Below are 142829 nucleotides of genomic sequence, written 5' to 3' on the forward strand. Positions count from 1 at the left end.
CTACAAAGAAAAATAAATAAATAAAATGTTTATCAGTACAAATATAAAGTTGTCAAACTGCTGGACAGAGACTAGATTAAAATCATACTCTAAGTATACATTACTGTGTAACTTGTGATTACAGGACATGGTAGCACAAGAAGACAGTGAGCAGTTTGTTTGCTAACCTAACTTTTAATTTCACCGGAATGTTTTACTGGTTGTTGACATCTCAGTGGCCCCTGATGCATATTCCTAGGCTATGGGTTACTATTAAAAAACAAACAAACGAACAAACAAAAAAAACATCCACTTTGTGGCGCTCTTCACACAGTGTGTAAGTCACAGACCACATGCTGCCTTCATGGTAATGAAACTTTTCAGTGCTACTTGGGGATTATTCTGTAGCTTCAGTCTACATATTTTAACCAAGGATTTGTTTTTTGTTTTTTTGATTAAACGTGTTTACTTGTGCATAAACACAATAGGAAAAATTAGCTTGTCTGTTGTTTTGTTTTTCAAAAAATATTGCATTAAAATTTACAAAAATTAAAATTACATTTGAGAAATTAAATCCAATTTAATTTCTGATTATCAGAGTTTAGAGTGTAGACATCAGATAGAGTTGCTTTTTTTGTTGTATAAGAAGCAATCAGATATTTTTCTTAAAAGGGTCTTTGTTGCAGTTATACTAATACTTAATTTACTTGTGCAAAATTTAAGGCATTATGAATATGGTTGTGTAAAGTATATTTAATGTCCAAAAGTGTCTAGAATTGCATTTTAGAGCAGTGGAACAGAATTAAAACTAACACTTTCATTGGCAGCAAGCCTGTGATCTTGCAAAACTTTACAGTTAGAAAAAGAAAATTTCATTTTAGATCTAATTTTATTTCAGTTGTTGTCATCCTTACTGTATTTTTTTATGTCTGAATTTTAAAAAATAAAATAAAATAAAATAATTTTTAAAAGTTGTAGGACCTTGCCGATGCTATTATTAGCATTTAAAAATGGGGGGAGAGAAAGGAAAAGAAAAAAGCTTTTGGTCTTCTGACGGTGGTGATAGAATGTCCGAGGTGCTCCTGAAGGCATCAAGTAGAGCTGCCACCACGCCTCCCTGGAGCTCAGAGAGACGCTCCAAACAAAAGGCAACAAAACCCGGCTTTTCGTTTCCACAGGCGTGACAGGTAGTGCGTGTCGACAGCTGTCATTGAAACAATCTAAGTCTTTACTCAAGACACTTCGTGTGTGTTTTTGACTGCGCTGTGAGAACAGGGTAAGTAAACTAACCGTTCTCAGCTTACTGTTTACACGTTATCATCAATTAAGCTCAAGTTTGGTGTCCCGGCTTGTTCGGTGACAGGATGACGTTTAGCTGTTGCCCACGGAAACGGACGTATGCTTTGTGGTGTTAGGACGATAATTGAGCATTCCCGTTGATAGTTTGTCCTGGTGTTTCTGAGCATAAGTCTAAGTGGACGGCTAAATGTATTCACTTGTCTTCATTAAAATTGGCCTGCACAGGGGGATTATTTAAGGGCTGCCCCAATATTCGCCCAAATGTTGGTTTAGAGCCCTTTTCGGGTTACATTTAAGGTTCTGCAGTTTTGTAACTGTGAAAAATCTGTCTGTGTCCTGATGATGGTTTCGATGACAAGGGAGTGGTGGTCATGGTTACAGGCAGTGTTGTGTGTTTCTTGTGATGTTAATGGATTAAACTGTACATAATCCATACTTTGCTGATAAACCCAGCATCACAGTTCACCTCATGCTGTTTCTGAACCATCAGTGTCACTTGAACCAGTTGTTGTTACTGATCCAGTGTTTATATTGGTTTCGGCTGAGCTGGAGCTGTCATCCACTATGTTCAGTCTTTCCAGTCTTTATTGAGAATGTGGTTGTGTCCTGGTTTATTAAATAAGCATTTTGGGATGAAGATTAGTGTGTTCTTTAGTAAAGTTGTGTACCCTTTAACATGATGGATTATATGCTGGATTATAGCTGGTGTGCTGGTATCTTAAGGCTTTGGTTTTTACCTTGTTGTGTGCTTAATTATTTAATTACTATTGCAATATTCTCCCTGAGGGGGAACTTTAACTCACTCAAGCTTCTAAAACGAATTGATCAAATGTTCCAAACCCGATGTTGGTAAATGCCCTTCAAACAGTGGTAGCTTTGTGGGAACTACCAAATAGTAAAAAGCTATTTAGAGAAAGGAGATTGCTGTTTGTCCTGTAGCACATGTCCCATTTTTCTTTTCTCTCAGTTTGGGATTTATTCTTTATTCTTTAGTTAAGGTTTAATAAATTGGGATGGTTTTTAAAACTGATTTATATCCTCCTAAAACCTCAGCAATTCTTTTTTTTGTCCTCTGTTAGGGATATGAGTCTAAGACCTCTACATCAAGCACCATGAATGCAATCTATACGAGTCCTACTTTACTGTCAAGATGACATCCTGGTCTTTCTATTTATCCCAATTTGTTCTCTGTCAATTAAATTTCAATCATACTGAAAACTGGTTGAAATAATTTTTTGGGATGAAACATGAAAACAGGACAATACTGACTGAGACCACCAAAGAGGTGGTCCTCAAGCTACATCAAGCTGAAAATGGGCAACCAGGTGCTTTTAAATAAATAAATAAATAAATGTCAAAGCACACAAACCACCTGCAAAGGTTTATCTCTGAAGGTAGCATAAAAACCAAACATTAAAAACACCAGCTTAAATCATTCTTCAGCATATCTGTGTTCACAGCATGACTCAGATAACCTATGCTCTAAATTTACTGGCTCCTAGTTATAGATCGAGACAGATTCTTCAAGCTTACTCACTCCAGAGTAATACTTGATCTTCATGCCTCAGATAAGGATGGAAAGAATAAAGCCTTCTGAAAGGTAATGTAACAAGGCTGCCTCATTCTGCTGATGCAATAGAAATTTCCTTCACAGGCCAGTGTCTTGTGCGGCAGAGCCCTACTTTTTACAGAAATTCTTATCCATACAGTGGGGGAAATAATTATTTGATCCAGTACTGAATTTGTAAGTTAGCTCGCTTCCAAAGAAAGGAGCAGTCTCTAATTTTTATGGTAGTTTTATTTTTAAAGGAGAGAGACAGAATATCAACCAAAAATCCAGAAAAAAAACACATCAAATAAAAGTTACAAACATGTCGTTGAATGAAACAAGTATTTGTTCGCCTACAACGCAGCCACAATTCTGGCTCCCAAAATTTCTCTATATGCTCACGTGACAAACAATTTACAGTATATTACAGATACTACTAATCTCAACTTGTTTTGTGTACAAAGCACTTCTGTCAACAGAATCAATTTCTTCCATTCCAACCTTTCCGCCAAAGTGGGAAAGACTAAAGAGGTGTCAGAGTATGTCATGGGAACGCAAGACCATCAACAATGATGAGAACGTGACAACTGCTCGTGCGATTATTCAGAACTGGAAGAAATATAAAATCGGTCACAATCATGCAAAATTTTTCCTCGTAGGGTGAAGATGATTATGAGAAAGATGGTGGATCAGCCAAAAAACACATGAGAGGAGCTTGTTAGTGATCTGAAGATAGTTAGGACCTCAGTCACCAAGAACACCATCGCTAACGCACTATACTACATAGGAATGTAGTAATATAAGTTTCTCCTGCTCAAGAAGTTTGACAGTGAACATCTAAATAATTCAGTGAAAATTTGGCAGAAAGTGCTGTGGTCAGATGAAACTCAAATCGAGCTCTTTGGCACCAACTTGACCCGTCGTGTTTGAAGGAAAAGAAATGCTGAGTGCGATCCAACGAACACCATCCCCGCAGTCAAGCAGGGAGATGGAAACATCGTTTAGAGCTATTTTTCTCTTAAGGGTACAGGATAACTTCACCGCACTGGTGGTTGAGAAAACTGCCATAACTAATAGAGACTGTTAACCTCATTGTAAGTGAGCAAACCTACAAATTGAGCAGCAGATGAAATAATTATTTCCCACACCGCTATTGTGTCTCAATTGAAGATTAATCTAATTTTTTTTTAACAACAACAACAATTGATGCAGCATGTTGCTTTCAACCATAATGCTGAAATTATCTAAAAAAATCTAGATATCAAAACATTTTTTCAGCAATCTACTTTTTTTTCTCTCTCTCCTTTGTTAATTTTTTTACTCCAAAGACCAGCTATATGTTTTTAATTCAGTGCATCCCTGTTGAGGGTTATTTTGTGTAACTAAAAGGCAGCAGTTTTTTGGCTTCATGTCTGTTTTGTAGCTCTTTTCTGCAGTTCTGAACAAAAGCTTAGGGTTAGAAAGAGCTGGCTGCACTTTTGTTATACGATTTTAAAATAAGATGTTTCTGTTTCCACAGCTGTGTATGCCTGTGTGGCTGAAATCTTTAACCTAAGCAAGTACAGGAGACAGTCTGATGAGAGAATGTGCTACTTGCTGTTCCTCTGTTGTTAATGCGTTTCTGCACTGCACTCTTTCTGATAGCAACAGGTAGGGCTGCTCAATTAATCGAATTTTAATCACGATTACGATCTGGGCTTTCAACGATCATTAAAAATGACTGAGCCGATTATTAGCCCCTCCCTCATTTATCCGCGACACCTTAAAGGCCGGTCCGTGAAAATATTGTCGGGCATAAACCGGTCCGTGGTGGAGACCGCTGATTAAGAGGACCCGAGGGAAGCTCGGAAAGCTATAGTTATTTGGAGAGGAGAGTGACTGCCGTTGGTTGAAAAGAGTTTAAAAAAAAAAACTTCAGTGGTGTTGCACACCATTTTATATTATTATTTTAAAGTCATTGTTAACCCTTTAAAGCCGGTCAGAGCAGCACGCTCCGTTTTGCGTAACTATTTTTAAATCCCTGTAGAACCTGAACCGTGTAAGCTAGCGCAATAATTTGTTTTGCATATGAAACCGGAGGAGTTGTACTTACATCTGATGCCATCAGCTTGTCCTCGGTCACGGTTTCGTTCCACATATAGCTTTGCAAAAATTGCATAAAAAGCGCTTGCAGGAACAAAAACATAATATTCCAGAAACACGCTTTGCCGATCCATCAGCTGTTCGTAACACTTCCCACAGTGAAATGATGCACATGCTGTTTTCTTTGCAAATTTGCATCATAGGATTGTTTTTTGTTTTTCCTGCAGTATATAAAAATTGCTGTATCTCCAAAATAAAACTATGAAGACACTCAAAATAAATTTCCTGTGGTGGGAAACTATTTTTTGCAACTTTATTGTATTTAAAGTTTTGAGGGATAAACCTCTTAAATTTCTCCAAGTAGAAATATATGCAAACAAAACAAAAGCGATTTTCAATTTTTTTTGTAGTTTATTGCACTTTTTTGCAATTTATGTAATTACTATGCACTTAATGCATACATATATTAAAATATGGGCTATAACAGTTGTATTGATGTATAGCAACTTGAAATGCTCCCACAAATGGCACTACAGCATGTAAAAAAAATAAATAAAAATAATATAAGCTCTGGTGGACTTGGTTCTATAGTAGGTCTTAAAGGGTTAAATAAATATCGTCAAATAATCGTGATCTCAATTTCAGTGAAAATAATCGTGATTATCATTTTTGCCATAATCGAGCAGCCCTAGCAACAGGCTTTCTACATCTGTTTTCTGTGCTATCATACAGTTGACTTTTTACACTTTGCTCATTAAGCTGTATGAACAACAGTGGATTGTGTGGGTAAACTCTAGACTTGTTAAAAACCGGTTGTGTCACTCGTGTGGTTATGGATGCCATTGTTAATCTGTATGTGGAGGAATCTGCAGTCTCGTGGGAACACTGTGGCAGCGACGGTGCTCAAAAAGACACGGGAAAAAATGTTTGACAGTTTGTCAAGTAGACACAAGGTTCGACACAAGGCCTTCCTACCCACTGCCCATCTAAAATATACAGTCTTTGGAATTAATGTTATTTATTCGACAACATACTGATTGTATTTGAGTGTCCCGTTTGTTGTGCGCAGCTCTGCTGATTTATCTCCTGACTAATCTCAGAGGCAGATGTCAGTTATGACAGTTACGTGAGTAAAGCAGATTCGGCGGCATTAAGAGTTAAGAGGGTGAATTCTGGTCAGATGACGAAAGCGTGATGTGACACTTGGAGATCTGCGGGGCAGGTGTCCAAAGACAGACATGCACACTATCTATGCCCTCTAACACCTCGTCACGGTGACAGTTACCCCGCACGCTGGGATGCATTAGTAGTGCCAGCGCACCACATCACACGCTGTGCTCTGCCTAGTGTCTAACTCGCGTTAGAAAAAGGAGAGGAAACGTGGACTTTTCAGCTGTATCAGCGAGGATGTTGGTCATTCTTGGTGGATAGTGACGTGCATAGCTATGATGAATGTTAAAGTGAACGTTTCTTGAATGACATTTGTTTGACAGTGTTTGTGTGCAAAGATGCCAGACACTTTACAGTTTTTGTTTTGTCAGCTTTCAGGCTAGCTCAGAGTTGGTGCCTTCCATCTTTGAAATGTGTGTTTCAATGCATCAACTATCGATGCATCAGCTCAACAAGAAGAACCGTTACAAGTTTTTAAGGCTGATGAGGAAACTCAAATCTGATATTTGTTAAGCTCTACAAATGGCTGATTATGCAAAAGTCAGCGAATAATTGTGCTGAATAATCGTGTTCTCGATATTGACCGTTATGACTATTCAGGCTTTCGCCATATTGGCAACACCAGTGGATCCTTTATTGTCAGTTTATGTTTCCTATTAGGAAAGGGTGTGTAAAAGGGTGTGCATGTTTGCACTCCTGTCTGTGAAAGGAAGAAGACACGCTCTATGTCTGGAGGTGGGCCAGTTTAGGTGTGGACTGGGTATCATCTCCGCTGTTTATTAATGCTGTCATTGTTCAGGCTTCTCTGGAATGTCATCTTGAGTGCATCGCTGTTTAGTGTCACAGCGGGGACAAAGGGCAGCAGTCACAAGCGAGACTTCTTGGCTGTTGACAGGTATTAGTCTGTCAGTAGGAAGTATTGTATTTTCGATTTTTCCAGACGTTTATCTTCACAGTCCTGAATTACTCCATACAGACTTTTTTGTGCTATTAAATAAAGTAACAGCACTGTTTTTAGATTGGAAAAAGAACTCTCTGTATTCATACATCTTGGACTGCCAGAAGGACCTTAGATCTAGTGACAGTCCAGTACTTCAGGCTGGTAACTGACAGCAAATTGACAAAATTGACTCGCACTTTATCAGATTAAACTGACTCAATAATATGTACAAGGTCAGATGAGCTGTGAGTGTGTGTATGTGAGTGTTTGGAGGTAAAGATAAGGAGCAGAGTGAACAAATGACCCTTTTGTTAGTGATTCAGAGCAGCTCACATGTTTGCTGCAGGGCTTTTTAAAAACCCTTCTTGGAATTTTGACCGCAGCTTTCAGTGAAACCTGATGAAGCATAAAAAATGTTGAATGGAGTTCACCAGATGCTGTTGTGTTGTTTCTTCTAATCTAAAATGTAAAATTTAGCACGTGACTATATGAATCTGTGATCATGTCCTGCTGTTGTGCCACGTTTTACACTTTGATTAAGTGGTAGTGAAGCTAAGCCTGACTATGATGTTAAATAGGCCAAGTTTAAATTTATATTAAGGCGTTATATATTATATCTAATGCATGAGTTTTTGTGACTTTTTGAGACTTTCACATCATCAGTGTGCTTTTAACAAATCTGATACAATTAAAACTCATATATGCAAATATTTACTTGATTTTATTTTATTTTATCAGAACGTAAAATAAAGTAAACAGTCTCATTTAAAAAAAATTGAATTTTCTGGCAATTATTTCATGGTTCAGGCTTTAAAAGGTAAGTTTCTTCTCTCAACTTCAAAGGCTCTTCTCAGTGCCAACTCTCTTCCGTGGTTTTTTCCTCATTCCTCTGTTTTTCCTCATGTGATGTCAAATAAATCATCTATTTGAGGGATTACACAGCAACCAAAGGGTTTACAGTGCTACAGTAACATTCCCTGTTTAGATTAGACATTTTTAGTGGTACTCCATCGCACTCTGCCATTACTGTGTGTGTAGCATGAGGGGAATAGTGGTCTCTTCTACAGAGTCCTTGTGTTTAAACTAACTATAGAAGCCTGTGAGTGTGTTTACATGATCTTAATGGGAATCTGTAGCCTGACTGAACATCTATATAGCTTGTGATTGATGACTGGATTATACGCAGCTCCAGAATGGCCAAATGTTCTATTCTTAAAAAGATTTATATCACAAATTCTTCTTCTGATTTTACTAATATAGATCAGAGGGAAATGAAAGCTATAAAGAAAACTGAATGAATGGCCATGCTAGCATTGAATCATTGTGGTCTAATAGGCAGAGGGCAGACGTTGGTATGAGCTGGAAAATCTGCTTTTTATATTGCGTGATGGTCTCATGTTGTGTGGATTTCATGTAAACTAACACAAACTGTTACCAGTATAAGGAGCTTGGCTTGAGAATTTTAACCCCTGTATATGGTACGCTGCCATGTGACCATGAAACTGGAGCATTGCGACGCGGTGGAGTATTAACACACAGCTAGCATATTTGTTTTGTTGGTGCAGCATTGAACATGTCAAAGCGTACAGACGCGAGCCCCTTTCAGATGAGCGCTTCTTTCCATTGATCTGATGGCATCTGAACGCGTCGGCCTAGATGAGCGTCTGACTGGGCACTCTGGTTACTTTTCGCCACGGCAATCTAACTCGCTCAGTCAGAGTGTGAGGTGCGGAGGGAGCTACTGTGTCACATGCAGCACGCACACGCTTACATTGATTTAGTTACTGAGATCGATATTAACATGTATAGTTACACTTAATGAGTTAATGCTTACAGTTTTCATTAATATAGGTGCAAAAAGTATTTTCTCACGAGTGCAATGGTGCTCTCCACCACTGTCACTGATGTATCTGACAGAACATTAAAAGTGACCTGTGTCAGGGTCACTGCAAAAAGCTTATGTATCCCATGTTTGAAAAGCCCAGCTGCTTGCTTTTTTTGTGTCTTGCCAAATTGACATTTATTACTCAACATGCTGTAACAACAAGCATAAATGCACTATTAAAGCTGGTGGAAAGAGAGAATATTTTACTTGTAAAGGTGTTGTAAAAATGTTAATTGCATGTTATCTCTTACTACACAGATTTTATTTGAGTGGTTTTCTCCCTCTTTTGTGCATACATTCTCTCTGCGTTATCTTTTATGACTGGAGGGCATTTTTGGACTGTCATTAGTGAGCACTGCAGATAAATCTATCTCCCTCAGCTGTTCTACCATATTTGGCTTTGAGTGTCAAGTGGCCAGCAATTGGTTTACTGATTTCATCACCTGTCTTGTGATTGAGTCTTTGAAGCACACGGGGTGTGTGTGATTTAATTTAGCAACCTTTATGGGATGATAAGTTTGTTCAATTTTCTGCCTGATTAGATTTTCCACTTAATGGGATGCTTCCCCAGTTCAGCTGTAGCTCCAGCTTTCATGCAACAGTGTCTCTGTGTGTTTATATGCAGCTGAAGAGTTTTGCTTTGGACATGTTGAGAAAAGTGATTAGCGAGTTCTTAGAACTACCCTGATAAACAAATGGGTAATGCAGTAAGCTGTTTGCAGTTCTACTTGTGCATTTTATTATCATTGATTCCTCCTTGTTTTGTGTTCACAATCCCTAGAAGTCACTGGCCAGTTCACTGAAACTCTTATTTATAATCCTTCTCTTCTAATTTCTCCCTCTCTGCTCTTTTCTCCTTCAGTCTCCTCGTGCATAACCACCTGTAAGAAAGCAGCTCCTCCACCAGTGCCACCCCGTACAACCTCCAAGCCCTACATCTCAGTGACCGTGCAGAGCAGCACAGAATCGGCCCAGGACAACTACTTGGACCAGCAGGACAGGAGGTCAGAGGTCAACAGCCAATCTAGCCACGCTCAAAGCAATTCTTCTGACAGCCTTGACAGCACCCGTGCCAACAGCCTGGCCCGGGGCATTCCCCGCCCTCCGCACATCATCCCCACTCCTATTGCTACCCCGAGAGAACCAATTGCCCCCGCTACTGCAAATGCTTCCACTGAGACAAGTGACTCTGTAGTCCAGCACGAACCCCTAAAATCGGGATTTAATAAAGGAAATCTTGCAGCAGAGGAGCCCCTAGTAGTCCCGGTGCCCAGGCGGAAACTTTCCTCCATTGGCATACAGGTACGACAGGGGTGGCTGTACCACTGTTGCACAGTTGTGTAGAAATCAGACGTTAACTACACATCTAACACAGAGCGGTGCCAATAGTCACATCCTTGACTGAAGTGTAACTCGTTTTGCCTGCTGAGCTTGAATCCAGGAAAAAGCTAATTTTGTTCATGATCTCTGTCTAAGTGTTTCCCATCAAACCTAAAAGTATGCCTGGAAGTTAAAGGTGTCATTACTGTGACTCTCGCCCTCTCATTACACCTGGCGAGAGCAATCTTTTTATTTATTTTATTTTTTTTCTGTGGTATTGAAGCCAAACCACATATTTTTGCTTCACCTTCTTCTCACTTTCTGTTCTGAAGCGGAAATATTTTATCCATTTTCCAGATCCGGCTCTCAGTGACTCATTTAGAACAACCTTTGGTTTCGACATTGTATTGAAACCAAGCATAAATTATACAGGTTTTTTTTTCTTTTCAGTTTTTCCACTAGTGTTTTGTTTTGTCACTCTGGAATGCCAGCTAGTAGCCATTGCTCGGTGCCATATTAATTGATTCGTGATCGTAGTTTTGACAAAACATTTGACTATATTTTTGTTTGTGTCATTGTTCCTTACTTTTCAGGTGGACTGTATTCAGGAAGTTGCACGAGAAGAGACTCCTCCCCTGACCAGATTTCAATCAATTGGAGTACAGGTGGAGGACGGGTGGCAGTAAGTCCTCTTCCTGTCCTTTTAACAACGTGAGGAATTTATATTATAGCCACACATACTCCTCTGACTGTTCTTTCCCTTTCCAGGAGCTTTGTAGATGTTAAAACACCCTCATTGTCTTTGTGTGTTGTGTTTTCAACATTGAACCATATTCCTATAATGAATATTAACTACTCAAAGATCCCCCCCCAGGCATGTTCAAATAAACAAAAATATTAATCATGTGTAATGTAATGGGGGGGATTAATTACTCACCTAGAAATTCTTAAAAGCCTCCTACATTGAATTCAAATTGTCAAATATGAAGCTATTTTTTGTCGTAATTGAAAAGTTTAATTGCTGGTTGTAAGGCTCCTCATTCATTACTTTCTGTGAGTGATAATTGTGCAGCAGACCCAAATTATCTTAGTTTGCTAAAGTCTGTCTTTTGAACTCAACTTGTAGCAAGTAAATGTGAAAATAGTCTTGAAGTGTTGGACTGTGAACATGCATAATGCAGTTAAATGTGAAATGTGCACACAATTTAAACTTGCCACAGGGTGATGACTCACACTTTTTCTACAGATTATATTCAAGTGCTGCAGACAGTCTGGAAAGTGCAGATTGAGTGTTTTACGCATTTATTAGGCGTGTATACAATCAGGTATCTTGTATAGTAAGTGACTGTCTGCTTTCTTGTCTCCTTACAGTCTTTTGCAAAGTGCTTGAATATAATCAAGATAACAGAGAACAGGGCAAATGCACGTCTGTCTCTGGCAGCTAGTTTTGGCTACGCACCGCGGGAAACTTTAAATATGTCTCTGTTTAATGTGTGGTTAAGATTCATTTGTTTGGTGCAGTGCATTCTGTGACCTGTTTGTATTGTGCTATGTGACTCTGTTATGTCCGTTTTGGTGCAATGATTCTGTCATTCTTCAGGGTTTTTTTTTTTTCTCCCTCTTCTTTATGTTTCATTATTTGACTGAACGCAAACCTCCTTATGTTCATTTTCTGACTGATAACAGTAATGCTCAGTCATTGCATCCATCATATCTAATCAGCCTTAGAAAAACAAGAAGCTAGAGTTCCAATCCTCACAAATCATTTGATGCTGGTCTGAGTGCATCATAATGTATGCAAGGCCCAGACTCCATTATATCCTCTGTATTTATAATGTCTACATTAACCAGTGGAATTGGCTCACTGTTTAAACTAAGAAAGACCTGTTTGTTCCAGTAAGGAGTAAACAGGTTTTCTTTGTTAATGCTGTGCACATAAAATGTCACAATGTTCTTCTAATTATGAAAAAAGGCAAATTTATCACAGTGTCAAATACTTTTTTTCAGGCTCAGTCACTCCAGCAGCATGGCCTCAAAGCACGAAACAGACTCAGACACGCAGGACATCTCTATCATCTCCCATGTAATTAATGCCAAACCCACTGAGAAGAAAGTCATGGTCAATTGTGCCAGTCAGTCCATGAGCTCCCCTCCTGGACGAGACTCTTTAGACAGCGCCGACCCCACCTCTTCACCTCCACCTCCCAGGCAGATTCTCAACCGCTCCACCACAAGAAGCAGCTCTTCCTCTTTTTCGGAAAGTCTGGACCCAGCGTTGGACCCCTCTTCTCTTCCACCGCCAGACCCCTGGCTGGACAGCGGGAATAACAGCAGTGTCCCTCAGAGCGGAGGAGGGGGAACGCTGTGTCGGAGGGACGGCCAGTGGTTCTTGAAGCTACTGCAGGCCGAGACGGGACGCATGGAAGGCTGGTGCCAGCAGATGGAACAGGAAACCAAAGATAACCAGCTCTCAGAAGAGGGTAAGGATGGCAGGGTGCTCACTGTAACACAGTTTTCTCATTGTTTAAGTACCTCTGCCAGCTGGAGAAGGTTGCAGAATAGAAAAAGCATAAATCAGTTTACTTTGTTGTCTCAGATATGGTTTTGGTTGTGTTGACACATTTTGTTATTGTCTGGAACAGAGAGTGTTAAATTCACAGCAGAGCCTATGACTCCTGGGTATTGTTGTATACCACAATGGCAAAATTACAGGAAGAAAAGCAAAATTTCTCAGAAATAAACATGAACTAATTAAACCTCGTGACCATAAACCAAATTCACAAGTTCATTGCACTACCAGTGATAGTTTTGTGTGCAGTAACATAAAGGAAATTGTTTAAAAATTCATACGTAAATCAATCGGGACACACTCCTGAAAAACATCATAACCCTGCGATTGCTCTGGTTTCCTCCCACACTCCCAGAATAATAGACTGAGCTATGGTGGCCATAGTTTTATCGGTCACATAAACCTTAACTAAACAGTCAGTTTCTCCAGGTTAGCTCTGTGATGGGCTGGTGACCTGTCCTCTCCACTGCCCTAAGTTGAATGAATGGATGGCATATTCCAAAGATATTTAGGGTAATTGTGTCATGGCATATGTCTGTGTAGGTTCTCGTCCTGGTCATCGTTATTTAAGTAGATTAGAAAGAGCTTGAAAAGAAAAAACTCAACTTTTTTGAGTTTATTAAAGACATTTCACCTCTTATCTCAAAAACTATGTTATGACATAGTTTGTCCAGTAGGATGCGCTCTTACTCTAGTATTTACAAGAGTCAGCAGGAGTAAGCAGAGTCTGCAGCACATGTAGTTGAGTCCACTTTACAGCTCAGCAGACCGTGGTGCAGAGGTGATTAGGGCTTTCATAGCAGGCTAAGTTGCTAACTGTGATCAGGAGTAGCTTTTTCATACATAAAAATGTTTTTAAGTAAAACATGTTTGTTCTTTATAGTTTTTCTTGCAGATAAAGTGGTTGCATATGTGTTACTGCATAGGGATCTTTTTCATTATAAGCTAGAGATACAAACACACAATTAAAACACGTTTTTTTTCCATTTAAAATTTGAAACTTTCTATCTATGGTTGACATAGCCATAATTTAAGCCAGAAAGTTCCAGAAAGAGCACGCCAAGGCTAAATGTCAAATCACTACCGAAGCGCTTCAGCTCTTCCAAACGTCTGTTGTTGTCTCGCTCCGGCACTTGGTGTGGAGCTCCGTTTATAGGGTCTTGCCTCAAGGCCTCTTCTCACTCTTATCAGAGTTGCACAGCATGGCAGGGATGAGGCGGTAATACCTGGGGTTACCGCACACAAACGGGCCTCTAATCTCCAGAATTACACAAATCTAGTCTGGACCTGATTAAACCCCCAGATTAGATTAATGCCTCCACATCAGCCTGTGGCATAGAGCAAATACACACAGTACACACAAGCAGGGCTGTAGGTGGTCAATATTCAGACAAGGCCCTTTCCTATATTTGACTATATATTTGACATATACTCAGGTGTGTGTGTGTGTGTGTGTGTGTGTGTGTGTGTGTGTGTGTGTGTGTGTGTGTGTGTGTGTGTGTGTGTGTGTGTGTGTGTGTGTGTGTGTGTTTTACAGTAAATGCAGTGATTGAATAGAAGCCGCAATTTTGTCAGGACAGATGTTTGTCCTGATTTTGACAAAGCAAAAGACTAGCATAGTAACAAGTGACAGACAGAAGGCTGGGGTATCTATATAGGCTTACATTACTTTAAATAGAATCACAATGTCCAATACACTGTAATCCCCTTCATGACATCCTGTGGAGTCTGTTAGATTCACTGTTTCCTACACCTACGTCTAGACCCTAAAGTTTTGCTTTGTATGATAATGTTCTGCACCAAAGAAAAAAACCAGCAAGTGTTTACCCAGTGAGACCAACTGTATGCAGGTCAGTGTGTAAAGTGCCACTATGAATTCTGTCTCTACTTTAGGAGGTAGAAAGAAAGAAAAGAGAAAATCTTCAATGATTGTTACATTTTTTTTTTCTTTCTCTCACTGTAGTGCTGGGGAAGATTCGCAGTGCAGTAGGAAGTGCCCAACTCCTAATGTCTCAGAAGTTTCAGCAGTTCCGGGGACTGTGTGAACAAAACTTGGTGTGTACATGGCCTTTCTGTGATGATTCCACTTTGCAGGCTCGCTCACGAGACTGAAAGTCCCAGCTAGTTTCTTGTACCCGTTACCAATTTGGGAATTTGTTGGGGTTTTTTGTGTGTCCACAGCAAGAGCTGCTTGCTTTGATGATTACAAAAGCTATCGCACATATGACAACTAATCTGATATACAGCATATTAGGCCTACACAAAACAAGTCATTGGGATCAACCCACACAAAAGAAAAGGAGCTTAAAATAAAGAAATAAGCCCTTGTTTTAGTGAAAATGGCTATATACCGCATCCTTTACAACAAATGCTGCAAAGTAAGAAATATAGAGCGACTACGCGGTTTATCTAGAATATATGAATATAGATCACAGCAGTGATATAAAGCTGCATAAATGTAGTGCACAGAAAAAGAAGGCACAATCTAAAAGCCAGCCTTCCCCAAGCATTACAAGCAGTGGCTGTGTGAGAGTAAAAGATCTCAGAGCAGCCTTTACTTCATATCGGGCAGTATCTGCAGGTTTAATCAGCAGAATAAACATAGAGGGAACAGTTTGATTTGACACTAGATGCTGAGTGGTTGCCTTCTAGATCAAAGTACTGAATTTATCAACGTGGGAGTTGGAAATGTATGATGTTATTGAAATGACTAAACCGTGCTGCGATAGTAGTCCCTCCAGCTCAACAAAAAGAGTTAAGCTGTGATGTAGCTCCCTCTAGTGCTAAATATGAAAACAACAGCTTTTCTGTGCCATAACTCTTGCTGGTCAAAGCAGGCAGTGCTATTATGCAGCTTTTGTCCTCCTCCATTGATACTTTTTTTTAAATTTAATAAGAAGATAAAACTCTTGAGAATTAAAATACCTTTTGTGATCGTGTGTTGGCCAAGAGAGGCAGCGGCTTAATCAGCAGAACATTACACACACAACAGGCACACATTTGCATTATAAAATAATGGAGGCTCCTGGTTTGTTCCTCAACATCCTAACCCATTTCCTGTTATCTGAGGGTGCCGGTTTGGGTCTTCTTCCAGACCTTGTCAAATTGGTGACATGTTTGAATAACTTGCATATGGTTGTTTGAGCTGATGATCTTGGAATCTGCATTGTCTACATATGACTCTCAATCTAAACTGTAAATAGCATTGTTGTAATTCAGCTAAACACATATTAGCAGCAGTTCTTTCAAGCCTCAAAGGAGGTTGGTTTAAAGCCAAAAGAAGGGGAAGGGTCTGTTATAGTTTAAAAGAAAAGAAAAAGGAGCAACCAAATAAGCTTTCCGGGTAAGAAACAGTGCTCATTTTAAAACCAAACCTACAGTCAGTGCTATCTACTTTCTAGTCAAACAGCTGAAGGCTTCCATGGACAGTGGTGGTTCCAGCTGTGGTGAAACTACAATACACTGAGGTCCTGAGGTTCCAGTGACAGACGGAGTGTGATGTAAAGAAACCATCCCACCAAGATGATGGCACATCATGGACATAGATACCGCCCTTTTACTTGCCAAGATCATCTCAAATAGATTTAGCCAACTTTTACATTTTCAGTGGTTAATTTTATTTGTATTTATTTATTTTTCATATAAAATTTGTTTTCCATTTTCACACATGCATCATATTCCTGGACAAGACTTCTCTGGTACACTGAAAAGGTTGAAAACAGGCAAATTTGTCAGAATCCTTCTTTTTTGGAGCTTTAGAGGCTACACCGTGATAGCAGGAAAACAAACTAACCCATAACCAGAATGAGTTTGATTCACATTCTGGACAAAAACTCCAAACTCCAAAAAGAAGTTAAGTTGTTTGGGCTTAAGGGTAGTAATAAAAAAAGAAAAAAGAAAAAACTGTTTTATTTTTAACAAGGTTTCATCAGCTGTGTAACACTTTGTACACTTACGCTTGACTGCAGTCAGCTTTTATATCTCATGATTCTTTTCTCATTGTAATATTCATTACAGTGTTATATAGATTACATGTATTGTATTCTTACTCCTCAATCATTTTCATCTCTCTTCTGGTTAGAATACAAATGCCAACCCACGCCCTACAGCCCAGGACCTGGCTGGTTTTTGGGACCTCCTTCAGCTATCCATTGAAGACATCAGCCTCAAATTTGATGAGCTGTACCATCTCAAGTCCAATGACTGGCAGCCCGTGACATCTGCAGCTGCCCAGTCAAATTCTGAGCGGAAGGTACTTCCCACCCCTGCTGCCCAGTGCCCTGGCTGGGGTAGGAAAGCCGCCGAAACCGGCCTCTCTCCTCCCACCACCACTACCATTGCTCCCACTCTTCTTTTACCCCGCATCCCCTTCGTGGGATGAACTCTTACAAGGCCTCCCTGTCCAAAGGGGCCAGAGTGATCCCTGTAGGCATGCATGGAAAAATTAAAACATCTCAAAGAGGGCTGACGCTTGTGTGTTTTTATGTATGAAGCCCTACTTTGAGCATGCATGTGTCATTTTTCTGATCTGTGTGTTGCAGCGAAGCATGGCTGAGATGCGCTGGTTCATGTGAAAGAATTCTGGCTTTTGTTATTTAAAAGTCTGTGTGCTTGTGTGTCCTTTGTTGATTGTTAATAAGTAACTGTGTGTATATGTGTCTCTGTGCCTGCATCTTTATGTCAGTGGCTGTTTTACCTGTCTCTGAGGTGCTTTTGCTTCTGTTGCTTGTCAGTATACGTGCATCGGGTGTGTCTTGTGAGCCTTATAATTCAAACTTAATGTAAACTCCCCATCAGTTCATGTTACCATTTCATGTCTTTGAAAATTTATATTCAAATGACTGTTTAGTCTTTTTTTTCTCAGTGTCTGTTTTTCAGGTGTCTGTACTGTCAGTGTCTCTGTTTATCATGTAAAATCACTGTTATTTCAATCTTAATTGAAGAGAATTAGCCCTGTTGTACTGTCTTGTCAAAGTCCTGTCTGCAGATCTTGTCTAAACTGATGAAAGACCTTGATGTTTCTTGATTATATTTTCTCACTGGATGATATCTGTCTTTTTCCCCCCCTTATCTCCTCTTTTCACACATTACTCTTCCCTCTCTGTCACTTTCTGTCACTCCCAACACGACAGGACGAGGAGAAGGCGGCGTCAAAGAAGCCTGGTAAGGTACGACCACCGCTGGGCCGCGAGAAGAGTGCCGACTCTTCATCCAACTCTTCCTTGAGCTCGGCAGAGAAACAGCGACAAGAGGCTCGCAAGCGTCTGCTGGCTGCTAAGAAGGCTGCCTCGTTTCGCCAGAACTCGGCCACAGAGAGCGCAGACAGCATCGAAATTTACGTCCCTGAGGCCCAGACTCGTCTCTGAAAGAAACTGTGAGAGAGGGCCGTTGGGTTGGAACAAAGGACAGTTAAGTGTCAGTTAAACACCTGGAGAAAGGAGAGGAAGCTTTTGCAATGTAAATGAGTCATCTCAGTGAAGATGGGTACGGGTGGAGGGAAAAGAGTGGGAAATTCCTGAGTTTGGAGGGTTTTGACACATTCATACAATAATAGGCTGGTCCTGGTGACTTCAAATGAGCAAACAAGTCATTGAATATTTCTCGGACCCAACGGACTTTGAAGCAGCAGACTCCTCATTTGAGTCTTGCCATTGAAAACCTCAGCTGATGAACTTTATCTTTTCTTGTTACGGTTCTTGATATCATCATAAAAAATTGTTAATGAAGGTATTGTTATAATGACAATTATATCCTAAAGAATCTATATGAAGACTGTTTTAAATGTTCCTGTATCTCGGCTATAAGATATTTTAAGCAGACAGAAGGCAAGCGTTTATGCTTTTCTGTCTTCCATCGTCCTGCTCTCTTCCCAGACCATTGGCCATCTTGTAGCTTTTGCACAACACCGCCTTGTGGCCATCACAGACACTGCACACATACCACAAACTCACCTGTGTGTCTTCCTCCTATTTATTTGTTTGTTTGTTAACTTTCTTCATCATTTGAGTTATATAAAAATCAGTTTAGATCAGGTTATTACGAATAGTTTTGGTGTGATGAAACTGAAAGTCAGGTTTAAAGGGGTATTTGTATAGGTAGCAGTTACCTCTTACGTATGTCCTACAGAGTCGATTGTGTCAAAGATGTTTTTTAACAAACTTTAGGTTTAGTGTCTGAATAGATTTTGAATGAGAACGCATCCCAATAATCAGGCAAAGCTTGAGGACATTTTAGGATACGCACTACCGCTCGAAAGTTTGGGGTTTTTTAGAAATGTTTTTGTTTTCTTTGTTTTGTGAAGAGAAGCTCACTTGTTTTAAGCTAATGTAGCACTGACCAGCAGAAATGTTATAATTGGCAGCAATTAATTACAATTACCAACATTTCAGGCATACATACCTTCACTCCTGTGTTCTAATGGCATGATCCCTAATACCAGTTTGTCATATTAAAAGAATAATTATTAGGAAACCTCTTTCAGTTATGTTAACATAGCTGACAAAACTTGTGCCATTAACAGAAGACATTACATTACATGCCATTACATTTAATGTTGTTTCTTTCACTGTGGATTAGATGTTTTAAAAAGACATTTTAGATAACTAAAATTAAAACAAACTGGGGGGAATTTAAGACTATAACTGAAACAATTTTGTGAACTTGGAACACTAATAAATATATAGAAATAAATATATAGAGGAGAGATCTTTAATTACTATCTGTTAGTTATGTCAAGAAGAGGCTTTGATGTGTTTGAAACTCAGGATCTCTGGACACTGTGAACCAGCTGCTTTCAAAAAGTTATGTGATTTTATTGTAATACCTGGACTGATTTTCCTAAATCTTGTCTTTTATTTATACAGTCCATATAATATTAATTTAAATGGACACTAAACCTAAACATTTTCAAAGAATAGAAATTACCGGTAAATTGAAATAAGAGAATCACCCCTGGGAAAATAACTGAAAAACAAACAGTCAAAATAAAAGGTAATTGGAAATGGCTGAAGCAGGTCCAGATATTGTCACTTAATAAAAACATTTATTGATTCATACAATGTTTTGTTTTTTGTTTTTGTTTTTTTACTACTCTGAGAAGTGCAAACCAGCTCTAAAGAGAACAGAAAGAATGAGATAAAACCCTGTAGATCATTGCGCTAGGAGATGTAAATCACTCATAAATCAGAGTTTCTAGTCTTCTATTGGCAGCTTTATGAAATGGTTCCCATAAGAGCCAAATCATGTTGGTTTGTGAAAAGAACAGTACACACTGTTTAACTTTTCAGGCATGTAATAGGTAGTTCCCTTTTTTTTAAGAGTGTTTTGAGACTACTCTAAAACCCATAAAGGCTGATCTATCAGGCTCTTAACTATCCAATATTTTTAATCAGCGATACAGTTTTCATAACATTATCAAATAGGTCAGGAGCGCACTGCTTGCATTACCAGTACCATGTTCGCTTCTCGTGTTAAGTTAGAGCAGTCTGCCTGAGAAGCACGAGTCAGCACTCTGCATCTAAAGACCCAGAGTGTCAGTTTTTTTCTCCCCAAGTGAAACATGCAGCTCTCAGCAAAATCAGTGAAAAAAATAATCTATTTATAGTCATGTTGTCAGGCTAGCAGCACTATAACTGATATTTTTGGTATAATTTAAAGATGTGGAATATATCTGAGAAACGTTTTTCACAAATGTGGAAAAATGCAAGCTAAATAAAATGTCATTAATCCGATATAATATAGGAGATAATTACCAGAAACACAACGAGGGTTATAATTATTTTATTATCAATAAGTTACCAGAATCTTTGACAGGGAACATCTTTCCTGGTGCACTCTTTCTTTCTGTACTGTGTGTGAGCCACAACACTTTATCGAGATAGCTGTCATGCATAGATAGAAGTTAGGTAGCTATCTTGCACTTGCTGATGTAATCTGCCACTGGAGCACAGGATTGATCCCTTGATATAGATTCCAGTAATGATTGATTAATACATTTTGATCTGCAACATTTTTGTAAACCTTTACTTTATACGCAGCGTAAGGTTTATCCTGCAGCTGCCCTAAATTAACAGTATTGGCAATTACAAAAATCTTTTTTTAATGTTCGTCTAATGGTCAGTCCACCGGCATGCGCACGCTCTTTAATAAAAATGATGTGTTTAATTCTAAATATAATTATTGTTGGTAACCATGAATTATCAAAGTTGTTGTTTTGCAAAAGAGTTTTTTTTTCTTTTTAATGAAGATCCCAATTACTGTTATTTGCTTGCATTCATGAATTAGTTTTTGTGTTTGAATGTTATAAGTCTGATTAATTTCAGACTTGTCTGAGAAGTCCAGTGTACCAGCTCAAGTTTGGGTATATTTTGATTGGTCATTTTTAGTTTTATACATGTTTTCACAGATGTGAAGTGGGAGTTTTGCAAAATTACCTCAAACTTTTGAGGGGTAATGTTTACCCGACAGAATGACACGGGGAACTATATACCGAATATTTATTCCTGTTGTTGGGACGAAATCTTTCACTCCTCCTGGTGTCTTTTGTCTTCTCTTTTCCACTACCTTAGCATTTTCTGTTTGTGCTGTAACTGCAGATACTTAAATATTTGACTTCTTTAAGTGCTTTCATCTAGGCTTCATGCAGCAGGCACAGTGAGCAGGTTTCGTGTTTCCAGAAGTGTTTTTTGATTTTATTTTGCTTCCCATCACTCAACAAAATAACGAAATCAAAGTTCATTGTTACATTATCTCCCCCCCCCCCATCAGAGGAGCACCCAAAATACCTGCACTTATTTTTATTCAAAGAAGACTTTCTTATTAAAGCATTACATACATTAGTGATTGTGTTTTAATCATTTATTCAGTTGCTTTTTTTTCTTTCCACTGAAGACTGCGTAAGCCAAAGATGAATTCACTGTTTTAAATTCATCTTGTGTATTTAAATGTCAGCTTCAAGGAACTCAAATGTCGACTGTGAAAATAGATTAAGTACACTGTAGCCATAGCAACATATAGATTTAAAGATTTTGATAAGTCCATGTTTGACAGCAGAACTGGCCATCACTTGTGGATCAAACCTCTTCGTTTGGTTCATGAACTTAGGAGTTTGCATTTTGAAAAGCATCGTTTCTGAAGTCTGCAGCAACAGGGGCTGATTTTTCTTTTTCTTTTTTTTCACTCAAGAAAACATATGATGTCTCTGCCATGTGTTTACAGTGAAATTACATAGCTGGCATTGCATAATTTGCATGAAGGGGACACATCGCTTTGATTGCACATATCCCCTCACTTTAGATTTTTACACTGCGAGTAGCATACCGAACCAGCGAGTCACCCCTGACATGCCTTAGATCAACCACTGTCATTTGCCTGTCTTCCACTTTCAGTTGGTAAGCAAACAAACTCCAACTGTCCTCTCCTAATTACTTGCCACTGGCCTTAGCTGTTGCAGTGTCTGTTTCTCACCTGCTGTGAACCAGAAGTACATAATTTGAATTGGAAATACCAAGTAAGCACCACTTCTTACTCTTGATTGCTCACCATTCTTTCGCTGTTGTGTTTGCCTGCTGGGGATGTCTCTCAGCCAGAAAAATGGCACAAAGGTGTCAATAGTTGGCTCCGTGATGGCTGTCAGTATACCCCCTTCCGTTTGACTGGGGGTGAATAGGGCCGTTAACATCTGAGGCCTACAGTGTGACTCAAACTTGGTGGTTGGCTTGATTTAATTTCTGACTGTCTGGAAGAACTCGTCTGATGAAATCTTCTCCTAAAATAAGCATAGATGTCTCTTCTATATGTAAGCAGGGCGGCTTCTAGTGGATATATATGTATCAACGACAAGATGACAGTGTCTTCACTCTATGCACTCACTGCCATGTTTTACAATACCTAATAATTATGTAATATGTTACATAATTTCATGTATCATTTTCTTTTCTTCATATTTTTCCCCCACATATTGCTTGCTTGCACAAAACCGTAGGACTTGAATGCAGGTAAAACACAAATGTGGCATCTCCGGTGCACTAAGGGGAGGAGGCCAGGAACACAGAGAAAGTTGTTCTGTGATCTGTTTCAAACTGAGAGTCGAGACTTTTTCCAGCCTGCTGATGACTGTGTCTGTGTGTGTGTGTGTCTGTGTGTGTGCATGTATGGGAAACCAGGGGATGTAAGTGGGGTACTTAAAGAGACAAAAGAAAGCTCATCTCATACATTTAAACAAAGCTGTTCTTTAGCACACAAATAATCACTGGGGCACACCTAGCTGGATTTCCTGGGTAGGTTTATCAGTGACTCACTCAGTGGCACTGTGGGGGGGGGGGGGGGGGGGGATTGCTGCTCTAAACTATTGATTTTTATGGGTGATAATGAATGGGCTTTTATTTAGCATCACACTAAATGCATGATGAGTTTCATAACAGAGCATAGCTTTGATGAGCAGTCTATATTTTTTTTCTGTGAAAGGGTAAAAGTTTCATTTTGGGAATCCAAGTTTGATACATGTTTGCACATTTAAATGTGTTTCCATCAGACAGTGTGAATCTAGTGAAACTAACCCCACGCAGTACTCTGAAGAGAGGGGGAGGACAAAAAGCTCTTTCGTATCCCTTCATTGTTTCTCTGACTTTGGAATATAACTGGGAAAAGGGGGTGAAGGGCAGGGGCAATACTCTTTTAAACATGAGAGATATGATGTAGCAAAAAGTGTCTGTACAAATCCTAGAAGAAATACTTTATGAAGCAAGCACATACTTTAAATCTGTTCTTTAAACTACTCTTATAGGCTGTGTGTAATTCAAGGTCTGTGGGTTTAGTAAAACTGGTTGTGCTGTCTGAGACAAAGTTGTGAGTGAGTGGATGTGCTCATAAAGTGAGATTTACTTAGATTCTTGTCACTATACTCTGGTAATATTTAAAGTATATGCGCAATACTGAGTAAAAGGGTTGTTTGATATTAAGACAAAACTAATAATCTTGCATTTCTCCCCGTGCTTCTAAAAATGTCTTCTGTAAATAAGAACAAAGTCGGACTAAAATCCCCATCTTTTACAATGCTGTAGAGCTATTTATACTATTTCAAGGTTGTTCAAATGTATAATGCAGAGACCTAAAATTCAATAAATGCACACAGTACTTTCTCAAAAACGTCATCATGGCTGCCTTTATTTTAGTGTTTTGCTCTTTTAAAAAGGTGATTTCCTTTGCTTTTTTGTTTTAAATAAGTGTAAAAATCGTTTTTAACACCGAAAACATACTATGATCTATAGTCTTCATTTAAAACTCCCGCTTATTTTCTGGAGGAGTTTGAGTCTTCCACAGATGTCGAGAAATCAAAACAGTCCCATTTTTGTCAAACGAGCCTCTCGGGCTTGAACAGAAACCGAGCAAAATGAATAAGAAATCACCAGTCAACTCTTAAGACGCTTATGTTTTTGTGTTACGTTTTACATATCTCAAACAGAGATATAAGCTATCCCCTGGAGACGATAATAAAATGACCACAGTGGTCTGAAGGGATTACACCGTTGTTATATATACATCCCGCTTGTGTCTATGTAACCACTGGGTTGCTAGTTGCTCCCCTCCGGTTTTAACCGCGTCGAGATAATAAGAATGTTTCAATGACTGCGCTGTATTTTGAATGAAATGGTTCTCCCGTCACTCACTGTGACACCGAGCCAGTCTTCTGCCTGAAAACGCGCCGCGATTGGCGCATGTTCGCCTAGGAATAAACGCCGCGACGCGATTGGCCGACAGCTGTGAAAGGGGTGGGACGGACTGTCAAGATTAGCAAACCGCTGCAGGTAAAAGGAAGGAGCGACAGAAGACAGCCAACATTTATCTTTGCAAGAAAGCGAAGAGTGTGGTGGAAATGTGACTTTTGTTTTCTCCTCACCTCCGTGCGGCACAACTCTAGCGGCGACGGCTTTTAGTTTTTTTGGAGTCGGGACGAGAGCACCAACACCTTCGGCGCCTTGGAAGAAAGTGTCGCTGTGTCAACCATCGTTTGGCTCCCGGGCACGCTTTGTAACAACGAGCAACTTGGACAGCTGCGTGTTTTCCATACAGCTATCGACAAAGAATGAAAGCAGTCAAAAGAGGTGAGCTCTACTCGTCTTTTGCCGTGTCCGTTTCTCGCCAGCGGAGTGTCTGCCTACGAGCCCCTGCGTGGCTTTTCGCTGTTGACTCTGGCTGGTATGCGGGGGTTTTTGTTGCGAGCAAATGCAGCGTGTGTTTGTGTTGAAATTTGGAGGGACAGCTAGCCAGCTAGTTATCTCTGGAGGCAGGCATGGTGTCCATCTGGCGGAGCGACATGCGGGGAGGCTGTGCGTCCCTGCTCGCCTCCTTTTGTGCCTTCCACATGGCTAATTTACCCGTTTTCCCTCCAGGTTGGTCATATTTTATTTTATGCAAGTAGTGGGGGTTTTTGTTTTGTATTTTGAAATGCATCCTAATTTCTCTAACAAAGCGGTCTGTTGTGCATAGCTGGGCGATCATTTTTTTCTTTTTACGGTCTCAGCAGCCTGAGGCCGTGACCATGTATTAAACTTTTTTACTTTTTCAAGGCTTTCCAAGGCGACCCCGAGCTCCAGATGCCTACAAAGGTAGAGAGGACATTTTGTAAACACAAGTTGATCAGCGTGATGCTGATGTGACAAGCTGGCCTATCGGAATGAAACCTTACTAAGCCAGCCCTGCACTGAATTGTATTTGCTTGCTGTCAGTAAGATAGTTTGGAGAGTTTTTTTTGTTGTAGATCTTAAAGGGTCCGTGCCGTGAGCCAGTGGAGTTGTAGTATCACGTACGTCACGCCTCTTCGGGGCACTGCAGGGAATGCCTCAAATCTCTGTCAAGCGAGAAGTCCTGTCTTTTTTTGTCAGACCCAGTTTGACCACATTAAGGCTGTTTTTTGAAATATCTATCCTATTCATAGAGTCGGGCTGTCTGAAATGTTTTTATTAATAGTAATAGCTGTTTTATTTCCCTCCTGCCCTTTTTGTTGAATCGGCTCGAGGTGCTTTGCATTGTCAATAGATTCCTGGGCCACTAGCTACTGTGATGTTGATATGGCCACAATGTCTTTGTGAGGACAGGCGCTACCCCCGGGGGTCAGGTTTCACCCAGCCCCACAGAAGGACATTTACTGCATTCACTTGCCCACCCCTGGGATCAGGCATGCTCCATTTTGAGGGGAGATTCCCTCCAGTGCCAACCATAAGTCTTTTTTTTGCAAGGCATGTGTAGCACAATATCACAAAGCTCTTGTAAATCTGTTTGTTACTATGTAATAGTTAAAAAAATAGCAGTAAACAAGTACTGTTACTTTTATGTCCTTGATCAAACGGTTACCTTCCTTTAATGTTTGTTTACCTGGTGTCTGAAGAACTGTGCCTAAACCACACCATGCATGAGCCAGAATAAGTGATGGGTAACATCAGAATCAGAATACTTTATAAGGACTACCTCCTACAAACCAAGTCAGCCAGGGGTGTAAAAGTCAAAGTGACTGACGTCTTGCCTATTTTCTCTCAGCTCTCACAGAGGATACTTGCCCGGAGCGTGAGGAGCACACCTCAGCGGACAGCGATGATGGCTCCCCGCTCGACCTGTCAGGAAGGGGACTCTCTGGGAAGCGCCGTCGCCGTGGTAACCTGCCCAAGGAGGCGGTGCAGATTCTCAAGAGCTGGCTGTACGAGCACCGCTTCAACGCCTACCCTTCAGAGCAGGAGAAACAAAGTCTGTCGAGCCAAACCAGCCTCACGGTGCTGCAGGTAAGGAGCAGGTTTTCATTTATTGATTTATTCTTTTCACTCGCGAGAGAAACTTGCATCAGAGGCACGACGCTACGTCTGTTAGTACAAACAAGTGTGACGCGTATTTGGCTGATGATGTCTGATGGATTGTGCATGTAAATCTAAAAGCACTTGCTGCTTTAACTGCTCTTTCTGATTGTGAACAAGTGAAAGCAAAACAATAGTTGAATGTTAGTGGAATGTATGCATTGTACTAAAGAGAATAGCATTTTTCCCAGCCTTCCTTTTTTTTACTTTGTTGCATCAGTGGTAGACGTTTCCTCTTTCCCTCCCAACACGTAGGCATGCACAGACAGGCTGCATTAGATAAGGCATTTGCAGATCAGTATGAGGCTGCAGCAGAGTTTCTTGTTATGTAGTCAGTTCACTGGAATGCCTTTGACTGGCTTCTCTGTGGCTCAGCATATTTGAGCTCAAACCTTCATTGCTGCCAGCTGTATGGGGGCACTCACGCCTTGTCTTGTCATGTGAGAGGCTGTACCACTAGAGGGAGTGGTGCTTGGGTACAGGTTTAGGTGAAGAAACGTTGCTGTTTGCGTCAGTTGTCTGACACTTCTTTTAGGCTGGTAAGCAGAAAATATTGGTTCTTCTCATACCTGAAATCTACAGTTTTTGTATTTATTTTCCCAGATCTGTAACTGGTTCATCAACGCACGTCGCCGCCTGCTCCCTGACCTGCTTCGCAAGGATGGCAAAGATCCCACCAAGTTCACCATCTCTCGCAAGGTTGTAGGTAGAAATGAGGGCCACTCCTCTCCCAACCCATTGCCGGAGCGCCCATCTGTCATTCATTCTGCCCCTGTTTTCGACCTCGGTGTTCTCGGAAGCACAGCAACAGCTATTCTGACAGGAGCAGGTTACCCTGGTAAGGAAGTGTCAGTCCAGGCACTGATGAAGCTGGATGCACAAAGTCTGCTGATGAAAGTGAAAGAACAGGGGCCTTATTTGGCAAGTCTTGCCAGCAGAAATACAGCAGCTAGCACCACCAATGGCCTCTTCAACACACCTCCACCAACTCCTCCAGATCAATGCGCTCCCCCGGACTTTAGTGCTTTGCGCCTCCTCGCAGATGTAGCTGCGCAGAAAGCTATAGAGCTGGAAAACGAAATGAAGCTGAAGAGCCAGAATAAACCCACAGAGACTGAACAAGCAGAGTCACAGAGCAGCACTTGTAACCGAGAGATAGGCCTCACACCTCCTCCAGAAGACAACCAACAAGTCTTGGATCCTTCCAGGGTGCAGCATCTAATGGAGACAGCTATGACCGTTCCAGCATCAGATGTGCCTTCGGGAAAGGATTCGGTGCCTGCGAGTACAGAAGCATCTCTTCCAGTCCCAGCTCCAGTCTTTTTCTCAGCTCCAGGGATATCACCTCTTCATATGAATAAAGTCATCGTTTGCCACATAGAGCAGGATCAGCCTCAACTTCTTACAGCCCATCTGCCAACCATGATGCCAGTACCTGCCTTAGTCTTAAAACAGCAAGATCCTCACAAACCAGTAGCTGCTCCAGCCTCACCAGCTTTAGCCTTCAGCTCAGTTGCAACTCCGTTGTCCACTACATGTCCTGCAAGTGTGCCGGGCTCAGTGCCATCCCCAGTCCTTCTGCCAGTCACAAATGTATCTTCCGTCTCTGCAAATCAGGAGTTATCCACAAATGTAGCTGTTGTTCCACCCACCAGAGGAATACCACTTCAGCTGCCATGTCCCAGGTCCCCCTCAACTCCAGTTGCAGTAGCATGCCCACTGCCATCTTCAGCTGTCATGTCTTCTGAAGCCCCAGTTACAAGCCCAGCATCAGCCTCTGCCCAGGTTTCAGCCGCTGCCTCAGTTTCGCCCCAGTCCGCATCCATCACACCTCCTCTTGGCCTCAGTTCCCAGCACACCGCCTCCCAGCAGCCCACGTCCCCGAGCAGTACCAGCACAAGTAGCAGTAGTTCACAGAGGAATTCAGCTTCTGTGCCCCGTGTTTGGAGCATGGTCACCAGGCAAAGCCGCTCCCTGGGGAAAACCCCCATTAGTGCCGTGTGGGGCCCACTGCACCCGGTGAGTGAAACTGTCAACTAGGAGCTCTTTTAAAAATATATATATATAGTTGTGTAGACCAAACACTAATTTTAGTATGGACAACACTATATTGGAGAATGTATTATTATTATTTTTTTTATTTTTTTATTCATCACCAGTACGTTTTGATATGATTTTTAAACCTGAGCCTGTAGAATGTGCAGCGGGGAATTAGTTAATCAGATGTGCAAACTGGGATGAAGTAAAGTAACCAACATAATGGTACTTATAAAATAGAAAAAGAGATGGGAAAGAGACTGTGTTTATTATGCTGTTTGACAACAGAAGGGGGTTTTCTTAAATCACTTTCATAATGAACATTCCTGTAGCGTAAATGCAAAAAAAAATTTTTTATGTTTGTTTTGTTTTTTAACCTCTTACCATTTTTACCAGGATGTATTGATCGCCCACTTTTTGGTGTAATTGGCACCACCAGCAAAGTTGGCCTCTTTAGTAGCAGTACTGGATTTTATTGAATGTACAAAAGACACTGACTGCGAAACATCCACTCCCCTCTAGGATAAAAATGAGGGCATGGTTTTGTTTTAATATTCACATCACCATCTTCTTAGTTTAGTGCAATGTGTTTATTTTTTATTATTATTATTATTATTATTATTCATTTTTTTGGGATGAGAGAAACTGATTTTTACAGCAGCAAGCTCGGACCCTTTCATAATGTATTCCTGTTGTTTTAGTTAAAAGGGGAGTGACTTGTTGTGTCAACTTTCTGCGAAGTATATGCTTTTTTTTTTTTTTTTTTTTTTTTTTTTTTGCCCTTTTTTTTGCCCTTTTTTTTTTCTACAGTTATATCTGTAGTTTTAATTAAAATCAGTATTATAGTGATTTAGCCAAAAACATGTTTTTCTTCTAGGCAATCATCTGTTAACATGAAGCCCTCACAACTCGACACGACACATTCAGTTTAGTGAGAGAAATGGTGCTTTTATGGTTTATAATATTTATGGTTTCTATGTTCCCATTTTATTCAGCAGATATTTCTCTGTGCACATAGGTTCTCTGCAAAGCAAATGTACCACACTCAGTAGCTGACTTTTTGTATATTTAATGTTCTAGTATTTCCTCATCTGTGATTTCCACTTTTATTTACAAATGGTTTCTATAGACTTTCTAATCATAAAGTTTTAGTTTCCATGAAACTGTAATAGGATGAACCACAATTTGTGGCTAAATGCCATCTCAACTTTTAACAGTAGCAGTGTTTGTGTGAAAGTTACATTTGTATGAGAATAATGCTGTAGCAAAAGTTAATCTACAATACTATCATGTTTACCAGTGTTACCGAGCTGTGTTTAGCTCAAACGGTTAGGTTTATTCTGCGTTTTTGTTTAAATAAATGTGTGGGTTGTAAATGTTGTCATACTGCCAAGCATCGACCATCACAATCATTCCTAGAAAAAATAAAATAAAATTCTTTTTTTTTTCTTTCCTGTCTTGCTCTTGTCAGATATGAACATGGGAAAATGGTCATACATTTTTATTTTACTGTTGTTGTTTTGTTTGTTTTTTTTTGTTTCCTCACTGCCACTTGTATTTCAGGATTTAGATTTTTCTTTTTAAGGCTTTATTTTGTTCAGGTATTCTGTCTGATGTGCATTTATACCTCAATTTACAAAAGTCATGTCAGACTTGGGTCATGTCAAGGATATTAAGTATTAAACGCAATGTTTCTTTCTTTTCTTTTTTCTTTCTTTTTTTCCATTGATGCTAAATCATGTCACTGTGAGTACACCTTAATGGTTGTAATACTGGATGGATGACTAAGGCGTTTTTGTTTAATGGCAGTGCTTTATATTAAGTTTCCTATGATGTGCTTTTTTTTTTTTTTTTTTTTTTTGATGTTTTGACTTAAGCTTTATAACTGTGTGGCCTCTGTAGAGCTACATGCATTCAAAACGTGATCATTCAATTTCATGTGACTCGCAACTGACTGCTGGTAGTATGGCTGACTGTTGTGCCTTAAACCTACAACTGATTAAGATGTCTCATTTTATATTAAAGACTTAAACAGTCTGTGCAATATATGCCTTAAATTTAAAATGTCTTGTCTTTTTTTTTTTTTTCTTTTCTTTTTTTTGTATGAGCCTTTCAAGGAAATAAAATTTCAAAACTGTTTATAAATGTTTCATTTGTCTTTGTTTTGCTTCTGAAAGCAAATTGATAACTTGAGTTCCTTCTGTGCAGTAGTGGGGTTGACCTTGATTTCTTCAAACATCTTGGCTAAAATTCAGAAATTTAAAAACCTTTGAAGCTGCTTTTAAAGGTTTAAATATCGAAGTTTCTAACTTGCAATCTGTCTATCATTGTGAGATGTTTCGTTTAAAAAAACAAACAAAAAAAACAGGAAGCATTCTTTTTTTACTTTTAGCAAATTACAAAATTTAAATGACAAAATATCTATTTGAAACAGCTTTCAAATAGCATGTTTATTTTAGCCCATCTACTACTGTGTGTGTGCACATGTACTCCCAGATATGGTTTTAATCTAAACGAGTAAAAATATGATTCTGTAGGGTTTATGGTGGCACTTGTCTTTATATACAGAGGCAAGAAGTTTTATTACAATTGGACCAATTTAATGGGACAAATTGATTTGCTGTTGAGGAAAATCTTTATTTTACTGTCCAGATGTTATAATAGCAACCCAACACCTAGATTTCTTCTGGTCTATGATATGAGATTTAAAAATGTATTTAAGCAACTAGAAAGGGGGGGGGGGGTTGCAACATACAACAGCTCATGCATATTTGTTTCTGTTCATATGCAAGTCATGTAAACATAGCTGGGATGTCATATTTCTCAAAATGAATCCAATGTTTCTTTCTGTCCTACCTCAAAGGCTCAGCCTAACAAGCAGAGAAAAAAAGGGTTACATTTTAATCAAATTTATTAAAAACTGGTCCATTCTCTTTAAACCCCTGATAAAGACACAAAACAACCAAAAACCATTCATGTCAGTAAATGTGTGTTAGTGAATATGTACTTATTTAGTTAACGCTGCAACATGAAGTAGCTGTAAGTAAATATTTATTGGTTGCATTCCAGCTCAATTTAAGTATCTGGCAGTTATGTAAAGCACAATACTGTACTGCAGCTTTGTAGGAAAAAAAGCGCTGTCATGAAATGCTAGAAATGTTTGAATGCAGGCATGGTGCAATATTTTAAAAATACGCCGAACACACTCTCCACTCACTTTATTTGCCTGAGAAATTTCGAAACTGAATTCCTTCAACAACACAGACATACCCGATCCTTTAACAAATACACACAACCAGCTGACGGGAGGATGATCTCACTTTTGACTGCCATTCCTAGTGACCATTTCAACTACAGGAAATATTTGCACCACATTTGATTGTCTAAACCGAATAAAAATGATGAAAGGTCAGGTTTTTTTTTTCTTTAATCTGTTTTCATCATACAAGGATATATATTAGACAGAAAAGGAGACAAGTTGCGCAGGTGTGGTAGCTAACTGGCAGGAAGAGGTAAACATGGCTGGTATTGTATGAAGTACGTCAAATGGCCTCTGCACAAATACACAGATCTGCTTAATGCATCTCCAAAATCCAATCATGTTGTCTACAAAGGCCAGAAAAACTGCAGTCAATATGGATGAAGACAGGTGCAACATCTGGAATGATGTTTAAATGTAAAAAACAAAAAAGTGGATCTCAAATTACTTCAGACATGCCACCCTTGTTAAACATGTAGGTATTTAAATGTACAATAATTTATTTCTGCCATTTTATAAAAGATATACTTCAGTCCTACATGAATTCCTTTCAAATCTGCAAGATTGACAAAGACAGGAGCTACAGATGGATTTGTGGTGCAGCATGTGTGAAGGGGGGAGGCCAGAGGCAGTCATTTTCTCCCTCTACTCGTCATCCTTGTCTTTGGCGCCATGTTTGAGGATGCGGGTGAACTCTGCATAGTTGAAGTTGCCCTTCTTGTCGATGGGAGCCTCCCGAAATAGCTCGTCCACTTCTTCATCTGTGAAGCGGTCACCCATGGTGGTCAGCAGCTCTCTCAAATGGTCCTCGTGGATCACACCTTGGACGTGGAGAATTGAGAGGGGAGTTAATGATCCGAGCCCTGGCAGAGTGAAACGGGATTTGTGCGTGTGTGTACAAGATGCGTATTGACCCACCAGATCCCTCCTCATCAAAGCAGGCAAAGGCATTGCGGATGACATCCTCGGGGTCTGTTCCATTGAGCCTCTCTCCAAACATGGTAAGGAACATGGTGAAGTTAATGGGCCCTGGTGCTTCGCTCATCATCCCCTCCAGATATTCATCAGAAGGGTTCTTACCTGAGGAAGAATATCGTCACATGCATCCATCGCTCATCTAGGAATTAACATCTTGTTGTCTGATAATAAGAAATAATCGGCCCAAACCAGCAAGTGTGGATGAACATTTAAGTGTCACTTATAGTTAGTTTACCTGGAATCACAGGTCTTTGCTATTCTTGTTGTGGTCCTTACATACTCAACCCAAGATCCATTTTAATTGCACATTTTCCTGCTTTTGGTAATCCTGTTTTAATAAATATTTCAAGTATTCTTTCGTACTCTTATGTACAATTTGAAGTGGTAATGACTTCCACCTCAACACCCCTCTAAAAATCAACGTTTTCTGTATATTATTTGATTCAACTTTCAGCCATGTGAATCTCCTTTCTGTTGCAAATCCTATTTAACAAGTATATTGACTAAAATCGCAAAAGTGTCTTTAATATAGTCAGTGTTGGTCAAGTTACTTGAAAAAAGTAATCAGTAACTAATTACTGATTACTTCCCCAAACAAGTAATCCCGTTACTTTACTGATTACTTATTTTCAAAAGTAATTAATTACTTAGTTACTTTTTAAAAACACAATTTACAACCTGAATAGGTGATAAAGCGATAGATCTTTCAGCCCAATTCTACTTTTTCTACATAATCCATCATATAAAATGTAATCAAATGGAAAAGTCTCTTTTTAAAATTTAACGGGAGGTCGAGACCTACTACAGCCGGGAGGAACACCGCTTTCCCGGCACATCGTGCCTCAACCTCCCGGTCGGCTTCGAGCCGCCATCCGAAGAATGCGGCTAAAAGTTTTGCGAGATCTCGCAAAACTAACTCGGGATCTCGCAAAAGTCCGTCTTAATTTTTTTTTCTCCCATGTCCCCTGCGGGGCTCCGTATTTAACTTCATGCATCAAGAAAACATTTAATTATATGCAACATTCTCTGACTTGAATAAATTAGTTTAACATTTAAATCTATTTTCTGCACATTCCGGCACATAAAATAAAATATTTTTTTGTGTTTACACTCAGTCTTTCAAATAGATGCAAGTAAAACACAGCAGAAAATAAATAAAGTCAAAGACTAGCGGTCCCTTTGCTCTATTTTCACCTGTAAAGCAGGACTGCTGTAGGCGGAGGTTTACCCTGGTGCAGGTGTGCCGCAGCGGTCAGTTGAAGAATCCGCGAGTTTCTCTGTGAATTTCCCATTACGTCATTGCGCACTCGGTGCTTGCTTGGAAGTTTAGGGGTTGTTTTCGCTGTAAAAAGAAGTTTTCTTCCCACGCACGATGGACACTAATGTTTTTGTCACTTTTTATGGAATCAAACTCAAAGTAAGGTCAGTACTTCCACGCTTTAAACGCTGCACGCTCATACTCTCTCCTGCACTTGATATTTGATCCATTGTTGATCTGCACACAGCTGTTGCCACGAACGTAGCACTCGCTTATGTCACTGTCATGAGACATTCTCGCAAAAAGATTCACGGTTTTAGTAACGCAGTAACGCAGCGTTCCTACGGGAAAGTAACGGTAATCTAATTACCGTTTTTGCAATAGTAATCCCTTACTATACTCGTTACTTGAAAAAAGTAATCGGATTACAGTAACGCGTTACTGCCCATCTCTGAATATAGTACAGTTGGCAACCTTGTCATACTTGCACTTCTTATTAAACTTAACAGAGTATGGACTGATCCCAGATTACCATGCATCTCATTTGCACTGGTTCTGTACTGCAGTGCAAAGTGTGCAGCTACTATTTGATTTCTTTTGACGAAGCACTGGACTCGATCACACTGCAGTAACCAAAACTGTGTCAGAACTAATGCATTTAGAACCAGTTTTAAGTATTTGATCTCTGTTACAGTTACTATGTTACACTTCATTTTGGGATTATTTAACATATTTATTTTTTAATTAAAAAGGCACATTTGACTAGCTAAAGCCTCAGTCTTATATCTTAATATATATGTATTAAAAGGGCTGTTCCAGTACTTTGGTGCTGAACTTCCACACACTTGGAAAACATTTTTCTGATTCCCTAATTTTTCACTCTCTTTCTGATCTCCCTGCCTAAACTTGGAAAACAGAAATAACCCTGACAACATCATCACCATCATCACCATCATCTCTGGCAATCACCAGAACTGCAGTTTTGCTAATCCTCCAGTTTTATAATGTGGAAAAAACAATGCCCTCAATTCCTAAGGGAAGTTCCTCTTACAAGTAAAATGTGACCTGTTTAGTAGTATATATTTTGTCACGTCTATAAATGTAACACTGTTTACCCAGAGAGGCCAACATGTCATGCAGATCTTCCTTGTCGATGAAACCATCTCTGTTCTGGTCGATCATGTTGAACGCCTCTTTAAACTCCTGAATCTGAGACTGATCAAACATAGCAAAGACATTGGAGGTGGCTCTCTGCGGGCGCTTCTTGGTGGTCTTTCCCTTGGCACGTTTGCTCGACATGGTGGCGTCTGGATCTGGACCTGTGCACATATTCGTAAATTAGATAAAAGCGTTGTAACCCCCAAAGACATTATACAAAGAGAGAGCAGTCTTTTTTTTTTTTTTTTACACAGCGAATGAATTGTGAATTAATGACACGCGGTAGTAACATCACCTTAGTTACCCAGCTCAAGATGTCGTACTTCTTTGGGACTCGACCACATTTATCTACTCTTTTCCTGCACAAACCTGCCTGTCCCTCTATTCTCCGCATCCTATTGCACGTTGGCTCCAACACAATCAAACAATTGAACACACTCACATGCGCAGACAAATGGAAAATCCCTGCAGACCCTGACACGAGTGGCAGGTTTAATTCTGGAAGGAGATTGAGTTAGCTGCTGCTTGTACTGTGAAGACATGTCATTTTCACACTCATCTCAGCACCTGACATTTAGCGAGACTGCGATTCCCTCTCTAGGGGAAGTGAGAGAAAGAAATTTACCAGCATGGGGGCAAGCTGAAAAAAAAGAAAGGAAAAGAAATGACAAACCAACCCCCACACACACCACCTAATGTACATAATGCCAATTCTCTTATGGTTTAATGATGATGTGGATAATGGTGTCAAACTCCACATAATGTGCCTATAATTTACATAATTTTTATATCCATCAAACCTTTTGGTGACTTGTGCCTTATAGATCAGACCATTGCCACCCTGGAAGAGACTGCTCCCATAAGATTAGACACGTTTCATCACAGGATGTGAAATACAAGAGTGAGTCAGTGACAGCTCATTGCAACTTGTGCAGCCTGAGAAAACAGACAGAATGTAGCATCGCGTCTTTTCTTCATCAGCGTCATGTGATTCTATTAGAGTGATTAGAACAATAGCAAGGGAGCATTTCTGTTTATTTTCAACTCTTCTGTTCTAGACATCATACTAGAATAAACTTCCCAAACACTGACTAATACATCTTGTGTCAAGAAATGCTACCTAACAATGATTACGAAAATAGAAAAGCAGTACAGTAACGGTCAATCAGCAACGCACAGACACACTGTTTGTTCTTTCAGCATGTGCTGGTTCTCTATATCGGCTCTCAGTCATCAAAAATAAATAAATAAATAAATAAAAAAATACAGTAGGCTGTGCATATTTCCACAGCAGACAGCAAGTTTTGTTTAACTGCTCAGATAATATGAAAAGCTTTTTTTAGTTTCTCCTCACATGAATCTGTCGATAAGTTGGCCAAACTGCTTTAGCATTGGTTTAAATGTGTGTACTTAACAACTCTGTGCAGAAAAGGTGAACACAATTCAGTGTTTGTTTGGTTTTTTGTTTTTGAGACAAAATGAACTATAATCCCTTTATTTAATTGCATGCTTTAATGGCTACGTGCATTCTTCACTGCTCCATTTTCACAAAAGGTAATGCCTCTGTAACAGTGTCATCGTATTTAAAGGGCTGGGCTAGTCTTAAATTTCTGCGTCTCCTGTGCATTTTGCCAGCATGATTCATAAAAGGCTTCACCGAAAAGCATGTGAAGACAGGTTTGCCTATCTAACTGGTCCTTTATCTTTTTAAAACTAAATATAAAAAGGTTCTTCTTGTGTTGATTTCTATACAGATGAATGCACTGTGATAGAATTTGAATTTTTATTGCCAATGCAAATCAGGATGTCCGACCTAGGCTCTGCCCCAAGTTTCCAAATGTCTAACATTTACATAAAGACATAAAAATCCAGATATGGATCTGCATGCTTGGGTTCCCGCTAAAAATGGTACAGGAAGGGTGTTTATACAACTGTGTGCCAAGTGAAGCAGAGACACACACACTCTCATTCCCTCTTTCATCACAGACACATGTTGGATTAATCCTTCCTTTCATTTGGCTACTGTTTGGCTGGTTCAGTCCCATTGTGTGCCAGAAAAATGAAGCAATCTGGAAGGTGTGCAATTGGCCCAAAGCCTTCCCATTCTCCATCTCTCAGTCGTTGAGGAAGCTGGAAACAAAACAGTGTATAGCTCTACTTGATGGTTTCAGGAACAGAGGAATTCCTCCGCCTGATTACAGCGTCTCCCTCCTGCCTAGATGGTAAAGTCCTCACACAACACAAAACGCTTGGATTATGCAGACACTTTGCTTAAGTCTCAAATGAAGTGGCTCAAGCGTAAACAGTCCAATGTGAGGTATGTAGTGGAAATTAGTTATCTGTATTGTGGAGTCTTGTTTGGCCTCACTGATAGAATTCTTGCAGTGTAATGAGAGAGGCTCACTGGTATGTATCTCTACATCGATATCGCTTTGAAATGAGATCCATGTAAACTTCTGACAGACTCTGTGAGAGTGAGATTATGTCATAGCTCACATTTTTAAGCTGCAATAAGACAGAACCTGGTTTCAAGTCCCTCTGTATCTGGTGCTGTAGCAACAGCTAAAAACTCCCGCATTCTCCACAGAGTGAATCAACAATGATTCATAAAGAAGCTGAAAAAACAAGTATTTTTGACAGCAACGTAAGCGTTTGGCTGACGTGCCTCAGCTCAGCTTGTGTTAACAATTGTATTTGTTCTCCGGCTGCCTCGGCTCCTCCATGGACCCTTTTATCCACCGAGGAGTGACAAAGCTTCTCTGTCCCTCTGGCCAACGAGGACAGACACCCACGCTCACACTCTGCTATCATCAAACATTCAGGCTGTCATCCCACAGCCTTATATCAGGTCGTGCAGGTCAATATTACTGAAGCGCAGACCAAGAGGCCAACGGTCAGGAATTCCAAAAGCAAACAGAGTGAAGAGAAATCTCATCGCCTATAAAAAGACATCATCAGAGGAGTGTGTGTGTGTGTGTAAGACAGTGTGAATGACACGGCTCTAAACGGGTCAGCTGCATTCAGAAATTCCCCTGTTTAATGTGCCTTGGTGATGACATGGAAGTAAGCACACATCCATACAGTTTATGCACAAATTCAGACTCTGAGATAAATAACATCTTCAAGTTTCTCCCTGTCTTTATCAAGGGATGAAAATTTCCTACTGCTCCTTCCTTGTTTCCCATTTCAGCAGCTCCCTGTAACTGTATCCTCACTTTCACCCTCGCCACTGACAGATGAGCATTGTACCCAAAAATCTACACATCAAATTCACTTGTGGCCCACCAAACAACAGCTCTAAAGCTATGTATTGTCTATTTGTTCAATCCAGGCTTAAAAACAGCTTTTATTCTCACCTTTCCTTCAAGTAGAAATGTTTGGGAGTACTTCAAACTCCTTTTGTCTGGCCCCGAAACAGCAGTGGGAAGAGAAGCAGGCACTGAAAAGTTTGCTCAAAGAGTCAGACTCCCAGTGGGTCCCTCCCCTTTCTATCCGAGCCAATGGAGAGACTGGCCTGTCCTGCACAAAGACATCCCAGGCCAGGCCATTTCTCCATACAAGGCAAAAGAATGCACAGGCTACAGCTTGCTACTGCCACAGACGCTGCTCGGGATGTTTGGGGGAAAAGGGAGAAATGACAGGAACTACGATAAGGCTGCCTTATTTAGAGAAAAGGGCCTAAACATTTAGAGGCTCTGCATGGTGGAGCGGTGGAAGCACAAGGAAAGAGAGTTGTGAGCAGTTGCAGAGCCGTTTGGGAAAGGAGTGTTTCTTTCGCAAGACCGTGGGTTTCCTTAAATAGGCAGTGTGGCTGGTCACCACAGAGGCCTGACTGCAAAAGAAACACCTTGAATGATGTCATTAAGGCAACGTCTGTTTTGTGGTCGCCTACCCATCCTGTCCATGAACAATGCTTGCTATGAAGACTAGTCTGACAACCCCTTTTCCTCACTTTTTGTCAGTTTCTATCAGGTTGTTGTCAGAGAAATATATTTTGTCTGTGTGTAACATCTTATTGTTTCTTGTTTGGTGTTGCATAATGCATTATATTTTTATGCTTTTTCGATTAATGTGGGTTTAACATTTCAAAGTTTTAAAGGATTGTTTGTCCTTTCAGTGTTGTTGCAGTGAAAATGAAGTTCTGTGATACAATCAGATTGGCTAATATAAAAGTAACAGCAGACAAAATATTAAGCACAACCAAACTTAAAATGAAGTAGAATAGCTCCATAAATTACAAAACAACTCAAACAAAATAGTTCAATAATCTATAAATTACACAAAATTAAAGGGCTCAGAAAACCAAAGTAAATTAAAGTAATAATCAAAATATAATACAATAGAATGCTATTTAAAAAGTGGAATATAATACAAAAAGGGTCTTAGTAGGGTAGTGCTACCAAGTGTTACTAAAATAACAATATTCTGCATTTACATGTATTATCTACTTTGGGGAATTTATCAACATAACATAATCTACTTTCATTTGTTTTTGTAATCTTTTAAGTTTTAATCTGTGTATATAAGGTATTAACTTCTGTATTTAGGATAAAAATTACAGACTGATCATTGTAAAGCTTGAAGATATGAATGATTTCAGGCAAAGTGAGGCAGGTTAATGAATCTCAGTGCAGGTCCATCGATGTCCTCTGCTGGACCAGTCTAGTCATGATCTCTGAAATGTTAAAAAGCCACGTATGAATTGTGTTGATTCACATTGTACATTTATGAAGATGTCAATAACAAAAATTAAAGTTAATTCATTAATTGTAGTTTATCTTAAAATATAACTTTTGAAACAGTCATCTGTCCTTTTTCTTAGCTGCTTATCGGTAGAGGGTTGGAAATTATCCCCAGCATATGCTTAAAAATATGTATATATATATATATATATATATATATATATATATATATATATATATATATATATATATATATATATATATATACATATATATAAACATATTACCGGCATAATCTTTTCAATCCTGTACTTTTCAGGTCCTTAACTTCAGGAAAGTAGCAGTTATGTGAACCTTAAGAGAAGTATTTAGGCTACATAGCTTTAGACCTTTTCCTGCAACTGCTCAGATGATTTATTATCACTAACTATATAAACGTAACATTTCATAATGGATTCGGGTCAAAATTTGTGCAGTTTCCAAGGCTTTGACACTTTGTGAGACTGATTTTCGAGTTTTTGTCAATCAATATCTAAAATCAACGTTTGCCATTAAGCAGCAAGATAACAAAAGACTATTTACAGATTCCATCGCTTTGATAAATTACTGTACATACAATAAATGTTCATTTATTATTACACTGACAACTGAAATCCCCAGTGAATACATCCAACGCTGATGCCTTTGTTTACTATTCAAAATTGGAGGCGGGTCATGTTTTCTTTTCCAGCTTTCTCATTGGCTGTTTGTTGGCTTGGGGTCGTGCATGCGCAGGCGCACTTGTGCAGGAAGAAGGATGGATGGATGGCTTGTCAATCTAAAAGGCAACACGAAGGGTAAGCTACTGCCTTTAAAACCTTACTTCTAAAGAAGTGAGAAGGAATGAAGCCTTTGTAATACACGTAGCTGTCAAAGAAGATGTCAAACAGCCAGTGGAGCAGAGTTATTTAGTGAGTTTGTAAAACTGTTTTGTGCTGTGAAACTGAGACACATCGCTTCACAAGATAAGTCCTGAAGATGGTTCAGCGCTAAATTCCCGGTCAAGTTAAGTGAAGGTGGGTGAAGTACTTCACAGTAAGGCTAAGAGTACGTGTAAGGTCCTTTTATTTTTAGCGCGTTTGAAGTGTGAGGAAACGTGTTTTCTCAATAGTTTGAGTGGCTATTGGCTGGACTGTACCAGACACCTTTGCGGAAGTTGTTTGACTTAGGGGTGTACCTCCATCTAACTAAATATATACACAAGTCAGTAATACAAACTTTAAAATCGTTTGTTGGTTTACAAAAGTAACTCGCGGTCGAAAGCATTCAACTATTTGCGTAATATGTTAATGTTCCCCGTGGGTGACTGATTTGAGCGAATCTCGGATGGTGCTAATATTATGCAATCATAAAATCTGACGTAATGGATCTTTCACAGCATTTTTTATGCAACGCTGAATAGAAAAGATGACACATGTGTTAGGCTAATGTGCGATAGGGTGAGGTAACTTCGATGTCTGCGCCTTAGAGGTAGCAAAGGTCAGTAAAAGCAAAAGAAAGAACAAACTGATGGAAAACTGATGAAATCATTTGTGAACGGCTGTGGTTTTGCAAGTGTGAGAATTTGTTGACTTTAAAGTAAGTAATCTGCATTTTTGGACTGATGGACAAACAAACTAAGACATTAAACTAACCATGGGGTTTTATGAACTGATGACAGTTTCTGTGAATGGAATCAGTGGTCGTGATGATAGATGACATTTACTTAAAGGTAAGTTATTCCTCAGTAATTAGGCATTAACGACAGTGATTCTTTGAAATATACAGTCTTTCACTTAAGGGATGAGTATAGGAAGCTTATGAATGAATAAGAAGCACTGTGAATTGCAGATCAGGTATTTGACCCATGTATAGCACCTTTAACCTTTTTCCTCACTATGTGATGGCAGGTTCAGTTTTGAGATATTAACTTGTACAAAACCTACCCTCCAGAAAACAAAATGTGCAAAGATGGGCGTAGCACATATTAGAACACATTCTCATACGGTGGAGAGTCATCTTTTTTCCCTTAGGCCTACCTCTTTCCCTCCATAGGGAGAACAGGCAGGGTTTTCCATTCAGATTTGCAAGTCGTTTGCTTGAGTTCTTCCAAAGTGAGCTAGGATTGTGAAGGGCTTTCCAGTGCTGTCAGAGCATGGCTGCTGGAGAGTGCCCTCATCTCTGATGGGCCAGAGAGCTGTGGTCATTCCCAGAAACTGTGTGGCCGAGCAGTTCACGCGCGTGAGCGGTTTTATGCCACGCGTCTGTGAATAGCCTGTCCGACCCTTTTAGAAAGTGCTGGTCTGGCTGTCATGTGCACAGCTAGTGGGGAAGTATGAATTCAGTGTGTGTGTTTTAGTGTGCGCTTGTGAAAATTGTATAAGATAGAGGAAGCAATAGTGTGAGTGAATATACTGGGACTCTCTCACAGATTGCCATATTTTTGCTTTCAACTTCAGAACTGAGAGGACTTGATTGCTGTCATCGCTGATGATTAGTGGTAGAAGCGGAGGTTCTGATTCCACTTAGCTAGTTCTAATCGACTGTTCACACTTTTGTAGCTGCACAGTTAAAATAATGTAGCCTGACAAATGTGGGGCGGTTAGCGACCTCAAGAGAAAGGCGAGCACTCTGGGGGATCATAGCTGACAGGTTGCTCAGGTGGACATGGAGGTAAAGTGTCTTAACAAAGTTTCTTAGTTTCTGCTGTTGGAAAAGTGATTCTTGCGGTGCCGTATGGCAGACAGGAGATCCGGGAAACACAGCCTGGTGTTGAGGGGCCGTCTGCATCCTTCTCTGTGGGTAAGACATGAGATTAGCATAATGTGAAATTTAGATGGGTAATAGACAGGTGTAGCGGTTTGCTACATGATAAATAGGTGTTCTGTTGATTTTTTTTGTCTGTTATTTTTTCGCTTCTTAGTGTTAAAATCATAGAAAAAGTCTGTTTGGGGGGATTTTTGATAATATTATGGATGGATCCTCACACATCTCGACCATTTCTCTTACTTTAAGTTAACATTTAAAGCATCACAAGCTGTATTAACTTAGATAACTCTAGGCATTTTCTTTAGTTTTTTTCCCCCAAGTACGACTTTTGCCCTTTGTTTTATTACGTTATTACTTTGCCACAGGATCAAATACGGCACTTCAGGGATTACCTATTAAAACGAGGGGGAAAAAGACGTCAACAGGCTTTGATGTCTTTCTTTGAAGATGTACTGTATTAACATCACTAGGGCTTGTAAGACCAATTCAGGTAGAAGTCCTGTTTACAGATCCCACAGAAGCCAATTTCCCAAAACAGCGATGTTGATGGAGGCAGAAACGAAGTCAGAGCTGTTTAAGTAGATCTTGACAAAGTTTGGATTCCTTTCCTGTTGTTTTCAAATATGTTAGAACCTGTTAAATCACGTATAATGGGTTTTTACTTGTGACCATCATGACTACACATAGAAATGTTACCGTGATATTTGCTTACAGTCATGATAAAAAGAAAGTAAACCCTCTTTCAGTTCTAAGGTTTGGGAAATATATAAGTCTTTATTGGGGCTTAAAATGAGGTAAATACATCCTCAGATAAACAACAACAAAACATAAAATATAACACAGTGTCATTATTTATTCAGCAGTGCAGAAGCAGTGTGTGTAAAGCTACGTATGCACCATGATCCAGTAGCTTACTGAACCCTGTTTAGTACCAGTGACTTGAAGTAATCATTTTCTGTTCTTTATCAGTTTCTCGCATCATTGTGAAAAGGTTTTGGCCCTCTCCTCTTTACAGCAATAATTTCGCTCTCCTAAGCATCAGGTTGAGTTCTGTGCTTTGACTGCACCATTGATTCTTTTCATTTTGTTGTAGATTTCTTGGTGAGCTCGGGCTCATTTGACATGGGAATATATTGGTACACAGAGGAGTTCATGGTCATCCAAATCCAAGTGTCCAAATCCTGTTTGCAAGGAAAGCCCAAAATCAGTTGACAGTTGGTGTCAGGGTGTCTGTGCTGATATGCTATGTTTGGTTTTCACCAAACATGGTGCTGTGCATTATAGGCAAACATCTCCACTTTGGTCTAATCTGTCCAAAGGACATTGTTCCAGAAGCTTTGTCACTTGTTCAAATACAACTTTGCAAACATAATTTGTGCTGCCATGTTTGTTTTTGCCTAGAAGAGGCTTTCTTCTTGCAACCCTTCCAAACAACTCATACTTGTTTAGTCTTTTTCTAACTGTACTGTCATGAATCTTAATATTTAACATGCTAACAGAGCCCTGCAGAGTCCGAAATGAAAGTGGCGAAAATGAAAATGAAGCTATTGGGTTTTTTTAGTTTCTCTGATCATTGCATGATCTGACCTTTGGGGGGATTTCCTTGGATGCCCAGTTCTGGCAAGACTGGCAACTCTCTTTGTTTTCCACTTGTGAATAATCTTTCACACTGAAGAATGATGGAATAGGAATTGTTTGGAAGTGTCCTTTTAACCCATCTCAGACGGTCGCTTCTCTAAAATCAGTCTTCGCTCCTTGGCATTTCTTGGCAAACTTTACCCAGTTAATTACGACAGTTAACTTACATTTAACTATGTGTTTTTTATCAGCTAGCAATGTAACATATGTGCATATGGATGATATATTACAGGTTGAATATGAATTTTATCTTTGTCATTTAATTATTTTAATGCCTATAGGACGTATGACTGTACTGGCTTTTGCCTGCTATACTTGCTGCTGAAAATGTTAAACAAAACAAGAATTAAGGGTCAAAGTGCAGACCACAGACAATTCAAATTGCAGAGTCGACACTTTTTTATTTATTTTTTTGGTGTGATGTGACACATGGTCTCCCTGGTTCTCACTTCTTCCTTTTTGTTTTTTCCTTTTTGTTAGTCCCAAACCATGAATATTGTGAACCAGCTAGCAGAGACGGTGTTTGTGACGGTAAAGGAGCTGTACCGCGGCCTCAACCCCGCCACCCTCACAGGAGGGATTGATGTCGTCGTAGTGCGACAGCCCGATGGGTCTTTCCAGTGTTCCCCATTTCACGTCCGCTTCGGCAAGCTCGGCGTGCTGCGCTCCAAGGAGAAAATTGTTAGTGTTTTGGAATATTTGTGTCATTTCAATTTCAGCATGATTGACTTCCTGTTGTCCCTGTGATGAGCCCGTTGTTTACTGTGACTATAGGTGGACATTGAGATAAATGGAGAATCTGTGGATCTGCACATGAAGCTGGGTGACAATGGAGAAGCTTTTTTTGTGGAGGAAAATGAAAATATGGAGGTGACCGCCAAATTATGTTTTTTTTTTTAATGTTTGCTGTCTTTTATATTCATTTTAAGTTTATTCGATTGTTTATTTATTTCTGTCTCAGGTGCCAGCCCATCTGTGCACCTCGCCAATACCTCTTGAGGTCCTAGATGAAATGGAGGAGACCACTGAGGGCTCCTCCTTAACCGGGTCCTGTTCCCGCAAGAAGAAACGGCGGCGGAAACGCATGCGCTCCGAATCTCACCTCAAAGAAGAGGTCAGCTCCTCATCGGATGAGAGAGAAAGTGATCATGCTCAACAAAACTGTACTCCTTCAGAGGAGCTTGCCACAAAATTGCAACTCAGGTAAGTCATCAGAAAAAAATAAAATAAAATGTGGTATATCTTTCAGAAGAATTCACTCTTTAAGATGCCTTTTTTTGTAAATATAAATTTGAGTCTGTTAGAACTTATGGTTATGGCTTATAAAGGTTAATCCTTGAGATTCTTTTGGTAAAGAGACTTCTCCAACTTCAGCTGAAAGATGACTCATATTAGCTTAAATGTTAATTTACTGTTTGAGGCAAAATCACTGTTGAACACTTCTCTTCTCTATGGATTCATTCTGCATCTGGTAGTTTCTATTTTGTCTCTCGAAACAGGTTAAAAAAATGCAATTATTCATTGTGTAGCAAGTTTCTAATCGTGGGTTGAAGACGGCATGCTTGAAGGAGGTTTTATTGTTGCTTGACATTAGCATGTTTTGTTAAACCTGATATGGAATTTAAACGTGTCATCCATCTTTAAACATTGTGTGCAGGACCAAACCTGCCAGAACAAAATAATGAGCACAAAGCAGCTGGAAACTCCATAGAGCTGCGATGATGAATTTCAGTAGAACTGTCAATGCAAGCGGCCCGAGGGAGTAATGTAGCCCAATATTTGTCTAAAACAACAGTGGAGCTGTAATGATGGTTTAAGATGAAACAGTATTTTATGTTAAGTGTGTGTGTGTGTGTGTGTGTGTGTGTGTGTGTGTGTGTGTGTGTGTGTGTGTGTGTGTGTGTGTGTGTGTGTGTGTGTGTGTGTGTGTGTGTGTGTGTGTGTGTGTGTGTGTGTGTGTGTTTTCAAGTAAATCGGTGTACTATTCATTGTCTGAGGAGGCAAATGAGGATCCTGGGGCCACCCAGACCAGAGAGACTCATCCACATTCAGATGGAGAGCAGTCACCTTCAGAAAAGTGAGACAAGTCTATTAACTTACTAATCATATTCATTTGTTTGCATCAGTGGCTTGTTATATCATCACTTTTTTCTGTCTCTGCAATTATGATCCTTCTCCTCTGTCTTTGTACTTTGCTGCAGTGTGTTCTTCAGTCGCTCGTCTTCTCCTAAGAGCGACTCTGAACTCATGGTTAAAACTCAAGAGTCAGCTGGTCCTCAGATGCAGTGGAACTGGGGAGGCTTTCCCACGGTAGGGCAACATATGCTTACACATGCAAAAGTGTACTATCTTCTGCGTACCTGTGTTGTCATTACTGACTGCCTGTGTCATATTTCTTATCCTGCTCTCCCTCTCGTAGCTGTGTCAACCAGAGAAGACGGCTGTGGATTCACAGGGTGGTTCTTCTTCCGACAATTTTCATTTCCGCGCCATTAAAAGACAAGACTCCTTTGACATGAGCTACGATCCTGTGATTAGCTGTGGGACTGTGGGCAGGGTCACTGTGGTGAAACCGCAACCTCTGACTCACGCGCTCGATTTAGACGGGCGCAACAAGCAAACCATTGCTTTATCCAAAGAAAACACTCACATTTCCATGTCTGCCTCCAGTGACGTCTTCAAGTCTTGTGCCTTATCGATGGATATGCCTCATGCTTCTGAGGCTGCAATGGAACAGGAGCCCAACAGAGACTTGTCTTCTAATTCAGTCAGTAAATGCACCGATTCCCTTACTAACAAAGGTAGCACACTGACTGTTGTTAGCCCAGTTAGCCCTGAAAATGAAAGTAGTGTGGTCAAAGCGGCCACACCAAGCAATGCACAAAAACAACTCATTAAAGAACACACGGACCTAGAAACAAGTCCAAGTAATCCAAAATCCTCTAATGCACAACATCAGGGAGCGTTACCTGACCAAAGTGAGCAGAGTTACAGCAGTAGCCCTCCTGTGAATGAGGGTGACAGTGGAATCGATCCTTTCTCTGAGGGAGGGGAAGAGAACGGTGAACCCAGAGGGAGTGAGGGGTCAGCAGGAGCGACAGATACTGGGGTCAGCCTGCCCGCTGCAGAGGCATCGGCAGCATCTTCTAAAGCAGAGCAACAGGATAAGATAAAAGGTGAAGCCTTTCTTTAAGCATTCCTGCTGTTTTAGGTATTACTCCATCCTCATTTTGTACTCAGTCTACAGTGTATCAGTGTTAATGTATCAACTGGTCACAGGTAAACGTAATCACCACCTAGGACCAACAGATATTTACCTGGATGATCTGACCACGCTGGACCCGGAGGTGGCCGCACGTTATTTCCCCAAAAGGTGAGATGTCACATTAAGGTTACTTAGTTATTTTAACTGAGCTCGCTGTTCCAATCTTCATCATTGAAAATGATAAACTAATGTTTGAAATTGAAAGAACATACAATCATCCAGCAGTTGTGCTCGAGTATTGATTAGGTGTAGTTAAATTACCTAAAATCCCTGTGTTTCCTGAAGTGAGGGAGAGGGAGCGTTTCAGAACGGGGCAGAGCAGGGCTCCCGTTCAGGAAGCCAGTCGCCTCAGTCAGTGGGTAGTGGGGCAATGGACAGTGGCACCGAGTATCTGTCAGATAACACCTCCTACAACATGGACGTCAGCATGTCCCTTTGCGGACGAGAAGGCAACACCAGCAAGATCACGAAAGGTGAGTGTGGTTAAACTGCTGCTGATGCCTGCAGAGTGTCTGCCGCTGAAGTTAAAGTATTTCCTGCATTCCTTCTTACTTCAGAAAAGTTTATGGAGCACCTTGTGACATATCAGGATTTTGCCAAGAATCCAGGAATCATTGAGGATCCAAGTCTTGTCATCTGCATAAACTCCAAGTATGATTCTAAAAAGTATATAATAATGTATTTCTAAAGTCACCACTATGTTATTACTCCAACAGGTTTATATCCATGACTCTTCATCAGCTGTTTTTCTTTCTTTTCTCACAGCTATTACAACTGGGCAGTGGCTGCTCCAATGGTTTTGTCAATGATGTCCTTTCAGAAAAACCTACCAAAGGTATTTTATTGTATTAAAACTAAACCACAAAAATGTTACCTAAAGAAGCTTCCTTTATATTCTGGTACAATTTTTATATTTTATTTATAAAAAGATAATCACAACAGGGGGAATATATTTGTTGTCTTTTTTCCCCATAGAGTACAATAGAGCGACTGGTGAAAGACAAGATGCCCAAAAAATCTGGACGCTGGTGGTTTTCCTGGAGAAGGAGAGACATGGACAGCAGCCAGGTAGATGCTCAGGAACTCATCACAGTCGTTATTTATTAGGTTTTGACAGTGTACCCAGAAGAAAACACACTGGACCTGCAGAAATTAAACATAATATCTTGTGAGGACGCAGCCTTTTCAGCCAACATCAGCTCGGATAAAATGATGCCAATGTTGGTTGGTTTGTTTTGTTTTTCCCAGCAGAAAAACTCAAAGGAGGAGCGAGAGGAGCCACTGGCAAGTGTTTCTTCCACAGTAAAGTAAGACACCTTTAATTACAGTAACTATCATTGTTGCAAAAATATCTTCCAGAGTTGTCTTTGTTGTGCTTGGCATAAAAAATGTTTTTGTCTTCTGTGGCCTTCTCTTTCTAGTATCAGATTTTATTCTCAAGTCACAAATTTTAAAAGAACTATCTATAAACTGTAGCAACAAGACGAGTGCTTTTTCTTTGTGTTGTTAAATGTTAAATGTGGCTGACAGCTATCCAAAGCTTCAGTACATGTTCTCTAGTTTTTAACATTTTTATAGACTCAAAGCAGTCAAAGGGTCGTTGTCTGTAAAACAGCCTCCAACTCTTCGCAAACAGTCCATTGCCAAACAAATTAGACACGACATTTTAATATTGTTTCTTCAGAGCGACATTGGATGATGTGGACAGTGATGAGGCAGCGGGCCTTGGGCGAACAGCTGTCATTTCTTCCAGTCTTTCAACAGAAACCCTCAACACGGCTCAGTCTATCAGCCAGATGTACCGCAAATCATTACGTCTGACGTCTAAACAAATAGTAGGAGATAAATTTGCACAAATGTTCATGCACCTCGATAAATTCTTATGTATCACAATCAGTTTATGTTAGGATGTATTTAACTGTCCTCCCCATACCCAGGAGCATTTAAACTTGCATGAAGGAGCTAACAAGGTGGTGTTCAGTGTGACCACACAATACCAGGGCACCTGTCGCTGTGAGGCTGCTATCTACCTGTGGAACTGGGACGATCGTGTGATCATATCTGACATAGACGGCACCATCACCAAGTAAGAACAAACACGATTTCATGCAAAATTATAGTGTCTTAGATTAACAAACAGCTATGGGCACAAATTAATATACACTATTCCCCAGAAAGATTTACAGCAGACTCCATCTGTCTGTTTTTCTTTTTTTAATCAGCCTCATTCTTTTGCATTTTGAGTCTTCTCTTTTGGTCTCCTGCAGGTCTGACGCTCTCGGTCATATCCTACCTCAGTTTGGAAAAGACTGGACGCACAAAGGCATCGCCAAACTCTATCACAAAATACACGAGTATGTTAAATTGAATATTATGATATTTAATATCGTACCTGTAGTTTAAACATTACCGAAACGTACAAAAATAATTTTGGAGATTACCAATAAGGTTAATATAGGGCAGCTGTGACATGAACCTTACATTGCCTTGTAGTCTAATACATTTTTAACCACTGTAGATAAATTGTTCCCACATTCAAGTGAAAAATTAATATCACTGTCGCTTTCTTTGCAGAAATGGCTACAAGTTCCTGTATTGTTCAGCACGAGCTATAGGTATGGCTGCTATTACCAAAGACTATCTGCAGTGGGTCAATGACAAAGGTACCGTCCTGCCCAAGGGCCCCGTACTGCTGGCTCCCAGCAGCCTTTTTTCAGCACTGCACAGGTACCACATATTCGTACTGAACTGTTAAACAGAAAAGAGATGTAGCATGAAGCTGTTTAAAAATGAAAATAAAATTGTATTTTAATGTACTGCTGACCCCTAGTGGCCAAATTGCCAATGCTCAGCTATTGCCAAAGACAAAAAATGTACGAAAGGGACAATCAGTTGAACAGATGTGTATTTTAACTCATTCACTGCCATTGACGTCTATAGCCGTCAATTGCAGTGAATGAGTCAATGGGTTTAACTCATTCACTGCCAATGGCTGGCAGTGAATGAGTTAACTGTAAACCATGTGTGCAGAGAGGTGATTGAGAAGAAGCCGGAGGTCTTTAAAGTCGCCTGCCTCGGTGACATCAGGGACTTGTTCAGCCCACACAGACAGCCTTTCTACGCAGCTTTCGGCAACAGGACTAATGTAAGCAATGCTACGGGGCTGCTTTTACCACAGCTGTGCATCGAACCATCAAGTGTATTTGAAGTTTTCCATTTATTTGAAGTTTCCCAGGTATTAAGCTGTTTGTCTGGCAGTTATTTTAACCCCTGGCACAAGACTGTGTTTATATATCATTGCAACACATGTAGAGTTAAATTATGAGAAATATAGTAATAAAGTGTTGCTTGTGGAAATGAATAAAACATTGGATAATGATTTATAATTATTGATTTGTGCTCCAATGGCACAGTTTGGGGCACATAAATGCTGCAGAGGTTAAGAGAAGATTAACCTTAAACTCCTGTCTGTTGCTGCCTGGACTTTTACAGGATGCATATGCCTATAAGCAGGTTGGAGTGCCTGAAACCAGGATATTTACCGTCAACCCAAAAGGAGAGCTCATCCAGGAGAAGACTAAAGGCAACAAGTCTTCGTAAGTATGCAGGAGACAAGTGATGGGAAATTACATTGCTGAAAAGCAATACTGTTTTCTTTTTAAAAGGGAAACAAAATGTGTAGATATAGGACACTATACACATGTTTTATTAGACCATACAAATCAAGCAATAGTTAAAAAGCATAGTTTATGCTCTTTAGGGGATGAGGAGCTTAAACTAAAAAGAACAAGGCTAAAAATACAAAAAATACAGGCTAAAAAGTAAATAAAACCAAACATCTGTGTATAGCAGTGATCTGGGTTTGTTGTTATAACCCATCTGTGGATTGATGTCCAGTGGTTAAAAATCCTTTGGCATTTCTTAAATTATTTTTCAATTTTTTTGCTCTTTCGGTGTGATAGTTTTCTCAGTACATACTCTCTTCTTCCATGGACTGCTTAAGAACTAGAGTTATGATGCATCTGATGATATTTCTCTGGCTTATGACAAGGAGTACACATCTGATTTTACATTACAGCTGATTTTAAGCACTCTTGTTTAAAAAAAAAAAGAAATATCAACAATTTAAGATGTTATATGTTTTTTTAAACCTATAATTGAAGTTTAAATGACTAACACGATAATTCTCCACGCAGGAGCACAGCTTTCAGAACATGCCTGTAATCTTTAATGTGGACATTTTTTTTTAGACCCCTCACCTTCCATATATAAATATTAATGGTGTTCTGATTTGTGTTTTTATAATCCTTCATGTTTTGCAGGTACAGCCACCTCAGTGAGTTGGTGGAGCATTTCTTCCCTTTGTTTTCTGCTGAGGGCAGAACATCCTCTGTTCTTGACTGTCCTGACTACAGTAGTTTTTCCTATTGGAAGGAGCCTCTACCAGAGCTGGACCTGGATGCACTACTGTAGACACGCAGTGCCAAACCCGCACACAAAACATACACAAGCTAAGGCAAGCACATATATTCCCAGGTTTTTCCCGGCTTGAGTGACTGTTGCCTTTGTTAACTGGAGTGCCTGTGTATGAGCCACTGAATAAACTGAAACATAAAGAGACCGCTCTCTCTTCTTCTGCTGCACTCAAAGGCGGAGCCCAATCAATGCACTGCTGACTGTGTCTGTTATATTTTGCTGTTTGTGTATTATACTACAATCAATATGCCACAACAGGAAAACATATGCCTTGAACTGTTTTGAACTTGTTGTTACTGTGTACCAGTGTTACAGCAGCACAAAAATATAATATTTAGCTATTGGCCCAACAACTCAGACATCAGCTATGAACCTGTACAGATATAAAACTGAACTTTATTAGATGTGTGATGCCTAAACCCTCCAAAACATTAAATTAAATGTGTTGTCCTTTATTCTAAGAAGATTGTAGAGAATTTATGACTGTGTGCTGCTGAAAATGTCTTATGGATTTGAGTGTTTGGGTGTAGATTGCAGCTACATGTGCTCAGAAACCAAATATATATTCAACACATGTTTAAAATGCTTTACTTTAGAGGTGGTTTCCATTCATTTGGATGTAGCTCGTGAGGTATTGCCTGATCTGCAGTGACTGTTAATGGAGTGTTTTTAAGTTAAAGTTGACACGGGTGAATGCAAACCCCCTTGAATGGAAAGCTGTAATAGAATACTACCACTTTGTCAAGTCTAAATATAAAGTAAGCAAGCAGATTACAGTTTGTACACTACATGAGTGAGAGTGCCTCAGACCTACAGCGAATTACATTTCAGTTGAGCAGGCAGCTGTTCCACTTTGTGATGACACTGTTGTGTTTATTTTTTTTGTATTTTCTTGCACATCTTTTGTCCTCAAACTGTGTGGCAATGCATTGAAGCTGAGGATACGGCTGTTACTGTTTAGACCAAGTATGCAGAAATACGCATGTCGTCATTTGTTTTTAATGATATGCTTGACTTCAGTTTAAAAGATTAATTATTGCAAGAGTGAGGTTAAATTGCCAGGTGGGATTTTTTTTTAAATGTGCATTAACATCTGTAATACAATAAAATGCAATACAAAGTAATCGAATAAAGAGCTAACAAATTCCATTGGTAGCTGCAGTTTTATTAGCTCCACGTGGGTAGGTGACGGCGTCAGTGTTTGCTGAAGGCTACCAGGGTTACAGCGGACCTCTGCGCAGGGCGTTTTGTTGACGCACCTGACACGGAAGAAGCAACACAAAAAATTACAGTTCCTTCAGGTAAGTCTTTAAAGCTGGATGGTATGTTTTAAAATAATAATAATAATAATAATTAAATGTTTCTAAATAAGTGTTTACGCTTTACACGATGCCCCAGAAATTTGGGGCTTGAGAGGCTTTTGAAGAGCAATCGTGCAATGTGCGATTTAATAAGAAAACAAAGCCGAATTAAGTGAGCTCATCTTTTGTTCCCACCCTAGCAGGAAAACGTTCATCGTACATGTGAAGGAAAGTGACCTTTGGATTCCGCTTGTGTGCGTCCTGTTCTCAGGAAAGCGAAACTTAACCAACAGGTTAACAGTCTTCTTACCAGTTACTCGTAGATCTTTCCGTTTCCCCTTTTATGGCCATGACTGCAAGTTTTCATTTACAGCAGGTATCATGTGAAAGGCATCCTGTGACGATGCTGACATATGGTCTTATTTTGTTTTCAATGCACTACAACTCTTCAGTTGTTGTGCTTAGTCACTGGTGTAACTTCCGGATTTTACTACTGCAAGAAAATATGTGAGACACGGGGAACAATGTAGACGTTACCAGTTATGGGAAAATATCTAATTATCATTTTTATTGTATTTATTGCATTTCAGAAAACTAAAAAAAACAAACAAAAAACCGTGGTTTGTCCGTCTGTTTCCATAATGTGTTTGCTGTTTTCAGCTTATCAACCCTATCTAGAAAAGAAGTCGATATCGCTCAAATACATTATGCATCCAACCCCCAGACCATGAAAATTAAACCAGATTAAACCTTTTGGAAGCCGAGAAAATAAATATTTGTTATTAGATAATGACAAAAACGTAGCCGGGATAGAAGTAACAGAGCTGCAAATCAATGTTACGGTTGCACATATATTTTTCTGATAGTGATTCTAACTGTAAATCTATCAATACTGTCGAGGTCATGGCCAAAGTTCTGTAAATTACGTCTACCCACATCAGCAAGTCCTCACTGGTGTCCTTTCCCCTGTGTTTTGTTGTAATAGTTGTTTTTCTCCTCTGCCAGGTGAAATACACTTCATTTCGATGCTCAAACAAAACAAACAAATGTAAAACTTGGTTGGTTTGCAGTTTGGTCATTAAGAAGACAGAAGCTAAAGAGCTTGGTATTTAATCGCTGTCAGCATTTTTTTCTTTCTTTCTACTGTGTTTGCATTAGGTCTGGACCGTTGCCAAACCAGTTTAGTAACATACTGCTGTAATACACGCACAAAGTGTCATGGCAATGCCTTGCTGACATCAGCACGCCTTCTTTCTGGCAGCATATATTGTTCCGAATCATCTGTAATGCCAATCATCATTAATGGTGCCTTCAGAGATATGCAGTGCTACTCCAGAATCTCTTATAATAATGTATTTTTCTTTCCCATTGTTGTTTTAACTTGCATATGTAAAATCAATACTTTTACATAGTAAAAAGTATTGAAAATTGATCTGTGATTCATACATGTAGTCATATATGCATTCATTCATAATAATTAGTGTAGAATGGAAGCCCTTTTTAATTACATTAATTGTGTATTGTGAATTACTTACCATTGCAAATGTTTACCCCAGGTTGTCTTTTTTTTCAGCACCTGTCATCATGTCTGAGAGTGAGAATGAAGAGGCTTTGGCTTTGGAGCTTACATGTCCCATTTGCCTGCAACTATTCTCTGACCCAGTTTCTCTTCCTTGCGGTCATTTCTACTGCTTTGCCTGTCTTGAGACCATGGCAGAAGGCCTTGACCATCACAACTGCCCCGAGTGTCATTCTGAGTACCAGGGATCCGATGCCCTCGTGAAGAACTTCAAAATGCGTAGTATTGTAGAAACCTACAAAGCCACTGCTGGGAAAGTCCTCCCCCCTGGAAACCCTGCTGATGGCAGCTATGTAACAGTCGAGAGCGATCATAGCTCTATGACAGAGGAATCTGAAGCCAAATATCACCAAGTGCAAGAAAAAGCTGGAGAGCTCCAAGAGGAGAGCGAAGAATGCAAAGCAAAGGATGGGTTTCGAATTGGGTCTGGATCCACAGAGCATCCCTTTTCAATGGATCAGGAAAAAGGTGGTGGCAGAGGCAAAATGGAACTGGATGAACCAAAGTTTAAACTGGCGTCGCAAGTGACTGAGCTGAACGTCAAGTTAGAGATGGCAGAGGGTATCCTTAAGAAAGAAAAGGAGTTGGAGTTAGAGGTGACCACTGCTAGTGGTCGGCTGAGAGAGAAAGCATCCGGCCTGTTAGAGAAGATAAAGGAGCTGTCGCAGAACTACATCGAGGGAGTGACACAGATGATTGAAGAACAGTTAGGTCTACCTGAGGCCATCATATGCTCTCGGGTCAGTCAGGCCTCTGAGCTGACCGAGCAGCTGAGGCAGGCTTTGCAAACAGCTGAATCCCTTTTGAAAGAAGACGATGGGGCAACATTTAGTGAAGAGCTCCAACGTTTGCAACCACAAATTGCAGATTTGATTTCAAAACAAGTGGGAGAAGAGGAAGAGCTTGTTAAGGTAAAAGTCAACCTTGCACAGGCTTGTCCCAAGGTGGAAGACATGAATGCTGAGCTGAGGGAAAGACTCGGAGAGATTCAGCGCTCTCTTCGAAACACCCTCAACCCTTCTGAGATCACCTTTGATCCAGAAACAGTCCACCCTAACCTTGTTCTCTCAGAGGACTTGAAAACGGCCACATTTAGTGCTGCCAAACAAAACTACCCGTCCTCTCCTAAGAGGTTCGCCAGCTTCTTCCAGGTCCTCAGCAACCAAAGCTTCTCTGAAGGTGATCATTGCTGGGAGGTGGAGCTGGAGGGGTCACCTTGGATCATTGGCGTGTGCTACAGTGGGAAACTAGAACGCAGCGGGGTGCCATCTGCTCTGGAAAGCAGTCGAAGCTCTTGGTGTCTGATGTGGTTCAACAACCTTCTGACTGCCTTCGAGCAAAGTCACAGTGTGCCTTTGAAGAGGACCACAGTGTCACGCAGACTTGAGATCAAGCTGAGCTTCAAGACCCACAGGCTGAGCTTCTACAATGTTAGCCCTACCAGTGGAAAGACTCACATTTATACATTTAAAGCTAACTTAACTGAACCAGTGCACCTGGCCTACAGGATGATGTCAGGTCACCCAAAAGGCCGTGTCACAATTTATTCATAATTGTAACCACAATTTAACAAACTGTGCATAGAAAAAAATAGTAAATAATTTAAGTTAAGACTTGTACAATAAAACAGTTTTGCCTTGTACTAGAGGCTTTACATAATGACGGAGGGATGCTTCTCAATTTGGCATCAACATAAAGTTGTTAATATGAGTGAAATACTTGCTGAATGACTGAAAGACTAGCGCAGACATTTCAGAGTTCAGAGGGGAATGTGGATAAATATATTTTTTATTACTCCAGCATAATGCACTCCTAATATAATGTAAACAAGGAAGAACACTTTAAAATAAAGATGTAATTTTAAAGATGTTTTTCTACTTTAACTGATAAATAAACTCCTTACAAAATCCCCAGGGCCTCTGTTTCATAATATATTATCATTATACAATTAGTCTTCACAACCATACACGCTATTTTACATATTTGTGAGAGATCAGTCTTTTGTGCTTTTGTGTTTTACTTGCTTAAGTATTAAGTAAACAAAACCTCCCTACTACCACATCCATTTCATTAATAAGTATGACATCTCGCGAGACTTGCTCATTCTGTTTGGTGGGTGAGAGTGTCAGCTGACCCGACGGGAAATTTGTTAACGAAAGTATCTGGCATAGCTATGTCCCCTGTTGGAGACCAGTGTGTCGGTCGATTACTATGTGTATGACAACACATGTGCTTGAATTACATTATTGAATAATATATTTTACAGCAGTTATATCCTTAATTCCGAGTCTTCTGAAAAGGTAAGATGCTAATATTTACTATTTCATGCTCCACGCTGTGTCGGCGTCAGTACACTGCCACCAGTTTGTTTTGTTGCTAACGCTAGTCCATCGGCTTTTAATCTCTGGTACTTTATGTTACATAAACAAGCCGCATGTACCATGAGTACTATCGTCATTGACGAATTTGTTTCTGAGGAATGAGCGAGTAGTTTCGTTTAATAAACAACACAAATTCCGACGGGAGCTAACGAGCTTAGCGGCTTAGCTAACGTCTGAAATTCCCCTTCCCTAACTGAAAGTATTCCGATAAATAATACGCAGAAGTCCTGCAGCGACATGATTCCTGCCCATTTTCAACTTTAGCTGACTCTAGCAAAAAATGTACGTATGTTAGTCTTAGCCCCTGGTATTTTTGTAAGCTGTGGACAAGTTTGGAAGGCTACTGTAACTTGTCTCTTGTCCAGTTGTTGAGTAGGCGTCAAGTAAATGTTAACGAGATTAGTGTTACTGCTTGGCACTGAACACTGCATGTCGAGTTTCTCATCATGTAACGTTCAAGTACATGAGCTGTGATTTCTTGATGCATCGACTGCACTACTTTTTAAATAAGTGTTCCCGTGTATATAGCTTTATCTAGAAGACCAACTATAAATTCTTTAAAGGAGGATACAGCAATCTTGTATGTAGCTAAAGCAGACCCCTTCAGTACCTGCAGCACCCCTACAGTAAAGTTCTTACATATTTCAAAATGACTAACCGTGTTTAAAATATTATTTGACTTAATCAGATATGTCTTCCCTCAGGCTCTGACACCATGCTAGCCACAGTGACTACTGTGGTTAGTTTTTCTCAGGACAATGGCAGTGTTTCACCTACGCCACTGGGAAACACAACAGCATTCTCGACCTGGCAACCTGATACCCAAAACAACATCACCAAGCCTCACAAATGCCTACAAGTTCTGTATGAGGACATTGGAGAATCCAGGTAATCAGTTGATTGTGCAAAATTACTGTTGAAACTACTGTTACTATAAGTGCAAAACAGAGACTGTTCAAAGTAGAAATTTACCAGATTATCAAAAATGTTTATAGATACGCACTCTTTGCTGAAGGACTTAATCCCTTCATTTACCCTTCACATTCACCTGTCTGCTTCAGGGTGCGGTTCTGGGACATTTTATTGCTCGTGCCTAATGTGGCCTTCTTTGTATTCCTGATGTGGAAGCTGCCCTCAGCCAGGGCAAAGATCCGCCTCACCTCTAGCCCCATCTTCGTCACTTTTTACTTGCTGGTAGGACACAAACTGTACAATCAGTGGATGTGCTTTTTCCTCTTTGAACTGGTATACCAAAGCATTTAAGATGTAAAAGATTGATCTATTTGTCAAACCGTATATTAATACACCTTACCTCAGCCTGGCAAAGCAATAAAGGAACTGTTGTCAATAGTGTTGTTGAGTACAGGATTGTTATCAGCTGTACTTTGGCCTAATTTTCCACCAGTATATGATTTTTATTATGACCATGTTATGTTGACAGACTATATCATGTAGTCTAACGTGTTGTGTGCTGTGGTTCTTAGGTTTTTGTTGTTGCAGCAGTTGGAATTACCCGGGCTATAGTGTCCATGACTGTCAGTGCATCCAGTGCTGCCACCATTGTAGACAAAGTAAGCAAGCGCATGATCCACAAGTAAAACTTTACAGGTTTATGGCTACAAGTTGTAATTTAAAGTAAAATTATAATCTGTGATAGAAATGACACCCGTTTGGTCGTAGCCACGCCACGCCCAAAACGATCGAGTCTGTTACGGTGTCAGTTTGTTTTCAGAAAAAGGTGTAAAACAGAGCTGAATTTCAAGTTATTATCTACTGTTTCAATTTAATATGTGTCTTCCCATTCCTAATGGTACTGCAATGTACAAATGGGAGCATACCTGGAATTTGTTAAAACGTCTTTTAATTATAGGCTTATAAGAGACTGAAATGTATGCCTTTTCGAAGTCTCTTGTGTACAAAACAGTCTGGGTTTCTGTCAGTATAAATATTTGACTTGTACTAAAATGACAGGGACAATATCCTGCAAGAGATAACTTTTTATTAAGTGTCCAAAAAAGTTTTTGACCTTTCATGTTTAAAAGAAAAGGCGTAGCTTCATTCCACACATACCAGGCAGATCACTATGGAGCTTAGAGAGATGGACCTGTTATTTCCATTGCACATTATCAGGGCTAAACTATTAAATTTACCAAAAAAGAATGAATGAATATATAACATAATGGTGTGTCTGCTGACCTTTAAAGTTATGCACTTCGACTTAACACGTGTTAATACACAGCTGATCTCCTTAACAACAGGAATTCCTCCTAAAGATTTCTTTTCTCTTTAGGTGCTCTGGGAAATCACTCGTTTTTTCTTGCTGGCTATTGAGCTCAGCGTCATCATCTTGGGACTGGCTTTTGGTGAGTTTGTCATGTTGGTTTCAGTTCTCATTTACCATACATTTTATTTTTAGATGTGTAATGTTTCTAGCTTTTTACATGACAAATATGTTTAATATGTTTTTTTGTTTGTTTTTTTTTAATTTTCTTTTCAGTGCTAAGTGCAATTAATTTAATGCAGCTGTTTTCCTGTTAAGCATGATTCTTCCTCTGTTCATTAGGCCACCTGGAGAGCAAATCCAGCATAAAGCGTGTGCTGGCTATTACTGCTGTGTTGGCTCTGGCGTACTCAGTCACACAGGTAATGGCAGATGGGAGGTTAAATATAGTTTCAAATGATTACCATCATGACATATTGTGGCAGGAAATTCTGCATGCAGATGAACTGAATAATACATTGTCTCAGGGCACGCTAGAGATACTGTATCCTGACAGTCATCTGTCAGCGGAGGACTTCAACATCTATGGTCACGGGGGCCGGCACTTCTGGCTGGCAAGCTCCTGCTTTTTCTTTCTGGTCAGTAACTCCATTATAATGGCAGCATGAGCAAAAAGATCCTTTACCATAAATGATCAGCCTGTTATCTCATATTTGTCTTTTTTTAAATAGGTGTACTCTTTGATTGTGATCTTACCAAAAACTCCAATAAGAGAAAGGATATCTCTGCCATGTGAGTTAAAAGTTAAATTGCATTAAACAACAAAGTTAAGATTGGAGAAGTAGAATTGCTCCTAACTTTTGATATGATAAAAAAAAAAATGTTACAGTTTTTCAATAGCAGAAGTATTTTTGACCTAATTGGCCACATAAAGTCGTGTCTTGTCTTTTAGAGTTAACTTTTTAAAACCACATCTATACTTACCTCACGCAGTTGTATTTCCCCTGCTGCGTTTGTGTCATTGTCTTCATTTTCACATCCTCACACAGTTGATCAGAAGAGCCATTGTTGTTGACCTTTGCTATATAGTTAGAGTAGTTGGGGGATTTATCAGCGAAGTTCCATAAAGGGTCTTATTTATAGTGAGTCATTATCCACAGTAGAGGCCAGTAGGGGGCGGCAACGAGAGAGCATAGATCATTTTGATGGCTCAAGTTTCCTGACATAAAGGGCAGTAAAAGTATCTTAATTATAGTCAAACTTTCGCATGTCCCACTGGTTTTGTTTTTTGTTTTTTCATCAAGTGAAAATTAACAGACTATAAAGACTGAAAGAGAGGGGTGGGGGGGACACTTTTCTTACTCAAATATCGTTAAAGCCAAACTTGGTATTTAACATATTAAATTTACCTGCAAAGCCCTGATTGATCTCTGTTTGGCTTCCTTTCTCCAGCTAAGAGGAGTTTCTACGTCTATGCTGCCATCCTGTCATTGCTGAACCTCGTTCAGGGCCTCGGCAGTGCTCTGTTGTGTGCTGAAGTCATAGAGGGACTATGGTCAGTATTCTGAAGCATATTTGCTTATATTACATCAAAAATACATTATATAGCTATAAAGCCAATTTAGATTTTTTTTGGTGATTAAAATAAGTAAAATAAGCCTCATATTTAATTTTATGCTTCTAAGAAGAAACAATAGCTGCATTCAGAGCAGCTGTGGCTCTAATGATTTGTAAGCCTATTAGAAAATGCCCTTGATATGGAGCTCGCTGCCTGTTTTAAAACCTCTTAGTATTTTAATTTTGTTGGCTGAGTTGCACCCACTGGGATGACTCACTGTTTTGCTGGGTCCACCAAAGTTCAGTGGAGTTTATACGGGCGAATCTGAACATAATAGTCAGGCAGCAATCTGTTGGTTATGCTTTTTGTGAAGCTGAGAGCTGAATAAGCTTACTGAGATGGTTTGCTCTTTCTCTTGTGAACCAGCTGTGTGGATGTCACAACGTTCCTGTACTTCTCTGCCTTCGCTCCGCTCATTTATGTCACATTCCTCAAAGGCTTCTTTGGGTATGTAGTCACATGAGATGTAGAGAATAAGAGTGTAATCAGCACTTATTATACATTTGGGTTTTTTTTCTTATTAGTTTTGATTTTTTCTACTTCCTTGTTTTTTAAATTCAGCTTTGCTTTTGGTTTAGTTTCCAGGTGAATTTGCTAATTTCAGTTTAGCTTTTTTTGTTTGAAAATGTAATATTTTAGTTTGTTTTATTTATTTTGTTTGTTTCAGTGTTAGTTTTAGTCTTTGTAATTATGTTTGTATTGAGGACTTATGTCAGACAGGATTCAGGAAATGTAGCCTATAGATATGACCACGAAGTGGTTTTCTCTTACATCAGTTTAGATGCTTGATTTATTTGATGAGCACTGCAGGAGTTGACAGTTTTCAGTCTGTACAAATAAAAGCTTACCTTTTCCCTCATCTCTGCAGTTCAGAGCCCAAGATCCTATTCTCCTACAAGTCGCAGGTAGATGAGCCAGATGAAAGTGATGTCCACCTTCCTCCAACCATCGCTGCAAACCTTGGTCGTAAGGAGATGAATGACCAGGGCCTGTACTATTCCTCCACCCAGATTGATGGCTCTGGTCCGAGCAGTACTCGCATGGTTGGAGCATACCTGGATGATGTTGCCTCCGGACCCTATGGGTCCAGCAGCGTTAACAGCATTGAAGCTGACCGCTGGAGACCTGTAATTGTGTGAAGGGGTCAAGAGTTGTACAGCTGGACTAAAATTGTTGTGCATGTGTAGTGTTGTCAGCAATATGGGGATCAGTGAAGTTGGTGCAGAACAAAACAGTTGGACACCAAGGAGGGTGATAGTGGTCTTTTTTTGGAGGCCTGAAAGAGTGGGCGCTTAAAACAAACAAACAAACAAACAAACAAAGAAAAAAAACTTATTTCTGAAGGACTGTGAATTTAGCAACTGCTTTTGTAACATTGTCCAGAGTGCATTGCTGCTGCTGGTGCTCCTGCTGGTGCTCCTGCTCCTGCTCCAGCTCCAAACTGGGAGCGCTGCCCCTCATTGTGGCCCCAACAGGCTTGATAATGATTCTGCTCTGCAAGCTCTTATTTCTGGGAGTTTATTGACTCGTCTCACCACATTTTCTGTCATTCCAGCACTAATGCAACAATGAATATCTCAGTTCTCACCGATGATGTTTTAAACCTATTTTAATTACAAAGGTTTATAAAACTGATCAAACATTCTTGTGATGGAAACCTTACATCTGTACATTCCCACTGAAGACTTTCAGTAACAGCATCTCATCTGACTTAAGATTTGTGACCAATCAGGCTAATCAGTTTGCACTGGTCACATTGCTTATTGGAAGCACTTCAAAGACTTGTGCTAATTCATTTGGTATGTGTTGACAAGTAAAACAGTGTTGTTGTGTTGTATGTCACTTCATTATAATAGGGAGCTGCTGAATACAGGCAACGCATTGGTGTTAAAGGGCAGAATGTCACAGACACAAAGGACAATTCCTAACAATTGAAGCCAGATCTTGTGGATGACATCTTTTCATTTTTGTTTGGTTTTTTTTGTGTGCTTTTTACTTTAATTCCAGATTAATCAATGCTGCCAGTGAAATGACATTTGTTGGCAAGTTATGTGTTTGAGATAAAAGACAAAATTTGCACAAACTTATTTGTGTATTCCACGTCAATCTTGTGATTGATACCAGTGGTTTTCCAGTTTTGCTTGCTGCCAAAGGTTGCTGTTGCAGATTTGATTTTTTTCCCCTATATTCAGAGTTACAAATGTTACCACAAGTGGTGAACGTACACCAAAAACAACTGTTTTCATAGTATCAAATGGGGGTATTGATACAGTTTCATTACATAGTTTAAACTTTTGTCTTTTGACAAACAAGGTCAGGCACTGGCATTGGATCATTGTAATACATTGACAAGGATAAGTATATTGCATACTGTTGCCAAGGAAAATACAATATTTGGTATGAGGTGATTGCTGTATTTAAGCTAGCAGTATTCATCAGCATAGTGTTGTAACCAATATGCAAAAAAAAAAGAAAGAAAAATAGGGGGTTGCAATGATGTTTTTCATCATATGATTCATTTGCATTTTTCCTGATTTGAAATATTTTATCCTCAAATGTAAATTTGTTGTTTTATGTCGGGTAATGGATTAAAATATTATTTTCCTTTTGTTGGACAAGAGTTCACAAGTTGCATCACAGCAAAATTCCACTCTTGAAAACATTTGATGGTGAAATCCTTTGGAAATGATGTTTAAAATTGCGTTTTTATTGAAGTGCATTTATTGTACAATATTCCAGCCATGTCAAATCAAGGTGTTAAGCATTCCATGAACTAAAGAATAAACAGTGAACTCTTTGTTTCAATTGTTTTTTTCTACTATCTATAGTGTGTGTGTGTGTGTGAGCAAATGCGCTCTGTATGATCTTAAATATACCGCACAGGTCGCATTTTAGATTCGTCAGTCTTGTGTTTAACTACAATTCCCATCAACCCTTCGTCCGTTTACGATAAGCTGCTGTTAGCCATTGGATCTGTAATGTAAAATCTAGCCAATGAGCTTTCAGGATACTGAAGCGTTAAAATGACCTTTATTGGAGTATTTTGACCAGCAGTCGCTGTGGCGGCGACTCGAGCTGCTCTCCAATTTATGTCTTCTTCACATAACAGTCGACTTGGCTTGTATTGCGTGATTTAATTGAGTGGGAACGGAAAACTGGTCAAAATGGGAGGAAACGGGAGCACGGCGAGGAAAGTGTCATTCGGACTGGACGAAGACGAGAAGGTCACAGTAATTGAAGGAGTGAAGGTATAGAGTACAACGTTGTTGCTTTAGGGGTAATTCACACCACAGTTTTAATTATTATTATTATTATTATTATTGTTACGGTATATCGGCTAATGGCAGAGGCAGTAGTGGGATTTTGTGGTGGTATCCGTCTGTCTGCTGCGAGCCTGACAGGTCCAGTGTCCTTAAATGAACCCGGGTCAGAACTTCTTTTTCCTGTCATGTCCAGCTACTGTTGCCCTTTTTCTTAGATTAGTAGGTTATTATTTTATTAGTATAATAATGACTGATAAAATGCTAGCACAGCGGACAATTTCACAGCACTAGGTCACATGAGATGCTGGTGTTATTTCCACAGCAAACCGCTGATAGCTAAGACGCTATGTCAACAACAGCAAACACGTTAAGTCCTTTGCTGTTATTGACTTCTGTAATCAGAAGTACATGTCATGAAACATGGGGATTGTCATCAACATATTTGCAGTTTTGCAGCATGAGAATATGTAATCTTTTCTATCCATGCAGGCAAATAGCTAGCTAGCATTTGTTTCAATACCTTGTCATTGGATTGGTGAGGTGTACAGAAGTATTTTCTGTGTTATAGGACACTTGAATAGGCTAGGCGATGGACTTTAAACCTCTTAAGATTTAATCTGGTATACATTTACACTGCATTGCATGTGTTTATTAATCCCATCCAGCTCTCAGAAGATGTGCTCCGCAGGATGAGGGAGTCTCAGGGGTCTGATAGCAACAAGCCACCAAAGTCCTTGCCGGACAGTCACAAACCACCACCATCAAGTATGTCGCTGGTCAAAGGCCTTTCCTGTCTCACAAACTTCCCATTGTAACCGCAGCAAATATGTTCCCATGCACTGATTCTTGAGCACAGCATCAAAATATAGTATAATTGCAGTAGATAGCTTTGCCATGATTCATGTCTGAAGGGATCTTATTATACACACCCCTAACCCTGCTGCAAATCCTGCAAACGGGTTCATACTGTCATTTTTATATGCATCAGTAATCCTTATCCAATTGTGTGTTAGGTGCAAAACCATCAGGACCATCTTCTAAAGAAATTCAAGAGGAAATGCGGAAAAAGTAGGTGCTCACAATGTCAAGGTCACTGTTCCCTTGTGTTCAGTCATGCTTGTTTACATGTTTAGAATTTGTCCTGTAAGTTGCTCTGTTTTGTACACACACTACCTGTTGTTTGTCACTCCTCTGGTGCTTTTTCTGAAGTTTCTTCTAGCAGTTACTGACGGGAGCTTTTTTTTTTTTTTCCTTACCATGTTCACAAGGCTAAGGACTTGGATTTTACATGCCATAGACTGTAAACCTGTTTGAGACACATTCTTGATTTCAGATATCAAATTGTCACAAATTGAGTTGTATTTCTGTCATAGTTGGTTAAGGAACAGCTGCAGCTGAATACATGTTGAATACATGTAGTTGACAGATATTTGAAATGACGTGCACACAGTGTGCAATGTTTTGCAAACATACACATGCCGAGTGACCTGTTGACACTGCCTGTGCTACATTACTCTGTATAACAGGCATGTTTCTGTGCTGTTGGAGTGCCTATATGCTGTGCTGAGCCTCTGAAGACTTGCATATTGAAGTCCAGCAGTTCTCACTCATGCTCATTGCAATGCAGTTAATTTACTCTATGTATATTTTACTTTTCTATCACATTACAGTGGAAAACCATGTGTAACATTCTGGAAGTGACTTCTGTAGGCGTTTTCCACATTTATTTGTAATGCTTTGCATAAAGCAATATCTGTAAAACCTCAGTGGCTAACCCGCTATGCGAACAAAAACTTCAGAGGGCTTTCCATTGCAAAATAAAGTGTCAAAGGTTAATAGATCTCATGTTTCAATTACTTTAGCTTTGAACGTCAACAGGCCATGGTGAAGGAGGAGTTGGCCAAACTGGCCCAGAGGGAGAACGAGAATGCAGCAATCACTGGCCTGGATGAGCTGACCTCTGCCCTCATCATAGAGAAAGGAAAATCCCTCGAAGAGCACGAAAAGTCCAAGATACTGGTGAGTGATGTTTTCTGGATCTATGCCAGGAGCACATTTATTTAAATCTTCACGTCCTGCATAATTTCACTAGACACATCTTGATAAAAATATACTTAATTTGTTAAGGCTTAACCTTGGTAATGCTCTTATATGAATTTAAAGATGTAGGGAGACGTGTTTGTGATTGATTAAAGTTCCAGAAAGTTAAAAAGAGCAGTGTTAATTTGTTGAGATGCATTGTAGATCTATTTATTTATATTTTTTAGGCTAAGTTAATTGTTCCAAGACTTTAAGATGAAATAATGGCTCAATTTATCATTAAAATTGTAAAATCTAGCAGTAGTATGGATGCAGAGTACTACGCTGATGTAGTGGTAAACAGCACCCTCTACTGCTTTGACTTCGAATACTGAAGCTTTAGTGAAGCAGGGGATATCTGTGTGTCCATGTTTTTGCTCTGCACTTCTGAATAACATGTTTGTAAAAGCAGATAAATCAGATATTTGGATATTCAAAATCTGATTGTCTTCTTGTTGTTCAGTTAGTAACATTTGTCTTATTGTCATAGTTTGTACATGAAAGCTTAGTTCAGTATATTGCAAAACTCAGTGGTCACAGGTGTTACTATGCTATTTGTGTTTGGCATTGGTTGGAGTTTCTGATGATGTGAGAGCAACATAAACGTCATGATGGAAATATACAGTTCTTGTAGTGCTTTGTGGCCAGCAATGACTTACTTCAGCAGGTCATGTCAGTAACAAGAATATATGATCACTAAGTGTCTCCTACTATGAATATTAACACTCCACATTAATGTCCTAGGGTTTAATTAAATGTAGGTAATCACGTCTCCCTCGCCTTTTAGAAGCGGCCTGGTATTAACAGCGTGGCAACAATAAACTTGACAATTGGATACAGAACCTGTGATGTTTCAGCATTTTACTGTCTCAAAGCAGGCTTGTTGAAACAAAATGTTGTCTATATTCATAATTTAGACTGGTAATGAGTCAAACTAGCAGTGTGGTGTGTGTAGGATTTCAAACGGAGACGTTAGTGAGTCAGATGTGTGAGGAGTTTGATGTGAGATGGAAAATAATGTCTAAAGGCAGTAAGCTTGACTCAAAGGCTGGAAACCCTCGTGTGTGTGTGTGTGTGTGTGTTAAACAAGTGTGTTAAACTTGGATAGTGTTTCTCTTGTTAGTGACATCTATGTATAATTATGAGCAATGAACTATTGCTGATGATTAATTAGCAGTTCTCTCCCTGGTGGCTTCACTTGGCTCTGCTAAAGTTAAACATTGTGGATTTCCTACAACCCCGTCTCCCTCACTCTCTTTCTCCCCTCCAATTGATTTGTCCTGCAGTGTCTTTTCAGCGTGCCAGCCCGCTGTAATGAATACTGAATGAAGCCGCTGGCTTAGCTTACGCTGATACGGGCACCAAACATTTAATAATGTTGCATTGCAATGAGAAACTGAGCACTTCCCCTCAAAGCCTTGTTTTCTACTTTTTCTGTCAGGACAAGTCAATACAAGGCGTCAGTGTGTGTGAAGCTGTGTGTTTGTGTTCAAGGAGGGATGGACTAAAAGTGTTGCCTGTCTGTGGTTGTAAAGAGCAGAAAAGAAGTGTTGAGGAGACTCTGTCATTGCTTCTAGCGTGTTTGAGAAGGTTGAGCCTCACAGGTACAGGTGCAAACTATTTAAGTAAAAGGAAAGGGATTTTATTTATTTATTTATTTTTAGCCTTTAGGTGATGATAGAGTTGCTGTAGATAACCTGCACCTAGAGGTTCCCACCTTTTCCTCTTTCTCACTTGTCTTTCTTTTTCAGTCTCACCTCTAACTCGCCCTTATTTCTGCTCAGCTAACACATTTATTATTCCTCAGCTTGATTTCTATCCTGCTTAAACAATAACCCATCCTTAATTGACCAAAAACGATAAGACAAAACCTAGAAGACCTTAGTTCTGAGATAATAATAAGATGATAAACATTTTCCTGCTTGTGCTGTATTGCTTCAACTTTTTAGTGCATTCAAAGAACTGATTTAAAAGCTCCTCCATTCTTAGCGGGTGGGCTTCCCTCTCTTCTTTGTATTTTCCATTGACCTTACATTGGAAACGACCTTGCAAAAACGCAGCTGGAGGCTCAAAGAACAGCTTTCCCAAGCCCCCTGTCTTTTCCCATTACACTTTCAAATGCACTTTGTGTAGTTTCTGCGCTTGCCATGTTCCTTAAAGGCAGATGCATTCTCACACACACTTCTGTGACACTCGCCACAGTATATTGGCACATATAGCGCACGCTTCTGGCCTGTTTTCCCCCCTGTGCATTTTTAGCTCTCCAGCATCAAAACTGTGTGTTATGGGGAAATTCTGGTTCAGCTGTGGTGGTGTCCGTGGGCCCATCTAACTGCAGAGACCACATGTGTCTGCGTCTGTTATCAGATGGGGGCAGTATTTAAAAAAAAAAAAAAAGAAAAAAAAGGGGGTCTGACCAGCGTACTTGTCAGTCAACTGAAAGGGTCATCCATGTTGAATAACATGCAGTTGAGATTTTGGAGGCCTGCACAGGAGCATGTTTGTGTTGGTTGAAAACCCCTCTCCGGAGGCATATGCCTCTGCACACAACCTCAGTAGCATTAAGCATTACTGGTGGGTTGATTAGGGGGGTGTGAAGGCATGTACCCGCTGAAGAGCTGCTCCTCACACTGCCTCAGGCTGCCTGTCACAAACATTCACATTAGCCATTTACCCCACACTCATTACCGACCAACACCACCACCGCCATGAGTATTTGTGTCTGTCTGTGTCATTGCATATGTATACCTGTGCATTAAGCTGGCTCCATCTGCCAATCCACTCATAATGTTGACTCTTTCCATCTACGGCCCATTAATTCTTTCACATTAACTATAATACTATAAGAGTCTAGCTATCTTTTCTTTTACAGACTTGTTAGTGATTTTGGTTAGACTTTTTCACACTTATTCTCCAAATGTGTAACACTTTCTCAAATTGTAGCTGTGTTCTTGCTGTACTCCCCAGTTAACACTGTCTGTTTTAACTAATGATATCATTGTGGAAGAAGTGTGTTTTCAGAAAAGTGCCACTGAAATTTAGGGTAAAGATTAGGACTAATAATAGCTAACAATCCCTATTATTAGAGGAGCTTCTTCTCCTTTTTGCTCGTCGGGATCACCCGAGTGGATCAACTCTCTCCATCTCATCCTCTTGCCCTCCTGTCACGCCAAGTTCCTACACATCCTCCTTCACTACATCTATGAATCTTCTCTATGGCAAAAATATTACACCGGATGCCATTCCTGATGCAGATCCCCATTTATCAAGATTGGGAATGGCACTAGAAGTGTACTGGCTTGCCACCCTAATCGTACCCCACCACCACACAGTTGTGGCTATTATTAATATCTGAAGATATTACCCTTAAAATACATTTGTAATGGTTTTTTGGGGGCAGATGATGCTTTCAAATTGGGTTTATTTATTTTTAATGTGTATCAGGTGATGTGGGGAATCTGTGTACTCCTCCAAAGTTTATTTTCTGTAGAGTGCTGGATTCTTTTCTACTCCTACTTCTGACTCATATTTCACCATGTCCAAGTTCTCACCCCACCTACAAAGGTGCTCTTAAGAAGTGCATTCAACTTGGCTCTTGCAGTGTGTCATCCTGTCTCATTCTGAGACTATATTTAACTGTTACACCACGAGTGAAGACACAGAAGAGACGACGCGTTACATTAACACCTAGTCCCTTCTCCTCTCCTTTCTTTCATTAGCACCTCCTGTGTTTGTTTTTTCCCCTGCCTGTTCTCTCCACCTCAGAGGTGTCATTTCTGCTGCAAGTAAAATGCAATTAGTATGCACAGGTATTCAGTGCTGAGCATCTAACACCCGGAGACATGCAGACAACAACAAGCATCTGCTTGAAGCTATTGAATTTCAGAAGCCGGAAGGGTGTGAAGAATAGACTTTAATACCTGTGTGTGGACCACGGGTGAATGTTTGTATTCCTGTATATTAAAAGCATTCTTTTATCTGCTGTCTCCAGTGAAGAAATCGTGATAAACAGCAACATGAGTGCTCATACTATTCTAATTCAGATCTGCTTAGCAGAGTTCCAGATGGATCCATTTCAGTGACAATATTATGAAGGAACTAATAAAAACTAAAGGCACTGATATATATGAAGATAATCTTAGGAGAGAAGAACAAATAGACTGAGTGCCAGCTATGAATCTTTTTATAAGAATTTACTGTTGATCAGTCTTTTGAGCTTTTTCTGTCGTTCTTGAAAGTGTTTGTATTATTATAATTCTGCATGTTATAGTGTAGAATTTATATTTGCACTAAAGATGACGACTCGTTTGTGTTCTACAAAACAAGAAGAAGCCCTGCCCCCCCACAAAATTCAAGGGTCAAATATTTATTTATTTTTTTTGTCAATTTGCTTCTTGTACAGGACATTCGAGAGAATCAAAATTCTGTTTCTCTTTCACCTTCATATAAAGAAAAAATGAGAAAAGATGAAGCACTCGCCAGGGAATACATAAAAACGAAACCTAAAAAGAATAGTGGTAGTAGTGGAAAATATAAATAAAGGAATAGAATAGCTTGAGAGATGTACAATAATGGTAGTGCAAATGGCCAACAGGAAAGCTGCTTTTGCGAAGCTTTGGTTGAATCTGTTGAACTGTAAAGAATGCTTTTTTTTTTTTTTTTTTTTTTTTTTTTTTTCATGTGGAAATATAGTTGGTAGCACAGTTTTAGCTGAAGTGTGTGCGATAAGAGGTGATGCGCCCGTTTGGTCAGTCCTCGTGTTCTCACACCTCCTCCTTCCTTTTAACACCCTCACCAGATTGTGGGTTATAGATTTAAATCCTGCAGCAGGTAGTTCTGTAAGTCTAAAAATGTAAATGTTGCTGTGAGGCGATGCTTCTAGGAATTTGATGTCTTTAGTCGTTTTGTTTCCTTTTATAGCAACATGCAGCCTGTTTCTCTTTAACATATATTTCTAAGTAATTTCCATTTTCAGTTATAAGTTGATATGCCTGCTATTTGGACGTTTTTCATGGTGACATAATAGGATGTAAGCCAGTAAAGTTTCACTAGATGGCGCTGTTGATGCATGTTTGGTTAGCCGGAGGATTAAAAGAAGGATGAATGTGTGCTCTGCACAGCAACATGTGCTCCTGGGCAACATGTTCTTCCAGCATTTATTCCTCCTCCTCTGTGTCTCATCTTTTTATCTGCCGTGTGTGTGTGTGTGTGTGTGTGTGTGTGTGTGTGTGTGTGTGTGTGTGTGTGTGTGTGTGTGTGTGTGTGTGTGTGTGAGAGAGAGACTGATGACTCAGAGTGAAGCATTTGACACTGTCCAGAAAACCGATGATGAAAACCAGGGTGAAAAGCACAGAATTCATTAAAGTCAGACCTGAGATGACAAACACTCAGACCACAGGGTTGATGCCACACATGTTAACAGTATTGCCCAGCTGCTGTGTAGAAACACTCGGAGATGACACTTGACAAGACTGGAAATGTTGTGTTTTGCACTGAATATGCAGCCTTTCAGCTACAAGATGTTCTCACTAACCAGCAGGCCCCCCTGCTGTCTAAGTCTAAAAGACATTTGTCTCATTACTGAGTAGAATTCTCTGCAAAAGATCTCTCTGCTGTTGTTTCAGCACATTGCCACACTTTTATTGATTACTTTAACCTTTATCTTTTAATTAACTGTTTCCATTATCTCTGTGATTACATACACTAAGCGTTAGGATATTATTTATTAACATACTCATTTATATGCTTGCCTGGAATTGTATACCTCCTTGCTGATTTGGCCTGTGGCTACGCTATTCTGTCTGTTCTAATTACTTCAAGTATACGAATCGAGCAACAAGCGTGTGGCTTCAGCTCTAATTCATGGGATACTTTCTCATTAAGGCAAGATAACCTACACCTAATTCAATAGTTTCACATGATTATAGAGCAGATTATCTGATCTTGTAGGTGTACAAGATCAGGTGATCACTGCTTGAGGTTGTACTTTCATTCAGTATTTATCTTTCCACATTTGTTTTTTTTTTTGTTTTGTTTTGTTTTTTTGGCTGCCTGACTAGAAATCTTTATGGAAACACCAACATTTAATTTAGCCTGACATTTTAGATGCAGTCACATTCAATGTGTTTGCTTTTCTTTGTCTACCACCATTCGTTTTGTCTTGACCCACCCATTATAGTAGCCTGAGAAGTAATTGTGACTGTTACGATGGCTGGTTGTGGTAGAAAATGGCAGCATTAGGCTAAAGATGATCCATAGAGCTCAGAAGTAGAGAAACACAGTTGGGGAAAGACTGTAGTAGCTGAAAGGCAGATAGAAGATAATTTATTATTATAGCCCTTACAAATGAAGACGTCTCGCTATGACTGTCTGACTAGATAGCCAGGCCTGGTTATTGGCCAAAGACACAGAGGCAGGAGGATGACAAGAGAGAGGAGATACTTGATCAATAAAAAGAATGCTTGTGGAAAAGCATGTGTAGATATTGCAGTGGATTGAGAGGACTTTGTACTGAAACTGAGTGGGTTCACCATAAGAGAGGCGTTTGAGTCCAGCAGAATGACGTGCTGTGAAGGTGCACACGGCGTTTTATAGAAGCCGACTGAGGATGAAGTACAAGCGATTCAGACACACACATTCACACACGGCTAAACCACTTGTTATCAGCTAGTGTAATCACAGACTTGACATCTTTTCTGCATGTTAAAGCAGTTAAGCCCTTTGTGCACACTCTCACTCGCTCACACACTCGCACCGTACATCGTCTAAAGCAACAGTAATTGCTGACGAGCAGAGCGCTCACCAGATGAGGAGATTTTGATCGGTGCCGAGCAGCGAGTGAGCGCCTCGCACAAATCCTGTCAGTTCAAAGGACAAATGTGTAGGACTGGAATACCTCTCCACTCTCCAGGAGAGTGGTTGTGATGTAATGAGACGGCTGGACAAGACCTATTATCCACAGGAAAAAAAATAATTCCTCTCAGATAATTGTTCTCATAGGAGGCTATAATGATTAATGTTTGAACACTCAAAGTATGAGTCAAAGGTTTTAAAAATTTTAGGAGTTTTTGCTAATTGTTAAAGTAAAATGTTAGGTTGACTGGGCTGAAGCTTCCACAGAGGAAAAACAAAGGCAGGAGTGCTGACCCTGAATTTGTTTTATGTGAAAGTTTTATTTGATTCTAGCTTTTGTTTTTGCTTCATGTGGAAGTCTCAAGATTACCAAGATATTACTTAAGAAAATTATATTTGCAGCTTTAACGTTTAATACTATTAATAATATTAATGATTTATATGATAAAGAGTAAACATTGAATCTTGGCTCTGTTTACCAGAGAACACATTTTAAAACAGGTAGTAGAACATAGTCTAATTTCAGGAGTCAAAGAAAATGAAATTCAAAATCTATTCTAGTTATTTATTTACTTATTTAGGCAAAACTTATTCTTCATAAGATGAAAAGACTCTTCAAGACAGAATCATTTGGTAAGGTTTTCTTTTGCTTTCTTTTACGATTCCCCAGTTTTCCAACAAAGCCTCTTTCTTTTTAGTTGAATTGCATCATTTTACCTCAATCCCTCCTTTCACTTTTTTCATCTTAGTGTCTTTTTCACTCTCTGTCTCTGTGACAGTCTGTGGTGCAAAGCAGGCTGATGATGAAGTGTTAATTCATTTAACCTCCCCCAGCTATGTGACGACAACACACATTTAATGAGCAAACAGCTAGACTAACCAATTCATGGCTTTTGTGTTTGTAGTACACTGTGTGTGCGTTCTCATGTTTGGTTTCACGTGTCTCTTGTGGCTGCATGCAGCTATGTACTTCATAAACAGATGTCAGGCTGAGGATTTATGCTCATGTATGTAAACATCACCCTGTTTCTTACTAACACCCCCTGCTGTTTGTTTTTGTGTATCAACTATGAATTGTAAATTCAGTCCAGTTGTTATAGAAGATGTAAACTCAATGGCCACGTTTGTCAAGTGCAGCTGTTCAACTGCCCATTAATGCAGAGACCTAATCACCCAATCACATGACAGCACATCGATGCTGCAATGCGTCTAAAGTTCAAACCAGTAAGCACTCTTTCTAACCAAGGTATGAAGAAGAGTATCTCTGTTGAACTCTACATGTTTAACATTGGAGCACAATGTCTACAGCTGCTTAAGACCACACCAGGTGCCATTCTAGTCGGCTAAGAACTGAAGCTACAGTTGGCCTGGGTTCACCAGAAGTTGGGCAGTAGAAGATTGTTGCCTGGTCTCATGAGTCTAGATTTGTGCTACAACAGTTGGATTGTATCAACAGTTCCAACTCATCAAAATTGCTGATGAGGTGACGTGGTGTTAAAGCAGGGTTCTACGCAGCTGGTTCAAAAGCTTGACCATGAAATACAGCTTCCCAGGTAGAAAATATTTTTCAGTTTTATTGTGTGACAATATTGCTCAGCTCTGGCCAAGATAGAAGGTTAATTCAGTTCAGGTCAATTCAGTCACCTCAAGGCACTTTATATTGTAAGCTTGAGTCCCTACAATAATAGAGAAAAACTCCAACAATCAAACAATCGCTCTTTGAGCAAGCACTTGATGAGTGGACATAGTGTAAGTAAAAAAAACAACAACTCCCTTTTAACAGGAAGAAACCTCTGGCAGCACAACGCTCAGGGAGGGGCAGCCATCTGAAGGTGGGAGGTTAATGGAATAGAATTCAACTTTACTGTCTATGCACATGTCACAGGTACAAGGCAACGAAATGCAGTTTGCAGCCATCCAGAAGTGCTTTAGCCATGATATAGATATATTACAAATATATATTAGCAATAATATAGATATGTAAGTATATTACAGAAATGGGTCTATTATGGTATGTAATAATGTACACAGTATGAAGGTATGTTATGAATATGCTATAACTAGAAGTATGTACAGGCTGTAGGAAGTACAGGCTATGAACAGGATATAAATATGAAATAAAAACTATACAGAATATGAGATATACAGAAATGTGAACTATGCAGGTTATAAACAGTTGTAGAATTAAAAATTATCGTATTGTACAGAATGATCATTTACACAGAATTATACAGTAGTGCAGTTAAGATATGTGAGATATGTGGATAATTTCTACAGAGGCTATATAAAGTGCTAGTGGTTGTGAGTGGTGGTTCAGTCCATGTTATTATTGTGTGTGTGTGTGTGTGTGTGTGTGTGTGTGTGTGTGTGTGTGTGTGTGTGATTGTGGGTGTTTGTATCTCCTAACTAAGTGCCTTTGGTTACTGTTAAAATAAATGTAAAGCTACCTTTGTGCTTGACTTATGTTGTGTTATTGCAAATAATGTGTCACTGTTGCGCTATAATCCCTTAAAGATAACTATGAGTTTGCTATATTCAAATGGCCACAAAGAAGTAAGGCAGTTCTGAGGGTGAAAGGGGCTCCGACCCAGTACGCCCAAGGTGTATCTAATGTAGTGTCCAGTTTTTCTGTTATTCGATTAAAAAAAAAAAGACTTGATTTATGACAGAATCATAGTATGGTAGCCAATTACTGTTTTAGGAAGCAAACTTTGTAAAATTAAGATATTTCTGGAGAACTGATGTGAATGTATGTTTGGGATATTAGTTGTGACTGTGACATGGATGTAATACTCCAACCTGCAGCTGTGAATACAGTGTCAATGAGTTTTTTTATAAAACAATGGATGAAAATGTTTGACACGCATCACACACTGCCTCTGGCTTCTGTTACTCATTGTTTGATGTATCTGCCCTTATTCATTGGAGAGGGCAAGTAATGGTGCACGATGCCCCTGCTGCTCCCTGTAAATAAAAATTAACCCAGTTATAAATTGTTTGGTTCACATTTTGAATTGGTGGAGTTTTATTTAAATAAAAGGGGGGAAACGATTAAAAAAAGTGATAAATAATTAAAATTGTCAGTGACTTGTACAGATTGTAACGTATGTCTTTTTAAAAGTGATGGACATGTGTAAGCTCAAGTTCATACAAATGCTCTTCATCAGTACCAGTAGATTTTTAGTGAAGATGGCAACAACCAAACGAGAGGTGGGGTGACAGCACTTAGCTTTACCCATGGTGTTTATTACTGGCACAAGTGATGAATGTGCTTACTTCATTTGAGATGGCAGGAAGAAAGCTGTCACTGAATTAGCCCTTATTTTCTCCTCTCTGTCTGTGTTGGTGCCGTTCTCTCTTCCTCTCCACCTCTTTCTCCCTAATTAAAAAGCCAAATCAGGAGTTAAACTGCATAAACTGTGTCTGCCAGTGACATTCTCCAGCCTAATCCTCATTTTAGCCCTCTTTCCTCATCTTCTCTCTCGCCTCTCCTGACTGCGAGTATAAAACCACGGCAAAATCTTTTCTCCCCAAACACAGATTTATTCAAATGTACCATTTGCATAATTCAGTATTTACATAATTGATTTTCAAGGAAGCATTTCTCACCATGTGAGGTGGCTTTGCAGACCAAAAGGTCTCATTTTGACACGCATGTGCACGCACGTTCTTAGTGAAGTGTCACATTCTCTGCCACTGTTATTCAGTTTTTAACTCCCACAGAGAGACAGACGTGTGTGTACACACACACACACACACACACACACACACACACACACACACACACACACACACACACACACACAGTGTTTCTCTAACATTTCAAGTCTAAATGAAGCATCTGTTGACCCTCATGATACACCCAGCAAACACAATTCAGCTCAGCATAGATTAATCAAATCTATTGAGATCCATTAAATTGGTGTGGTTGTGTGGAGGGGGTGTCATTATTTTGCTTCCTTGCACTGCAACTTCTCCCTAGAAGTCAGTGTCCTGGAAAAACGACCAAGAGCACAACATGCAAACCCCAAGAGGTGTAAAAGCAAAAACACCCTGCATAAATCTCTACAACTGTACAAATTTTACTTCTCTAAGGGTAATGTTAGTAGAAGGACTCAAACAAAAATGAACACTGCTTTCCAAAAAAACATTTGAGTGTGTCTGTAGTTTGCCACAGACCTGGATGTTCCACAAAACTTCCTGACCACTTTGTTCTTTGCCCACATGAGACAAAAATGCATAATCCTATGTTTGGAGGATAAAAGGCAATGCAGACCAACTCCAGAATCTCATCCCATTTGTGAAGGATGCTGTATGAAGCATCACAGTTTGGGGCTGCTTTGCTAACTCAGGTTCTGGATGCCGTTCAATTATTGAAGGAGTGAATTTAAAAAGGGTTTAAAGAAATTTCACATTAGACTGTTAGGGCTGTCAACTCAAACCACATGAAAGATGGATAAAAACTTGTAGATTCACTATCTACAAAATACATTGATGAAATATGAAAATTCAGATTTTGGAATGGCAAGGTCAGATACTGTGGGATGACCAGAAGATGGCTGTTCAACTGAGACATGGAAGTAAGACTGAAGGAGGACTTTAGGGAGGAATGATCCAAATGTTTGTTCTATAAGACTCAAAAGTACCAAAAAGCATCTAGTAAAATCAATGCAGCTGAAGAAGCAAATAACAAAAAAAAATTCAAGTTTTTTCCAGAATTGGAAATGTCTGAAACAGTTTGATCAGACTTTAAATGAACCCTACCACTCCCCGCCATAAACTCCCTGTGATATCTGATTGCACACGTCTGAGAACAGCGCGGGTAATTGTCTGGAGAATTCACAGTGAGGAAGTGAACGTCACATGTCCTGCCTCCTGCACAGACACTAACTTTGCCTTAGCCAAACGATTCAGTAGTAAGAAGTGCAACTTTAAAATTTGTTAAAGTTTAAATTTGAAATGTTGTTGGTACAGTTACCTGCAGTCTAATAATTAAGGAATATTCCTAAACTGTTGGCCTGATCTACATACAAACGTAATCTGATCTGCAGACGGTTATAAACCAGCTGTATGTGTTTCTGTTAACTGAGGGATCACAGTGAATTCTATATGTATTGGCTTGATCTAGGTTCCCTGGGAATTAACCTTAGTCTAATTGGAATTGTTCTTTGGCTGTGTTATTGCTAGCTCAGTGGATTCAGACTCTTAATGTTCACATTGAGGCTGCTAACTGCTGGTCATCAGGGAGCTCGGAGCTGGAAAACAATGAGTGGATGCGTCTGAAATGCTATGTGGGCTATGGCCCATGAACTGCACCAAACTGCTTGGGTGTGAGTTTGTCTGCATTTGTATCACAACAAGCCCCTTCACCTATCTTCTAAGTCTTTCATCTATGGAAATGGGACCGCCACACTCCTGTGAGCACTGCTGGGGTCTACATACACACAGCACAAACACAGTCACATTCAGACACATACTTGGTTTAGGGCCAGCCATTGAAGAGCAGGGAGGTTAAACAGCTGGCATCGGCTGTATCCGTTACACGGATTACCCAACACACACATGCATTCTGCCGCAACTGGCTTTGTGAGTTCACCTCATTTAACTGAATGGTGTCTTTATGAGGCATAGCAACATTCGAGCCACCTACTGCTCTAGTCTGGCCCTTTCTGTCCCGTGTCTAATGCCAGACTGGCGGTACTTGGTAGCACTTCAAATTCCTTAACAGAATGTTTTTGATTTGGTGATATTCAAGAATATGCCGTATTATAAGATTTTATTATGGTAGTAAAGACTCGTATTGAGGCTTATAAATGATCATATAAATACAGCTGGTGAACAGCTAGTCTTGGCTGGCCTACTAAGAGGTTTTAAAGCAAACAGTAATCATACACATGTATAATTGCAATTGAACTGTTATTGTTAAAACTAAAAGTTGAGGCTTAAACTAACAGTAAATAATCTGTAGGGTTTTTTGGGGGGTTTTTTGTTTTGTTTTTTGTTGTTGTTGTTGTTGTTGTTGTTGTTGTTGTTGTTGTGGGTTTTTTTTTTTTTTTTTTTTTTTGTGTGTGTGTGTGTTTTTGTTTTTGTTTTTTTTTTAAAGCCAGAGAGACTTCTCAGTCTCTGAAGAAGTCACTTACCTGGATTATTGAGCATAAGAACAGGATATACACATGGTCCATTTTTGCATACTTTGTCTACCAACTCTATGTTGTGGTTTCTACTTTTTTACACTCTTTTAAAAGTGGAAAGATAATCTCTTCTCTCTCAACTGAAGAAAAAAATCAAGGCACATCATGAGATACAAGGCAGTGAAGTGAAACAGGGCATATAGGTGGTCAGGACAGGGTAGTGAGGACGGTGAGACTTGTTTCGATCCAAAAACATGTATGAAGATTTTGACACTTGTGATATAAAGTTACTTGGTTAGAGAGTCCATGTTGCAATATACTGGATGTATTATGAGTGCTATGAGTAAATGAAATGTGCCATATAAATAAACTTGCCATCGTTTGAAGGCTAGAATGACATCTCGGGTGACATTTTATATCTGGCAAATTAAGTTTAAATCTTAACCACTTGCTCTGCAGTGTGATGTATTAACCTTGTTCTGTCCTTGATCCTTTTCATTTCTTTCTTCTCTTGCTTTTTGCTACTTTCATTCGCCCCCTTTCTTTATATATCTCTACCTCACCTTCCTTCACTCTCATAATATACTTGTTGGTTGTTTGCTCTTCCTCTTTGTCTCTTTAACCATCTACTCCAACCCCGTGCCTTTCTTATATCCTCTACTGTCTAACTAACTCCTGCTCCTTCTCTCCCTCCCAGCCTGCAGATTTGGATGCCTGGGTAAGCAACACCACCATCGCTAGTGCCTGCTTCTTTTCTCTTTTTTTTTTTTTTTTTTTTTTAAATCACGTTGTTTTTTTTCTTGCTCTTCCCTTCTTGCTCTCTCTCCTCTCACTCTCTCTCCTCTATTCAAATGTCATGTTTTCATTGTGCATTAAAGCGAAGCTGTGAGTATGCTGCCGCCACCATTCCACACAACAACACTTTGGGAGGTATTCAGCTAGAAAATTACACATCATCTGTGCTGCTGGCAGAGGTGATTTTACTCACAAACACATATATACACTCACATCCCTTAAGCGTCAGTGTAGAAAGGGAAAGCTCTGTGAGCACAGTATAGGGATTTACAGATGTGTTCCTTGGGAATACATGCGACTGTTAAGTTAGGATGAGATTAGATTGGATTACAATAAATGTGATGTCACTCAGCGTAAGAGTGTGCGTCTGCATGGTTGTACCCACCATATCAGCAAAAAGCAGGGAAGATCAGTAGATCAGTCAGGGAAGATGTTGTTGTTCCATCTGATCTATATCGCTCTCGCTAATGCACAACTCAGTACAGTAATCAGTCATCATTACACCATCACACTGTGTGTGTGTGTGTGTGTGTGTGTGTGTGTGTGTGTGTGTGTGTGTGTGTGTGTGTGTGTGTGTGTGTGTGTGTGTGTGTGTGTGTGTGTAATACAGTCTTTCTGTTTCAGTTCTCTATAAATCCAGGGCCCATGGTTGCCTTTTGCTGCGGCACCCGCAGCCACTTACATTGTGTTCATGCACCATGTCGTGTTCATACTGTTGTAGCACTGCTTCACTCATTACCCATATTGGTTAGATATAATTTGCATTCATAAATGCCCTTCATGAACACTAATTGGCATTCATTTTTAAAATGTAGACACACATACACATACCGTACGTTCACCTTTATAGATTACAGGTAGAGAGAATTCAACCATCTCATGCACAGCGTGCTCGTTTAGCTAACTCTTCTAAGGCTGATGCAACTTGACTATCTATATGCAATTAAGATTTTGCAGCTGTTTGGGTTTTTTAACTGCTGCATGATGAAACCTTTAACATATGTATGTAAACACTTGGGTCCTCAACCAGCTGGCAGGGTTTTTGGAGCAACAGTTGAATTTAAGCTCACCTTAGTTTTATTACTGTATAATGCCTGTGTTCTGAATATCATGTTCTCATAGAAAGAGCACCGTACCTTTTTATTGCTAAATGAGTCAGTGACTGTCCAAGCAAAACACTTTCTTGCTTTTATGTTCCAGGCCATGTTTGTTTATTCAATTCACTGTATCTTTCTTTTTCCATTTTAAATGTTGTGATCAGAGGTTCTTAAATTGGCTCAGTGAATAACATCCAGTAATATCACACACTGAGCTCAAGGCATGGCTAAACAACCCTGATCTGTAGTGTGCCTGCGTGACATTTGTGACATTGCTTCCTTACTTGCACAGTCCTTTTTCTTGCTTTTGTCACTTGTCTTTACACCTTTGCTACAGTTAACCACTGTATCTTCTTTTAAGATTATTTGAATCAGTATTTCTTATAAAGAATTTATTTTCTGTCCTTTTTTTTGTAATATGAAATAATATCGACTCACTTTAAATTCTCAAGTAGTTAAAAGAAGGTGACTCCATAACAGTTCTCCTTTACAACAAGCATTTTCTTTGCAGCCACCATGCATGGGTATTTCTGACTTAAAGCTGATTTAAAGCTCATTTTCAGTGTATCTTTTTGACGTCTGCCTCCTGTCCTCCTCTGCTTGCATGCTGCTACGTCATGGCCCAAACTATGGGTCTTCCTACAGCCAATCTGCCACCTCGCTGCCTGTCAAAACTTGGCTAAAGCCATTCACCTCATCTTAACGCCAGCGACGCCATGTCAGCCCCTGCCACAGCTGTCCCAGTCTCATGCTACCTGAATAGTTTTGTAAGTTTTGTTACAATGCATGGACATAACCTTAAATAGCTGTTTTGTTGTTAATTGTTGTGTGTTACTTTGTGATGTAGATGTGTATAATCATAGACTTTCATCAAACTATATAAATAAAGTAGTGTATAGATAAGAACACATACATGTTCCTGGAAAAATACATAACTATAAACTTGTGAAGGATACTTAGAAAGTTCTCCTTGTGCTATCTGTGTATCCCCCATATCTAAATGTGTTGTTAAAGGGCAGGTTTCTATGTTTTGTGTGCTCACTAGCAGTGAATAGATGGAGTGCCTTTTGTAGTCTGGCTTGCATTTTCTTGGTAAAAATCTGGAAAGTGTAACTTAAAAAAGTGTTAGTGTTTTTTGCCTGTGGCTCTTTTGCTCCGGCAATTCTACAACTGTGCAATATTATATCAGTATTGAGTTCTATATATTAGATCAGTTATGTACTCAGATTATGATTGCACGGTGGGCAAAACAGTTCCAGTGCAGTTCCAGTGCTAGTGAAACTAGACTCTGCAAGTACTTCCAAATACTGTACTCTGTAGCTACAGTAACAAGTGGCATATATATGTTGTCTGTCTTATTATTTGACAGGATTATTTTGTGATTTAAAAACTATTATTTTGCATGATGGTTACTGTGAGTAACCGTGTATTCCTACTTTGATTTACAGTGGGTGGACTGTGTAGTCAGAGTTGATATTTTGCTGTATTTTTCCAGTTCGGGGTTTTGCTGAAAGTCTTGAGGCTTTTAGCGCTACATTGCAGTCTTTAAATGAGCACACATTCAGTCCTAAATGGGTAAATGGCTTGTATTTGTATAGCGCTTTACTTAGTCCCTAAGGACCCCAAAGCGCTTCACACTACATTCAGTCATCCACCCATTCACACACAAAAATGCACAATACGATCCAAAATTGATGAGCCACACTTTATTTCTTTATTTTTTTCCAAAAAATGGGAAGCTGGTGCAGTGATTAATTGAAATTTGCAGTAATACTTGGAAATACAGTATATGAGTCAAAGAAAAAGGTGTTTTTACATTTTCAACAAGCTTGAAAGTCAATATTTGGTGTGACCACCTTTATTCTTCAAACTGTCTGAACTCTCTTACGCGGCTTTCTTGTCATTTCTTCAAGTAGTCTTTAGGAATAGTTCTTCAGACTTCTTGAAGGACATTCAAAGCTCTTCTTTGGATGTTTGCTGCCTTTTGTTCCATTCTCCCAAGATGTGCCACACTGCTTCACTTATGATTTTTATTATTTTATTGTGGGGCCTTTACCTTACAATATAAAGCACTTTCAGGTGACTCTTGTTGTGAATTGGTCCTATATAAATAGAATTGAATAATGTTGACTTTATGACTTTAGTGCATTGGCAGTGTGTTTGAGCTCATTTTATGCTGAAAATGAAGCAATCGCTAATCAGACACTTTGCAGATCTGAAGATGCTTTTCTGTGTTCAGAATTTGGACGAGATCCCTAACACTACTGGCTGAAATGCATCCCCAAACCATGTCTGTGTTTTACAGACTGCTCTACACACACTCTGTTGGACATCTCCTGACCTCAGCATACACAGTGACAACTATTTGAAACAAAAATCTGGATTCCTCACACTGTCAGACCTGTTGCCACTGATTTTCAGTCTAGTTCTTGTATATTTGGCAAACCTCTCTTTTCTTCCTGTTTTCCATCTTTAAGAATGGCTCCTTGGCAGCCACCTTTCCATTGAGACCATTTCTGATGAGACATCAGTGAGCAGTAGATGGATTAACCAAAGGTCCAAATGCATCACTCAGGACCTGTGTCAGGTCTTTGCTGGATTTTGTTTTCCTGTTTGTTAAGGACATGACTTTCAGATACTGTTCATCTGCTGTAGTTATTTCTTCAGGCCTTCTACTACATTTTGTTGTAGTTGTTGTTTTTCGCTCTGGTTTTGTCTTTTCTTGTCCTTTTTTCCTTTTTTAAGGATGCACCACCCACCATGCAAAAATATGCCAGGTTTTCAGCTCTTTGGGACTCACCTGTTGGTGCAAAAATACTATTTTTATGGCGATCAAGCTGTGTTATCATCAGTATATTTCATAGATTCAACTGGAACATTCTGCTAGTAACAAAGTGCCTAAAGATATAATTTAAAATTGGTTCTTTGCTGAGTTGTCTGTCATGTGTTGGCACAACTCTAGTTTTTCTTTTTAAGTTGGGTACCTTTTCACACTTGAATGATTCATAGATTACTGTTAAGTGACAAACAAGTCAGGTACAAGGACTGGACTGAAACTCAGTGAAAAAGAAGCCAATGTCCAAAGAAGAAATCTAAAAAGACTTTCAGAAACTTGGAGACCTGAGACCATTTAAAAATGACAAAGTCTGGCAACTTGGAAGCAAAACCTAAAGAAAGGTGCGTCTTGAATCATTTGCACACTATATGAAACCGGATCCCAAGACTACAATATTGATGTGACACAATAAACACTGACCAGTACCATCCAAGAATTTACACATGTATGTCATAAAACAAAGTGCTATGTCATTGACAGCTGGTCTTCACATGTCATTTAAAAAGTGGTATACTACTTATTCTTATTCTTTTTCCCTTTCCTTTCTCCCTCTCTCTTGCAGGCCCGAAACCTGGAGATGAAAGAAAGGGAGCTTGCTACTATATCTAGCTTCTATAGGGAGCAATTGGAAATACTGGAGAAAAAGGTAAAAGCCATGTCCTTATCTCATAAACATGACTGCTATTGCATATCAATATTGGCAACACTAACATTAGTATACTGTTTAAAACAAGAAGCCAAAACTCACCTGAATGGCTTTTCCATTTGTCCACTGGTTCCCTTGTTTTTCTGCTTTGTTTCTCCCCTCTGGAGAGGTTCCCTGATGGGTTTGTTAGAAAGATACAAGAATTTACATTTTTTAGATGTATAACAGCCGATCTCACTAATGAGATGAAAAACATCCTGTAGACTTGGAATGAAAAGACAACTTCACATATAAGGAATATCAAAACAAATCCTTAAGTGAGATACAGTATTACTCACTCTCCATAGAGATTAACATCTTGGTGGAATACAAGACACTGTTTCCTGTCTTGGAAATGCCAAGCCCACGTACCAGTGTCGGAATATGAATGTAAATGAATTAAAAGTTTCAGCAGGCAGATAAGAGGCGTGACTTTCTGTTGATGTGCCTGCACTCAAGAGGTTCCTCAGATAGCTGGAGTTGCCTAATGCAATGCACTGTGCTTTTCTGTTTTCTCATCACTGTATACCTTTGTTTTGTTTTTTAATGCTTTAAAGGAATTGTGTGTTGTTTTCCCTCTACCTAATTTGCTTTTGATATTGTGCACAGTAAAAATCACTGCAATGGTGGTTTGATAAAGCTTTCTTTCAAAGTACCCAGTAAACTTTGTGAGGAGTAAGGCTGCACTGGCGTAGGATTTTGGTTGATACTCTAAAGCATATGCAGATGCTGCAAGGACTGAAAGTAAATTTAGAAAGAACAATTCCAAATTAACACCGATGATAAAGTATAATGAAAAATTATGAATAATTAAATGTAAAGGAAACAGGGTTTGAATGGATGAGTGAATTTCTTTTCTGTTCATTATCTTTGTCATGTTTAATTTGACTGCTCATTTTAAACATGACAAAAGTTTTAAATAATCTCATGTGAGCCAAAAGGTCAGGCTGCTGTAAACGTTCGGCTTCCATCAGTGTTTTCAACTCTTGGATCTGTATGATGCCAAAAAGAGAGATTTCCCTGGCCGTCTCTTGGCTGTGGGCAAAGCAACCTCACCCACATGTTCTGTCTGACTCAACAATTTGCTCTGCACAGGAAATGTATAATCAAACGTAGACGAATAGCAAACGTTTGATCAAAAAGCAAGCTAGGGGGCGGCTCTGGCGCAGAGGGTTGAGTGGGTCATCTACTAATTGGACAGTCAGTAGTTTGAGCCCCGAATCCCCCAGTCTGCATGTCAAAGTATCCTTGGGCAAGATGCATCCATCAGAGTGCGTCTAAATGTTGGGCAAAAGGCCTTAGGCATAGGAAAAAGCATTTTTATTAGTGGGTGCGTGGATGGGTAAATGAAGCTTTGTAGGAGTGCTCAGAATAAAAAAATTCCAATATTGTTTAAGCAATCATAAAAATCAAAGCAAAATATTGAATTTGCTTTATTTGTATTGTAGTTGTAAACATTTAAAGTAAGAGTCCCTATAAATAAAATGTGCAGTGAGATAATAGTCAGTCAATGTTATAGCACATTTCCCATATGTGCACTTATTAACAGGGACATAAATAGACATAGTTTCATACAGCTTACGATTGAAAGATTAAGTCCACCATTATGTTCCACATTAAGCAAGTGATTAGTGTTAACTTTGCTATTGATGTTTTTGCTGTCCACTTCCATTTTCCAGATCTTATATCAGCTCCGACATCTAATTGAGGGACGGCTAATTCCAATAAAGAAGAGCAAAGCTTTTTTTCTTTGTCTGCAGCTTGTTTACAAAAGCTCTTTGTCAGAAAACGATGACGTAAATACCCACAAGCACCTGCTTCCGCCTGGAGGCAATGAGGAGAACTCATAGAAAGTTGGCCTCAAAGAAACAGTAGCTAAATCAGCTTTTTTCAGACAGTTCATGAACTAAGGCCCAGTATAAGATAAGGGTTTTTCTGAAATGTGAATACTATAGTGTTACCATAGTAGACTAAAAAAGAAAGATGGAACTGGAAATTAGTCCAATAAACTTTAAGGTTACATTGACATAACCTGATAGCAAAATACACAATGGAAATACACAAGGAAATGAAAAGGTATCCGGTAGATGCAAATAACCTTACTCCAGTTTCCCTTCCCTTCATCAGTCCCGTTTCCCTCCTTAAATCCCAGCTTTCCCTCAGGTATTTGGTAGACACTCCTGGGGTCTTGACTCCCTTTCTGCGCCTCTACTCAGTCTCTCCCTCCCTGTAGCAAGACCCATCAGGCAGAGGGTTACTTTATCTACTCCCTAACACTCGCCTCCTTTAGGCCTGTGAGAAAACCTTTTACATAGGCAAGTTAAATGGGAGGGCCCCTGCACTCCGTGCAGCAAGCAACATGCGGTGCAATACTTGACGGAAGAGACTGATTGGCAGAAGAGTGCAGGATGGTCTATCTTTCTCCGCTTGCTGCTGCAGTCCCGTTTTCTATCTTTTTTTTATTTCGCCCCTCACTTGCACACAGCTGACCTGCATTTGAATGAGGAAGCTAAAAAGCAGGGTACTGAGAGGGAGAGATAAAGAGGCTATATGGACTGTGCATTAAACAGACAGTCTATCCTGAGCCGGCATCCACCCTCCTCCTCCTTTTTCTTCATTTTCCAGTCTAGCACTCCATTCATCCAGTTCTCCTTTCAAGCTTCCTCTCCATTTCCTTTGCTATCTTTTTTCTTTTCACTCGCTCATACCTGGTGCAAATTCCAGTGGGGCTGAAATAAATGGCCACTTAAAAGTTGAATTGTGACTGACACAGGTTATATACATAAATGCAAAGCACAGGCTGAAACAGTAATGTGTCTCACTTGTGACACAACTGATTCAATCAAGTCTTTAAATGGCTTTCCATACTTTAGCCTTTGTACATTCTGTGAAGACATGTCAAATGTTAGAACTGAGAAATGTTATCAGTAACAGGATTGGGTATTGTTGCAGCTCAATGTAAAACAGAGAAATTGAAAAGAATCCAGCCTGTTATCGGCACACAGTTCAAAAAGCTATTATCCGCGATTGTATGGAGGTCCATTAGTACGCATGGCATGGGTAACTCGTGCACCCAAGGAGCAATTCTTGAGCTGCTTTCTCTTTTAGCATGACAGATGCAACAGGCATGATTTCAAATGCAAATTTCAGATTTAAATTTGGCTGATGCACAGCAGACTGACAATCTTCAGACCCGGCTAGGTCTGCAGGGCTTTATTTATTGGTTCATTGTATTATTTATCTCTAATTTTATTTTACATTGCAAATGGAGTTAGCCAAAGGTTGGAAAGGCTGTAAAAAAAATAAAAATAAAATAAAATAAAGGACAATCCACTGGTAATCTGTGTGTGGCGTTCCACTGAATCAACATTTTACTTTGGCTTAGCGTCAGATTTTTCTAACAGGTTAATAATGGTGTATATAACTGTGCGCACACTGTGTGTGTGCCAGTGTGAGAATACACACAAGCAAGCTCTAGTGTCCAGTTTGCCTTAGGGATGAATGATGATAACAGGCTGTAATGTTTGTCTAAGGGCTGCGGAGACTGTTTGAATTCACTCCTGACACGAATGTGAAAACGGTGTGTGCATGTTTGTGTGCAGGAGTTTGTAGATTTGTGGGCTCTGACAGGTTTGCGCGCATGCTGTCATATCAGAAATAATTGTGGACAATCCATTGCACAACTTCCACACATACATGTTGTGTATATACAAAACAACACACAAACGCTGCAACGCCGGCTGAACATACCAGTGCATCTTCTAATTCTGCTCCTTCCCAAATCTCCTTCCCTCCTCCTCTATTTTTTGGATGCCTCCCTAATCTCTCAACAGTGTAGAGGTAGTGTATATCTGTCTTCCTGTGGAAATATACCCTGTGACTCTGTAAACAAGCCTCACTTTAAAATTCACCTCTTTTAATCCCTTCTACCCCCCCTTTTGTCGACTGCTTCCTCAAAAAAAAAAATTAATCCTCCTCCGTCCAAGCACGGCGCATGAAACAACCCCTCCCTCGCAATCCTGACATCAGCCCATCTCAGTCCACAGCTCCTGGAGGGTGTTCAGACAAGTGTACGCTCAAGGATCATCTGAACACAACAATTCAAGTAGAAACACAGATTTAGTCACACACCTGCATGTATGCAAGCTAATACACAACCACTAATCCCCTCCGTGAACCTTTCCAGCAACCCCAAAACCTTGCCTTCCCCCACTGAGGGCTGTCATCCCCTCTTTCTGCTTCTCCATATAGGGCTTTTGTCCCCATGGGTGGAAATGACTTGGAAGATCTCAGTGTGTGTATGCCAGTGATAGAGCTACCTCCTCTCTGTAGTCACGAGAGCTGAGCTAGGGCTATTCCTTGGGGTTTGTTCTTGATTAGACACAAAATAACGTGTGTGTGTGTGTGTGTGTGTGTGTGTGTGTGTGTACAACCACTGAACAGCATCACAGCCCCCCAAAGTTTCTGTTGGATTAGCTGTACCTGCCTAGCTTATTCACATATGTTGATTCTCTTGGTTTTTCCTTTGGTTTGTGTGGAGAAAAACAGACAAGATGTTCAAATGAAGCATGAAAGGCTCCAAATTGGAAAATTCCTGACAATCTCTGAAGAGCACACAGTTTGCAGGGGTAAAATATAGTGTTTCAAAGTATGTTTTACAAGCAGTGACGGCATAACTAGTGAAAAAGTTTGTTTTCATTGCAGGTTTCTGTGATTTTTTTATTTTATTTTATTTTATTTTATTTTTTTTGCATCACTCAGTCACCTATCAACCACTGCCTTACCTCTCTGAAACCTTTTAAGATCGAGCTTTCGTTTAGGATTTGCCAAAAAATGACCCCTTTTGACAGCAAACATTTCGACACAGTCTGTATTTATAAAACAGGCATATTAAAGTCTGCAGTCCCTTTAAGGAAGGTCCTGCTATTGTGCATCTGTTTTATTGAGTTGACTTGGACACTTGATGGAGATGAGCTCTACCAGTGCTGTCCTCACTGTTACAAGTTAAAATGTTTGCTACAAAAAAGGTTCATTGTCAGCAACAAGTTCACTTTACCTTTAAACCATCGACTTGCTGCTTCTCTTTCTGGTGCCCAGCTCTCTTTGTCCTGCATAATCAGAGGCACCCATGGGTTTAAGCCCCTGTGGAGACATCATTTTTTTTATTTTTTTTTTTTATCTTGGCTCAAACACTTGATGTCCCACAAGGGAACCATAAACTTTTAAGTTTCAGCTCAGCCTTCCTCGGAGTCTGTCCATTGAGCCCATTGACCTGAGGCTAAGGGCTAAGCCACTAATGGGAGACTAAGTTCTTACCACAATATTCCCAAAGGGTGAACCAAAGTAGTAGCTTCACTCCAGCAAAAAATGAGTCTTTAATGTCCATGAATTGAGGGACTGGTTGCTAGTACTGTCAGATTATGGCATTTATTAGTGATGGTTTATGCTTAGTAGATTAATAAAACATCTGAGCAGAAGTTCAGAGGTCTGAAAATGTCTCTTCTTTCAAAAGTACAGGATGGTGGTATGAAATATGCTTGACTTGAAACCTTTGAGTTGGAGTTATTACTCCCCCATCCCTGTCAAGGTATGGTATTTAAACCTAGTCATATACTGGCAAAGGAGAGACATGGCGACAAGAGGAGTCTAATCCTGAGTTCTGTCCTGGATAATCCAATATAGCACAGCTAGGAAGCATAACTGGCAGTCATACACCTGGGGATGTTTGGCATTTTCACATTTTGAGTTATTGTGCAGCCCAAACATAAACTCAGGCAGATAGGGGAGGTAAAGTGTAGCTACATTTACATTAGCATGTTTATGCACCTCTGCATTGTCCACATTTCTGTCTTAGCGACTGTTAGGTGTGTTTGAAAATGTTGTGGTTGGAAAAGGAAATTTATGTGCTGAATTGATTTATTATCATATTTATAATGGATCTTTTTGAATCCCATATAAAAGGTGATTCTTGTCTAAATCTGGTGCCTACAGCTTCACTACTTCATCAAAGTTGGTGCTGATTTGAAATATCCTCCTCCTTACAAGACTTATGACTCCTTTTTTCCATCTTTTCTTTAAAGAACAGGGATGAAGATAATGGAGAAGCAGATTATTACACCGTAGTGAATACTAAAAGATAGGATTAAGGAAAAGATGCCTATGACATTACTTGATTCAGTTCCAACACCAGACATTCAGATCAGAAATTGCATGTCTGCACATCAGCTTGAAATAATGAGATGAGAAAATGACTAGGGGGCACTGGAGGAGTAGAGGACTAGGGATTGTGGGGGAGGTTTGTGTTTGATCCCATCTCTTCTCTACTCCATCACTTCAATTATCTTCCTCTCCTATCACCCAGTCTTTTGGGAATATGGGGAATAATTAAGTAAAAGCCGGAGCACCGCGGTTATTGGTTTAAAATGGCGATTACTGCTCACTGAATGCGTACGAGAGGTTTGGCTACAGAGATTTGCTTTGTGTTTGGGGTATTCTAGACAAACTGTATTTCAGAGGTTTCGACGCAAAGCCTGCCAGGTGATCCTACGTCTTACTGAGATGATGATTTTAAATGTACTCGAGACTTTTTCCCACACAAGCACACACGGGAAAGTTCCTCAACATAACTGATAGAGGTCCATATAAGTATGCAGGAGTATGCTGGTTCGAAGGAATGTGTGTGTCCATTTGAATCCCTGTGAAAACAGAGCAGGAAGATGTGCATAAAACGTGTGTGAAAGGCAACTTGGGGTTGTTTTCTATTAACTTTCTGCTATTTCCTGCTCATTTAGACCACGATGCTGTACAGTTAGCACTGTGACCACTGATTACAAAGGCGTACTCTATGCGACCTGGCTCTAGTTACAAGATCAATTTGTGATGTAACTTTATTTAAATGCCACAGTTTGTCACATGAGAGAAAGAAAAACACGAAGTACTAACAGACTATCAACATTCAGATTTGTAAGCAGGCTGTAAAATTCAAAGGTCACTAATTTAATGAATGTGACATTTTCCAATGTTGTTTTATGCATTTTTCTTATCGTTGCTGGCTTTTAAAGCTTGTACTAAATTGGAAAAGGTAGTTGTAATTGTGGTAAAATTATGTAGATTATAATTCATGGCACTTGATTTGGGGACTTTAATGTAGTCTGTTTTGATTTTTCTGTTTTGTAATTGTGTGATCTGAACATTAAGTTATACTAAGCCTTGGAAACAAGTTCTAGTATCATTAAATGCAGCCTCCGTAGAAGCTTTTTTTTGAGCCATGAAACACTGTTGAATTCATTCTCGTATTTCTTACTTTGTCTATTTGCCTGCAGAGTTTTGAAAACTACAAGGAGACGGCTGAACAGTACAACCAGGCAGCTACTAAAGCTGAGGCTCGAATCCGGTAAATATTCTGTATTACCTTTGTAACACTATGTTTTGGTCAAAGAACCTGCTACACTGCTACTTGCTTGCTTACTCAGTATTTATTTTTCACTCATTTCATTTCTAGATTGTTTTTTGCTATTTTGCATCAGGGTTTTTTTTTTAAATACACCTTTAAATGATCTACTGAGATTCACATCTGATTTCTTTGCTCTATGCTAGCCCTCCAAATTTAAATGGAAGATGCACTGGGAAGTTGTCAGAAAGCAGATGTGCTTGTGTAAAGGTGTAAAGGCTATTTGCGACATTGGTATGCTGTTAATGTGAACACTAGACTCCCTGCTGCTTGGCACTTATCCACACATAGTGGAGAGGCTGGGTGATAATTTGCTATTATCACTTCATGTTGCCTCCATAATATTATTGTGACAAAAAATCTCTAATTACCATATCAATTGATATTCCTCTCTTGATAATAAGGTAATGTTTCCTGTTTTAAAATACGTGGGAATATACATGGATTTTTTTAAATTAAAAAAATGGATCCTTAATTTTGTATTAGCTTTAAATCACAGGCCATTTTTACCATTTTAACCTTTACGATGGATGAATATCAGAACAAAACAATGTCTAGATATTGCTGCGAGATGTTGTCTTTACTTTTCAGTTCTAGATTTGGCACAGTGAATAAAGTAAACATATCTTTTCATACCTTTTATGTTTGCTTTTCTTGCCTTTGTTTAAGCTTCTCGGTTGTTTCTTTGAAATCTCACTTTCATGTGTTACTGTACTGTGAAAAAATACAACTGAATTTCTTTTTCTTTTTGGGCTGCATCTAACACTGAATTTTCATAATCAAATGAAGATGGGAATATTTAGCGTGGTACAAAGTTAATTCTGAGGCCCTGGGACCATTGGAGAGTGGCTAGGGGAAAAAAAATCACTGTTAATCCAGACAGGCGCACACATTATCCTCAAAGCTTTTAGGAGTTGTTCTCTGATCTGATGGTCTACAAGTAGAGCTGTTTGGAAGCAGGAGTCCTTCACATGAATAGAATTCCAGTTTCAATTATTTGAAGGCATTTAAATGTTGAAGATTACACATGTTTCTACTATGAATACCTGACTGATGTGTAGATTTGTACAATGACATAGGCTCATTTCCACTTGCAACTGTTAGGTATGGGGTTAGACTCCCGTTTGCCTTCAAAACTGACTTAGTCCTTCATGGCATAGATTCAACAAGGTGCTGGAAACATTCCTCAAAGATTTTGGTCCATATTGACAGCGTCAGTCATATCATGCATATGCTGCAGATTTCTCGCGTTCAACCACATCCCAAAGGTGCTCTATTGGATTAAGTACAGTGATCTTATTGTTATGTTCAAGAAACCAGTTTGAGATGGTCTGAGCTTTGTGACATGTGTTACCTGCCGGAAGCAGTCACCAGAGGATGTGTGCACGGTGGTCATAAAAAAGGGGTCAACAATAATACTCAAGTAGGTTGTGGCATTTAAACAATGCTCAGCTACTAGGAAACCTAACGAAAATATCTTCCCACCATTAAACTAACAACAGCAACCTGAATTATACCAGTTTAATGGTATGTTTTCAAGTAGTGTAGGAGATCAATCAGTGTTTTTGAATCTTTTGTAACCTGGATTTGTAGCCTCAATTTACCAGTTGTCAGCTGACAGGAGTGGCACCCAGTGTGGTCTTCTGGTGCTGTACCTCATCTGCTTCACGGTTGTGATGGATTGTGGATTTAGAGATGCTCTTCGGAAGATGTTGGTTGTCAGATGTGTTTTGTTTTGTTGTGTTTTTAGTTACTGTTGCCCTTCTGTTAGCTATAAGCAGTCTGGCCATTATCCTCTGACCTCTGACACAAAACATTTTGGTCCACAGAACAGAAACTCCCTGGTAATATTCTCTTTTTTAGATCAACCCTAGAAATGGTTGTGCAAGAAAATCCAGGTTGATCAGCAGTTTCTGAAATACTCAGACCAGGCTGTCTGGCACCAACAGCTATGTCAAATTCAAAGTCTCTTAAATCACCTTTCTTCCTCATTCATTCAAACTTTAACAGGTCATCCTGCCTGCCTGCCTGCCTACATGCATTGACTTGCTGACGACTATCTGATGAGATATTTGCGTTAATCGGCAGTCAAGCAGATGTACCTAAAAAGTTGCCAGTGAATGTATTTATCTACAATATCAGAAACATCTACTCTGTTTCATCACGGCTTCTTCTGCATATGTGCAGATCAATGGATTGCGTCTGCTGGAGAGATTTCCCAAAGCAGATATTTATAATGCATTCCATAAATGAAGAGCCTAATCAGCGGGTCCCTCCAGCCTGACGCTTCCATCGGTTTTTCAATCTCATTTCTAATTTATCTCACTCTGGCTAATTAGACATTTGTGTTAACAAGCAGTTCAACAGGTATACCCAGCAAAGTGGCTGATAAGTGTGCATTAATGTAGCACATTGGAACTTCTCTGTCCGCACACGTTTTTGTTTTTGTGGTGGGGGGATGGGATCGTGACGGTCTCTAATAGCCACCAGCCTGGTCTGCTCCAAGGCAAACAGAAATGCTGTGACTTTGCTAGACACAGTGGTGCTCTCCTGGGACAACAGTGATTTCAGTCCTGTCAAAAAAATCATGTCAGTTTGATTCAACACTGAGCCACCACCACCACACCTGCACTGCCAGAGCATCTGAGCATTTCTAATTTATGCCCCTCCATAATACTTGTTCTCACTTCTTTCCAATTTTTTGTCAGAGAGCTGTTTTCCTTTTGGTTTCCATTAACACATACTTTTCGGTCTGTACCCTGATGTCTTTTTGTACATAATTATAATAAACGTGTAAAAACGGACCATTAACAAGACAAAATTGTAATTTAGGAGGTGCCAGTATCAGGGTTTTACAGAAGCAGTGCTAAAATGATAACCCTACTACAGAACAGTTCAAGTCTTTGAACTGTTCTGTAATAAGTTGGTTTTATTATTGAGTAAACATTCTTTCTTCTTCCACTTTGTTTCCAGTGTGCACATACTTAATGATTACTATCATTTAATGGATCAGTCTGAAACCTGGAACCTGGATAGTAAAGGTAGAGCAAGTTTGTGACGAAAGTCATTAGTGGGTGGTTGGTTAGTGTAATGGCACCAAACCTTCTACAGTGTTGTTTGTATTTGAATGCAGCTGTCATTTCCTACATTGAAAATTATTTATTTGTCATCATTGTCACCATTTTCTGTTACCTTGAAGAGAAAATATTCAAATTTCCATCTCCTTTACAATAATGTATTTCCATACAGCTTTTATACTTTACCTTTGTAGTACTAGTTGTTGTGTTTATTGTTACGTTGTATAGAGCAGTAGCACACAGTTTATTTCACATTTAGAAACGGCAGAAAGAAAAAGTTGCTTGGTCTCTTTTCTGGCTTTGTACTGGCAGTGACCTCATCCACAACATTGCCATTTTCTTGCACCTGGTCCACTGAATTCAGCGGCAAACAATTCAAGTCTAAAATTTCGTCCAAATGATTACATTAGCAGGGATTTGCTATTGTCTACGGCTGCATGGAAGAGGTTAGGAGATCACTTCAGCACAAGTTTGCCAAAGGCATAGCATTTAGTCCCACCACAATGTGTTTCTATTGCTTTTTTTCAGTGCGGCACACAAACTTTCACTCCTTTTCCGCCTTTCTATCTCTGCCACCAATACAGGCACACTTTGTATTCAGGCAGCCATGTGCTCATCATGTTCTGTCAGCATTTGGGCAGTGTTTCATTGTGCTGTGGTCACGCTGTCGTTTCACACTACACTGACCACCCAGTAATTATTCTATTTACCCACCGCTGAAAGGAGGGGCGAGCACTCGGGGATTCAGCACTGTCTAACATGCTATGTAGTTACAATATGTCTTCTTTTCTTTTTTTCTTTCTTTTTTAGGGAAGGTCTGTGTCTCTGATTTAGCATCTCTCCATCTTATTGTAACAGTTTCCTAATTTTAAAATGAAGCCTGGATAGCTGACTCCTTAAAGTCTGTTTTAGTACAATTAATAGCAGAGCAGGACACCTGTGCACCGGATTGACCACACCAACTTTTCATCTCAATGCAGTTTAAACATAGATAGCCTCACATGGCTATAAAATGGACTGCAGTTTTTAGCACTTTTCATGTCTCTTTTTTAGCCCTTGAGGTTGCTACTTGATCACGAGTTATTTACCTACACTAGTAACCATGGCTACCTGATGGAAAGATTTGGGCGAACCACAGAGCCCTATAAATACACTTAGGGAGGCTGAAATCAGGAACAGTAGTCTAGAGAAGTTAAGAACACCACCATTTCCCTTGTTTATTGACTTGTTCAGCCGTACCATTTTTTTCTTTCTGGTTCTCAGCTTTGATTCTAGGAATGACCCCAAATAGTTTAAGTGCAAACGCTAATGCTAAAAGCAGCCTCTCAGACTTGAGGTGGCTACTTTCATAAAAGCAGAGCAAAAAGATGGAAGCCCCTGAGATGTTGACTGTAAAACATTATTCTCATGTGGCGACATAGCGAACGGTAAAATGTTATCCAGTGTCATCTTCTACTTGCTTTGCCCAACAACATGAGGTTATTTAGAGGAGTTAATCCATTAGCCTTGCCTTGGGGTATCTGACTACCCATATTCCCTCAAAATGCTTTTCTGTAGAGACCCACAACATTGCAGTCAAGCTTACCTTAAGATCTAAAAATCCATTAATCCTCTTAAAAAAAACTTGTTACTCTCAAAGTGTTAGCAAAGACAGAACCTTTGCAAACCTCAGGTGGATGTCTGGATTCATCATAAAGTAACTGCTCACAGTTTGTAGTTAGAACAAACTCAGATGAAAGCATGCTTTTATCTACTTTATTCTGTATATGCTCTCTGTGTGTGTGTGTGTGTGTGTGTGTGTGTGTGTGTGTGTGTGTGTGTGTGTGTGTGTGTGTGTGTGTGTGTGTGTGTGTCTTCCATGTCCAATTAATGAAACAGACAGGTAGCTTACTGTAAGGATCTCTGTGCCGTCCAAAGCAATAGACTGCTAGTCATTACACGAGACAGGACCTGTCGGCGCCTTGAACCTTGTAATCGGAAGGTTGCCGGTTCGAGCCCCGGCTCGGACAGTCTCGGTCGTTGTGTCCTTGGGCAAGACACTTCACCCGTTGCCTACTGGTGGTGGTCAGAGGGCCCGGTGGCGCCAGTGTCCGGCAGCCTCGCCTCTGTCAGTGCGCCCCAGGGTGGCTGTGGCTACAATGTAGCTTGCCATCACGTGTGTGTGAATGGGTGGATGACTGGATATGTAAAGGGCTTTGGGGTCCTTAGGGACTAGTAAAAAAGCGCTATATAAATACAGGCCATTTACCATTTACCATTTGAACCGGCAGAGATTTACCATGAGGACAGAAGGCTGCAGTCACTTAGACACTCTGCCTTTTTGACTGCCTCTAAAAGCATATGAAGAAACACAATTGTACAAGTTTACAGGACTCATTTATTAATGGAGTAAATTAGATAGGTGAGGTTTTAGACAGGTTTATCTTAACAACTCTTGTCATTCCAACCATTAGGGTAATAGTTACACCATTACATTTATTCACATTTCTTGAGGTCTTCAGGGATCAACTCATATGCCAGAAACTCAGAGGAGCAGATTACCCCTAAATTAAATGTGCATATTTTTCTACTGGTTAGTGTTAGTTCTGTCTAACTGTCTAGACTGTTTTGATAAAACTTGCCCAGGAAATATTTTCTATCTGCCGAATTGGACCCACCACGTGTGTCACTACAGAAGAAACATCCCTCTACCTGTTACTGTAGGGCCAGCTGATGATGGACACAATACAATTTTATTAACTATATAGAATATAGTTTCAAAATAAGAATGAGAAGATGAAGAGTAATTGTTGCAATATTAATAGTAATAGTGCATTGATTTAAATGATTTTCTGCTTGATATGATGAGCAGAATTTCAGCACAGGCCCTTTGTGGAGTGACTAGGTATGTAAGCATACAGTATAGTCAATAACCTGATGTGTGTGTTTAATAAGCAAAGATGTGTATTAGAGTTAAGTTAATGTGATCTTTGGCATATTGATATTAAAGTGCATTTTTTTTTTTTTTGGCCTAAAAATTCCTGTATGTAGGGGGAAAAAAAACTATCTATCCATCCATCCATCCATTCACTTCCGCTTATCCTTTTCAGGGTCGCGGGGGGCGCTGGAGCCTATCCCAGCTGTCATAGGGCGAGAGGCGGGGTACACCCTGGACAGGTCGCCAGTCTGTCGCAGGGCCAACACACAGGGACAAACAACCATTTGCACTCACATTCATTCGCACATTCACACCTAGTGACAATTTGGATTGTCCAATTAACCTATCCCCACAAGCTGCATGTCTTTGGACGGTGGGAGGAAGCCGGAGTACCCGGAGAGAACCCACGCAAACACGGGGAGAACATGCAAACTCCACACAGAAAGACCCCGGCCTGATGTTGGAATTGAACTCAGGACCTTCTTGCTGTGCGGCAACAGTGCTAACCACCGTGCCACCGTGCTGCCTAGAAAAAAACTAACAAGGCAAAAATCTCATTGATATCAGTATCATTTTTTGGGGGGGAGCATTGGGACCTTGCATAAGAACATGCTGAACCAGCAAATTATTTAATGATCTAAAGATTACCTGGTGCTAATGGAAGGGGAACAAAGAGCATGTCGCCTCACTGAGAGGCAAATTATGAAATCATGTTCTAGATTGTATTTTACCGTGCAGAAATAATATGCTCAGGCTTTGATGCGATTTGTATTCTGTGCTTAAAAGCTACACTGTTTTTAAGGGGAAGTGTAGTTGTTAAAAGAAAAGGACAAATGACACGGCACCAAACTGGAATTGAAACTGTTGATAGAAGGGAGAGTGATGGAAGGCGATAGCAGTCCCCTATCATTCCTAACTCGAGTGAGTCGTCCAAGCGCAAGTTTTCCTGATTGAAAAGTTATCAGTGATGAGATGTCACACAAACACACGTGCACATGCGCCTCTTATCTTGTTCCCGCATGTCACCTGTTTTAATGAAACACTGTCCTTATCCACTCCCATCTCTCTCTCCCTGTATTCCCACAAAGAGGTTGGCGGGGATCAATCAGCCAGGCCAACAGAGTGCGAATTTTTTATCCTACGTCCTTATCTGCCTTCAGCATTTCATCTGTCAGCATATGAAGATAAAGGGAGAGTTCTGTCTGTCTTCAGTCTTTGGGTTGTTCTAGATTTGAGATGAAGACTTTGTGTGTTCGCAGGAGTTGAGATTAAACTTGGTAAAGTTTTGGGCTGGTGTCATATCGTGTGAAGTGAGCTTAGGACTTAAGGATTGCTGCACACTTTGCAAAGGTAGGATAAGTGATTATTGCGACTACCAGAATAATCAAAGTTACTGAATTTAGTCAGGCATTAGACACCTCACAAGCTGTAGCTAAGTCTGCAGCTCTAATTTGATGTGATCTCAAAGTAAGATTTCTGCCGAACCACAATGTTGCGAGTGTTATCCATATGGCAGTTTAATAAAAGCTTGACAAAGCCTCCAACAAAACAAAATGCATGCTCTGCCATTTCTTTTGATCTCACCCCAGCCATGACATCTTTGATCCTCTCTTCTCTTCCTCTCCACTCAGCGTAATATTAAAAACCAAAAGTACAATGCCTTGGCTGCTTCTTTAAATGAAACCAAATCCTTGTCATCATGCATTAATAACCATTCACACACATCACACACACGCACAAACACAAGCAGTACCATCTCAGACACAGAGAACAATAAAAAGCGGTGTCCTTATGATCTTCTCTTTTTCTTCTTATTGCCTAATTCCCCAGTGTCATGCTTTGCAGCAGACCAGAACTTGAGCTTTCTTCATAAAAGCCGCACACTGCCAAGGTGAGACAAAAAAATAATGAGAAACTTTAACGATTTGAGCCTAATCTTTCCCCCTCAGTGCTGCACGTATTTATGCAAAACGTCACAGACAGAAAGCAATTGGAGTGTTATTTTGCTTCTTTTTCCCTGCAAAAGTTGGCTATCAGACTACCTTTTTTTTTTTTTTAATAAGAGCTCACCTTTAATTTCAGTCAAACAAGGCAGTTGGTGCAGATTAGCAGAGGCAATTTTCTGCTTCAGATTCCATTATTAAAACACACGCTATCAAAAAGTTCCTCTTGTTGAATAGAAAAAAAGGATGATTTTCTTTTCTTGGGTTTGGATTAAGACCTTGTGGTTATTGTTGCTGTTATCTGCTATTCTTGGGGAGGAATTCACAATGCCGACCAGCTCTCGAGATGCTCTCAAGTTAAACACCAGCCAATCTTATAATGTAATCAGGTGATTGAAAGCCCAAGCTGCTGATTTTTACCACAATAGCATAATTTACATTTTCTGTGCAATAGTACGAATACCTAGAAGCTGACCATTTCTGTCCCCACACATCAACATCTCTGTACCAAATTAATGTGGAATGGTCACATCACATAAAAGATTTACCCTTCTTCCTCGGCGCCGAGTGGCACGGCACCACATGATGTGGCAGAGGTTAAATGCAGATTATGATGATTGCTACTGGGCTACTGTTCGTCCATGCACGCTGCAAGGGCTATTTGTCATTTAATACATCACTGTCACATTCTCTCTCCTGCTCTCTCTCTCTCCCCCTTCTCTCTCCCAGGTTGCATTCACTTCTCTTTTCATGAATATTCTCTCCACCAGTGATTTATTTAATCCTGTCGCTCTACCCTCCACTGCACACGGAAGCGCACACACACACACAGAGCCACAGACACTGGGACTACACAATACACATACCAGTGCAGAGAAACTTCTCCCGCAGTCTTGTTTGTGCACACGGTTTATCTCATGGACACACATGCAGTGCATTCACAAGGTACAGATCAACACACGCACGCACGCACGCGCGCACACACACACACACATGCACTCAGGCTTATTGTGTGTATTTGTCAGTGAAGGCAGGGACTGCTGAGCTCATTCATATGTAAAGGATGCATGATTCCGTAATTGCTTTCTGCGGTGGCATGACTGCAGTTCTGTATGTGTGTGTGTGCACATGCATGATCGTGCACATGAATACCAAGTGGTCAGCTTCCCAAAAAATAAAAGGCATGCCCCATCATGTCAGATGGTTTATTTGAAGTGATGGAAAACGTGCCTCCTTATCAAACTTAGAATTTCTGTTCTGTCTCTTATTTTAAAGGCAGAAAAACTACCATCATATATGACATCATGAGGTAGATTAGACATTTATAGTATGTTAAGCTGTGATGATTGAGATAGTTTAGCTGGGGTCTGTACCCAAGAAAAGTTTGGATTATAAATACCTACAGTAGGTCTTGTTTGGAGTCACAGAGCAGAGAGAATTCCTATTTTAGTCTGTTCTGTTCTGTTTTACTCTGTTCTATTCTAGTTCAGGCTTAAAGTTCATGCTTGATCTTGGAGAGAGCAGTGGGAAACAAATCTCACCTCTAGACAGTAAAGAATAATCATGACTAACAATTGGAAATGCAATAATAAAATAATTCCATGAAATTTCACTGCATATCATTTAACATGATCAAATGCCCGAGTGAAACTATTGAATTGGTTTTGAGGTGAGCTTTTTTTCAATTCGCATATTTTATTCTACTTCAATTTGACTCTAATCTGTATTCCGGTCCTAATTTTTTCACTTAAATTCCATTTCAGTCCTTTCTCTTAATTCTATTTTCTCATTTTCTCTTCTGATATATTTTATTGCATTCTATGCTGTGAAAAATAACCCAGCAAGAAAGGAGTGTGTGCAAAACGTCAAACGGCTCTTTCCGAAATAAATTCCATCCATCATCTTCTACTAGTCATATTTCTTAGCTAATACAGGGGAGCCGAGCATTTTCCAGCTGACATAGATTTTTAGGCAATTTTAAAACAATGTTTGTCAACTTACAACTGCAAAGAATTTGCAAATGTATCATCTATAGAAAGTAATACTCTTAAATGATATCAGAGAATCTCACAAAAAGTAACCAAAATTTACAATGACAACAAATACTGAATGGCAGTGATCATGGCAGAACTGCATTAAAATGGACACATTTCTGCAAGGACTGAGCTTTCTTGAAACTACTGTTAATGCAAACAGGAGCTACATCAGTAAATTCAAGTTAATACTCAATCATGATATTAAACAATTTATTAAAAAAGATCAAAATCATCTAAAAGATCATCTTGTTGCTGCAAAAGCCAGGGTGTATGACATATGGTCAGCCTCTGCATCTGTGAAGGTACTACTAATACTGAACAACACAAGGCTTTACTTACTATAGCAACACAAAAAACTCACAATGGCAACAAGGATATCAGTTAATGGAAAGAAGAGACGGGGTCACCACATGGCCCAGCTTCTTAGTTCTTGAAGGCCCTCTTTAAAAACAAACTGACAAAGCTGAACAGAAAAGTGGTTGATGTTAACCAACAACCGAAATGGGCATCATGGATTGATTAAGCGTCTTTGTGTTCATGTATTCCCGTGCGTGCACGTATGTGCGCGTACATATCCATATCCCAGTCCTTCCAGTTGCAAGTTCTTGTCACAACAGCAGGTAAATTACCACGAGCAACAGAGCACTCAAAGATTACCCTCTTATAGGATTAGCATTCGCTACCTGTATGCGCGTTAGTGCACGTGCGTATGTGCCGATCTCGTATTTCGTGGCTGCGGTTTCGATTGTGTGCTTTTCTCTACACACATGTACTGTACGTGTGAGTCAGATAAAAAGAAAAGAGAAAGTTTGACTTTGACTCCTAAGCTGCTTTGTTGATGCATTATTCATCTCTCCACAAGCTGCACCTTAAAGCCTTTGAAACTATCTTAGCTACTTCAACTGCGACTAAAACAAACCACAAACAGTCTCGCTTTTCTTTTTTCTTTTTTTTTTGTTGTTGTTTTTTGGTTTGTTTGCTCATCGTATGTACTTACACCAAACAGAAGCTGTTATTGCTAAAAGCAAGCTGAACTTAAAGGAATCACACCCGCCAGCGCTCATTTCCTTTGACCTCGTCTGTGTGGCTGTGGTTGAAATTTCCATTAAGCAATCACAGTTGGAAATAACAACTGTTTTGGTAGTTATTTTCCTGATTATCTGAATCAGTGTTTCGACAAACAGACGCTACAGCTTTGTGTTTCTCATGTGTGACAACTTCTATTTCTATTGCAGCTGAACTGACTTTACTATCTTGAGTTCACATAGTAGCATTTACAACCTTGATCTCTGGTCCTGGTGGGTGGGGGCGGTGATGTTGGCAAGCAGATTTGAGCTTTTCCTTCTCTCTGTGTGTTTCTAGACCCCAACATACTGAATATCTGTGCGCTGAGCTGCAGGCCAAGGTGCTCGAGTGCTACAAGGAAAATCCACAGGAGACTCTCCACTGCTCCAGCCTGGCCAAACAATACATGACCTGTGTCCATCAAGCAAAGAAGGTAGGGCACAGAAGTCATCTTTGTCAGCTTTAGTATCTTTTGCATGTGATATTTAGTCGAAGGTTTGCTTAATTCGGCGTATTAGAGTGCAGTTTGTGTTGCTCTAAATAGTTTCTCTTATCATTCATTCCCCTCAAATTTCCTTTGAGAGATGTACCAACGTCCCTTTTTTTTTTTTTTAAAGCTGTGGTTTTCAAAGTTGTTGTTGTTATTCGGGGGTTTTTTTTCCTGGCTTGCCGGAAGGAAAAAAGAAGAAGAGAAAAAAGTTCCTTGCACACAAAAAAACGACAATAAAAAAGGATCCAAGTTGAGTTTTAGCAAAATAAAGGTCAGAGCGTTACCATCAACAAACTCTTGTTTATTTTCCTTTATTCCATATTTTGAGTGAGGGACACATAAGGACATATTTTTAAAGCCTTCTTCCCCCCGTGAAGACGAGAGAGAAGGCTGGCTTGAATGAGTCAGACCTAGGAGTTTGACAGCCAGACCGACAGTGGACCAGAAGGGTGCAGAGACAAAGAATCCCTTCAGTACCTGCACAGAATCAGTTAACTTCTGAGAATCACCATCTACATGTTTGTTACTTTGACACTTCGAGTAGAAAGTTAAATCAATACAACGTGCTCATTGAGCGGATTTATAAGTCACCAGGCGTGCACTGTGTTTGGGGACTTTCTGATAGGAAGATTACACCATTATTAGTGTATTAAAATCAGTTTTGGCATTCAGTGCATTGAAATGCATTCTGTTTTCTGCAGATGCTTTTGCAAATAGTGTTCAGACCCTATGCTTATCTACAAAGTGCTTATTTTAGCCAATTTCTCCATCAAAAAACCAATAATGAATGGGCCAATTTGCACATTATTATCATGACAAAATGCACTGATACGGCTCCAAAGTAGATAAAAGCCACAAAACAACAATTGGTGAATTTGGCAGTTTAAACGGTTGATAAAAGCAAAGCAAAGGCTCACAATAAAAGCAATCAGTCTTTTTAAACTGGTTCAAAAGATCAGCTTGCTATTGGGATGTAGCTCTTTGAGGAAATACAGTGCATTTGAGTTTGTATATTAGACCAGTGTTTGTATGCATGTGCTATATAAATTCTCATAGGAAGTGTTTGTTTTTTTAAAGAATAGACGGTACTGCACAATAAAGCCAAACAGTTTTTGTTTTCTTTGAAGCCGGCCGAGTTTTAATTCATATCCAATTAGGCAGATCTTTGACTGTGAATGGAAAATGAAGGAGAAAACACTACGGAGGCTGAAAGAAGGCAGCTTAAAGGGCAAATGAATGAAAGGCAAAGATCCAGTCTATATAAAGCACATCAGCACTGTGCCCATACATTTATACTGTTTTATATTGAAGAGAAATAAAAAGTTCCTAACTTTCATCTTGGTAGAAAGAGGATGGATTTGACTGATGTAGATAAACACAACATAGTTCATTTTGTCCTAAATATAGTTTTAGATCTCTGAATTTGCCACTATTGGCCACGTTTTTGAATCACTTTATACTATATCCCAGATTTAATTTTATACTAGGGTGCTGCTTTATTTCAGTTTTTTGCTTTCTTACTTGAAAAACCAGTTTCGAATCAGGACATTTTATCACTGACATCTTCTCTGTCTAACCTTTCTTTATAGGGATAATCTAACAGATTAAATCTTTCTTTTAAAGAGTAACCTGTACTACTCGTTTGAAGATGCTGGGCTTTTCAGTTTGACCTTTAAGACTTTTGAGATTTCTATCCCAAGCTGACGCGTAAAAAGCCATATAAATGTTTCTGGATTTAAACTAGAAATATGGAAACCTAAAAGATTCCATATGTAAGCGTGGCCTTAAACTATCTCCATCTAATATTTTGTCATGTATTAGGATATCCTTTTTTCCTTCCCGCTTCCCTTATCCACCCATCTTCTATATTATCTGTTCATCCGTGGATCTTTTCCTGGTGCTGTTGTGATTGATCCCCCCTTTTTCTTTTAGTCACCATCCTCCATGGTTGCCATATTAAAGCTTTTTTCGCTGAACACATTGTCACATTAACCGGTGTTTAGCTCTGTTCTGCACTGCTGCCCGTGGAGCTCTCTTACATCTTATTCAGGTCTGACTATGTATGTTTGCCTCATCCTAAACCCACCCCTGGGGAGACACTTTGCATATTTCATACATGGGGATAAAAAATCACTAATTTGGCTAATACGGCAAGTAAACTTTAGCAAGTAATTACACATTGCATTAGGGTTACTAGCAGGGAGGGAGCACTGATAATGGACAGATGGCGCCAGTGAAAGTAGTAGTAGTAATGAATCCAGGAAAAAGGTTTCAAACAAAGATTTTATGTGAGGGACCAGTGCATGCTTGCTAGTTATTCTAGTGGAGGTAATAGTTACTGTACTCTGTGTTTATTTATTCAGCTTTAGCTTTAAATGGCTGTGAGATAGTTTGCAACACAACATCCATCATTTTCTTTACTACTTATCCAAATCAGAGTTTGAGGATTTGAGGGGGGCTGGAGCCCATCTCAGCCACTATAGGGCAACAGGCCGGACACACCCTGGCCAGATTACCAATCCACTGCACAGAGACACACAACAACACATGCTACATTCACATGTGTTTAGTTTAGAATCACCAGTGGACTTAATGCGCATGCCTTTGGACTGTTTGAGGTAGCAGGAGTACCTGGAGTGAAAAGTGCAATATTGTATAAACCCCCTGTGGAAAAGGGCCCTGGTCGATTGTTATACTGTGAGGTGACATCATGCACAAATTTATCAATATATTCGCCCATCATTAATACATTTCTCATAAAGCTCCAGTAGGCGGAAAAGTTCCCCTCCCTCTACCTGTCTGTTCCAAAACTTCCCCAACAAGATGAGCACAGGTATGTGGAAGTGCTTCATATAAGTGCAGACTTTTGGCTACACACGGGATTCAAACCAGTCTCCCTTTGCATAGCCTACTGTAAAACCTGAAAGCAAAGTGATCTGTTTTATAAATTGCGAAAAAGAAGCATTCCTTACACTGCAGGTACTTAGCTTAGGATCCTCAGATTTTTGTTTATTGTTCTTTAAGATTAAACTAATCCTAAAATATCCCTCAGTGCAAACAGAAAATGTTAATATCTAATCTGATATAATTTAATTTGTCAGTCTATGTTCACACTTTGAAACTGTTAAAACAATAAAACTCAAGTTTCACTTAGTTTTGGAATCTGGAGTGCAGATTGAGTGTATTGTGCACGCGAAAACTAATTTTAAAATTGTCTTTTGATCACAGACCTCTGTCCAGGAATTATCCGTTTTATAGAACTTGGTGTTTTCTGAGTTTTTATGGAGCTATTTAGTAATGCTGGGTTAGACTACGTTTGGAATGATGCCCAAATGAAGTATAAAAGAGAGGGTAGATGAGTAGACCTCCCAGCAGAGCCCCCTGATCAGTCAGCCTTAATGAAAAGAAATAAGTGGGTTCTCCCAAGACCCCTCTGGTCATGCAGACAGCTGTCCAGTCTGCTTGTGTGTAAATGGATCTGACAGGGCCAGCAGCTTGGCAGAGCAGAGCACTTGGATGAGCGTTTCACCAGCAAAAGGTTCAGCATTTGCTCCAGGTGGAAAAGGGTCAACAGGGAGCAATATGCACTGCAGATTTAGTCATTAGAGAGAGCACTGCATCATATTTCATTATGAAATATAATGTTCTATAGACCCTGGAGAAAATGTTTTGTTATGGTCGAGACTGTTAATAATAGAGCTAGTGCCTGTGCTTGCTCCTGTTGTTGTAAAGGGAAACTGATGTTTTTTACTTTTTAAAAAATCGGAATAGGACATGTTTTAGAAAATTCTATTTATTGCTCCAGGAAATACTTGAAAAAGACTGTCACAAGAAAATCTCCAATTTTCAACCAGCTTTTACATAATGTGTGATTTCTAAATTGGATGCATCATTTGGGAAATGTCTCAAATCTGTTATCCTTCATAATTTTGTAATTTAAAAAAACAGTTTTTCCTCCTTGAGTGAATGACTGATACATCATATTTTTGAGATGTTGGTTTACAGAGATTTTTGTTTGAATTAACGAGCAGAGTAAACTGGCTTTCATAGCCTGATAAAATAGAAATTAAAAAAAGACATGCAACATTTGGATGCAGTGATTTTTTTTTTTTGTTCTCTGCGGTGCAACAATAACACAACTGCTCAATAGGCAGCAAAGCTTTTAGCCTGGTGAAAACCTCCAGACAGCTTAAAGGCTCTGTTCTTTTGTTATCTGCATTTGCTTGTAAGGATTTTCAGAAGCAGACACATTCTTCCCTATGATTAAAGGGAGAAAGCTGTATTTTTCTGACAAATTACTCGTTGTCTGAAGTGGATACCTTATGGTTCACACATCATCGTTTTCTCTCTTTTGGCTCTTTCTTTCTGAAGCATGACAGCTATTGAATAGCACGTGTCTGCCTAAAAGCTAAATCTTAGTTATTTTTGTTGTCCACCAGACACTCGTGTAAGCAAAGTTCACATTTGTGTACATCAGCAGTAGGCTCATACGATTTAGTGGTCAATCCTGTCAATTCCACAGAGCTGAGAGTGACTCACATGACTTTCCAAGAGTTTATTCATGTAGACGCTGCCATATATTTCTGTTACTCTCAATTGGAGTGTCTATGCTCGCCAATCAATCTGCCAATAAAACCAGTGGCTTGCTTATCTGTCTTTTCTGCCAGAGTCTTGATCTGAACATCACTAGAGTATCTATCTCAATTTTTTCTGTCTCTCACTTGAAGTCCACCCAACTCACTATCTGCAGCGGCACAGCCTTCCTTATGTCACTCAGAGGTTCTTTTATGTTTTATGATTCATGCATGGATGCACACACATACACATTTTTCACACATTCTACCCTCTGCCATCTATTAAAGACAGTTGGTTCAGGATATGGCCTTTCACCTCCTCTCTGCTATCACTCCCCTGTCCCTCTCCTGTCAGTGTCTCAGCTCGGGCCATTGTCATGCATATGGAACCCACTGAGTGCGTGTATGTGTGAGGAGTACAGGGTAAATGTCAGCTCACCAAGGCCCTACGTTATCATGAAGCTCTGAGCATTTTGTCTGTCTTTCGTGTGACAATATCCGTCTCATATTTTGTCATTACTGTATATAGACATTTCCATTGCAAAATTTCTATATTCTAAGCATCTGTGTGTGTTTGCATGAGCACAAGCCCACCGAATAGTCTGAGAATTTTTGGTTTTTATGATCTAGTCTCGCATTCAACCTCCTTCAGAGGAAAACAAAACACAGCCATCCTCAAAGTCATATTCAAGAACAAACATTTGTCAACCCACCACTTACAATAATTGTCACCCCTCCTCTTCTGCAGTACTCCAAGGTTTCAGTGCCAACTAGTGCAGAATGCTAATGCTATTGTTGCCCTATTTAATACAATCAGCCTGGGCTAACAATATCATATCACCACACTTTCTGTTGCATGTCACATACTTAACCCACTTGAACCTGCTGGTCTTCAGTCCGTGGATTTTTGTCTGCTCTGATGTGTTGATATGAATGAGCAGGCCCTGGTCTCCAAGGCTAGAAAACTCTCCATCCAGCACCAATTCAAATATAATCTCTATTCATAACAGCAAGTCTGAAAACACACGAACATGGTTCACATACAATAAACATGCCTCCTGCACATTTGGGCAGGTGTGACATAATAAAATGCAGAGATTGGTATAGTGCACAATAGCTGCTAGCTTAGACAACAAAGGTCCCACAAACCTGTCATAATTATTATTCTCTGTGTGGTTACAAAGTTGCTTTGAACAGGGCATGGTTGTTGGCGCCAGATGTGTATAACCATTTCTAGGATTTACAGAGAATGGTCTGGAAAAAGAGAAAATATCCAGCGTGTAGCAGTTCTCTGGGTAACAATTGGGACAGGCTCACCGAAATTGGATGACAGAAGATTGGGAAAGCGTTGCCTGGTCTGATGAGACTCGATTTCCTGAGATTCAGATGGAAGGGTCAGAATATGACATAAACAACATAAAAGCTCTGCTCCATCTTGCCTTTTAAGAACAGTTCAGGCTGCTTTTGGTGCTGGTGGAGAGGGGGACATTTCATTGGCACACTTTGGACCCATTAGCACAGCTCGAACATTGTTTAAATGCCACAGTCTATTTGAGTGTTGCTGCAAACCATTTCCACCCCTTTATGACTACAGTGTGCTTGTATTGTAATGAATGCTTTTAGCTGGAGAGCACACCTTGTCTCAAAGCTAGGATCATTTCAAAATGGTTTCTTGAACATGACAATGAGTTTACTATACCACGGCTATATTTGTGACCAGATCTTAATCTAATAGAGCACCTCTGGGATGTGGTGGAATGGGAAATTTGCATTATGCATGTGTTCCTCACAAATGTGCAGCAGCTATGTGAAGCTATCATATCAATATGGACCAAAATCTTTAACCAGTGTTCCCAGCATCTTGTTGAATCTATGCCACAATTAAGGCAGTTCCGAAGGCAGAAGTGGAAGCAAGCCAGTAAGAAGGTGTACCTGATAAAATATGCGGTGACTGTGTGCAAGTCTCCACTTGTAAATAATATTTTAGCATAATTTTTTTTAATTGTTTGTTTTCTCCATGCCTTTTTCTGTTGGCAGTTAGAAGTTAAACTTGGCACATCATTATGGGGGAGATTTATATTATTAGTTGATTTGCCTTGTGTCAGCAAATAAGATTAACAAAGAGAAAACTATTCCCACACCAAGCCAGTTGGAATGCTACACAAGCTTCCAGCTGGCTTCAAAAAGATATTAGTAATATAATAACATGACGATGGTGCAGTGCAGGATGTTGTATGTTTGCATGTTTATTTGCATCTCTTATCAGATTTGTCATCTGAGTGCTTATTTGTGTAGCATATTTGTGCATCTGTGTAGCACAATCCCTCCCGTTTCCAAACATTTTAGTTGACGTTTTCCACACATGCCACTTTGAACCACAAATTCACTTACTTCAAGTAGCTGTCCATTTCTAAATGTAGTGCCAGCAGCATCTTAAGTACCTCTCAAGACTACATTCAGCGTAGACCTCCATTGCTAGGGAAAAGAACAGGATGGCTCTAGCGCTGGCAGACTACTTCCCTCTGCTTCTCCCTCGTATTTCACCTGCAGGTAATTCTGGCAAGAAGAAAATCTCTTCCGGACATGTTCGGGCTGCAATGATGAAGTTGTCTGTTTGGGGTTTTTTGTGTGTTTTTCAGCTAAAAACAACAACAACAAAAAAGATAAGAATGTGGATGAGTGTTTGAGATGGAAGAGAAAGGTGCCCGTCACCAGGGTAATGGATGGAGACTGATGAAAGAAAAGAAGCTGGTAGAGGAAGAGGCTTACACATGGCTGTCAGTGAGAAAGGGTTCATTGAAAACTGTAAGAGAGCGATACAGAAGGAAAGAGTGGATGATAGACAAAATGTAGATAGGACGACTCTGTCAGTGGAAGGAATGGAAGGGCTGAAGTAGGGAAAAGGAAAAGAGGAGGAAGCTGTGTCAGTCACTATTGTGAGAGTGAGGAAAAAGCATAAAGATGGTAAAATTAAAAGCACACAAGGAAATAGTAGTGTGGTGTGTGTATGCGCACGCGTGTTTGTTTTTGTCTTTTTTTGTTTTTTGCATGACTATCAGTAGTAGCAGGTGGTGAGCCCCACTGTGAGCCTTGGCCTGCCTGCTAACTCTAATCTGATAACGCAGCCACTCTTCAGCAGCGGTTTGCTCCAACACACACACACACACTCTTTTATATGTGCACTCATGCAGACACACTCGTATATAGACCCAGTCAGTTCTTTATACTGTATTATCCCTGTTATTAATATCATTTTTATAGAGTCCTAGTTTTGCTCTTACATTGATTATAGCTCCTGCTTGCTTGTGAGAACACATTCATGTAATTTTGCGTGTGTGTCACATTCTCATACACACAGGCACATATTTCTGTCTTTTTATGACTGTCTTTCTCTTTCACCCTTTTACCTCCTTCCATTCCATCTCTCCTTCACATCCATCATCTCCAAGGCGACCGCCCCATGAACGCACAGGCCACATAAAGATTAGCTGGTCTCTCTCGTGTCCCTCCCCTATATCCCCTCCACTCCCACCTACCCACCCCACCATGTGCCTGTCTCTCAAGCCTATAGAAACACTCCATCAGCATCCAGCCAAACATGTCTTCCATGCTGCTACACTCCACGGACCGCAATCACCAACATGCCATCGATCCTTGCCCCCCCCCCCCCCCCCCCCCCTTTGCCAGGTTTCAGCTGCCACGTGTCTTATTTCATTTGGCTAAAAATAACGTGTCAGTGTAAATTGTGACAAAAGAGACTTGCTATATGAGGACTGAGGAGCTCTTTAATTTCAGAGTGTGACTACCATTATCGACTTAAATAATCCTCTATTTAATGTTTGCAGTCATTAATCAGAATCAAAGATACTGGATAATAAAATGCTGTTCCAAAGGAATGTTGACATGTTTGGTTTAGAAACTATTTTTCTGCATAACAGTGAAAAAGAAATCATCAAATGAATTCAAAGTGTCAGGGAGTTTGTTTCTTTAACAACTATAAACCAAAAGAAAGACTGAGAGAGAACCTTTTAGTGATTCTGTACTCGCCCCGTGAAGTTCACCTTGAAACTTTGATTATTTGCTAAGAGTGGAAATCTGTGAAGCTTTCAGTGATCATGATGCAGAACTGATCAAAGTTCATCATTTACCAACAATATCATAGTTATGATATTGGTGTCTTATCAATACCTCTCAAGGCTTTCATTTATGAAGCACCCTGATTGGATTTGGGACTCTTTTGCTTGGCTCCCAGCTTAAAGTGTGCCACATTTGCCTCACTGGTTAATATAACCCACAACAGAAACTCTAAAACTGGAAACACAACTCCAAAAGAGTCACACGGTTGTGTAAGTAAGCATTATTTGATAACCAGTGTGCCGCCATATCATTTTAAAAGGCACAATGTAAGCATTGTTTTTGCAACTTGTTTCCGGTGCAACCCCGCCCACCACCAACAAAACAATTTAATGTTCTTACACGTGTAACCAACCAGCTGACTAACTGCACTGGAGGCTTCCTGGATTGACTAATGGAGTGTGTGGCTGTCGTACTGACTGGGTAATGAGTGAATCGCTGTGTGTTTATAAAGCAGTCATAGCCACGTCCACTGTGAGTATCTGATTGACAGTTCTGCCTGGCAACTGTCTCTGTCCCTCCTGAGAGAGGGAGAGAACTGAGTGCTGTTAGCACTGAGCAGAGGAGACAGTTATTGATTTTCTGCTTGTCTATTATTTTTGTTTTTTGCAGAGAAGAAACAAGTGAGCGAGTGAGTGAGGCTCCTCTTCTGTGTGCTGCAGATGCTTACGCGTGTGTCCACTGTCTCCATGTTGCCTATTAGCTTAAAACTGTGGAAGTGTGAACACGCGCACGGTGTGCACAGCGTTGCTTCTGTGCCTTTTTGACGTTCAAAGTTGATTCGCAGCCAACAAACGCAACGATCTACTCCTCAAACTGCTCGCTAATTGGACAGAAACTGGCAGGTGGAAGAAAACATGCGTTTGTGTGACTGTATGTTGTCTCTGTCTTTGTGTGAATCCATGTTTTTGTGAATATTAAATCTAATTATGAGACAGATTTACAGTGATGGTAAAGTCAACTTTAAACTTTCAGTGCTGGTGAATAGAAAGCATAAAAGATAAAGATCAAGGCAAACCACAGCTCAGTCTCCAGGTGTGAAGCTATAGTTTTCCAATCTAGCACAGATTCTTGAGGAACACATCCATAAGGCAACATTAAAACCTTTGTAAAGGGTAGGATTTTTTTTCCAGTATAGCTGCATTAGAATACATTAGCTCAGTGTACCTAATAAACCGGCAGCTGGTGTATGTCTAAACCTCAGCACAGACCTTGAGCTAGAATATTTGGCTGCCCTTGCTGCCCACAGTTTTGTGCATGAAAAGCTTTTCCTGTCTTTAAATTATCCAAGTGAGGATGGCGGCAGTCCAAATTTAGACCTGGGGCACCAAATTGAACTGTGTGTACTGTGGGGGGTGCCAGGGGTCAGTTTGAAATTCAGGAACTACTTCATACACTATGCATTAGGCATAATGTTCCGTCACAGTGCTGTGTAAGAGTGTGGCAACACCAACACCCCTCTCGCCACGCGCGCGCGCGCACACGCACACTGGTGTATGCATCAACTCCTGCTCGCATAAACAGCCGCTTTCACACAAATAGTGAGTTTTCACGCACACATGCAGACACACACTGTCCCCCTTTATATCTCAGAACGTGAGTGGAACAGTAAAGCTAAATCCCCTTGTCACATTTGCCGCTCATCTCCAATTCAAAGGCACAGGCTGCGATGCCCTCGGATGCACTTGGCAAGTGAACAGCTAACCTGCCCGCCAGCATATCTGCCTGCCAGCCGAGCACAGGGGTAGTTAGCATGCCAACTAGCACACCCAGCAGCGTCAAGCTAATGCTTCACTAACCCTGTGTTGCCCCGCGTCTCTTCCTGCAACTGTGTGTTTGGATGTGTATTTACGCTAGAGGAGTTCAGTGTAACCCCATAGTAAATTGGCTTTCCGAAACAAAATTAGCTACAAGTGTAACTCTGTGTAAACATATAAAGACAGTACTTAATAATCTTATTTCAAGAGACTGCCAGGTCACTTGGAAAGTATTTTGATACAGAGTAAATCTCCAAGGCTGCTATTCTTCATCCCCCATTTAATCTTTTCGCTGCTTGGTTCCAAAATGAGGTGTCCTCTAAATTATTAAACCATGAGACTGGTTCTTACTTGGCAACTATTAAGTACAGTCGCTGTGCTAATATCACAATATATTGTTCTGCTTTTAGGCGATAATTCTTCTTGGGGTGGGATAAACGTCACCATCTGGTACTGAAAGTAAGAATCCAATAAGAAACCGCTCCAAACTGCATGCTACACCAAGAGAAAAATCGTATTTTGTGTGTGTGTGCTGCTGTGGAATGGTCTATATTAACAGGCACCAAGCAAATATGATCCAGTGCTCTTGATGACAGAATGAAAATGAGTAAAATCAGATAAATTACGATGACATCTTCAGCCTCTGCAGATTGTCTTCTGTTCAAGTGCCTGTTGCAGCTCTTGGGCTGCACAGCAAATCCCCAAAAAATCACCTGTTATGAGTGTGGCTAAAGTATGTCAAGTGTAGGTCTACTGTAGCAATAAACCACTTTAGACCTTCCCTGCAGCTACTCTGATTCACTGGATTAGAACCTGTGTGTGTGTGTGTGTGTGTGTGTGTGTGTGTGTGTGTGTGTTCTTGTCCAGCTAGCTTTGTAAAGACCAGTATGAGTTTTAGACTTTGGCGGCGAAGACATTTTCTGGAACTGTGTTTGTCTTTACATTGTTTCCCATTTTTCTAAATGTAGTTTAGCAGCAGTGAAAGTAGCTACAGGCTAAACACGTTCCTGCAGAGGTCAGACCTTCTGCAGAAGCTTGTCTTAGCATTAGCCCGTTATCCCGAGGGCTGTTGACATCTCCAGTCCAGTGAAACAAAAAATAGGTTGCATTTTTGTTCTTTTGTTTTTTCTACACAACTTTGGATCCATCATATTGAGAAAGTAAATATAGTTATGTCTTCCACCACTTGGCAGCTACCTGAATGAATTTTGTTTACCTTTCGAAAGAAGGTTAAAAGCAGAATAAATAAGCTCTGCTTACAAAATACGGATGTGTACTTTTTGTGCATCATTGTGATGACATGTTCTTGACACTATTTGGGATACGTTGACACTTAGAAATCTAATTTAGTTTTAAAAATGGATTATTGTTTAAAGAAAATTCCATACAAATCCATATCTCTGGGTAATCATTGATATTCTCCAGACTAGAAAGATGATCGTGTCCCCAAAGTTGTTAGCTGGAACTGTAATTTTCTGCGTTAAGTTCCAGATATTTTAAGATGTTTAGGTATTTAATGTGGTACTGTTCTTTGTATACTGACCATCCATCATCAGGCTAGTTTGTTTATAGTAGGGAATAGATTTCCCATGATGCATCCTGGTTTCTCTTACTTGTCTTTTGGATTCTAGCAAAGTAAATGTATTATTTGACAGTTGTTCTTCTTTTTCCACTCCCTTGTCATCCCCCCCCCCCCCCCCCCCCGTTTTCCAGAGCACTCTGACGAATCATGGTTGAGAAAGTCAAGAAATGGAGGAGATCTGAAGGAAGAGTGCATGTCAAGTCTGTCCTGTTTTTGTTGTTTGTTTTTGCTTCCCTTTCTATCAATCCGTCCATTAATTTAGCCATGTCAATAAATAAATAAATAAAAACTCATCCTACTTGGTTTTTGAGTGTATTATCTTGACTTGTCACTCCAGCGTGTACGATGTGTTGATTTACGGTCACGTTGTGCCAGCACATTCCCGCTGTCTGTGAAATAAATCCCAGTGATCCAGTGGTGATGAAACTGCAGGTTTGTATCGTGTGTGTGTGTGTTGTGGTGAATGGCTATCTCTTGTCACAGCATGCTAATAATGGTTCCACTACTGGAAATGGGGTCGTGTGCACCCTTCTGACAATGCTGTGCAGGCCCAAGGGCTTATTGTGCACTGTGTGCATGGTTTCATTAAGAGGGAGAAGCGAAAGGAGAGTGAAGGAAATGAGGGATAAATGAATTGGAGGACAGATGAATACTGAAGCATGCACCAATTAGAGTGAGAGTGTGTGTGTGTGTGTGTGTGTGTGTGTGTGTGTGTGTGTGTGTGTGTGTGTGTGTGTGTGTGTGTGTGCTTTTGCGCTGTACCGAACCTGTAAGTGTCATCACATATAGGTGAATGTGTACACATGAGCAACACACCGGACGGGGCACACATTGTCCCTGCTAGCTGTGTTTCCATGGTGACAGCAGGGGTTCGTGCTAGCAGCAAGGTGTGGAGGAACCTTCCAGATAACCCTGAAGGTCAGCACACAGAGCTACAGCTCACAGCACTACTCTGTACTCACACACTTAACCCCCTCCGTGTGTGTGTGTGTGTGTGTGTGTGTGTGTGTGTGTGTGTGTATATATACGAGTGTGTGAAGGAGAAGGACTCTGTCAAGATGCATTTCCACTTATATATGGACATGGTTGGCCACCCTTGGAATGACAGAAGCTTGTTATCACACACATGCACTCGCACATACACAGACATTGTACACGCAATATGCACACATTCACACAGCAGAGACACATAGAATATTAATGGCCTTACAGTGTACCCACGCAGCTCTTCCTGAACGTAAGAATGTATTCACACAAGTGGCAGTCGATGTGAATGTAGTGGAGTGCGTTTGTTAATGATATCTGTGAGGAGTGATCTATTGATCACAGTTTGGGTCCCATTCATCACCATCACAACATGATATCAGACAATACAGTGGATCGATCCATTGACTCTGCAAAGTGCAAAGTTGTATACCCTGAAAACACTGCCCACAACACACTAATGCTAATGAAGTGCCTTAAGTTAGCCAAATATCTTTAAGAGGATAGCTGTTGACACATGCTTACCTGTATGACAGCAGGCGTGGCTCAGCTTCAGATGTGTTCTCACTACTAGGAATATTTAATTTGGTTTAAATCAGCGAGCGTGCAGAAGGCAGGACATTTACCTCCACTATTGTCACATACATGTGATCTGAATACCTTTTAATGTCTAACTGAATGCACAATACATGTGTGAGAACAGCTTAGCCCTCAGTCACACGGGCTTGGGACTGGCCGTCAATCCGTTGGCAACCTTCAGGAGCTAGGAGAAAGTGTAAATTCTGTGAATGCTGTTGCAAAAAGAGTGCAACAAAAACATCTTTTTGATTTCTTTGGTCATTGGCACATCTCCACAGTCATCTGTAGCTTCCACGGAACACTTACTCTTCCAATTACTCTTCAAACTAGAGATGGCACGATACCACTTTTTTATGTCCGATACCGATATCATAAATTTGGATATCTGCCGATACCGATATGAATCCGATATATTGTTTTTTAATCAACAAAACTGTTTTTTAAAATATCTTGCTGCATTTTGCAAGTCTGCAAGTTCATACTCAAGTTTAAAACAACAACTACACTAAAGCTATTCTGTTATACCTGTATACAAAAAAAATATTTCATAGTTCAGCAATACTGATCAATCTAATAAACTTAAACCTACACCATCCTCCCTATTCTGGTATTTTAAAGAGTACTTAGCGTAAATATTAAGCAACCTAACTAATAGGGTTCCAACTCCCAGCAACAACAAAAATAAATAAATAAAAAATAGGGAACCACCCCTCACGCTCCATCTCATGATGCTTAATCAACGTAATCAACCTTAATTTGATGCAGTGTGAAAAAAAATGCACAGAAATCAATTATTTTTCAAGAAATATTAAATAGATTCAACATCTTTCTTCAACAAAATTGCAGACTGCACACATGGTACCTTCCCAAAGGAAAAAGTGCTATAGCTTACTAGGGTATATATATTAGACTTAATAGTCACTATGTACAGTAATTGACTTCTATTCATTTTACATCAAATTAAAACTTTGGGTGTCAGATAATTATTTATTAAAAGCTAGACATTTTAAATGAGAATAAGAAAGAAAAGTATGTCTTTGTGCCCCCTTTTCCCAGTTAATGCCCTATCGGCCCCCCTGGCTAAACTTTGCTAGATCCGCCCCTGCACAGTTACCAGCGTCAGCTACGTAGAAAAAGATCCTCGAGTAGAAAGTAATATTAAATACATTCTAACAACAGCTTATCAAGCTTAAACGTGCTGCTGTTGTTCAGCCGCTGGTTTGCTCTTTCTGGCGCAAAGTGGACCAAAAACAAACAAGAGAGACTCACGACAGAAAAGCCGATCAGCTGATCATTAGCAGTTTCACGATTGAAGTAGCAGCCGGAGAGCGAGAGGCAGTCGCTCGTTAAGCTTAACGTGGGAATGCTTTACAAACATTCAGAGATGGACTTACACACTTGCTTTACTTCTCTCGGGGATAACTTTGTCGGAGATGAAATGCCAGGTTGCTAGCGAAGCTCCAAATGCCAGGTCCCGCATGCCACAGCTGCACTATCACGTGATGCATACTGCTCCGACGTTCTGAGGCGAGTTACAGCGTGTTGCAAGTTTTGTGAGGTGCTTTCGTGATATTTAATGGATCGGATTACATTTTTTATTTTTCTCCGATATCCGATCCAGTAATTTAGGTCAGTATCGGACCGATACCGATACGTAATATCGGATCGGTCCATCTCTACTTCAAACTGTACTGAAATTTGAAAAAGTGTGATGCTAACTGGAAATGCAATGTAAAAAGTTTTGCCTTACTTTGAGGCGAACATTCTCCATTTCCAGTTTGCGTTGCACTCTACAGTTTCACCGCTGCTTGACGAGTAGTTTTGGAAGTGTTGGCATACAAGCCAGCATCATCTGTGTAAATTACTACCGACCTTTGCTACCTGCTAATGACTAATCAGGCCAGAGACCTCCAGCAAACACTTGCCAACTGGTTGCAGAATACAGAAATTTCTTCAGCAAACAGTCATTACCGGGGTGTCACTGTCTGCTCTCAAGGTCTCTGTGACTCAGCTCTTTTATCTAGCTAGCTGTAAGAATGCACTCTGTCAAAACCCTTAAGCCTAACCTACAAAAATGTAGTAGCCCATAACTGACATATGCTCATTTGAATTGTGACAAAAGTGTTTCAGCACATACAGAGTGTGAGAATACCACTGTCTACCACAGGTAACTTCTTGTTGTTAGCATAGTGTTAGATATTTTTAGCTTTGATTTGGGGTGGGGGGTTTTTTCACTAACACAGATTAACAGTGAAGCACCTCACACGAGTCAAGGGAGAGCCATCAACTGTTAGCCATTAACTGTTGCACGCTGTCTCTTTGCTCTGTTGCAGAAAGCTAGCATAGGACAGTGACAGCAAGTCAAATGATAAAGAAATGAAGCCCAGCATGGCCATCAGTTTTGTCTGTCACTGCCTCCGTCTACAAACTCCACTTCCTCAGTTGGGATTAGGCAGCTCTAACCCAACACACATGGCGCACATATTACCTATATTAAAGTCAGCACCATATTAGAGGTTTCAGCCAGTGACTCTCATATCCCTTCCTTCTCCCTGACATTTCTTTACAAATACCAGCTTCTATTCACTCTGTTATTGCCTTCTTCCATTCAACAACTCTCTGATTAAACAAGCTCCTGAAAAGCCCAGGCACTGCTATCTGCCATTTGGCTTTTATTAGAAACCCACCCCCTTTAATTAAATTGGTTGAATTACAGAAATATCAGGGATATTTTGCCAATATATTGGATAAGAGAGCACAATGGGTGAAAAATAATGGAAGAATGGGCTTTATGAGATGCTTTGAATGTGGTTTGGTGATGAAATGAGATAAACACTATCTTGATAGTGCGGGGGATGTTTGTTTTGTTTTTTAAGGAACTGGAGTTTGTACAATCTGAATGAGTCTCATTAAATTTATGTCACCGCTAAAACTCATTTTTAATGGCTTTTTTTTTTGTTCCCTCGAGACTGGATTTATTTTTCGCTGCCTCCACCTTCTTGAGCTCCATCTCAACCGCACACCCTCAGCACCGTGGCTTTCTTTTCCCGCCCTATTACAGTGGAAGACACGGGATTGAGGTTGCCGTGGAAACCAGCCGGGCTTTGATTGGGAGAGGCAGCTGCTCGGTGCAAGGTTAGAAGATGGCTACTCACGCCTTGCAGTGTGCCACTATTGATTTCCAGTCTTTACCAATTACCGGGCCCAGCTGAATACAACGAGTTCCAGAAAACGTGCATAAAGCAGAGGACGCTGTGTGTGTGTGCGCGTGCCGCCGAGGGTGGTGTTACTGTAATGCTCATTTTGCAGCCAGCATGCAGTAATTGTCTTGCTTTTTTCTTTTTTTTCCACCCACTTAAGTGCATGTGTTTGTCTGAAAAGTGATCCTTTGAGCTGTTGCCACAGTTTTGACCTGTCAGACATCCCGTAGCTTTAGCTCGACACGTGCTTGACAGTCAGCCGCGGAGCCTAATGTTGTATGTTTTATCAGCTCTGCACCATCTCCTTTGTTCCGTTCTTGAAATGCTGTTTGTCGGCTGTTCTTTCTCATCCTGCTGAAGAGGTGTCAGGCTTTGACAAACTGCTGCCCTTTGAAAAGACTTAATGGGGATCAATTCAAGTAAAGTTAGACACTTAGAATTCACATGCAGTCAGATAAAAATGCTTTTTCATGCACACACATTCCCACACATGTAACTACTTCTTTCTGGAGTTCACACAGTAGTAAAGTTATTTGCCCTACACTTCTCCCTCCCTCACTGTTCCCCCACTTCTCTGTTCTTCCGTCTTCGCTCGGCCAACTTGGCATTGCATGAGTGTGAATTCGACAGTGAGCCTAATTGGAGTGTGTGGCTGCATCAGTGACAGTCACCGTTCTGTTTCTGCGCACGCTCGCATGAGGTTCTTTTGCTAATTTTAATAGTCTTTTATTAAACTGCCCGAATGTGAACTGGAACTGTCTGCTGGTGATTTTAATTAGACCCCCCACCAACAACCATATGCATAAACATGCAGCTCGGCGAAGCAGTGGAATGGATGGAACCTCAGCCTGGAGGGACGAAGAGGAGGAGAAAACGGGAATAGAGTAAGAGGTGAGTTACATTCAGCGTTATGCTTGCGATTTAGGAGATTTGTAAGGAGCCGCTGTGTTGTTACACTGTCACTTCACAGACAGGAGGCGGTTTGAACCTACTAGTCAGCTGGGGCCTTTCTGTGGGACTTGCATGTTTTCAGTGTGCCTGTGAGAATTTCCTTCCACAGGCAAAATGTAACAACTGAGCTAATTGTTGATTCTACATCAGCCACAGGTGGGGGTGTGGAGTGATTGACTGGTGTATTCAGTAATTTTAGATGTCATGATTCTCACACAAAAACAATAGGGTGAAAATACAATGTCTTCAGTGACTTAGCCTTACGATCAGCAAGTCTACTGCCTGTAGCTGTCCATGTGTCCAGTCCATGTAGTGAAGCTGCAAAAGTTAGACGCATTAAGAATGCAAGAAAATTGTAATCTTGTGAAACATGAAAGTAAGTGAAGCTGCGACGGGTGGAGACCATGTATAGGCGTGTGAAAAAGAGTTTTCACCAGACTCTGCAATGCTGTGGAAAACTCCCATAATGTTTTCATTGAAATTAAGAGACCAAGAAGCAGTCAGGTGCTGATGATCCAATACACGTGATTATTGATCGTCAGAAAGTGTGAGCGTCTCTATAAAAGAGACGTTTTAGCAGTTTGCTGCTCTGGAGCATTCAGGTGTGTGCTAACACAATATAACCGTTTTCCCAGGAGTGGACAACCCACCAGTGTCATCATCACAAGTTAGACCATGCAGTGTTCGGAGCAATTACAAAAAAACAAGATCTATATGTTGGGTTAGCATGTTAAACGTCATAACAGCACCGTTAGAAGTAGACTGACCGAATATCTCTTGTTTGGATGGGTTGACAGTTGAAAGTCTGCTGCCATGTTCATTTTAGAGAGAACAAAGCTTAGGTTTGCAAAGTTGCAACCGAAAAAAACACAAGACTTCTGAAAGTGGACATTTTTTGCGACAATGCATAGCAACACACTTGGAGGAAACCAAATACAGCGCATCCGCACAAACACCTCATACCAGCTGTCAAGCACAGTGGTAGAAGGGTGACCTAGGCACCCTGCAATCCTTGAGTCAACCATGAACTTCTCTGTATACCAGAGTTTTTTAGAGTCAAATGTGAGGCCATCTGTCTGACAGCTACAACTTGGCTGAAATTATGTCATGCAGCAGGACAGTAATCCCAAGCATAGCAGCAAATCTACAACAGAATGGTTGATAAAGAAAAGAAACAAGGTGCAGCAATAATTGTGCCCGGCTCATTCAGGACATAGTAAAGACGGGACATGGCCGAGGCCGTCACACTGTGGCACGGTCAATGTCCAGACCTCAAGACAACAGAAATGCAGTGTAGGGACTGTTTAGAAATGAATGGTCACAATGCTTGAACTGAAGCAATGTTGCAAAGAAGAGTGGGCCACGATGATATGAGAGAGTGATAAAGTCATGCAGTAAATGACTACTGCAAGTTAGTGATGCTAAAAGTGGTTCTTCTTCACATGACTAAACATAACACCGAACAGCTTCGTTGCCTGCGCAAGTTATCATGTCCCAGACCAGCCTCCCAAATGCTGCAAATAATTTTCTAGTAAAAACAATTTCCCATTGTAATCATTTTCTCTTTACTCCTCAAAGTCAGGCTCTCTCTTCCACTCTAAAGGACAGATAATAACATCTTTTCTGCAAATACCCAGAAAATGTTATTTAAGTTTGTCCAGTTTTCTAATATCAAGATAAGATAAATAAGGATCTGCCACCAGCTCCAAAGTGCACACTACATAGGTCCCAGTTAGCTGCCCTGAAAATTTTGTCTGCATTTGTCCCCCAGAGAGAAGCACTGTCTGTCTCATCCAGTTTGTGTCCACTGACAGAGTGAAAAAAGTACAAGGGATGGTATGGCTATGAAAAGGGAATAGAGATAACCAGAGCGTCCGGAAGCAGCAGGGAACCTGACCCAGGTGTCTGGAGGGAAACAGCATGTGACTTGAGTGTGAAGCAGTTCAGGAACCCTACACTGTCATATGTGACACTAGAGGAGTAGGGGAGCTTGGAACAAAAGGGAAAGCAGAAGGCTGAACAAACCCAATACACCAGTGAAATCAAAGAGTAAGGGAGGAGAACAAGGGAAAGAGGTCAAGGTTAGGAAGGACAAAGAATTTCATCTGGGACCAGAGGGCAGGAGAGAGAGGGACAGAAAGAGAGAGAGAGATGAGCATGACATAAGTTAGAAAGGTGAAAGAGGGAGCGAGAGAGAGACTGGGTAAGAGAGTCCGCTGAGGCCAGTAGAAGCAGTTCGAAGAAGACGGCTCCCTCCTTTCTGCTTTATTATATTACACTGGTGGATAAAAAGAATCCGACATCCTCTAAAGTCATTACAGCCCAGTAAGACTGGCTCAGAGGGCAACGTAGCTCCTTAACCCCTCTCAGCACATGCCTGGATGTGCGTGTGTCTCTCAGAGGGTGATTGAATGAGGGAAAAAAAAGGGTGCGCACATGCCCGAAAGACTGATCAGGCCTATTTCTGTGTGTATGCGTGCATGCATGCACACACATTCAGCGAACCAAAGTGGCACATCACTTAATCCTTTCCCAGTAACTAGGATAAGCCACCAGCCTTATCTTTCCTTCCTCCCCTCTCGTTGCTCTTCTCACTCTTTCTTTCCTCTGGAAACTATTGTCCCTTTCCCACCATACCCTCCACACTCCCACCCGCTCTTTCAATCTTATTATTACCCTCCTCAGCCCCAGACTTTAATGCCTCATTATTCTGTATTTAGGGCCTGGAATCTTCATGGATTCCACACTTCTTTGGTTCTTTATTGCCAGGCTGTGCACAGGATTTGAGAGCAGCTTTCCAGAAGAAGAAGAAAGATTTTGCTGTAATCAGCAATCGCACCACCTGCTCCTGGAAAGGTGTGATGTACTGATATTATTCCAGGAGAAGTGACAACAACTACCTTTATGAATGGAGCCACGGGTCTAGGAGTATCTGATATGTTGAAATGTAGGAGGTAAAAATATGAGGTTTGTTTTTAAAATAGGTTGCTAAGGATCACCAAACCTTTCCTGCTCCTTTGGTTGCAGATGTTTGCATGAAAAAGGTTGCACAGTCAGTGCAGATCGCAGAGCTTTTAATAAGTCAGCTCATTATTTCTTCTTCATACTGTCAGCAAGTCCCATAAAAGCACCAGCAACGTTCCTACAAATATTATCTAAGATCTGTTACATCTTCATGGAACTTTTTAAATGATCCGCACACTTCCAGTGACTCCGACAGGCTAAATAAGTCCAAGATTTACAGTACGTGTTAAGCAGTAACCGATGAGCTGGCAGTGGGAGGCTGGAAAGCATTCACAGATGGACTGATGCATTTTTGGTTTATTTCTGTTTATGGGATTTGTTGACAGTAAGATAAAGAGAGAATGTTGCCAGCCTCGTCTTTAAGGCCAACTGTCTAGAAACTGAGCTGGAAAAATATATAGGTTTTAATCAGATGAAATCTGCTCGTCGCCTTTTTCCAGAAATCTCTGAGAGTGGTAAACTTGATATAATGAGAACAAACACATTCTGGCAGCCTTGCTTGTTGTGCAATGTGCAGTTGTTAAATGACTCATTCCCCTAAAGGGCCCGCTATACAAAGGCATTACACCTTATTAAATTTCCCTTGATAAGAAAGAAAATAGAAATGATAAGGCAACATGAAAGTTGCTCTTAACAAATCCAATTTTAATTCTGTAGCATCCCTTAGTTGCACCTCGGCCCAGGGTGATAGGCCTTAAACACAATAGCACACGATCACCTAAAATGGCATCAAATTGAGTGAGGTGAACAGGTGTGAACGTGCCCAGCGTGCTCGCTTTATTATTAGCATCTAAACGCTGCATGGTGCTAAAATGGGCCGGTCTCTTATTTATTTATCTATTTATTCATTCATTCATTTATTTTCAGTGGGTGAGTATCGTGCATTCATTGGATCTTAGTGTGAGTTTTAGGTTTGGTTTCATTTTTAACAACTCAGTGAAAGACAGGAGGTGGAGTTGAAGATGATAAGGTTGTGCAGTTTGGAGACAAAGTTAGAGAGGTGAGCCGGAAATGGTTCAGACATGTGCAGAGGAGGGATGGTGGACATGAAGGGAGGACATGCAGAGGGTTGTTGTGACCAGAGATGGGCAGTAACGCGTAACGCGTTACTGTAATCTGATTACTTTTTTCAAGTAACGAGTAAAGTAAGGGATTACTATTGCAAAAACGGTAATTAGATTACCGTTACTTTCCCGTAGGAACGCTGCGTTACTGCGTTACTAAAACCGTGATATTTTGCGAGAATGTCTCATGACAGTGACGTAAGCGAGTGCGCCGTTAGTGACAACAGCTGTGTGCAGATCAACAATTGATCACATATCAATTGTGGGAGAGAGTATGAGCGTGCAGCGTTTGAAGCGTGGAAGTACTGACCTTACTTTGAGTTTGATTCCATAAAAAGTGACAAAAACATTAGCGTCCGTTGTGCGTGGGAAGAAAACTTCTTTTTACAGCGAAAACAACCCCTAAACTTCCAAGCAAGCACCGAGTGCGCAATGACGTAATGGGAAATTCACAGAGAAACTCGCGGATTCTTCAACTGACCGCGGCACACCTGCACCAGGGTAAACCTCCGCCTACAGCAGTCCTGCTTTACAGGTGAAAATAGAGCAAAAGGACCGCTAGTCTTTGATTTTATTTATTTTCTGCTGTGTTTTACTTGCATCTATTTGAAAGAGTGAGTGTAAACACAAAAAATATTTTATTTTATGTGCCGGAATGTGCAGAAAATAGGTTTAAATGTTAAACTAATTTATTCAAGTCAGAGAATGTTGCATATAATTACATTTTTGCTTGATGCATAAAGTTAAAAGATTAAAAATGATAAAACAAGTTTTAAAAAGGGACTTTTCCATTTGATTACATTTTGTATGATGGATTATGTAGAAAAAGTAGAATTGGGCTGAAAGATCTATCGCTTTATCTCTTCAGGTTGTAAATCGTGTTTTTAAAAAGTAACTAAGTAACTAAGTAATTAATTACTTTTGAAAATAAGTAATCAGTAAAGTAACGGGATTGCTTTTTTGGGGAAGTAATCAGTAATTAGTTACTGATTACTTTTTTCAAGTAACTTGACCAACACTGGTTGTGACACAAGAGGATGCTAGAGATGTCTTTTGAGACTTGATCTTCAAGCACTCACAGTTAGAAGGTTTAGCAGAGGTGGGCTGATCAATCCAAATATTGATTCCATCGATACTAGTGCTGGTATTGGTATCATTTATATTAAACAAGTCTCCATTAAAAAAAAAAAAGCTCAAAATAAATGAAAAGCTTTAAGGTGTGTTTTGCTGTGTTAGCTAATTATGGAGTATCCAGTATCGATATTAGTACTGTAGCATCACATAGTACTGATGTTTAGTGTTTAGGTGCTTTGATATGTATAGATTGTAGATCTATCTACAGCACTTCCTAAAAGCATGACTGCTTGTTTATTTCTTAACAAATTGGGCCTCCTACAAACTGTAGGAGGGACTTCCAGAGTTGTTTTCCACTCATAAACTGGTGTCACAGCTGTGAAAGTCACATACCTCTCACTCAGTCCCACAGCCTAAAAGGATATGATTTTAAATGGGCTTTGTGTGTAAATGTGAGTATGTATTTCTCTGTGCGTTGGGCCAGCGATGGACAGTCGATCCGTCCTGTGTATCCTCCCTCTTGACGTTTAGGTGTGACCTAGGTCTGGATAAGTGGTTAGGGTAAATGGAATATCTCAAGAAGTTATTAATACTGACATATTTTACATGCTTGAAACATACTAACGCTCTCTCTGTGCCATCAGTGCAGTCACACAAGCGTAGTGTCAATAATGGCTGGGCGCTGTTTGTATAATGATCCTATCTTCCCAGATAGACGGGGTGCTATCGGCTTTGTCTGTCACACAAAGGGAAGGGAGGCAGTGAGAGGAGAAGTGGATCACCCGTCAACACACACACACACACACCGAACCCCACTGCCATGGTGTACGCCACAAGACTTCCTGTGTCAACAGAAGCTTTGATTAACTGGGGACAGGCACGAGCCTTTGTATCACTTGGACAAAAGCAGCGTTACATGGTGAATTTCTATTGAAGATGGCTCGCTGCAAGTTGAGGCAGCGAAATGATGCGTCTCAGTCTGGAACCCTATAAAAGCACCGATAAGAATATTTGATTTCAATACATCAAATCGTTTTCAATTTTCCTTTCAGCTCTTCTGCTTTGTTTTTCCGCTCCTTGTTTGTTATTAATACTCCAAAAGAAACATAAAAAAAAAATCCTATATGTGCCGACACTCATCTTGTAGCTTCAGCTGGGAATCATTTAGAGAGCATAAATTAAACACAGCCAATTTCCTCTCCTACTGACAGCGTGATTTTACCTTAAACTTCCAATTAGCCGCCTTCACTTCAGCTATCAGTCACTCTCCAGAAAGGCTTTCTCTTTCTGCCGCACGATGCACATCAGCCGCACCGTGATCAATTTGACTCTGATGATAGGCATGTAGGCTGAATCCATCAAATGCAGCTAGTTATGACAGCAAAGGGAAATTGATATTTAGTTTCCTTCACGTATGGAGCCGGAGGAGACGTGACTCCTTCGAGTGCGCGTGAGTTTGGGTGCTGTGTGTGAGCTGAGACCCTGAAGACAGGAGGTGTGTGTGGTAGAAGATAAGTGACAGGGTGAAGGACCTCTCAATGAAGCTCTGTCTCTCTTTACCTGCTGGCAGGGAGTCAGCCAGGTGAGAAGCTGGTCAGTGCCAGCAGGGCAACTGAATGCCAATCAACAGCGGCCTGCGGGTCATATGCGGTCAACTTTAGTTAGAGGAGGAGGGCGATGAGGTGTAGTGCGGACTTTGTAATGTTTTAATGAGTGTAGCTGCATAATATGGTGTGATGTGTATCGTGAAGGTTATGTTGCAGGCAGGAGATGGATTTTGATACATGCTGAGGTATAAGTGAACAACTTAAGAAGCATTAGATGCATTTAAACACTTTTTGTATTGTGTCTGCTTAAAGAATGCTAGCTTTTGGTTACCAGTTAACATGTTTGTACTGGTTTTTATGTTGGCTTTTAGAGAGGGGGCCTTGCTGTGATGGCTAAAGAGAGAAGAGCTAAAGCTAAATGGAATGTGTCCCCTGTTCTCTGTGCTCTATATATTATGGTGGAACATGAATCGTGGATGAATACAGTACAGCGATGGCTTCTTTCCTGCTGTACTTTGAGAGTGTGTTAGAGGAAGAGGAGTGTGTGTGTGTGTGTGTGTGTGCTGTTTGCTGAAACATCAGCAGAAATTTACTCCTACCTATAGATGGCAGCATTACACTCAAAGCCATCTGCATGTGTCACACCCGTTTCCATGCAGCACGGCTCAGGCCTTCACTCTCACACATTAGCAGGATTTCTTTTCACCCCTAAGGCTGCACACGAAGGCTGTGCCCTCCTTAAACTTAAACATCCCGGGTTTGTTGCTGTAATTGTCTTGATTAGGAGACAAAGTCAGATTTTGTAACTTGGTTTCGTTAAAATTCTGATGACAGTTCCAATACATCGTTACACTGTGTATTGCTCCGTGCCCTTTCAAATCAAGTTATTTTCCTTTTCAGCACAGTAGGTCACCTGACAGGAATAGATCATTCACCTACCCCCTCCTGCCACCTTCCTCCTAATGTGGGGGCTGATGGTGCATGTAAATGTGCTTTTCATTTCTGCTTAATTTCTCCTGAGCAATAAAACTTTGTTTTCATCCTTTTTCTTAAGGCTGATTTCTCTCCCACTTTGTCTTTCTCACCTGACGCTCTCAGTGGTCCCAACACCTGTCAGGTGTAACATCACAAAAAAATACAGAGTTAACAAAGAATTAACCCATTTTGATGTAGAATTATAATTCGAAACAAACCTTATCAAATTATAATTAATTTAACCACTGTTTGTAAGACCGTTTCCTCTTAAAAGAGTCTGTGTAGAAAATGATGTCCAGCATAGTCATACATTCTGTAATTTTGCAGTGTGGGAGGAAAATGTGAAAAACCCATATCAGACAAATTATTATTGAAAATACTTTTAGAACATATTTTTATTTCTTAAAAAGTGCCTGGGGGGGATTTTCTAAAGCAGACCCCCATCTGGAGGTTTCCAAACTCTGTCTTTGCTGGTTTACTAGTCCCCATTCAAAAACCAGATTGCTGCACACACCAGCCCACTAACCCCCATAAACTGGGTCACGCAATCTGTTGTACAGATGCCTCTACATTCTGTTTGCTATCACGACCCATGAAATTGATTCTTTTTATCTGTATGTTTTGTAAGCATTTTCCCAGCGACTCTGGCTGCTCACCCGCTCTCTCTCCGCGCTCTCGCGCCACACTACCTGGTATTTCTGCGTTGTGTGCGAGAGACTCATTTCATGCTTCATTTGTCACCTCTCAAGTTCCTTCAATAAACAAGACCCCTTTGTCGCCGCTGTCTCTCTGCCACCTTTTAGTGTGAGAGCGTGCGCATGTACGCGCGCGCGCGTGTGTCCGCTGCTGTCGGACAACTTCTCATCAGCACCGGCGTGGGATTAGGCGAGGCGTCACGCTCGTCAGCGTGATGTCTTTGTGTTTTCTGTGAGACAAAATAATGTCAAACTCATTACCAGCTTCAACACCGTGGTCCATTTGAACTCCTCCCATTTATAAATCAGGCAATCTGATTGTTCTCTAATTTTGCCATGATTGCTTTTTTTGTTGAAAAATTGTGGATTTTTATGAGCGCATCCAAACAGCAGCTTGTTATCGGTCTGTCCTTGCTGCTAGTGCATCCTTTTAGAAAAATATGACATTGCATAAGAATTGCTAAAGGGCAGGATTCATCTCCCATCTGTCCAAAATATACCTGTGATGGGGGAGAGCACTTTTAACACCTGACCAAGGTCCGTTCTTTCTATTCAATCTTTCATCTCCTAGAGTTTCACATCTTTCAAGGAAACTCAGTGAGGCTGCTGCAGTCTATTTCTCTTTCTTTTTTTTTGGAGGCACTTTCTTTAAAATGATTGTCTTTAACGACACGTCTATTGGAGGCTTTGAGTAAGCTGCACAAAAGAACAGTCACACAAATGTGACTGTAATAGTAGCCTTTGTGATTTTTCACAGTAATGTAGGTGTTTATTAAAAATCCTTTTTCAGATTTGTTTAATAAGCTAAAGCAGACATTTTCAGGGGGTATGAAGCAGATATCGCAGTAATTCATATTGTTTTCACTTTGTGCTGTGCTCTATTAAAAAGCAGTTTCCTTGGAGCCCTTGCATAGCGTTTTGAGACCCTCCCCCCCCCCCCCCCCCCCCCCCCCCACTCAGACAGCATGAAGCAGCGTTTATATGTTGTGTTATTAAAAGAGAGAGAGCTCAGACAGTGACTAATCTATTTCCTTTCACACACAGAACCCAGTAATCACTGTTCTATGAAGCTGTTCACTCATCCATTCATAATGTTATCAAGACACATTATCTGTGCGCATGTGTCGGCATGCACTTGTGTGTCTGCCTACTTGTGGGATTTTCGGGGGATTTGAAAGAAGGTGTTAAAAGTGTTATGGTGTGTTTAGATTTCAAAACTGTGAATGTGTGTGTTGTTTGTGTCCGCATGTGTGCAAGCCTTTATGTCAAAGCTCTGTCCACGCTGCAGATACAAACGCAACACATCCTCCCTGCAGCCTGTGGCTCAATCTCACATTGTCAACCAATGGAGGTCACACACTAATGTGTGAACATAGGTCCTTCTGTCCAGCCCGAAAGGCAGATGAAGCTTTCTGCTGGGCTGAGGCCACAGAGACAACACCCAGCTGGTTTTAACAGGATCTGGCTGCCAGAAGCTCTTCTTCATCATTATGAAGCTATTTGTGCTTTGCATACAAAGACACATAGCTGATATTGTAACACCTGAAGTTTTGAAATGTAAATGACATAATGGATGTTGTGGATGCATACATTATTCTCATTTAAAAAATAGGAGGATGCTAAGAACATTAAGGCAATGTTGGCAGTTACAGTACAGTGTTGTAATCTTTGTTAAATGTTGTGCAAGGTTTAATTGATATGAAGGAAAGAGATGAAGAATTAAAGTAATCCAGTGAAGCGTTGGCTCACATTGTGCCTGGAAAGTGCAGTTCCTTGCAAAGCTCATGAGCCACTCCTCATTTATTCATATTTTGCTTCTAAGGAGCCAGGCAGTTTAAAAGAAAAGTGGTCTTGATCAATAATTCTCTGAAAATTAACATTTATTGTGAAGATTTTAAAAAAGTTTTGGCTGAAGATTAAAACTGGTCTGCTTTCACTCATTCTCGTGAAACTACTCTTCTTACAATCTCCAGTGATATTTTAATGCATAGTGATGCAGGGAAATGTTCTGTTTTGCCGATGTTGGGCCTGACCTCTGACTTTGATACTGTTGACAGTCACATTGTGCTTGATAGGCTGAGATACTGGGTGGGTGTATCATGGTCTGCTTTGCTTTTCTGTGGTTGCTTCTATGTACAGACCCACTCCCACTTCTTGCCTGCGGTGTGCCACAAGGTTCTGTTTCGGAGCCCTTACTGTTTTGGTTATATCTATCTCTTCAGTACATTTCTTCTTATAACCATTAAACAGCTGACATACTGTTATATATCATTTTCAAGCCCTAAGATGTTTTTAAGTTACAGATCTTGGACTGTTTCAAAAGTTAGATGGCAGACAATTTTCTCCAAATTATTAATAAAGAAACAGAAGTCCTTGGTAATGGCAACTTGTCCCTTTAGTTAAATCTTTTATCAGGAACCTTGGCGTAAATTTTGACATGTATTGACATGGGTTTGGATGATTAAATTGTTCTGGTTCACTCATAGTTTAATCACTTATTCTCAAGTTGAGTTCCATTTTACCATATGCTGAATTCTAAATTGTTAGTCACGCATAATATGAATAACATGAAATAAAGGCACAAGATCATGAAAAGGCACCTAACTCAAGGGATGAATCATTTTTTTCTGTACACATCAAAGAAACATTAGGAAATAACCAATTTTAAGAAACAGTGGAGCACTATCAGTCATGGACGGGCCTGATTGGCCCATCCATGACCAAACTGAGTGAAAAGACCTGGAAGTATTTGTGTGGCAGCCATAATAAGAGCTGTTTTGAATTTTCCCAATACTTAGGAAAAGTGCTTCACACTGGTCTATCTTTAATGAAAGTAGATGAGATAATTCCATCCCATAATTAATAGCGATGCACCATCCAATGTTGGATGGTGCAGATTAAGTAAATGTTAATTATGAATGTGTTTTTAATTTCCATAATCTGCTGATATATTTTGAATTTTCAAAAACAGGCCTTTAAACCCACAGGTTTACTACAAAGATCGCACCGCTGAACAAAATCTGTTTTGTTTTTGCTTTTATTGAGACATTGACTTGCATGTGTAGATCTATATAATCTCTCTGCATTCTGATGAGCAACATTAACCTATATTAACTCGTGAAGATGCATTTAAGGTTCATTTTGCATTAGCAATGTCCATTGTATTTCCAGGCTTTTTGGATTATCGTGAATTAATTTTTACTTTGAATTAACTCAGATGAGTGATTGACGGAGAGAATTTTACTATATAGAAAGAATATAGCGAAAGAAAATTGATTGTCATAGAAATCCACCAGAAACTGGAAAGGAATTACACTGGATCACGCACCAGCAGGCAGATATAAAAATAAGATTTGTTTTATTTTAAATGCTAATATCTTCATTTTTCTTTATACTTCCAGCTTTATATTTTTCTCTGATGGTTCTCTTTTATTTGACCTGCACAAAACAAGGGTAAGAGCACAGTATGAAGTAAAATGTGAATTTTGTAGTCCGTCTTCTGGATACCATAGTTTCAATACAACAAACATCTTCCTTCTCATTAAACTTGATAACATTGTTAAGGAGTACAGGGTGAAAGCAGCTGGATTTCCTGAGTCCTTACCAGTTCTCCTTCACATCTTTCTTTGACCTGATGATGCTTTCCAGGTCAAGGAAGAGAGATGAGGAAAATGAGGTAGGGGGTCATTTTTTGTTCTTTTTTTTTTTTTTTTTAACTATTTGACAGCCAGACATGATGAGGAAGCGATGGTTCTAACGGAGGAACTGAAAGATGATGCGCACCATAAACTACAGCTACAAACTGTAAGCTTGTATCAGATTTGTACACAACTGGGTTTCTTTTTGGAAACGAAGCGGTCGCCTCCTGTTGTTCATATGAAAAACTGCAAGTAGATCTCCATGTACAGTCTATATGCTTTTATATATATATATTTATTTTACATTTTGTGTGTGTGTTTCACTTTCTCAGTTTCCCTTTGCATTACATAGAGAGAGAGAGAGAGAGAGAGATCAGAATGCAGGTTTACAACATTAGGAAATTGCTGCGGTACTTAGTGCAAAACATACTGTCATTATCAAGTACTGATCCTCGTGGGAGTGTTTGGTCCTAAACCCCTGCCCAGCTCTCTCTTACTGTCCTCAGGCTTCTTCCACCTACACCTGTCAGCACCCATTAGACGTTAAAGCACACAACACCACAGGATGTGCTCTCGTTTACTCTTTGACCTTTCTCTCACCAACATACACATGATATACAGCAATTGGTAAACCTCTCCCTTTCAAGCTCTTCTGTATTTGAAAAGCAGCTGCATTTATCAGACTGATTTTTTACACAATTTCAAAATGGGAACATTGTAGTTGCATAGCATCTCTCTCTCGTGTACGTGTACGTTCTCTTGCAGCGATTATGACACTTTAATTATTTGGCTAACTGATGAAGCACATATCAAACTGAATGCACTGCTGTGTGATAAAAGCCAGCCTCAATCAGAAATAGGGATTTGAGAAGGCAAATCGTTATTCAAACAGAGGGTCACGGCAGCAAGCAGGTGTTAGGTAAGGTGGAGAAATATTTGGGTGACTGGTGAGTCATATGATTCTGGTTCTTTTGGAGCAACTCTCTGTATATTGGAAAGCAGCTTCTACACCTTGACTCATTCCCTTCTCCCTGGGGAGTCCTCTCTGTCAGACTGCAGGGGAAATTGACCTGTGAGTAAAGAAAGCATTTTTTGGGGAATGGTTATTTATTGAACTGGTAGAGAGGAGACTTGATGATTCACTGACAGATTCACGCACGCCCACGGATACAGACACACAAATACTATTTTATTTTAGGGAACTTTTATGAAGAATATCAAGGTAACTTCAAGCAAGCCAGGATCCCTTTTGCTCTGCAGTCAGAACATTTTCTCCCTCTTCGTGCCACTCTTCTTCCCTGACTCACAATTGAGCTTTTTGTAGCTACAGCATTATCCGGTCTAGTCAGTACAACTGACTCTCAGGTCTGTGTAATATGATTTTATCACCCTTTCCTTCATTTAACCTAATTTTGTTGTTGTCAAATGAAAATATTGTATCACCTTTCAGGAGTTAAGAAGTCCATTACTCATGGTTATCCAGTGGGACTTGAATGCACGGAATTGAGATGTGAATTTATCACCAGAAGTAGTAGAGTATGCTATGTTTCAGTGGACATAAAAGGGATTACTGGTTATTTCTAAGTGATTTCCTGCTGTTAGGACTTTGCATCCCCAAGAAATGCTGCTAGATTCTGCGTGCCTTTCCCTTCAGGAAGAGCCACCAGCTACCATTTTTCATCAGGTCTAGGGACATCTTTTCTTGTTGGAGGGTTTTCCTTTAGATCTCCACCGACCTTGATGTTAACATAGCTGCAAACTCTAAAAATATAGCGTCAGTGTACTTCACCTTCTTATGTGTATCCTCCAGTGCGTCATCCTAGAGCACTGAAAGATCATGATGGTCTAAGGTTGGTTTGATGTGTCTCTAACTGGCCCATGTCTCCCACTATCTTCCAGCTATGTGCCCCACCTAGCTGACCAATTCTGGGTCTCGCTGTGTCTGGCTTCACCCTCACATTCCTAGACCATGATAGATAACACAATTATAGACTACTTGGGGTCAGTAATCATGACCATCACGCTCCAAGTGCAGTGGAGAGAAGTTAAACACTTTGGCACACAGTTGCTTGTTTACAATTCAAAATCATCATTTACATGGAGCTGGCTCTCTTTGCAGCTCCATTTTCAGTCTCCAGCGTTTCCCGAGAGAAATATTTGGCCCATGGCTGAAAAATCCCAATCAGTTAACTGCCACCATTCCTGTCTGAGCTCTAATTAGTTTGTGCTTTTTCACTCCTGCATCTTTTTGCAACCAATCCACCCACCGGATGTCTGCGGCCTGACTCACACACTCACCGCAATTCACCACTTATCACCCCGTATATCTCCACTTGCCATCTTAACCGAGTTTCTTGGCCTTTTCACACGCAGATGTATTCTTTTTTTGCTTTGTGTGTCGGCTGTTCGATCTCTGGTTGTTTCTGTTTTGTGTTTGTTTTTTGTAAGATTAAATCTCTCTCAAATAAACCGCTAAAACTGATCTTGCCTCCCTGATCATGTTTGCAATCCTTCTCGTTCTCATCATACTAAGCACAGCGAGCAGCTAGTTAACAAAATTTGGTCCGAAACCACATTGGCTGATTAAAGTTGCTGCCGTAAAACTAAATGAAGAGCACGTGCAACACTTTTCTGACACTCATAACAAGTCGAAATGATGATGGAGGAGATGTGCGTTTGATACATTTCAAGAATCCCTTGTGAAAAAAGGACTATCATTCTTGCTTCTAGCAGACAAACTGAACTGAACGAACAAAGAAACGCTGAGATGCCTCGAGAGCCTTTCATGATACCATTCTTTAAGAAACACACAAAGGCACCACACCCAGGCCAGCAGCCCACCTGATCTGATGCTTAGCGACATGACCTTCACGTCTCGCCCGGCACAATGGAAAGCCCCTCAGGTGATCTCTCCCAGTCTCTCGCTCTCACTTCCCTTCCCCAGCCCCCCCAATACCATGTTGCCTGTTTGGTGCTCTCCCAGCTATGGTCTGATACCAACTGTCACTTGTATTCACCGGCAACACGCAGGCACAACCACCAACACGCAGATGCAGCCAAGCATGATTGGAGGCACAGACAAAATCACATACACACACTCGAGGGTGCGCACGAATGACAAACGCAGACCACCCACACACAGGTTTGAGGAGAGTTACCACCTAGGACAGAAGGGTCGGAGGAGGAGGAGGAGGATGGAGACAAGTGTGTTATTCGTTTATTGGTGTTGTGAGTCCACAAAAGAGTTTTAAAGTTCTTCTAATACTGTGATTATCTTTTTTTATTTTTTAATTCTCTTTGATGTGATGCTAATGAACAAGACAGGACCTGGAGTTACAGCAGGACCTGCCCCACCCTGGTTTGAAGTAGGTGGTCACAATGTGTGTGTGTGTGTGTGTGTGTGTGTGTGTGTGTGTGTGTGTGTGTGTGTGTGTGTGTGTGTGTGTGTGTGTCTGCAATACAGGCAGGGTTGTAATCAAGCAGCAAGCTGTCCCGTCCTGACATGAACTGGTCACTTACCATCCCTCAGTCTGACAGCTTACATTATAATTCATGAGGTGGATGCAAGGCTCCTCCACACACACACCTTATTTAGCCTTATGGTGTTCATCAACACAGCGGTGAGCAGAGAGAATTTTACTGCTGTCACCACGCAGTGTAGAGTCACATCTAATTAAAGCCTTCCTGTTTTACTGCTGCAGATTATTTTGCCTTGCCAGGCAAGCAGTGTAATCAGTGGATGTGCTTTGCTGGTGTTGTGACAGACTCCAGCAGTATCTGTGGTGTTGCAGTTTTTTGACCAGGTTAATTGTGAATCATTTGGACTTTGTGCTATTTTTCAAACAGTACTTTTATCTGCTAAACCTTTGTGTAAAGAGAGTTGTTTTGACTTGTGTGTTAGCGCATTGTTTGAAATATCGCAACAAATAATGCAGAGTGTACACTATCACAGCATCATTAGGGTGAGAGTAAAATTATTGAGTGGGCCGACAAAAATTGGGACATTTATGCTCACCTTAGCTCGACTCGTGGTAACTTTCGTTTTCTAGCCATGAGTTCAAAAGTTTACTTTGTCAAGCGCTTTAGTTTATGACCAAGTACTTCCATGGGTAAAAATAGAATAGCCCTTAGACTCGGGTATCATGAACCTGGACCCTTGCAAACATGGTACATCACAGTAAGCACTTCAGTTGCCATGAATCAGAAAAATATCTGGATGCTTTTTACTGTGAAGCATCTGCAGAGAGCCAGGGTCAACTCTGTGTTCTTCATCTCTTTAAATCTGAAAATCGTGGTCCTCTTTCTGTATTCTTCTAGGAGGAGTTATGTTAGGAGTAGTGTTGGGGTTGATGCTACAAAAAAGAAATATATTACACATTACACATTACCTTTCTGAACAGTAATGCAGTATGCTGCTTATACTTCACGCTCTGGCTGTTTGGCTGGGGTAAGCATTCACTTGACTTCATCATCCCTCTGGGTTATTTGCTAGCTTTGCGTTAGCATGCTGTATGTGCAGATGATTGCAAAGTGCTATGTTGTGTTAGCAGCACAGGGTCGTCAGCAGACACGGGACGGGCAAACTTTGACTGAGGTGGGGGGAATTGTGGTTCAAATCACGTAGCTTTCTTTTTCTAGGATAGCAATCATATTTACAGTCATATACGCATTGTACACTCATAGAGAAATGTAGCCACAATTATAAAAGTCCAAAAATTTTAATCTTAAATTGCAGAGGCAAAGCAGGAGACAAACAGGAGAGACTGCACACTAGGACAGTGTACTGTGAACGTGACCTCAACACATCTTCAACACATTTCCATTAGTTTGGCAGTTTTCAAGTAGGATCACGCTCTAAAACTAGCTGAACAAGCTTATGAATGTTTTCCAAAACTCTGACCTGCACGTGCCCGTCTGCTCAGTGTCCTCCTCAGTCACGCTGGTTATCACGATTGCTGCAGGAGCACTAAACTACCGTGAAGTAGGTAAATAAAACTGAGGTTTCACTGCAGTAACTTATTGGCGATTTGAGTGTTTTACGATTTTCATCACCAAATTGTATAAATTAGTGTAACTTATAGCTGAAGTGTATCAGTAGAAATCAGCTGAGGGTGGACGGTGACTTTGTTTGAATGGTCCTGGATCCCTGCGGCCCACTTTACCAGCATCTTTAAATAACAACCAAGACTCTTTTTTTTTTTTTTTCTTCCACCTTAGTGGCAGTCCTGATCTATTTGTGACTCTGCTTAGAAGGAAAAGTTAAACACCATGTTGCTGCTTTTCAATGTGGCCATGAGAACATTGGGTTTGTGCCAATAAAAGGGTATATAAATATTCAGTCAGTATATATGAAGGGTCAGAAGTAAAAACCCTTGCAGTGGTATGAGGTTTTCGTGCTATAGAAAGACAAACACATCATCAGTGACAAGAAAAAAAGCGACACCTAAATACAAGCTCAGAGCATGCCTGCTTGCTTCATCCTGTGCACTCCTTCTCTGTTGCTTGTGTTTCCTTTACAGAGTCTGCATAAACACACTGGAATGCTGCAGTGGAGACAGTAGAAGTCTGTGTTTCCAAAGGATGTGTTTGTGTGCAGTGGCCTCTAAGGGCGTTTATCTTTGAGAAGGGAAAATGCACTTTCATCCTCAAGCCTATTAACACGTCTCCCAGTGACACACCTGTCAAAGGAAAGTTCAGATTATATTCACACAGATCCAATCTGTTCTTCTTCTGTGGGTTTTAAAACTCTTCTTTCTTAATTTGCAAAATTCTAATATGCACTAAAGTGTTATTGCTCCACTGTTGCATTTTCCCCCCTTTTTGCAGTGAGAATGGGGCCAATGTGACTGAATTCTTTGGGTCTGTGCCTTGCTGGACTAGATACTTGGATGGCTGCATAACATCTGGACTATGAACAACCTTTTCCAATATGACCTGAAATGACCTGGCACATTATGGCGTGTTCTCACACCCTCACATGCACACAAAGTTGAACTGTTCAAAAAACACGGTCCAGTTCTTACAGACACAGATGTGCCAGACATCGCCAGTGGGCTTAGGAAAGTGTGTCTGTGTGCATGCGTGTGAGTGTGCGCATGTGCGTCCATGCATCTATCTGTGTCTTCATTGCACAGACATGAAGACACAGATAGATGCACGGACTCTCACACTCACACTCTGTATGGGCTTGTTGTAGGAACCACTAACTTGAATATTCACTTGTCTTTCTTTTTTTTTTTTTTTAATTCAACCTGAGCCTCATTTTCCTATTTACTGTAGGAAAATAATCTATAAGGCGCACTTACGATACGATCCTTTAATTTTCACAAAAATCGACGGTGCGCCTTATGTATGAATTCTGGTTGTGCTTACTGACCTCGAACCGATTTCATGTGGTACACGGTGCTCAAAAATCTGTCAAAAAATGTTTTAGTAAGACTTTGGTAAGCTATGAACCCGCACCGCTTGATGGATTGTCGGAGCATTACAGCTACCGTAGTCGGGAGCCTTGCGGAGTAATCTGGGTCCAAAACTCCGTCCCCTTCAGGTCTGAGAGACAAACAAACACTGCGGCATCACTGAGAGTTAAAAACTGTCTAAATTCTTTCATCTTTAATAAAATGATCTGCTTTGCTGTTTTACTGGCTGAGGAGTAACAATTACGTTTCACATCCAGGAATCCATAAAAAACAGAATTTATTACATTTAATGGAGTTAGAAGTTAGCAGGAAGTTAGCTCGCTAGTTTCCACCTAAACATGATATAGCATGTTCTGACTGAGAGATTTCTGAAAAATTTAAATGTACAGCTCTGCTGTCACTTCCAACATAAACGAAGAAGAAAACTAAACAGCAGTGATGTTTGTAGGGTTTCTGAAGTTGGGCTAGCTGGTATATAATGATGTGCTACATGACTGCTAGCGACACAGCTATGTTAGCATAACATAAACACAGTGAAGCTGGAGGATGAACGCTAACTTTTTTCCACTCGATAAAAGTTAACGGGGGTTCCCGAAGGTTAGGGACAAATGCAATCTCATGGCAGGATGCAGTAAACGGACCAAAACTTCAGTCAGGAGAACAACTGAGATAATCCATCCAGAATACGAGGTTAGTCATTAATATACTGCAACAACATGGGAATAGAGCAGCTGTGAGAGAATTCAACATTAATGAATCAATGGTATGAAAATGGAGGAAGCAAGAAGAATGAGTTGAGTAAAGTTTGAATTATTTGAGTGTATTGTTTCGCTTAATGCGCCTTATAATCTGGTGCGCCTTATGTATGAAAACAGACCCGTTCATCGACATTGCGCCTTATGGTCCAAAAAATACGGTAATTCCACTTGCAGTTGTAAGGACCTGCAGGTCCTGAGAATGCCATTTGTAACTCTCTGATCCATAACTGTAAAATTAGCTTAAACTGACACGTGTCTTGCCATCTGCTGTTATACTACACCAGCACAGATGTTTTAGTCAGGAGTAGCCATGAACTTAAGTAGAAAACAAGGTGAAAGAGATGAGATGAAGCCACTGGTAGGGAAGATTGATGCCAGGTAGCATTTATTATTCGAGTTACTATATAGGGATACCACATCACTGCAGTGAATGAGGCAGAGAGACTGAGAGCATGTCTGTGTTTAGCAAAGTGCTTACTGCTAGACAACTGAGAGGAGATCATGGTAAGGTTTTTTTAAAGGTTCTTTATATATGAGGAAGTTTAACATTACCTGCTGTCTCTCAGCGGGTAAATCACACTGCTGCCAGTGATGCTTTGCCAGTTTGCGCAGGCGTTACGCTAGGTATGTGGTCAGGCCGACTGCATAACCGACCAGTATACGTGTCCTTTTCCTTATGCAGATAGTAAATGGCAGCACAGAAATAGAAGCGGCCACCGTGCGTGTTTCCTTCTCCTAAGTCTACACAACACAGACTCAAAGGATGGCCTAACTAACCTGTTAAAGTGGAGACTGGCTGAGCTAATTTACACATGAAAGCTGCTGCCTGTAACATCGTGAACTCTGTTAGAACTCACTGAATTCAAATCAGTGACTGATGTCACACGTACCCTGGCCAGCGGTTCTGATGGAGATGCATTTCCCCACCATTTAAAAATGTGTTTCTGTATTTAATTTTCTTTTTCTTTTTTTCATCTGCAAACAAATAAGTGACATGTTTTCTCTGCAATGTGTAAATATTACTGGACCTCACCTGCCGATTAACAAAGCCTGTAATGCACGTCTGCATACTTGGATCTCAATTATGCAAAATCTTTCAAACGATATGATTTACAGCATAATATAGCAGCATTTATATAAAATTCTCAGTGAAAATATCTCAGTTTTTTTGGCGCATACGCACTCAGAAGTAAGACAGTGAGTGTGAGCAGAAGCTTGTGCTTGGAGACAGGTGCACTCATCTTCAAGACACTTCCCCCTCCTTCTAATATCTACATCTGCATTTCTTCCTTTCCCTCCTCCCTGCTCTTTTCTCTCTCCCTCTTCCTTCTGCAGTGCTCAGGTGGGATGGTGATGCATCGGCTCAAGCAAGCGTCTTATTAGCTGAGCGCTAACAGGCAGGCAGTGTTCCCGTGGGGGCTGAATGATGCTGAGTCATCCTGTAGAAGCCGAACAGTACAAGTCTTCTTTCTGATCCACACACACACACACACACACACACATGTACTCTGGCAGCTGGATGGAAAATACACTCACCTGCACATACACAAGAGCGTTTGACTTGCTGGATTCCAGAGGGAGTGTTACAGTGTAGGCGTGTCAGGTTCAGTATGCATGGTTGTGTGTGTGGGCATGTGTGTGTGAGGGGGGGATAGGCGCAGAAACAATAATGTTACATGTAGCCACCGCTACTAACCTCCCCATACACACATTTTCTTTTCCCCCCACCTGTGCAGGTTGTTAAAACAGCAGTGTGAGACCAGATTTGGTGACAGTCCCTCTCGCGTCACCTCGCGACTTTTTTAGTCGACATTACCTGATTACTCAGACACACAGTTTGACACGTCCAGATCTGCACCTGTTCTTTATTCAGTTTTGTCAATCAT

General features: G+C 40.2%; 7 protein-coding genes across 19 annotated transcripts in view; 6 read left to right on the forward strand and 1 right to left on the reverse strand.

Annotated features, from left to right (window-relative positions):
• dlgap4b (discs, large (Drosophila) homolog-associated protein 4b) overlaps positions 1-19851 on the forward strand; it is a 139964-nt gene extending 120113 nt beyond the window's left edge. For 7 of the 8 annotated variants that reach the window (XM_026168451.1, XM_026168450.1, XM_026168452.1 and 4 more), the window contains 6 exons: positions 9767-10206; positions 10818-10906; positions 12232-12704; positions 14757-14848; positions 16875-17045; positions 17926-19851. In XM_026168451.1, the coding sequence (XP_026024236.1) occupies positions 9767-10206; positions 10818-10906; positions 12232-12704; positions 14757-14848; positions 16875-17045; positions 17926-18159 (1499 nt within the window). In that variant the 3' untranslated portion in view covers positions 18160-19851. Of the gene's footprint in view, positions 1-9766; positions 10207-10817; positions 10907-12231; positions 12705-14756; positions 14849-16874; positions 17083-17925 lie in introns of all 8 variants that reach the window. The other variant, XM_026168449.1, reaches the window with a different exon arrangement.
• A 4723-nt stretch (positions 19852-24574) lies between these two features.
• On the forward strand, positions 24575-30748 carry tgif2 (TGFB-induced factor homeobox 2). Of its 2 annotated transcripts, none has more exons than XM_026168455.1 (4): positions 24575-24894; positions 26327-26565; positions 27238-28653; positions 29549-30748. In XM_026168455.1, the coding sequence occupies exons 1-4, from the start codon at positions 24876-24878 to the stop codon at positions 29561-29563; spliced, it is 1689 nt and encodes a 562-aa protein (XP_026024240.1). In that variant the 5' UTR covers positions 24575-24875; the 3' UTR covers positions 29564-30748. The 2 variants fall into 2 exon arrangements, with proteins under 2 accessions (XP_026024240.1, XP_026024239.1); XM_026168454.1 differs by lacking the exon at positions 29549-30748 and adding an exon at positions 29068-29419.
• A 1126-nt stretch (positions 30749-31874) lies between these two features.
• Positions 31875-38822, reverse strand: myl9b (myosin, light chain 9b, regulatory). Its single transcript, XM_026168457.1, has 4 exons — positions 38681-38822; positions 35282-35485; positions 32849-33010; positions 31875-32751 (listed from the first exon to the last, which is right to left on the reverse strand). Exons 2-4 carry the CDS (start codon positions 35463-35465, stop codon positions 32576-32578), a joined length of 522 nt encoding a protein of 173 aa, XP_026024242.1. The 5' UTR covers positions 35466-35485; positions 38681-38822; the 3' UTR covers positions 31875-32575.
• A 1939-nt stretch (positions 38823-40761) lies between these two features.
• On the forward strand, positions 40762-53319 carry LOC113022730 (phosphatidate phosphatase LPIN2). Of its 3 annotated transcripts, none has more exons than XM_026168459.1 (20): positions 40762-40842; positions 44912-45112; positions 45206-45301; positions 45393-45634; positions 46401-46508; positions 46633-46741; positions 46851-47607; positions 47711-47804; positions 47982-48169; positions 48254-48347; positions 48462-48531; positions 48672-48764; positions 48945-49003; positions 49381-49531; positions 49634-49782; positions 49964-50050; positions 50271-50423; positions 50727-50841; positions 51189-51292; positions 52019-53319. In XM_026168459.1, the coding sequence occupies exons 2-20, from the start codon at positions 44921-44923 to the stop codon at positions 52167-52169; spliced, it is 3012 nt and encodes a 1003-aa protein (XP_026024244.1). In that variant the 5' UTR covers positions 40762-40842; positions 44912-44920; the 3' UTR covers positions 52170-53319. The 3 variants fall into 3 exon arrangements, with proteins under 3 accessions (XP_026024244.1, XP_026024245.1, XP_026024243.1); XM_026168460.1 differs by having other exon boundaries at positions 40775-41061; positions 48948-49003; XM_026168458.1 differs by having other exon boundaries at positions 40776-41061.
• A 45-nt stretch (positions 53320-53364) lies between these two features.
• trim107 (tripartite motif containing 107) lies at positions 53365-56877 on the forward strand. Its single transcript, XM_026168461.1, has 2 exons — positions 53365-53473; positions 55047-56877. The coding sequence occupies exon 2, from the start codon at positions 55058-55060 to the stop codon at positions 56603-56605; it is 1548 nt and encodes a 515-aa protein (XP_026024246.1). The 5' UTR covers positions 53365-53473; positions 55047-55057; the 3' UTR covers positions 56606-56877.
• Positions 56878-57152: 275 nt separating this feature from the next.
• On the forward strand, positions 57153-63164 carry tpra1 (transmembrane protein, adipocyte asscociated 1). The gene is made up of 11 exons (XM_026168462.1): positions 57153-57352; positions 58138-58321; positions 58495-58627; positions 58918-59004; positions 59724-59796; positions 59997-60076; positions 60182-60292; positions 60386-60446; positions 61107-61209; positions 61639-61719; positions 62141-63164. The coding sequence occupies exons 2-11, from the start codon at positions 58149-58151 to the stop codon at positions 62409-62411; spliced, it is 1173 nt and encodes a 390-aa protein (XP_026024247.1). The 5' UTR covers positions 57153-57352; positions 58138-58148; the 3' UTR covers positions 62412-63164.
• A 1092-nt stretch (positions 63165-64256) lies between these two features.
• Positions 64257-116338, forward strand: chchd6b (coiled-coil-helix-coiled-coil-helix domain containing 6b). 3 transcript variants are annotated; one of them, XM_026168463.1, is made up of 9 exons: positions 64260-64520; positions 65201-65300; positions 65549-65603; positions 66398-66554; positions 80295-80315; positions 84888-84971; positions 92333-92403; positions 103796-103931; positions 116167-116338. In XM_026168463.1, exons 1-9 carry the CDS (start codon positions 64437-64439, stop codon positions 116188-116190), a joined length of 732 nt encoding a protein of 243 aa, XP_026024248.1. In that variant the 5' UTR covers positions 64260-64436; the 3' UTR covers positions 116191-116338. The 3 variants fall into 3 exon arrangements, with proteins under 3 accessions (XP_026024251.1, XP_026024248.1, XP_026024250.1); XM_026168465.1 differs by lacking the exon at positions 80295-80315 and having other exon boundaries at positions 64262-64520; XM_026168466.1 differs by lacking the exons at positions 84888-84971; positions 92333-92403; positions 103796-103931; positions 116167-116338 and adding exons at positions 80476-80571; positions 82135-82251 and having other exon boundaries at positions 64257-64520.
• Positions 116339-142829: the final 26491 nt, after the last annotated feature.

This window comes from Astatotilapia calliptera, chromosome 5, assembly GCF_900246225.1.
Source record: "Astatotilapia calliptera chromosome 5, fAstCal1.2, whole genome shotgun sequence".
Lineage (NCBI taxonomy): Eukaryota > Metazoa > Chordata > Actinopteri > Cichliformes > Cichlidae > Astatotilapia > Astatotilapia calliptera.

What these genes read in the sequence shown, in the direction of transcription:
- tgif2 (XM_026168454.1), top strand. An exon ending in CCAGCCTCACGGTGCTGCAG is followed by an intron (nt 26,566 to 27,237) that starts GTAAGGAGCAGG and finishes TTATTTTCCCAG; the next exon opens with ATCTGTAACTGGTTCATCAA. An exon ending in TGTGGGGCCCACTGCACCCG is followed by an intron (nt 28,654 to 29,067) that starts GTGAGTGAAACT and finishes CATTTTTACCAG; the next exon opens with GATGTATTGATCGCCCACTT.
- tpra1 (XM_026168462.1), top strand. Translation starts at nt 58,149, where the DNA reads ATGCTAGCCACAGTGACTACTGTGGTTAGTTTTTCTCAGGACAATGGC. An exon ending in GAGGACATTGGAGAATCCAG is followed by an intron (nt 58,322 to 58,494) that starts GTAATCAGTTGA and finishes TGTCTGCTTCAG; the next exon opens with GGTGCGGTTCTGGGACATTT. An exon ending in CATCTTGGGACTGGCTTTTG is followed by an intron (nt 59,797 to 59,996) that starts GTGAGTTTGTCA and finishes TCTGTTCATTAG; the next exon opens with GCCACCTGGAGAGCAAATCC.
- trim107 (XM_026168461.1), top strand. Translation starts at nt 55,058, where the DNA reads ATGTCTGAGAGTGAGAATGAAGAGGCTTTGGCTTTGGAGCTTACATGT.
- chchd6b (XM_026168463.1), top strand. Translation starts at nt 64,437, where the DNA reads ATGGGAGGAAACGGGAGCACGGCGAGGAAAGTGTCATTCGGACTGGAC. An exon ending in TGGAAATACTGGAGAAAAAG is followed by an intron (nt 84,972 to 92,332) that starts GTAAAAGCCATG and finishes ATTTGCCTGCAG; the next exon opens with AGTTTTGAAAACTACAAGGA. An exon ending in GTGTCCATCAAGCAAAGAAG is followed by an intron (nt 103,932 to 116,166) that starts GTAGGGCACAGA and finishes CCCGTTTTCCAG; the next exon opens with AGCACTCTGACGAATCATGG.
- myl9b (XM_026168457.1), bottom strand. Translation starts at nt 35,465, where the DNA reads ATGTCGAGCAAACGTGCCAAGGGAAAGACCACCAAGAAGCGCCCGCAG. An exon ending in TGACATGTTGGCCTCTCTGG is followed by an intron (nt 33,011 to 35,281) that starts GTAAACAGTGTT and finishes ATTCTTCCTCAG; the next exon opens with GTAAGAACCCTTCTGATGAA. An exon ending in CTTTGATGAGGAGGGATCTG is followed by an intron (nt 32,752 to 32,848) that starts GTGGGTCAATAC and finishes TCCACGTCCAAG; the next exon opens with GTGTGATCCACGAGGACCAT.
- LOC113022730 (XM_026168459.1), top strand. Translation starts at nt 44,921, where the DNA reads ATGAATATTGTGAACCAGCTAGCAGAGACGGTGTTTGTGACGGTAAAG. An exon ending in GCACGTTATTTCCCCAAAAG is followed by an intron (nt 47,805 to 47,981) that starts GTGAGATGTCAC and finishes TGTTTCCTGAAG; the next exon opens with TGAGGGAGAGGGAGCGTTTC. An exon ending in ACTAAAGGCAACAAGTCTTC is followed by an intron (nt 51,293 to 52,018) that starts GTAAGTATGCAG and finishes CATGTTTTGCAG; the next exon opens with GTACAGCCACCTCAGTGAGT.